General features: G+C 36.8%; 1 protein-coding gene across 3 annotated transcripts; it reads right to left on the minus strand.

Moving 5' to 3' along the window:
- Positions 1–10,027: 10,027 nt before the first annotated feature.
- RUS6 (root UVB sensitive protein (Protein of unknown function, DUF647)) lies at positions 10,028–115,624 on the minus strand. Of its 3 annotated transcripts, none has more exons than XR_016362463.1 (14): positions 114,758–115,622; positions 68,719–68,817; positions 68,438–68,551; positions 36,808–36,879; positions 36,521–36,631; positions 36,305–36,424; positions 26,565–26,666; positions 26,403–26,475; positions 11,874–11,951; positions 11,627–11,691; positions 11,363–11,464; positions 10,990–11,193; positions 10,597–10,781; positions 10,028–10,196 (listed from the first exon to the last, which is right to left on the minus strand). XR_016362463.1 is itself a non-coding variant. In XM_089820925.1 (13 exons), exons 1-13 carry the CDS (start codon positions 115,040–115,042, stop codon positions 10,707–10,709), a joined length of 1,500 nt encoding a protein of 499 aa, XP_089677051.1. In that variant the 5' UTR covers positions 115,043–115,624; the 3' UTR covers positions 10,028–10,706. The 3 variants fall into 3 exon arrangements, 1 of the variants encoding a protein (XP_089677051.1); XR_016362462.1 differs by having other exon boundaries at positions 10,028–10,558; positions 10,641–10,781; positions 114,758–115,240; XM_089820925.1 differs by having other exon boundaries at positions 10,028–10,781; positions 114,758–115,624.
- Positions 115,625–144,179: the final 28,555 nt, after the last annotated feature.

The raw sequence follows: 144,179 nt of genomic DNA on the forward strand, positions 1-144,179 counted from the left end.
GAACATTCATCATCTGGCTTAAGGTGTCCAACTGCATGTTTGAAATCTTTTCAAACTCAATTGTCTTCTCTTCTAGCCTATTGGTGAGATTTCTCTTGTCATCTTCTATCATGGCCTTGTCTTCAATAGCTCTTTTCTTTTGTTCAGTCATTTCACAAAGCATTATGGCTTGTGATTCTTGTTCAAGCTTGAGTAATCTTATTTCTTCAGCTTGTGCTCTATTTTTCTCCATTAATTCTGCTATTGCTACATCAAATTCCTTGGAATCCCCATTGGAAAACACTTGTGTGGTGTTAATCTCCTTGTAGTGTATGTCCTTTTCAGCTATGGCTATCTCCTTCCTTCTTTTCAAGGATTTTCTCAATTCCTCCCTGGCTTCCTCTACTTTGTGTAGAGCTAGTTGTACATCAATCACCTGATTGTCACTAATCTTCCCAAGTTTGAAGACTTCTATCTGCTGACCTTTTTCTCCAAGCTATTAGGCTTCTCCTTGTGAGAACCAAAGCTTTGATACCAATTGTTCGAATGTTCAAATGGGAAGAGTACTTCTGAGAGGGGGTGTGAATCAGAAGTACCAACTTTTCATCTTTTTCCTCTTTTTTTGTCCTTATTAACACATAACTGAAAAACAAATTGCATGTATGTAAACATATAAAAGAACATAAAATCAATCACATGCAATAACACTTAACACCAGGATTGATAACCCAAAAACCCTACATGAATAAGAGGGTAAAACTGGGGTGGGGATGACACCCACAAAAATGACTACAACAATCAATGTTCAACCACTTCTGATGGTCTGCCCTGTGAAAGGCCTGCCCTGTTAAAGGCTTTATACTATGTCAATAATGACTTGGTTAGAGGATTTACAAACACTTACATGAAGTGCCACCCTATTAAAGGATTTACAATAGGTTGTTAAACCCACCTAATACATAGGATTTTCAATCACCTTCTCCAAAGGTTCTCCTACGTAGTTGTTAAGCTAACCTATCAATATAGGATTTCAACATCTAATACAATTGTGAGAAAGTATTAGAACATTTTACATGATTGAATGCAATCTCAAATTGTTGGGTTCAGGTACTAGATCTGCTCTTCTCATTCTGATCCTTGCTTGATCTGATCTCTGTATGTGCTCCTTGTCCCTTGTACTATTCTGATCAACTTGATATGAAATTGCTGCTCTGTTCCTCTAAGTCTTTCCTTCTTCACACTGAAATTTCGCTATAATCTCCCCATACACTGTTTTCATCCACACATGCAATGGGTTTTCGACCTCCTTTTAAAGAATGCGAAGACTTAGGGTTAGGTATGGATCTATGATCCATATTAAATTTCAAATTCCCACTCAAATCTTTTTTTTTCACCTATTGATTGCATGTTGTCTCCAATTTTCTGATTGGCTGCATGTTGATTTCATAGGTAATTGTAAAGATTCGATCTTATCTTCTTATCCCTTTGTGAGTCATGCAAAAATGGTTTTACATCTTAGTTTGTGATGGCACAAACTCTTATGTTGATCCTGAGTTACTCGGCACTCATTACATTACTGATGCTAGGCATGAACTAATTCCTGGATCGTCTGGCATCTATTACTTTCCTGGTTTGCTCGGCACCTATTAAACACTGTATTGCTCGGCACATGTATGTTCAGTATTGCTCAGCATCTAAACATTTCTGGATTACTCGGCACACGAACATTTCCTAGGTCACTTGACACATACTACGTTCTGACTTGCTTAGCACCAACTGTGGCTTAGCACCTATTGAAATTCCAGCTCGGCATACATTGTGCAGTTGGCATATATAGTGAAAATGGTTAAGTGTTTTGACACTCAATTGTCAAGACTATTATTTTGACCAATAGTTTATGCATTACCAAATCTTGTGTTATGTGTTGATTACTTGTTTATGCATTTAATTCATCCAAGTAGATGGTAGATTTGATACTATATGTTGTTACATGATGATGCATAATTAAGGTTAAGGTTTAGATGTGTAGTGAATTAAGTTTAAGTATGGTTTACGTTTGAAGTGGGAAAAGTTTTGAAGATCTTCATTCACCACCTCCTAACAAGAAGAACTTGAGGGTTTGCGTTCTCAGATTCTGAAATGAAGTTGAAGCTTCCCTAATTTCTCCAAGAGAAATCTCAAACCAAATCAATATCCAAGCCTCCCAAAATGAGTCTCCCTTCTTTTAATGCATCGTGGCATGACTCTTCGATTTTATTTTTCTTGTCCTTTTTGTCTTTTTCTTCTTTGTCACCTTTATCCCACTTTATAATATAAGTTTGAGGCATGTTATAAATTTTCATTAAGCTCCCCTTAAGCAAAATCAATATTTTAGGAAAATGACTTTAGAAATCCTAATGTCCCAAAAAGGGGACATTACACCACATTAGCATAGGAGGTATTACTCTACAAGCTTCTTTTTAATGACAAACAAATCTATTTTGGGAAGAGAACCAATTGGTTTATTGCTTCTACTAACATAGTATCCAACTTCCAAATACCCATGTAGTGCAGTAGTCTAATTCACATGTTATATATGCACAAATGGTTTGCTAATTGTAATAATTCTACAATGTCTACTACATTATTAGTTTCAATAAGAAAACAATAGTTTATTATGGTTAGAAGAATAAATGAACTAATGTTGGGAATGGTTCACTGAACAGAAAGGGCAACATCAATCATTATGGGGTAAAATTATTAGGCTTTTTCAATCTATACAAAATGGCATTTATAATGGTATGATAAGATTACCTAAGTCATAACTTGTAAAATGTACAATAATCAAAGTGTGGTGGACTATATCATTTTCTTTCAAGATTACACCTCAACGATAATGGAGTTTAAGATAGGAGAATGCCCAATAGGGAAAAAAATCATGTCACAACCTAATTTTATCAAAATTGGCCATTCATTTAAAGAGGAGACAAAGCGAACAAATCCATCTTCAATGCAAGGAAGCACCTTCACTTGGTGTCATTCTAATGACTCCAATATATCAACAAACATTTAAAGGTTCCCTTACATTTACTACTATCCAAGAAAGTAATCTTTGTATTATGAAACAACACTATGTTGACAAAGATAATCGTGTTCTTCTAATTCTCAAGGCATTAGAAAAATGTGAAAGTTCAAAACACAAAAGTGATGCTAAAAATACTTTCCCAACAAATCCCTGGTTCGATGATGAGTACAAGGTAGTAAAAATAAATAAGAAGGGAGGGAATGAATAAATAAAGTAGAATATTTTCCTCTTAAAGACAATCTTAGTATTGTCAATTAGTGTGAAAGTCATTTACTAAGCAGAGTTGGTCGGTCAATACTGCAACTGAGACATTATTAAGGTTGAGCTATATCAAACAGAAGTATACAACTTTAGTGTGTGTTAAGAAAGACGTTGTTGTCAAGCACATCAAAGTCATTGAGCATTCTAGTTGTTGCCAAGTGCTACATTAGCCATGTAGTTTAGAGGGTAACATAGTTTAAAGTCGAGCATAGTTCATGTTGAGGGACAACATGAAGAACCAAGCACGACTGAGTGTTAGCAAGGTATAAGTGTCGAGTTATATAATTTGGAATGACACTAACACTTAGGTAAACTATTTTGTCGTGCATAAATTAAATTTCTATGTTTTGAGCTATTCAAAGAGGTAATTACACCTATTATTACACATCATTAATCCCTACTTAGTGTGATGGACAAATCAAAAAAATGGAAAGCTAAAACAACAAAAAGAATGAATGTGGATTGTTGATTGTGATCTAGAAGCTTCGTTACATGACTATAAAAGAAGAGTTTCAAGCCAAAAATTGTATTTGCGAGCAAGAGGAATGCATGAATGCAAAGCTGGAGGTGAATCAATGAGTTAAGTGTTGAGGACTAAGGAGACCAAGCAATGTAGTAAGGAGATATTGCAAATCAGTCATAGACAAATGATTACAGTTTGGATGGAGAATATATGTTATCAACATCTTAGTGCAAACTAGAGGATCAAGGCATTGTTAGATTCTAACAAGTGTGTTGGGTGAATCTCTTAACAAAGTGGTCCTTACAGGCCTATTGTAAATCTCCTAATAGAGTACTCACTTAATTGTGATATTAAAATCCTTTAGGCAAGGTAGACTTAACTATCTTCTAATCTTTTGACAGAGCAGAGCCCTCATGGGGTACATCATCAAAAGTGTGATATCACAATGGTAGCCCTAATAGGTACTTTAATTGTTGTAGTGATGATTTTGTGGGTGTCATCCCCACTACAATTTTAGCTTAACCTTGGAGGGTTTTGGAATTACCAAATCTTGTATTATGTGTTGATTACTTGTTTATGTGTTTAATTCATCCAAGTAGATGGTAGATTTGATACTACATGTTGTTACATGATGACGCATAATTAAGGTTAACTTTGAGATATGTGGTGGATTAAGTTTAGGTATAGTTTATGTTTAAAGATCTTGATTCACCCCCCTATTATTCTAAAGGGTCTGATTCCAAGCTTCCCAAAATGAGTCTCCCTTCCTTCTTTTAATGCATTGCGGCATGACTTTTCAATTTGTTTTTCTTGTCCTTTTTTCTTTTCCTTCTTTGTCACCTTTATCCCACTTTATAATATAAGTTTGAGGCATGTTATAAATTTTCATTAAGGTCCCCTTAAGCAAAATCAATATTTTAGGAATATGACTTTAGAAATCCTAATGTCCCAAAAAGGGGACATTGCACCACATTAGCATAGGAGATATTACTCTACAAACTTCTTTGTAATGAGAAATGAATCTATTTTGGGAAGAGAATCAATTGGTTTATTGCTTCTACTAACATAATATCCAACTTCCAAATACCCATGTAGTGTAGTAGTCTGCTTCACACGTTATATATGCACAAATGGTTTGCTAATTGTAATATTTCTACAATGTCTGCTACATTATTAGTTTCAATAAGAAAACAATAGTTTATTATGGTTGGAAGAATAAATGAACTAATGTTGGGAAAGGTTCACTTAACAAAAGGGCAACATCAATCATTATGGGGTAAAATTACTAGGCTTTTGCAATCTATACAACATGGCATTTACAATGGTATGAGAAGATGACCTAAGTCATAACTTGTAAAATGTACAATGATCAAAGTGTGGTGGACTATATCATTTTCTCTCAAGATTACACATCAATGATAATGGAGTTTAAGATAGGAGAATGTCCAATAGGGAAAAAATCATGTCACAACCTAAATTTTATCAAAATTGGCCATTCATTTAAAGAGGAGGCAAAGTGACCAAATCCATCTTCAATGCAAGGAAGCACCTTTGCTTGGTGTCATTCTAATGACTCCAATATATCAACAAACATTTAAAGGTGCCCTTACATTTACTACTATCCAAGAAAGTGGTCTTGGTATTATGAAACAACACTATGTTGACAAAGATAATCGTGTTCTTCTAATTCTCAAGGCATTAGAAAAATGTGAAAGTTCAAAACACAAAAGAGATGCTAAATATACTTTCCCAACAAATCCCTAGTCCGATGATGAGTACAAGGTAGTAAAAAGAAATAAGAAGGGAGGGAATGAATAAAGAAAGTAGAATGTTTTCCTCTTAAAGACAATCTTAGTATTGTCAATTAGTGCAAAACACTTAGTCATTTACTAGGTAGAGTTGGTCGGTCAATACTACAACTGAGACATTATTAAGGTTGAGCTATATCAAGCATAAGTATACAACTTTAGTGTGTGTCAAGGAAGGCATTGTTGTCGAGCACATCAACAGCCATTGAGCATTCTAGTTGTTGCCAAGTGCTACATTAGCCATGTAGTTTAGAGGGTAACATAGTTTAAAGTCAAGTGTAGTTCATGTTGAGGGACAACATGAAGAACCAAGCACGATAGTGTTAGGAAGGTATAAGTGTTGAGTTATATAGTTTGGAATGACACTAACACTTAAGTAAAGGGTTTTATCGAGCATAAATCACATTGCTATGTTTGAGGAGCTATTCAAGGAGGTAATTACACCTATTATTACACATCATTAATCCCTATTTAGTTTGATGGACAAATCAAAAAAATGGAAAGCTAAAATGACAAAAAGAATGTGGATCGTTGATTGTGATCTAGAAGCTTCGTTAGATGACAATAAAAGAAGAGTTTCAAGCTTGAAATTGTAGTTGCAAGCGAGAGGAATGCATGAATGCAAAGCTGAAGGTGAATCGATGAGTTAAGTGTTGAGGAATAAGGAGACCAAGTAGTGTAGTAAGGAGATATTGCAAATCAATCACAGACAGGTGATTACAGTTTGGATAGAGAATATATGTTATCGACATATTCGTGCAAACTAGAGGCTCACGATATTGTTAGATTCTAACAAGTGTGTTGGGTGAATCTCTTAACAAAGTGGTCGTTACAAGCCTATTGTAAATCTCCTAACAGAGTACTCACTTAATTGTGATATTAAAATTATTTAGTCAAGGTAGACTTAATTGTCTTTAATCTTTTAACAGAGTAGAGCCCTCATGGGGTAGATCATCAAAAGTGATCACAATGGTAGCCCTAACAAGTACTTTAATTGTTGTAGTGATGATTTTGTGGGTGTCATCCCCACTACAGTTTTAGCTTCACCTTGGAGGGTTTCTGCATTACCAAATTTTGTATTATGTGTTGATTACTTATTTATTTGTTTAATTCATCCAAGTAGATGATAGATTTGATACTACATGTTGTCACATGATGACACATAATTAAGGTTAATTTTGAGATGGGTGGTGAATTAAGTTTAAGTATAGTTTATGTTTAAAGATCTTGATTCACCCGCCTCCCCCACACCCCCACCCCTTAGCATCTTACTCTAATATGTATGAAAAAACGGTAAGGAACAAAAACAGAAAGTATTGGAATTGAAAAGGTTAGAGTTGATTAATACTGGAAAAATGATCCTAAAAAAAGTTGGAAAGATTTGCGGCAAAAGAAGTAAATTAGAGAATAGCACCAATGGTTGGAGTAGTCAAAGATGTTATATCAACATGAGAAGAATTAACATAGACCACTACTAATCAACTTTGAAGATATTATTCAAGGTGTAAGGAGATTAGCAAGGGGAAAATCCAAGATATTGATGGGTTACAAGTTGAACGTTTAAAATGGCGCATTGATAGTTCTGCACCTCATATCAATCATATCTTTAACAATATTAAATAAGAGGGTTTTCCCAAAAATTGGAAGTGTGGTGATTCCCCTACACAAAAGTAGTACAAGTCATCAAATTATCAAACTATGATTGTTAATCACCTCCTTTGTCGGTCATTTGGTAGTGTGGTACATCAAAAAATTAGTAGATGGGCAGAAATAGAGGATAAAAGAGCTCAAAGACAACTTGATTTTAAATTAAAATATTATGTTATTGATTACAGTGTCACTCTTAGATTCATGTTGAAAAATATGCAACATGCAAAGTGTTGAGGCTTTCGTTGTTTTGTGAACTTCAAAAAGGCCTTTGACTCAATATTGTGCAACAAACATTGAGATAGAAAGGAAAAATTGGAGATTCCTAAGGGACTTACAGTTGTAGTACATAGACTTTATGGCAAGTTATAAGAATAGCTAAACACCAGTAATACCAAAACTACAAATGGGATGTCAAAATGTGTTGAGCAACATTAGGGTTAAAATAGGGGTGTCCACTCTCTCCCGCTTTGTTTGGACTTTATATTGATAAGTTATAAGAATAGCTAAACAAGACCAATGGATAGGAAACTAGCTTGCCAACTATGTGAAAATACTACCTTTGTATGAAAATGATCTCATTCTAATAGCCAAAAGAACGAATGGGCCAAGAGAACACTATATAAAGACATTGGAAACCTTTTGTCATGAAGTGGGAATGCATGTGAACACTAGTAAAACCGAAGTGATCATGTTATCTTTGAAAAGAAATGAGAAAGACTCTAAACATGCTCCTTTTCAAAGGAAATCCTTTAGAGATAGCAAACAAGTACAAATGCCTATGGATCAATTTTCAAAACAAACTTCTTGGAAAATGTGTAGAGCAAAAAACATTGAAGAGTATTGGAAATTGTTGTACTCTTAAAAGGATAAGTGAAGGGATCAATTTTCAAAACATAGTTGGCAAACATGCAAAGCGAAAAAAATTCAAGGGTATAGAAAATTGTTGTTGCTCTTTACAAAATAAGTGTAGGAATGTTGAGATGTGGGATTAGAAGACCAAGAAAATAATGTTTACTTACACAAGTGAAGGGATCAATTTTCAAAACATAGTTAGCAAACATGCAAAGCGAAAAAAATTCAAGGGTATAGAAAATTGTTGTTGCTCTTTACAAAATAAGTGTAGGAATGTTGAGATGTGGGATTAGAAGACCAAGAAAATAATGTTTACTTACACAAGTGACCTTTTATGGGTGTGAAATTTGAGGGAGCAACATGCCAAATAAAAAATAGAAACAAGTAGAAAGAACTCGAAAACATTTCATCATCAACCTCCTCAAAATTAAAGTAGTTGTACCTTAAGAGATCTTATTGGTGAAAATAGGCAACTTCCCATTAGATGCTTTGGCAATAATCCTGTTATTGGGTTAAAGAAAACTCAAATATGAAAAATTGTTGTTGACCTAAGGTGCAGAGGAAAGACTAGATAGAAAAAGAGCATGTGGATGAAGCAAAACCACAAATGGATAAAAAATGGGATGTTAACATTCAAGATCGGCCAATTAACAATAAAGAAATAAAAAGATCTGTACAGGAAAAAATATAGGAGTATCATATGGTTAGACAAAATACACAGAAAAAACTTTATATTAAGTCAGAGAATTTACTCCATGACAATACCATTAGAAAAATGCATACATAGGAACAAATATTAAATGAAGATAAAAAAATATTTATAGCCCAATAGATAGATGTCTACTACTAAAAGAAAGAGCGGGTAAACAAGACATATCTATTCGTTTTTCATCATGGATATGGGTGTCATGTTATCATAAAATGTCCAACATACAACGACATCAAATTTGGTTGTAGATATTTTAGAGGCAGGCCGCGAAGAGCTTAAACTACCTATTTGAAGAAAAGCACTCAAACAGAGCTGCACACCTTATGATCAAAATCCATCGTTGGAGAGCAGATTTAATTAAAAGGTTGCAACTTGTTTAGGATTCTTGACAATCTGTCTGAAGGTGTGTTGGTTTGCAGGTTCTATAGGCTTCTATGGGCTGCTTTAGCCTCATGAGCATTACTGAAGTTTTTCATTCATTCAATCTCTCCATCAAAAATTTTTGTGGGCTTTCAACTTTTAATAAGCCTTGTGAGAGTATAACCAATTAATTGGTTTACATTAAAATTAAGTGTTCGACCGGGTAAAACAAACTAATTTGGGGGCTGCATAGCCACTGCCTTTCCTCATCTGTTTTTCAGAGGCCCATTTCTTCCATAAATCCCTTTCTAAATACATTTCAGTTGACTCGTTAATCCTTACTAAATTATAGTACTTCCACAAATCTTCTGAAGGACCTTTCCTGTACTATGTATATAATGATCAGTATGCTCCACTAACACAATACCTAATTAAGAGGCAGATAACACAATACATACTCATGCATAGGTTGTACAAATATGCAAAACATAATCCTGCTATATTGTTGCAATTATATAAATTCCTTGTATAAGATTTTTTTCCAAATTTCAATTTGTTTGCATTATGGGTTGAAATTAGCACACATTTTGTTGCAATAACACGAATTTTCTGCACAAATCCTATTCCGTTCCTGTGTTGCATAATGCTGATGAACGTGGAATATCAATATATTTCTGTACGTGAAATAGCTGATACGAAACGTAAAATGAAGTTCTAGATTTCAAATTTTATATATAATGGTTTATCCATCTTACATTATATTTCTAGCGTGTTCCCATCAAGACGCGGCTTACCTATTATTAATCTGAAAATAATGGTCAATATATTTCCCAAAACGTAATTAAGATGCTTCAACTCTAGTTTATTTTCAATAAGAAGAATGCATCTAAGGGACATGCTCCACATTGCCACCAAGAATATATTTATCAACCGTTCATGTTTCATTGTTTTCGATACACTCACAAGGATATCCTTGCTCCAAATTTGAGCCTCTAACTCATAAATCCAATTAAGTTGATCTAAATCTTTAGCCATTATCACCATTTGCTCCTGGTCAGTAAGGGTTAGGGTTAGTATATCATTCAAAGTCACTGGACAGACTTTGCATACAAATATACAAATTCCCCCAAAATAATTAAGCATGTTTATTGTGCTTGCCGGAATATTACATCCAGTTTAGCCCTCTTGAATTGATTTTCATGCCATCGGTGGGTATTAGCAATTCCTACGAAAAATACAAAGCGGAGAGCAAGGCATGGAAGCTATTGGTGACAGATTGATATGTTACAATTGATAAGCAAATACTCTATAATCCCGTGGAGAAGCAGCTCTGGCAATTTACACAATTTCATGGAAATTACCGTACAGCAACTTTGCCTGATTTACAAAACGAATATCATCCTACACGACACCTGCAATAACACTGTGAGAAGCAGATACATATACTCACAAATAAATCAAATAACATTGTGAGACGCAGATATATCTGCTCACAATTAGTGCATGGGCAAAATTGGCAACTCTTCATTGTCTGAATCGTAAATGATGAGCATTAAATTACTACATTTCATCTTCCTCCATCTTCAGCACCCGTGCATTGCCCGAGTTTAGCAATGACTCTGACATCCTCCATCCCTACAAAAGCAACATTAACAAAAACTCAACAAGGAAAGAAATAAAATATATTAATGTCCACAAATAACTTAAAACAGACCAGAGACTGAAACGTAGAGCAGGTAGAATAGGAATGAACTAGGGCAAAAAATTGTCCTAGACACAAAGCAAAAACAAAAATATGCAAATATGGAATTATTCGTTGTATCATTTTTCAATGCTAGACAACCTGTTGTGCAGCTTGATTTTTGAAGACACTGTACAGGGAAGAAACAAGCCCACATGTTTGTGCAATTTCTGCTTGTATATCAGCTGCTGAAAGGGTGGAATAGGCTGCATGTGAATCAAATATGTCCACCTTTGCATAAGTGATAGGCTTCCTTTTAGCTTCTGCCTTCTTCGATGTCTGTATGACATGTACAAGAAAATGCGCCTGTTGTTCCCAGAGTGTTCTCAATTATTAGTGTCACAAGATGGCGAAAAGTCGCAAAATCAGTTTCAGTGAACAGCGGACTAAAAAACTAATGCAATGAGTTTGCCGCCATGCTTTATATTGGCACCTTATTCATTAGTGAGGATAAAGAACGAAAACCAGAACTCACATGAAAGGCAGCTCTCATAACATCATCTGAGCTTGATTTTTCCCTTAACAATGCATACGCTTGACCCTTCAATGGATTATAAGTAACAATGTACTTTTCTCTCTGTGATAGCACAACATTTAATGTAAAACATAAGTGAAATTTTTAAATATGTGAATGCCTATAAAGCCACCATAGGGAGATCCTAAAAAGCAGAAAAGTAGAGAGTACTAATTACCCAGATCATAAAATAAAATAAGCCTACTAAACAACAGCAGAAGGTACCTCAAACAATGGCTGTAAAGATAGAAAGTCACTTGGTTTCTGAAAAGCTTCAATCAACCGTGCTCCTGTTAACATGATACAGAAAAGTTCTGTTAACAGTCAGACATGTCCTTGGTGCCATGGTCACATTTTACTACTTAAAACTGGAATCCTTGAACACTTTCGCAAATAACATTCAACAAACAACATATGAATTCAACGATGAATGGAAGAAGTAATTCTAAACAAACCAAAGAGAGGACTGTACCGATTATAACAGGCTGTTTTTGGGACCAGGGGAAAAACTTTTCTTTCATATTTGCTTCTTTTACTGAAGGAACTTGTCCTGCAAAAACCAAATCATTCTCATTCAAGCGACATGCGAACCAAAATTTAATATCCTCAAAAGTTCACAAATAACTGATACGCCCTAATAAGAAACATAAATGTATATAACCGAATGTTTACTGCCTTCCTCAAGAGGCTAAGTGTGCACTACTAACAATATTAAGTAGCTTACAGCCAGGTAAGTGACAGATAGCTGACCAATATTAGAACATCTAACTGACAGATAATGGCCAGGATAGCTTCCAGGTAAATTACACGAGTACTTAACTGCCTAGCACAAACACTGTACGTACCACATCAAGAGCACATTTTATATATGGCAAATTTTCTATGTAGTAATCTAGTAGACTACTGTTATTTATATGTTGGAAGTGCTGCAATTACCCACCATCATTTTCCTGTGTTCACATGCTATCAACAAAAATTCATGATTGCTATCAAGGTAAAGATAGATGCAACGGAACTCGATTAAGTTACAAATTAACCAATTAAATGTACATTAATATGATTTTAATAACATTAATGATGTGAGAATAATGCATTTTAATATTAACATTATCCAGTACATATATTATTCTCAATATTAGTATTATAATATTATTCAATATTTTCAATGATTAGGACATGGATAACATTAAATAAAATAACAAAAACAATATTTAACATTAATTAACTATTGGTATGTCCGATGAAGTAGTTGGTGTTGAGCATAATAAATAACTAAATCAACCCATGGCAAATGACGTGGCCATGGGGTCAAACCATTCAAAGGGGCAAAAAGACATATATATATATATATATATATATATATATATATATATGTATGTATGTATGTATGTATGTATGTATGTATGTATGTATGTATGTATGTATATAAACTGCCCGATACAGTAGAGGGGCATCGAAGACATCGTCATTGATAAAGAGGCACTTAAAACAAGTAAAGAGGAAAGTATTAAAAGAAGAAAATGCAAGACATAAGGAAGCTGCCAACTCACCAAGTAAATTGTGAAGTATGGTCACCAACCATGGAAGGTACAAATTACATAGAAGTGGGCAAGAGCACAAGATTTTTTGAGTTTCTCAAAAGTCTGTTGTGCCACATCATTCCATGTAAAAGATAATTTGTAGATGATAATTCATTTATTAAAATTATTTATAATTCAAAAATAAAATATTAATAAGGTCCCTTATGAAGGGCAGACCACAAACTTCTAGTGTTAATATGAGAGATGGGTGCATTCCCATTTGGCTGACACAATGGAGTAAAACACAAATATTAGTGTCAGTATCAGCGATGGGTATAGTTATTTGGTTGACACGACAGAGATTGATATATAATATCAGTATCAGAGATGAGTGTAATGCCCATTTGGCCAACACTACCTAAAACCATGCAACTTCAATAATGTTGGTGTGTGAGAATTATCTTCATCTGACCAATATGCCTGAGGTTAGTATAATAGCAAGAATATTCTAATGATGTCAACATATGCATATGTGATAAAGCCATGGATAGGGAATGTCCCTTTCAAGAAAAATCTTGAAGGGTGTGCACTCCAGAGAAGACAGTAGAATAACTAAGGGTTAGGAAACCCGATCTAGAGACATCTTTATGTAAAGTTTCTGCTAAATCCTTATCTCTTAATCAGACTTTTAATCCAGTCTTATATGCTGAGAATGATCTTCTAAGTAGTATGAATATTGATGAAATTAGTGCTTATTATAATGCAGATACAATACTGAATATTTAGCCTTTTATTGTGATAGAGAATCTCAGATATAAATTGCAGGATATAAAATGCTTATTGGAGCAGACTGCTGCCTATAATCTGCATTTACAACCTACTTATCTATCCTTTCTGAAGGGTATGTCCCTAAAGGGACATAACCCTTCCTAACTTGGCACCTATAGGAGAGATATATATATCATTAAATGCTAACATTAGAGATATATTACTATTAAGAGGAAGTACGGTCTGTACTGTCAGATCTGTAGGTTTATCTTGGTTAATATTCTTTACACTTTAAGGGGTGGGTTTAGGATAGAGGGTAGAATATGTAATTAGATTTGTTAAATATCATTTCTAAAATTTCTTTTGCAGTTTATCACTCAATCTCATAGTAACACTAGTAGTGGGGACATTACAATAGATAGGCATGGTAGTCATAGACTACTACCAATTAAAACCTCTTGATGGTAATAGCTATCATGTTTCACAAAAGGAAATAAGCACAGTAATCAGTTGCTAACTCACTCTTTTAAGGACAATAGTTCTATAACTTCTAACCATACAAATCTAACGCTTGTCACATATTTTTCACAACCTATAATTCTTAGGTGGTGTCTTCAGCACTCTAGCCAATTCTTTGATCCAACCAGTAGTAGTAAATATTAATCTACTGCTTGGCACATATTTTCCACAACCTATAATTCTTAGGTGGTGTCTTCAGCATTCTATCCAATTCTTTGATCCAACCAGTAGTAGTAAATAGTCTACTAGTTAGAATAATTGAGCAAAGAGAAAGGTGGTTGGAGAACCCACACAACAGGAGCTTTTCTTCTGCTGAAAAAATGACATGAAATTGACAGTAACCAGTAGGAAGTTGCTGACAACAAACAGCTGTGCAATATGGCATAACAAAAAATGAAAAAAGCCATCAGAGAGTTGATTCAAACCATATTGACACCATTTGATGAAAAACAGCAAACTCTTGCTACACACTATTAGTCAAGCAAGATTTCTCAAAATCAATAATTAAGTTCTTCAAACAGACCCCTATTTATCTTGAAGACAGATTTTTGAAGGCCTGTGATAGACTTCACACAATCTTCATTGCTGACATGCTATATATCACAAAACCAAAATCAGAAAATTCAAGTTTCCATACAAAAAGAAACTTCTGTTCCTCACTTTGATTTCTGGAAGCTGTGGGGGAGATCCTAGGAGCATAGTTGAAGTGGATTTTGTTTACCGCATAGGTTAATTAAGAATTGCTCACAGATAATGAACACGAACACAAACAACAGAACTCTTCTTATTATTGTTCGCATATGCCAGAACATTACATTATGCTTCCATGCTCCAATGATAAGATCAATACAATGCTTCCCAAAGGGGTTATAAATACTTTTCAAGGAACCTTCCCGAAGGTATCTGTCGGCTACATAACAAGAACTTCCCCGAAGGGACCCGTCGGCTGATACAAAAACTTTTCCGAAGGGTCCTGTCGGCTGATACACAATTTCTACTAACGACAGATTTCATTTAGTCTTTGGTATGATTTCATCACTTCTTAACCAAAGTTATTGGATTTTCATTTATGGCTACAGACTGCTCCTGGAGGCAATTTATGTCATTTCTTCCTTCCAAAATGGCATCTCCTGAAATTCACCCTGGACTGCCATCCCCAAAACACTGTAGCACATTGAAGATATATGATTTGTTTGACAGATCATGGCAGACAATTTTAATCCGAATCTTCAGAAGATTTATAAGTTTTCCACTGAATGCCATTCTTCTCCATGCGGCTGCCTTACTAAATTTTCTGCTTAGACTTAAGCAATTCTAGTGTCCCCATGCAAATTTTGAATCCCGAGAAAAGGATAAATTGGAAGGTTTCACTATTTTAACGGAGTGGTTAAGGAATTGAAAATAAGCTCTGAGATAAAGCGTGTATCAAAATAAGCAGCAACTGCTTATTGGGAAACTGCTATGTGGCTCCACAAATTTCTTTCCCTCCTTTTTTATTGGCCCCCTTTTCTCCAACTTTTATATACAAAAAAAATCAATGCTAATTTTATTCAAAAATACAAATAAAGATAAAATAAGGAGCAAAATTGAATATCCACAGGATCACTAGCTCCACAAATTACTCCTTAAAACGTTGAACAGTGGCTGCTAACCAAAATAAGCTAAGCAGCTGCATGGGGACTTGCCCTAATAGTTGTATTTTACACAGTAATAGGTAAATGAATGGAAACCTGTCAATTATTTGCATTACATTTAAAGGGTATTGGTAAACTTCACCATAGATTTGCCACTCCTACCAAGAAGTATGTACTTACTAAAATCCTTACATCATATATGATATATATAAAGAATGTAATGTGTAGACTTACATGACAAAGAGATGCCACTCACATGAAAAAGATTTGGATTTAAATTATGCATGAGATTTGGAACCAGCATCATAACGAATTAGAAATATCATCTCCTAGAGGAAGAAAAGGACTGCATAGGATGGATGAGAATGGTTTTATCTGTTTCCTTCTCTTGATATTTGTATGCTCAGCACAGGTCGAGTTCAGTGTATAAGTTTATTTGTGCTCACTTTACTGCTCTCTATCTACACAAGTATCTACCACATCGTTCTAATCTAAATCATTTTTTTCTTTGCTCACCTGTATGCAAGGTTTTGTTTGCTGTAACCATACTCGTAAATTGTTTGTGGAAGAAAGAAATTTTCAAAGAATATGGGCACTGTCTTTTATATCCTAACAGCACATTCACGAGATTATCAAATAGGCTCTATAATCTGCCCATACATGTTGCTGATTTTTTGTTGATTGAAGTGGCAGCTTATAAAGTTTTCACAGAGATCTATGGGGAAAGAAATATCAAATTTTTTGATGATGTTTCAAACTTTTCTCCTCGCCACTGGCACAAACACTCTGACACGGATGATATGTTCTTGTGCTAGGTTTGATGAAGTGTCTTACGAAAGGTATATTTCAGCATAGAATCTGCTCTCATATTGTCCATGGAGAATGGCCTTGGATTACAAGCATAAAACAAACCCAACAGATTGGGAATTCAATGATGCAATCGACGAGGACAATGTCAGTGCAATAGACTCATAATCCTTACCTTTTGATGAGACCAACTAAGCAATTAAACTACCTTGTATAGACTGCCCAGAGTGAGCATGGTAAGCTCAAGTCCTCCTATCTTTGCTGATTATTAAAATCCAAGGTTGAATCCAGTAGTCCAAGAAGTCAACCTGACTGAATTGAGGGCCAGGCGACCCCCTATTTCATCTACAAGTTCCTAGATCACAAATGTGATAACTTCCACTTCCTCTTTGCAAACCCTTGTTACTATGATTACGGTGCCATGGCAATCCTCCATTCCAAATGGTTTGTGTACACAAACTTTCAAATAACTAATTCAGCAAGCCATTAGAAATGTGTAATGTCCCCAATTTGTGAGTACCCAAACTTTTGCGGTAGGCTACAGTTTATTCAAAGCAAGTAGGGTGAGATACCTTTTCAATTTGATTGAGACCCTACCAAACAAGTTAGGAAGCCTTAATAATCATCATTCATAATTAGACCTTTTAAGTTAGAATTAAGCGAAAATTGGAAATGTAGATCAAATCAATAGATTGCTTGAATCGATTTTAAGATGTCTCAACCATAGAAGCGATAAGGTAGGGTGACTTGATAAGGTACTCTAGTGACCCCCTACCCTAGACCAACCTGAGACCAAATGTATCATCCCTCTTGGCCCCATGTGGCCCATGCCATCCATATGAGGTGGAGTAAGTAGTGCAGTGCCCTATCACCATATTCCTTAATCTCGCCACTTATATCTCACTACAAATGATTGGACATCCTTGTGCATTTTTTTACGCTGATAAAGGTCATGAGGAACATTCACAACAAGCGCCTATACAGTCCATCCTTCCCAAGCCCGAAGGCAGTCCCCTTTATCTCCCTTTGGCCCCATGGGACTCCCTAGTCATACACCATGAGGTTGGTGTGCTTAGAAGGTAACCTCATCACCATTTTCCCACCCTCTGACCCCTTATTTCTCCTGTCATGGCTGGTTACAGAAGTCAGAAAGCACATAGTATCTCACAAAATGAATCGTATATTATAATATTTCTAAGTCAACAATGAAATCCATACTATATCAAAGGCATGCAGTTTATATGTACGTATGTCTGTGTTTATATATAAACAATCACATATTAATAGGTCACTCCCAAATTGGTTGGAAAAAAGAAAATAACTCTTTAATCCATGTTAGGGAAATGTGCGCTCATTAAGAGGCATCACCAAACAAACAGACAACTTTGTTTGAAGAAAAGGGTTACCACCTTAAAGACACAACCCTCAAGCAACATTGAAGGACATTCAAGAGGAAAGAAGGCATCGTCCAAAATGACCAAAAGAGGACAGACATCAAGAAGAAGAACAGATCATGATAGTAATGTTCAGATCTTCTATCTTGGGTATGAACACTGTGTGACACATACATTGCATAAGGAATATATTGATGGCTGCTCTTTACTATAAATATGTGTGTGTGTGTCTGCACTTAGATTTTATTGGGTATAGTCCCAAAAGTTGTTGGCTTAAATGTTTACATAGGGTTGTCGGTAAATTATATATTGTAGCCATGGTAGAATTGTATCCGAAAGGGCGCATGACGGTTGAGTCACCCCTTCGGGAAAGTATATGTACACCATCCGGAAGGGACTATTGAGACATCATCATAATCATATTGTAAGCATGGGACTGCATATTGTGTATATGAATAAAGTATTTGTTCTGTGTTTTATCTTATTGTACTACATGCGATAAGTATCCTTTTACCCTGTACAGTAAACATTTGGTGCCATTGTCAGTCGAACTTGGAACAAAGGAAGTGTTATGAAGATTAATGTCAAATCTACTTAATAAAGACAGGAATAAAGTAAAGATAAGGATGAGATATGCACAACACAGGAAGTATTAATTTTAGCACAATAGGCGGAGCGTAGACAAAAGCTTCAGCAGCTTACCGATGGACACTGAGGGGGTGAAGGAGCATAGACGGAGGGAGTGCATTCACCTAGCAGACCAAGGAGTGCCGAGAAATTGGTAGAAGAAACTTGACAACAATTGAATTTGGTGGAAGAGACAAGGGAGGAGTTCCTTAACTTGTATATGTTGAGGGTAGAGAATCCGAATGGAAGAGAAGTAACTCAAACGGCTCAAAGTGCCGAAGGAGCACGAGCGCGGAGGGAACTCTTCATTCCCGGTACACCCGACGAATGGATACAGGCAGAAAATCAAACAACTTCGCTTGAGGTAGATCTTTTCTCACCGAGTAATGCAATTGTCCAAAGTAGGGTGGTTGTCCAAAGCAGCGCGGTTGTGTAGAACAACGCGGGTGCTAAGAACAACGCGAGTACACAGTAAGTACCACAAAATCAGAAGAAAGTAGCAATGGTGAGAACAAAGGAAAAATTGTCGAAGTTCAACAGTGTTGGGATGGCAGATCTGAGCAAACACTGCAAAACATGCGAAACAATATGGATGGCGAATGGTGTAATGGACCAGGATGACTAAGTCCAACAAACCCAGCAACCCTATAGGGTGTAGTGATTGATTGGTTTTCAAATGTCGATCCGCAAAAATTAACCACATGGATAGAAGTCAGGAAGAAATTAAAGATGAACACATAGTCTGTAAAGCAGGATTAAAGACAGATCCTAACAAAATCCATGTAATTTTGGATATGCCACCGTCGACGGATGTATCAGAAGTAAAATCATTCCTCGGACATAGTGGATACTACCAGAGGTTCATCAAGAACTTTGCGAAAATATCCTACCCGCTAGACAAGCTAACTTGCAAGGGTGAACCTTATAAATCGGGAGTGGAGCATAATGAAGCTTTCGATGGACTAAAAACAAGGTTGGCCACAACACCGATCCTAGCTTATCCGAACTGGGATAAGGAGTTTCATGTTCATGTTGATGCATCAAACTACGCAATTAAAGCAATAGTAGCACAAACAGGTAATCAAGGACTGGATCATCCAGGATACTTTGCGAGTAGACTGTTATCTAAAGCGGAGAAAAATTACAGTACAATAGAATGAGAAGCACTCGGAATGGTGTACGTAGTATAGAAATTCAGGCATTATTTATTGGTGACACCATTCGTATTTTATGTGGATCACCAAGCGTTGTTATATCTTGTCAACAAGTTGATCATACAGGGAAGGATAAGTAGATGGTTATTACTGTTGCAAGAATTTACATTCAAGATTGTGGTATGGCCAAGAAAGAGTCATGTAAGTGCGGATCACTTGTCGAGGATAAAATCAAGAGAGCCACCAGAGGGAGTCAACGATGATTTTCCTGATGTGCAGCTATTTCACATTGTCATACTACCATCCTGGTACACGTGTATTGGAGAGTATCTCTCGACGGGACTGTTTCCTAAAGAAATGTTGCCAAACGAGAGGAGGAAACTAGTGCTAAGGAGCCAAACATTTTAGTTGATCAACGGGTTACTATATAAGATGGGACTCGATCAAATATTAAGACAATGCATGTTGAAAGAGGTGATTCCTAAGGTGTTGAAGGAAGCACATGAGGGACTAGCAAAAGGACACATGGGGCCAGACACAACTATGCAAAAGATACTTCTGGCAGGGTTATGGTGGCCAACTGTGCATGACACCAGGGAATGGGTTGTTGCCTGCGATACATGTCAGAGAGCTGGAAAACCACTGAAGAGAGACTTCATGCCTTTGAATTCTTCACAGGCACAAGAGCTATTTGAAAGATGGGGGTTGGACTTTGTCGGACCCCTTAAAGTAAGTAAAACTCAAAGATACAGGTACATTGTGGTGGCGACAGAATATCTAACCAAGTGGGTGGAGGCACAGGCACTACCGAACAACTCTGCGATAAGCACAACTAAATTTATCTACGAGCAGATAATCACAAGGTACGGGATTCCACTGCAATTGACAAGCGATCGTGGGGGACACTTCGCCAGTCACATTATTCGATTGCTCACTGCAAAATTCAAAATTTACCATTCTCTGTCGAGCCTGTACTACCTAAGAGCTAACGGACAAACAGAAGCCACTAATAAGATCCTAGTTGGAGCGATTTATAAGTCTTGTGCAGTTGAGGAAGAAGATTGGGAAGAAAAGCTACCATCAACATTATGGGCGTACCATACTTCATACAAGGTAACCAGCGGACACACCCCATTTGAGTTGATGTATGGGCAAGAAGTCGTGGTGTCGGCGGAATTCATGGTACCAAGTTTAAGAATCGCGATCAAGAACAAATTAGGAGATATGGAAAGTCTAAGGGAGAGATTATACAATTTAAATACACTGGATGAGCGACAACTACAAGCACAATGGGCCACGAAAGTTACACAAAACAAGCGTAAGGTATGGCATGATAAGCATTTAAAATTGAATAAATTTCAACCAGGCCAGTTAGTTTTAAAGTATAATGGGCGTAATGAGATCAGACCAAGCAAACTTAAAGTTAAATGGGTAGGACCATACAAGATCCGCAAAGTTGGCAATAATGGGGCAATCAAATAATTGACACTCGATGAGAAGGAAATAGTCGATGTAGTGAATGGGTCGAAGCTAAAAATCTATCATGAAAGAAATAGCGTGTCTATACAGACAAACAATTCAGAGACTGTTTAAGAAGGAATAAAAAGTAGTAATATATATATGAAAATAACTAAATGTAAATAAGGTATAATAAAGATCTACAAAATAAGAAGCTAAAAGAGAAAATTATAACATTGGAGCAATGACAAAATATAATAAATAAGTTGAAGTCTATATAGAATGAATCACACGGTCATGGTGAATGTGTATGAGGAGATGACCGTATACTACGGCTATGATAAAGCATGTGGACAAAGTGCAACAGGAGATTAAAGCCACAGTACGCTCATCATTAGAAGGAAAAGGCACTATATAGGCATCCAGAAAGGAGAATGGTATTGTATGACCATGAATTGAAAGGTAGAGGACAACATACAGGAATAAGGGAACTGGAAGACTACCGTACGGCATAAATTGATACAAGGGACGACCACCGTATGGACACAGAGGAAGGGTGACAGGAGGTTCTCTCTAAAAAAAACAACAAATCAAAACAGTTCACAATGGTACCAAAGGGAAAGACATGAACAAGTAGTGAAGAAAACATAAGCAGTTGATAGAAAGAGTATGGGATCGGAAGAAAATCACAAAAATAGTATGTTCCATGGACTTCTGACTGGGACCCTGCGACCCCGTTGCCGGCGTTGCCCCCCTAGACCCCCAGTCAGTTCAGTTATCAGTCTTGGGAAGTGTGACCAGTTGATGAGACTTGGAGCTACTGCAAGCATGGAGTGTCAGTCTGCCAAAGGTGGAGAGAGCACTAGAGCAAACCTTTTGAGAGGGGTGCTACGCTTTGAGCACTAGAAGTAGGTGTTGGATGTGTGGCTATCTTGGTGGATGCATAGAGAGCTCGGGAGGAGTTGACCATCTAGTTGGAGGCAGTAGAGCAACACTTGACTCAGCGTACCTAGGAGTTGGAAGCAGAGAAGGTAGCACAGGTGGCTATCAAGGTCAGATTGGCTAGGGAGACAGTATTGTGTTAGTAGAGGCTATAGATGCAATGTGTTTTTGGAGACCAATTTGGTGCAGGCACCAGAGGAATGTGAATGAGATGTGATGGGAAAAAATTCCATTTTGTTAATATGGCTCAAACATTTTGTAATTGTCGTCTGGAGATGACTTTACTTTTTGGGGGGATGATGTTGTCGATAAATTCTATGTTATAGCCAACGGGTAGAATTGTATCCGAAAGGGCACGTGACAGTTGAGTCACCCTTTCGGGAAAGTATATATACACCATCCAGAAGGGACTATTGAAACATCATCATAATCATAGTGTAAGCATTGGAGTGCATATTGCATATATGAATAAAGTATCTGTTCTATGTTATATCTTACTGTACTACATGCAATAAGTATCCTTTTACCTTGTACGGTAAACAAAAGTTATTACATGTTCTTAAGTATTGTTTATATTTCTATGTATGTCTGTATTCTCATAGAAGCTACCTTGCTATGCTTTTTATGTAATTGATCACAACATTAATGAGTGTACAGCATGTACAATTGCAGCAATCTTGGGTTGCTTCAATTATGCTCACTGTATGAATTGGCTGGCCTGTACAAAGATAAGTTTCCAACTGGGGTGAATAACAAGTTAAACTTTAAGGAAGTTGAGCCTTTCACAGATGAATTTCCTCAATTGATATTGACAACCAAGAAGATGGGCAAAGAAAAGAATGTGAGATTGATAAGACATTTAATAAAGACTTGCCAGAAAATCACAGTGATGTGAAGATAAAAAATCACAAGTAATCAATTGGGTGCCAAATTTTAGGCATGGACAAGATATTTGGTTATATTTTAGGCATGGAAGAGAAATCAACTCCTTTCACTGCACTATTCAATAGGCCCCATTTCTCAATTCCACGGAAGTGTCATCAGCCAATCCAATCTACTTGATGAACTCTAAACTGAAAAGCCTCGGGAGTTCATTCAAGGTTAGCACAAAAGAGGAAAATTTGGTAACATGTTCCTTTGCATAAATACAATCTGAAAGAAGCCACCAAATTAGTCTGACTATGCCCATGATTAGAAGTTGTCATGAAATAGTCCAGCCTCACTACTGTTGCGTTAAAAAGGTGAGTCTTTCTGTCTTTACAAAATAACATTTTGTATAATGGTGTAACAAAGTAATCCTCAACATCTGTAGTAGTCTGCAAATTGTAGTGCCTATACATTTGTATGCACCCTAGCTGCACAGGTCTTCTTCCTATGGATCTCCAACTGATGGCCAGGCTTTCTGATGTGTACAATGAATACTGTCCGAAATATTTAGGAGCGCATGAAGTTTTAGACTGTATAAGCTCCTTGTCTATCTCACAAGACACATAGAACCAAAATCATATGTAGTTGGATTGACAAAATGTAGCAATTCCCAAACCAAACCTGTTGTAGATTGATCACCCAATTGATCATTATCAAAGAAAACAACTCAGAAGAAAGCTGAAAAAGTGACCTGGAAGTATTCATTGAGCGTCTATCCTGAAAGGGTATATCAAACTACCCATCATGCTCATATAAGGACACATCCTTCTGTCCATGTAATAAATGTGCGTTTGGAACTCTTGATTCCTGTATGTAGCTTTATCTTCATAATACTTGAATTTGAGGACTTTATCATCCACGATCTTTAGGTCATCAGTTTTCGGATCAAATGCCTTAATAATTACAGGGGCATTCAAGACCAGTAGAACATTTGGCCACTCCTTAACAACCCTTTCATGAGCATAGTATCTATCTGCTGTCCAAGTTATACTAATCAAGTTTTTGTAGAAATTACTGGATTAAATTTTCCTAAGGTCACACTCCCAGATATTACACACAAGTGCCTTTCCCCTGCTTCTTGTGTATCAATGAATTTCCAGGGTTTCTCCTCATTTTGTTTCTCTACAAACCCCTCGATTTCTTGGTCAAAATGATGGAGATTTCAGTTTCCTCCTAGACTGACAATTCTTTTTTCAGCGCCATGCTTTTAAGAAGGCTAGGATTTTAGGTTTACAGAAACAAGCAGAATTAGGTGTTCAAATCAAGGACACAGATATGACTTCAAAGAATGTAGGGACAATCAACCACACCAACAAAATTTACAACCAACAACAAAGACCAATATCTCCTATTCAAATTAAGATACAAGGGTTTTTATTTTTTAATCTCTGGATTTTCAAAATTAAAAATAACAACCAAGACCCAATAATGTTTTCTACAGCAATAATGAAAGCTACATAACTAAACTGCAATCACCTTATGAAAATTCAGAACTCTTAACAAACTTTCAATTTGGAATTATGGGGCAAATTCAATTTCAAGGTCCAGAACTCACCTTATTATGATTCAGGTCTAAACATTTAATGGTAAGATCTCTGGATGTTAATATTCGGCTCCTTAAGTTTCTTTGGCTCACAAACTTGTTCACATTAACTAACTTGAAATCACAGGGATAACTTAGGCAATGCCAAACAATTTAGGTTAAGTTTTAGCTTTTAGCTTTATTCAATTTCAGGAGCAGACACAGCAATGACAAAAGCATTAATTCTCATATGCTTGGCTAGTAGATACCCCATTAGATTTTGAATCAGTAGTATTTGCCTATTCAGACTGATGGTTTTAGATTAATGCAATGCTTGCTTAGCTTTATCAATGAATAGGATGACACCTGTCTTTAGATTGATGGATGTCAATACATCGGGGATTGAAATGATGGCCCATTGTGGCAAGTTTGATCACAAGATCTCAAGAATTGATCTGCCTTTGATCGCCTTTTTGAACTTATTTTAACGCTTAATCCATATCAGTGAAATCCCAATCACAGATCAAGAGCCCTTATTTATCCCATTTGGATGATCTAATAGTCATCAACTCATTGGAGATCGAAACTCAAGTACCATATTGGATCACTACACACTTGATGAAAGGGAAACCTTCTTCACTTCGTATCCCTTGTTTGGAGATTAAAGAAATTTCCCTTTGACCTCATAACCATGAACACCTGATCAAAGGCTTCACTATTATTCATAAGGCCTACAAAGAAATGTAAAAATCTGAGTCAGCCAGCTGGACCAAATCAACAGTTGTCAGATGTTCACTCATCAAGCAAATATCTACTCTTCGTATCGGCAAACAGCAGAAGAAAGGGAATGAATGAATGATGAGTAGACTCCATCTGACCTGGAATTGTCCAAAACTCTTAAAATACTGATATTGTAATAATCTGGGACAGTCAACTGGATCAAATCAACAGTTGTCAGATCTTAGTTGTCATATTTTAATCATCAAGCAAATATCTACTTCTCATATCAAACAGTAGAACAAAGGGTTTGAATGAACGATGTGTGACTTCTATCTGACCTGGAATGGTCCAAAACTCATTCAAATATTGAGGACAATCACCCCAGTAGCAATCATCCCTCACCCACTGATAAGTACGTAAAAGGACTAGTGGATCCCACGTATTGAATATGAAAATTGAACATCACATTGCATGACTGGGAAAAACTAGTCGCTTGTATGGTGTTTCTGGATTTGATTATGTTAGCATTTTTTTACGTTAATATTTGTGATTTGTGATCACACTACATGATCCATCATTGGGATGATAGAGAGAATAAGAAGAAAATGATCACAAAGTGTGATCCGAAAAGTTGATATAAAAAATGCTTGCACAATCGAATCCAAAAACAACATATAGATATCTTATGGATTCTGGAAATCTAATAGCTCTTATACTAGTTGTTGCCAAATTCTTTAATAGAAGTTATCCCAAATGTGTGAATTCTTGGCAGGATTTTGCTACTATTTTTCACTGTTGCTTAATTCTTTCTTTTATCTTCAATTATTCATCATTAAGTTGAAATTATGTCAATCTTGGCAGTATCGAACATGAACAAACTCCAAGCTCAAATTTCCTTTATGGTGGAAATTCAAGCCCAACATTCCTTTATTCTCTGATTATGTTTCAAAAAAGATTCTTAATGGCAGGAAATAAATAATACAAAAAGAATTACAGCACCCCAACAAACCTGTCTGAAGGAATGATTCTACAGCTGCAGCAAATCTTGTGTTGTTTAAAGAGTTCAATACAACAGATTTTACCTGAAAAAGGCTACAAATCCTCAACAACAGAATCTTTTATAAGACAATAGAAATCAGGCATTACTTTCAATAAATTGTACCATGCTTACCTCTCGATATGAACAAAAAATGTATCCACAGGATAATACACCAAAAGTGGCCAACAAAGATGGATTTTGTTTTGAGATGTAGACACTGAGTCCTGTACCCAACTGCAAAATAGAGAAAAGATGTAATAAAACTACGTAAGTTATATATATTGGACTACAATAACACTTGTGTACTAGAACAGAAAGACAACATGGACCCATTTAAATCTATGCCTGCTCTTTCTCTAATCACTTTCAAGAAGTAGACAGCAAACTCATTCATAAAGATGCAAATCTTCTAGTTCACAAGTACACAAAAAATATTAGAATTAACATCAGACTGGGTAACAACTTACCTTGATTCATAAGTGATGTACATGGTGTTCATGTGGATTTAATATTTATAGTTTAGGCATTTGGGGGCATTTTAGCTTCTTGACAAAGGAAAAATTGGTATTAATGTTCACAGCTTTACAAAAGTGATCCCAGAAAAGAAAAAAATCTAACCTTAGTACCAATTCATATTAATTGGAAAGATCACTAATAAATCAAGATACAATACACATTGATACAAACTATAACAAGGTTGTAAGGCCTAACATAATTAAAGCTGAAATGTAAGAATTAGAAACATGAAGCTTCCAGTGGAGGAGTACCAAGTATATTCCAAATATCCAATAGAAGGGGCTCATCTAGTCCAAACCTGTCAGAGATGTCATCTACAAGGAGGCAACATCTGAGAGGCTCTACTAGGAAGTTCTCAATTGTAAACACGGACAACCAAAGAGTCAAAGACCTCCCGGAAGAGATGGAGTAACTTCACCAAGTCAATGTCCCTAGTTGAGCATTTGGATGAGTAGATCTGGCACAAGTCCTATAAAGGAGCTACAGATGCCATGACCTACAAGTATACAGAGCACAATGTCTACTCCATCTATGGCTGCCATCCTAAGTATGTGAGATAAGTCATAACTAAAGTGTGCTTCATAGAACAACCAGTAATAAACTTGAAGGCTGAATGATCACCTCATAGATCAAAATGAGTTTTGAACCTATCTGATAAACAGCACTAAAACTTTGTGATCTAGATGTCTAAAACAGAATCACACAAGCAATCCCCTGATCCTTAGAAAATTCAAAATACAATAGTATCTCTACTAATCACAACATGATTTCTTGTTTCAAATACAGGATGTCTTTATATTTAAGTCTCATACAAAGAACAAAATTTTGTAAATCCATACGTTCAAAAGAACACGATGAGAGGAACGAATTATGACTTGGCCACAATGGAGCCTAAGATCATGTAACCAATGTTTAAAAAGACAACTTGCAAAATCTATGATCATATCTAACACATGGAGAAAGTCAATGTTTAAAATTAATCTTAACTTCCCTATCTAAATTTGTTTCAGGAATCCATCAATTCTTCCCAGCTACTGGTTGCCTTGGAATCGGTTAAAAGAAGCTGAGATACAAAATCTATATCCCTCTTCAATCCATAGCATTTATTGCATAATATCTAACCCAAAAGAAAAGATGGTACTCCTTTAAAACATCCCCCCTTTCTCACATGATTTGTAGATGATCTCCCCATCCCACAACTATCCTGTGGGGGGTTATAGAGTTAGTGAAGCATTGCATAATAGGCTACTAATATTGAATTATTCATAGTGACAATCACTGAAAATGCTGGCAGATGTCATGAATGAGTAGACAAACCCTAACGTAAGCTCATCAAAACTGCAGCATATATCGTATAATATGAAATGACCCTTATTATAAAGATCCCCAAAAACCCTAATACTGAGCTTATGTCAAATTTGTCTTAATATTGTAACTGTTAAATCTCAAACAGATCCTCCTTATAGAATAGCTATAACAGGTGTACTGATAAATTAAAAAAAAACGACAATATTCAGGAGAACAAACAGATCTGTGACACTTCAATGGTAATATCAAAAAGCTAAATGAATAACAATGTCCATACTTTGTTTTCATACAATGAGATTAACAGCAAGAACCTGAGGTTTTCCAATGAATTATCATAGGCACGAATGCACTCCTTCAAGTCTGACTGCAAACCTGCTGATGAGTTACTGACGGATTTGGGTTTGTCCCTGTCGAAAATCGTGCTGAATGCCATCTCAAGTCCAGTTATAATGGCGAACTGGTCGGTTGAGTCATAATGGTGTCTGAGAATCGTCCCCAACTATCCCGCGAGTCACCCAAGAGTCTGATTATTAAATTCGTCTCCTGAAATGCAAACTTTGGATTCAATGTTTCCCTACGGTGAAGATGGATTAATCCAAGCCGCCTCCCGACCTAGCTCTGGAGCCTTAACCCGACGCCCAAAAATTGTTGATGCTCGAACTGCCAAGCGAATTCTTCCAAGCTTGCAATAATTTGCAATCCTTGCCCAACCGATGTTACTGAATCCGTCTGGCGTTTGCATGCAATTTGGAACGATTTAGGAAAGATTATAATATATTTTCTGCCCTTTCCCGATGACGATTCTGAAAGTTGAAGTCTATAAATCGGCCCACGATTTGCTCTGTGAGAAGGATGGAAAATTTTAATCACTTCTAAATTCCTGTTTCCACTCAATTCCTACTGCTTGACTTTCTAGGGATGAGGTGCCACAATTTCTATGGAATATAGGCGCTAATATGAGCTCCTGCAAAAGCGTTTTGAGTGTCTCTGCTGCTATGATTTTTGTATGAAGAAATTCTTCATAAGCCCCGGTTTCCTCCTTCAAGCAAATCTTTGCTGTTAACAGTCTCCACTGAACTGAACCTTTAGAACTGGCCTTCAGGCCCCAGTTTTCTGCCCTGCTGAAGTGACTGAAATATCACTTCCAGATTGCAATAATTCAAGTCATATTTCACACCCTCAGAATTGCTTATCGATGGGAGTTTTCATTCCCAAAGATAAATTGAGAATTTGCAGACCAAATGACTACAAATTGCTCCAATTGAAATAGAAGTCGAATCCACAAACCACTTGCTTCAAATGGGTGCCCCCTGCCCTCTATTTATTTACTTTTTGAGAAGTCGCTGGAAGCTTCTAGAACAACTTGTTATAAGAACTTATTATAATGTATTTTATTATTAATTAACTTTATAAAATTAAATAAATAACTTTATAAAGTTAAAAGTATAATCTCAATTCGTCATTAGAACAAGTAGGCCCCACTTACTGGATTATAACTTTCCGAGAGCAAGAATGTAATCATCTGGCAACAGAATGACTCTCTCTCCAAAATCATTTGCCTCCGAGAGTCAATGATAGGCAAATCCCCGGTAGAAGTTATGTCGCTAGAAAGGGGACATGACAGTCCGCCCTTCCTGAAATTGCTTGTCCTCAAGCAATCTTAAAGCTGGATGCTGCAAAATTGTTTCATTTTCCCAAGTGGCATCTTCAACTGGTAGATCCTTCCATTTAACCAAATATTCTCTGATTACCCTTCTGTGGAGCTGTTTTTCCCTGCTTTCCAAAATAAATTCCGGCACTATGATCAATTTCCCTTCATCATCCAAGGGAGGTAATACTGCAGAAGGTACCACATTCTGTCCCAACGCCTTTTTGAGGCGCGACACATGGAACGCATTATACACTTTGCTATCTGCTGGAAGCTCAAGCTCATAAGCCAATTCCCCTATTCGTCTGGTGATCCTGAAAGGTCCATAATATCTAGGCTTAAGCTTTTCTGACCCACTTCTTTTAAGAGTAGATTGCCGAAATGGCTGAAGCATGAGGTAGACCATGTCACCAACGTCAAAGCTTCTCTCTGTCCTCTTTTGATCTGCATACTGCTTATACTGATTTTGTGCCCTAGCTATGTTATCTCGGAGAGCATTAATAATGTCCTTACTTTCTTGAATAATTCCCCGGCGCGTGGAACCCGAACATCACCCATTAACAAGTCAATAAAACTCAGTGCATCATACCCATATAATGCTCGGAAAGGTGTCATCTAAATAGACATGTGAAAAGTGGTGTTATAGCAATATTCACACAAATAAATCCATCTCACCCATGCCTTATGCTGATCAGCCACGTAATTTCTCAAGTAGCCTTCTACCTACTTGTTCACTATTTCCATCTGACCATCAATCTGCGGGTGATAACTAGTACTGGGTGTGAGCTCAGTGCCACATAATCGGAACACCTCCCGCCAAAAATGACTCAAGAATCTACTATCTCTGTCACTGCCAACACTACGGGGTATCCCATGTAATCTGAGAACCTCTCTGAAGAATAACTCAGCTACCTGTACTGCTGTATAAGTCGTGGTGATGGGAAAGAAGTGAGCATATTTCGTTAGTCTATCCACCACTATATAAATGCAATCACATCCCTGAGCCTTGGGCAACCCTGTAATGAAATCCATAGATATGCATTCCCACTTTTGTCTAGGGATGGGAAGTGGCTGTAGGAGTCCTGCTGGGAAGGTGTGCTCCTGTTTATTCTGTTGACAAACAGGACACTCACGAACATACCGCAATACATCCTTCTTGAGTCCTTTCCATGTAAACCGTTCCCGCACCTGTCTATATGTTTTAAAATACCCGGGATGACCAGCTATGGGTGAATCATGAAGAGCTCGCATAATAGACCATTTCACCTTCGATCCTGGTACTAAAAAGATCTTGCTCTTATAAATGATCAAGTCATCCACTAATGAATACCTGGTGTTAGCAATTGTCCCATCAATTATCCCAGATGCCCAAGAGTCTCTAGCGTATTCTGCAACAATCAAAGGCTTCCAATCTTCAGAGATCTCAATCATTGCACTAAGGTGTGGCCTGCGTGACAAGGCGTCTGCTACAACATTCTGAGTGCCCTTAACATATGATATATCAAAATTGTATGCCTGCAGCTTACTCACCCATTTCTGCTGTCTATCATTGAGATCTCTCTGTCCAAGGAAATGTCTCAAACTGTTGTGGTCAGTTTTTATACAAAACTTACCTCCTATTAGATACTGCCTGAATTTAGCTAATGCGTGCATAATAGCTAACGTCTCCTTATTGTAGATGCTGAATGATCTTTCTGGCCCACGGAGTTTCCTGCTCTCATATGCAATAGGGTGTTTGTCCTACATCAAAACAGCCCCAATAGCATCTCCTGAGGCGTCACACTGAAGTTCAAATGGCTTTGAGAAATCGGGCAATGCTAATACCGGGCATGAAGTCATGATCTCCTTAAATCTGTCAAAACAAGCCTGTGCCTTTGCTGTCCAAACAAAAGCTCCTTTTTTGAGCAAATCTGTCATAGGAGCCGCGTGTCGCGAATATCCGCAAACAAATCTACGATAGAAGCCACATAAACCAAGGAATCCTCTCAGGTAGGTCAGGTTCTCAGGAATTGGCCATTCCACAATAGCACGAATCTTATCAGGATCCATCCGTACTCCTTCTCTACTGATAATATGACCTAAGTACAATAACTCGGTCATACCCAAATCACATTTGGATTCTTTGGCATACAAGGACTCTGCCTGCAAGGTCTTCAGTACTGTCTCTAAATGCTCCATATGCTCATGCCATGTTTGACTGTATACCAAGATATCATCAAAGAAAACCAATACAAACTTCCTCAGCTGATGATGGAAGACCTTATTCATGGTGGATTGGAAAGTAGCTGGTGCATTGGTTAACCCGAATGGCATCACTACAAACTCATAGTGTCCACAATGACATCTGAAGGCAGTCTTCTCTATGTCTTGTTCTCTGACTCTAATCTGGTGGTACCCGGATCTCAAGTCTATCTTACTAAAGTAGCGTGCCCCATGTAGTTCATCTATCAGCTCATCAATCTGTGGAATAGGATATCTATTCTTAATGGTCTTCTTATTCAGCATTCTGTAATCAATGCACATCTGAAGAGAACCATCTTTCTTTTTTACCAAAACTACTGAAGAAGCAAAAGGAGACTTACTAGGTCTAATGTGTCCCATTGCGAAAAGCTCCTTGATGGTTTTTTCTATTTCATCTTTGAGCCTCTTTGGATGCCTGTATGGAGTAATCATAACTGGTTTAGCACCCTCTTCTAATTCGATGATGTGCTCAATCCCTCTATCAGGTGGTGTACCAAGTGGAATATCACTGAATACCTTATTATACTTTTCCCTCAATATCTGGATGTCTGGATGATATTCTGTCTTTTGTTGTTCCTCCTTTGTGGGCATGAGAGTACACGTGGCTGCCCATTCAATATCATTATGCCTCACCAATCTTTCCAATCGCCTGAGAGAAATGGTTCGAATGTCACTATTCCTGATAGCTCTCAACACATGCTGCTTCCCATCTACCTCAAACTTGATCTCCATGTCCTTGAGACGGAAAGTCACTTCACCCAATAAACGTAACCATGTCATACCTAAAACAATATCCAAGTCGCCCATATTGACCACATGGTAATCTGCTTTAAACTCATAATTGTTTAGACGTAAAGGCATGTCTCTAACCATTCTATTACACTTAAGAGTGTATCCATCAGCAACCTGTACTCGGAGACCCTCAAACTCCTCTGTCTTAATTCCACGGCGCTCAACCAGACGTGCATCAATGAAGTTGTGTGTAGCACCTGTATCAACCAATGTAATCACCTTTTGTCCTGCTAGAACACCACGTAATCTAAAAGATCCCTCCTACTGAATACTAGACAAACGCCCCTGCTGTAAATGTAACTCAATTTCTTGATTTTGCTCTGAATTTCCTGTTTCTTTTTCAGGTTTTGAACTACTGTGGTCATCCTCATTTGCCATACTGTCAGAATCTGATCCTTCATAATATGCCCACATAACTCTATTGGCCTTTCCCTTAGGTCTCAAAGGACAATCATGGTCCTTGTCATATGGGCCTTTGCAATAAAAACATAGTTTCTTCCTGCGCAAGTCATTTAATGCTTCTACATCTAAGGGTGTAGTAGATTTTCCTTTGTTTTCAATACTCTTCCCTTTATTTTTATCAAACTTCTTATTGTCTCTGAAAGAAGTAGTACTCCTGGAAGTTAACCTGCTAGAAGGTGTTGTCAGCTCCATACTCCGTGCTTTCCTCATGGCCTCCTGAAGTGTTGGTGGATCAAATGCCTTAATCCACCCCTTAAGGGGTTCGGACAATCCTTCTGTGAATAAGATAACCAATCGTCTCTCAGACACATCCTGTACCATAACTGACAACCTCTGAAATTCACTAATATAAACCTCCAAATTGCCTGACTGTCTTAACTATGCGAGGTCGCGGAAATAAATCTCTGAATCCTTCTTGTCAAAACGCTCAACCAATCTATCCACAAAGTCTTGGTAAGATGTCACCTGGCTGTGCTGCAACGTAACCATCCCGTGTGACCACCAATCATGAGCTGCTCCCTCCAAATGCAAGGTGGCATATCTAATGGCATCTATTTCTGACATAGGCCTCAATGCCAGGAATGTATCCAACTTATGAACCCAAGCCTGTGTTGTCATCTGACCACTACCATCGAAAGATGGTAAAGTGAGTTTGCTAACAGCTCGCTGCAACTCACTATCATGACCTCCTCTAGACCACCTATTCTGACGGCTACTCCTCATATGCTCTCTCCTTTGGTTCAAATAGCGATCAAAGTTCAATAGTTCACGAACATGTGGGGGTAATGCCTGCCATTCTGCAGTAGCAGCTCTGAGATCATCCTGAAAATCATCCGGCAGATCGTCTTCTCCTATCTCCTGAGCCTCCTCCCTTAGGAAAGTGGGACGAGTAGGCCTATTTGCTGTCCATGATCTGCGCCTAGGAGCACCCTGGGAGCCTGCCACACTTCTATTATCATGATCAGGTGTACCTCTGCCTTGTTCCTGAATCCTGGGCTGAACAACTCTTTCCATTATGGTAGTCAAAGCTTGTAGTGACTGGGCTATTTCTTGCTGACCGGTAGTCATGATTCTGTAAAACTCTCTGGTTTCATCGTCGTCGACTCTGGGAAATCTAGGTGGACTCTGTGACTGTCTTTCACCCATATCTCTGCCCTTAAGTATTGTTCTCCTGCGAGTATAATATCTGGAATATGGTTGCATAAGATGTTCTACCCAACAGGATGGCAGGAATACTGCTCTGATACCACTGAAATGACCCTTATTATAAAGATCCCCTAAAACCCTAATACTGAGCTTATGTCAAATTTGTCTTAATATTGTAACTATTAAATCTCAAACAGATCCTCCTTATAGAATAGCTATAACAGGTGTACTGATAAATTTTTAAAAAAACGACAATATTCAGGAGAACAAACAGATCTGTGACACTTCAATGGTAATATCAAAAAGCTAAATGAATAACAATGTCCATACTTTGTTTTCATACAATGAGATTAACAGCAAGAACCTGAGGTTTTCCAATGAATTATCATAGGCACGAATGCACTCCTTCAAGTCTGACTGCAAACCTGCTGATGAGTTACTGACGGATTTGGGTTTGTCCCTATCGAAAATCGTGCTGAATGCCGTCTCAAGTCCAGTTATAATGGCGAACTGGTCGGCTGAGTCATAATGGTGTCTGAGAATCGTCCCCAGCTATCCCGCGAGTCACCCAAGAGTCTAATTATTAAATTCGTCTGTTGAAATGCAAACTTTGGATTCAATGTTTCCCTGCGGTGAAGATGGATTAATCCAAGCCGCCTCCCGACCTAGCTCTGGAGCCTTAACCCGACGCCCAAAAATTGTTGATGCCCGAACTACCAAGCGAATTCTTCCAGGCTTGCGATAATTTGCAATCCTTGCCCAACCGATGTTACTGAATCCGTCTGGCGTTTGCATGCAATTTGGAACGATTTAGGAAAGATTATAATATATTTTCTGCCCTTTGCCGATGACGATTCTGAAAGTTAAGTCTATAAATCGGCCCACGATTTGCTCTGTGAGAAGGATAGATAATTTTAATCACTTCTAAATTCTTGTTTCCACTCAATTCCTACGGCTTGACTTTCCAGGGATGAGGTGCCACAATTTCTATGGAATATAGGCGCTAATATGAGCTCCTGCAAAAACGTTTTGAGTGTCTCTGCTGCTACGATTTTTGTATGAAGAAATTCTTCATAAGCCCCGATTTCCTCCTTCAAGCAAATCTTCGTTGTTAATAGTCTCCACTGAACTGAACCTTTAGAACTGGCCTTCAGGCCCCAGTTTTCTGCCCTGCTGAAGTGACTGAAATATCACTTCCAGATTGCAATAATTCAAGTCATATTTCACACCCTCAGAATTGCTTATCGATGGGAGTTTTCATTCCCAAAGATAAATTGAGAATTTGCAGACCAAATGACTACAAATTGCTCCAACTGAAATAGCTGTCGAATCCACAAACCGCTTGCTTCAAATGGGTGCCCCCTGCCCTCTATTTATTTACTTTTTGAGAAGTCGCTGGAAGCTTCTAGAACAACTTGTTATAAGAACTTATTATAATGTATTTTATTATTAATTAACTTTATAAAATTAAATAAATAACTTTATAAAGTTAAAAGTATAATCTCAATTCGTCATTAGAACAAGTAGGCCCCACTTACTGGATTATAACTTTCCGAGAGCAAGAATGTAATCATCTAGCAACAGAATGACTCTCTCTCCAAAATCATTTGCCTACGAGAGTCAATGATAGGCAAATCCCCGGTAGAAGTTATGTCGCTAGAAAGGGGACATAACATAATACTTTAAACATTTGATATAATGTGAATTGAGTTTATTATGCTAAATATGCTGAAAAGAGAAATGAGACATGATAACTCACCAAATCTGCAATATTGCTAATGCATTCTCCTTTAGCTGTCACATCTCCAATGTTTTCTCCTTGGGCAAAAGCTCTATATATATGAGAGCGTGTTGATGTGGAAGTCACAGCAGCAATATTCTGCAGTATCTCACTTATTTCAAGTTGCTCCAAAGTAAAGAATGATAACTCCAAATTTGAATATAAGATATTCAAAGTTTCAAATTACAAACTTACCTTAGCCACATTAGCAGCACAGGCAAATGGCAAAAACAAATGGGGAGCTGCTGCCGTAGCCAACTCCACTGCAGCACCAAATTCCATAAAGAGGTCACTGGTAAAGCGAAGCTGTAATATAGAATGTAATGCTGAATATCAGAATATGCATTCTATACAATGATCAAGTATACAGTCAAGTGCTAGTCACAAGTATCACGTATGCAAAAATTGTGTCCCAGAAAAAGGAATCTAAAGCAATTTATATTAGAGGGATGATCAGAAATTTAATAAGAGTTTCACCATACCTGCTTCAGATCCGAATCAAACTTTTTACCCTGACGTGCAAAGAGCATCTTACCAATCCTTCCTGCCCCATCCTGTATGGACACATGGTGTCTATTTACTAACAACATTGAAAATCTTGTTACACCAAACTAACCTCAATTGGCCAGTGCTTGCTATAGATACATTATTTCCGAAAAAGATCAAAACCTCCCTTCCTATTCGAAATTTCAGCAAAAATCTCCAAGATGAAACTTGAGAGTTAAGAATTGCATTGCTTCCATAAATAATGGCAGGTAGAAAGAAGTTAATTAGTATATCTGACTTGAGAAATAAAATGCAATCAGCAATGCAGCCATAATAATTAAGGGAAAAACAGAAAAAAGCAATAATTGTATGTATTAGCACTTTTCTTTCTATATTTCCCAAAATTAATTTTAGAACTACTAACATCCGGCCTAGCAAGATCCCAGTACTGATTCAATTTTTTTACTCTTCAAGCTTTCCTCCTTTAAACAAGGGATAAACAATGTATTAAAATTTTCATTGAAGTCCAATAATTAAAAAGTCAGACAGTATTATTTGAGGAAACCTATGTAAAGCAATCAATATAGGACTGACAAACTTATAGCTGAATTTAAGAGGTAAGCAGACTATGGTTCCCTACATTCTAAAGAGCAACCAACATGATATAATAAAGAATGACTTCCCAATATCTTTAAGACACATTAGACCTGTTAGGACTTCATCATGTAACAGAGACCAAGTTGCATTTTAGTAAATGCAAGAAAATAAAAATTACTATAAGTTCTTTTGTTTATACTCTCAACTGGAGATATGGTAAAAACTGACTCATAAGAAAAGCTACAAAATAACCCTCAACCCTAGTCAAGTTAATTGTAAAAAGGTGGCCAGTGAAGCCTGCAAATTTAAAAACAACAATGCCTTAAAATAGAAAACATTTTTACATGTGCAAGGCCTGCCAATAACACTTACAAACAAAAAACTCTGCAAACAGAAACAAGAAGAGGTAAGAAAAAACAATTTACAATAGTGAAACTAAACAGGCTGACAATGATTGAAATGAAAATTCAAAAATATTTACATATACAGTCATGCACCTATGTGTGAACAAATATACTTAAGGTGATAGCCATGACTGGTACTTTTAGGTGTAGTTCTCCTAGAGACAAGAGCACTGGACATTAAAAGGCCTCACCCTTGTCACAACTTTCTCAAACAATGATAATCATTTATAGTGTATTGAACACTTGGGGGAAGAATAAGTTTTTAAATAACAATACAAAGACTGAAGGCAGAAACAGCAGTTTTGAACAATATTATTCATTGCATTTCATCAAGTACAGTAAGGAGACTTGACGTCAGTAATGTCTTTCATCTAATCTAATTTTCAATCAATAATCATTGGAATAATATTAATCATATGATCCTCTTCAAAGGTGTCCAATTGCAAACAATTTACATCCTCTAGTCCATTTACATTTCCAAAGTTGTCCATAATTCAATCGTTATTTGCAGCAAGATAATGCATGATGATAACATTGTATTTTAAGCAAACCAGATATATCCAAGGTTTCAAAGGCAATTATAATTCATCATAGCGATGGTAATTTATACTTGAATTCTTTCGTGTTGGTGAATCATAGTAGAATTTTTCAATCATATTAATCAAGATAATATTCACCAGAATACAATATGGGGTTTAATACCAACACCATTAGATTGACATGTTTCAGAATTAATATGGTTTCTAAATCTTTGGGATAGAATTTTGAGAAAAAAAAAAGTGAGAAAACAATCCTCTCACTCTATATTCAAAGTATTTAAGGGTTAAGACTCATTTTTATTTTTCTCTATCTATTGCTTCATACTGATGATGGATCATGTCATATGATCCGAAACGTTGATCATGAAAAAAATCACACAGTTAATCCAGAAAAACAACTAAATATTTAAGGGTACATAACTTGAATTTCATCAACAAAAATTGTTTTCTCACTCTTGTTAAGTATTTAACCTGATAATATACAAGTCTTAAAGTGCAGACCGCACTAGACCTTCTTACCCTAATATGGGATATGTCCCTTTGAGGGACATACCCTTTAGCAAGGATATATGGGGAGGTTATCGGTGCAATTAGAGGACACAAAGTAACAATTCAGTCTGCTCCTCTAAGTATCAATATCCTGTAATCAGAAATACTCCCATTCACTCAAGGTTGATTGTTCCTTATTGTATCGGCATTAGAGAAGCTCAGTGTTCTTCACATATTACACAATCAAGGCTATATCCTCAAGCAATATCATCATACTGATATATTGCAGAAGTAGATAATTTCGGATCAGATATATAAGTGTGAACTTCCTCAATATTCAGATTACTAGAAGACCATTCTTAACTATCAAGGACTGAAGTAAAAGTCTGACTCAAAGGATACAGAATTTGCAGAATCTTTACATGGTATCAGAGCTCTGATACTCGAACCTAGACTCTGCAAAATTCAGTTATCAGACTTCATATATATCTAGCAAACTATCTTCTATTTTCAATGGCATACACAATCAGACCCAAGGATAGGTTTGATGGGAAAGAACACTTTGAATCCTGGAAGTTCAGAATCATGATGATTCTTGAAGAGAATGATGTAAAACAATTTGTTGATGGAGCATCCAAACAACCTCCAGTTGAACCTCACAAATCTCTCTGGAGCAGAGGAAATAGAAAAACTATTCGAATCATTTTAGATGGAGTAAAAAATGATATCATACCTATGCTTACAAAACATCAAACTGCCTTGATATGATGAATGCATTACGAAATGCATATGAAGTAAACAATGCAACTAGGGTTCTTGCACTAAAAAGGTAACTGAATCACATTCAGATAAAGAAAGAAGAATCGATAAATTCTTACTTCCTAAGAGTTGCCGGCATTAGAGATGAACTATCAAGTATATGAACCACTATTAGTGACACAGAATTAACACTAATGGCTATAGATGGATTGCCAGATTCATGGGAGACATTTGCACAAGGAATAAGTGAAAGAGATAATTTTCCAGACTTTAACAGACTTAAGAACGATTGCCTTCAAGAGGAATCCAGAAAACTAAAGAAAAGAGGGAAACCGAAAATAGAAGATGAAGAACTACATGTTCTTAATACAAACTCCTACAAGGGCAAGAAGAAGCATTTCAAGAAGAACAAGGGAAATCAAAAGACCCAAGAAAGATCTATCTAAAATAAAGTGTTTCAAATGTGAAATATTTGGACACTACAGAACTAATTGTCCCGAAAATTCCAAACAACAAGCAAACTGTAAAAATGTTATTAGGGAAGAAGATACTTATGATCCTGAGAATCATGTTTTGTATTCCTCACTATCAAATGAAATTTCAAATAAAGCATGGGTAATTAATAGTGGGTCTTCTAGACATATAATGGGATACAAAGAAACACTAGACTCTTTATCAGAGAAGGTTAATGGTGAAGTTACCATTGGTGATAATTCAGCACACTCTGTTGAAGGAATTGGAAATTGTACTTTGAAACTAAAATCAAAAAATACTCTTCTTCTTAAAGATGTACTCTATGTACCAAGAATTAAAAGAAACCTAATCTTAATTACAGCACTTGACGATGATGTGCATAATGTTGCATTCGTGGATGGCAACGTATTAACTTGGGCAAAGAACTCTATCAAGAAAGCAAAGTTAATTGGTCAGAGAAAAGGATATTTTTATGAATTGAACACAGAATCTAGTCGATCTATTCAAGCCTTAGTTCATGAAGCCGTAGATATAAATGAAATATGGCACAGAAGATTAGGACATCTAAATTTCAAAACTTTATCAACTATGGAGAAGATGGTTACTAGATTACCTAAACTAAATAAAGACCACTCAAGTATTTGCAAACGGTGTGCTTTGGGTAAGAACACTAGAAGTCCTTTTCACAATAGTACTAGAAAAACAAATAATGTACTAGAATTAATTCATTCAGATTTATGTGGACCTATGTTTGTTCCTTCTCTTGGAGGATTCTGGAATTACATCTTGTTCATAGATGACTTCTCTTGGAAAACATGGATTTATTTTTTAAAATGCAAAGAATCAGAAGAAATCCTACAGAGATTTAAGGAATTCAAAACATTAACTAAAAAATTTTCAGGGCATAAAATTAAAACCCTTAGAACTAATAACGAAGGAGAATATACCTTAGACTTGTTTAAAAGGTTTTGTAAAGAATCAGGGATTAAGAGAAGTACATTGTTCCTTATAATCCAGAACAAAACAGGGTAGTAGAAAGGAAGAATAGGACAATTATAAAAGCTGCTAGAGCTATGATTTTTTATCAAAAAAGAGAATATTATCTTTGGACAGAAGCCTCTTGTACTACTGTATATATTCAAAATAGAAGCCCTCACTCCTATCTTAAAGATAAAACTCCTGAAGAAGTATTTACTAAAGTAAAACCCAATATAAGTCATCATAGAATTTTTGAGTGTCATGTATATATCCATGTTCCAAAAGAAAAGAGAACCAAGTTAGAACCCTCTGGGAGAAAAGGTATTTTTGTAGGGTATAGTGAAACATTTAAGGCATGTAGGATTTTCATACCTGGACAGAAGAGTATTAAACATAGTAACACGGGGACGCGTCCCCCCCCTTTTTGCCCGACGTCTCGGAGACTTCAACGCACCGGAGACTTGGGGACTCTGTCTCCCCGTCCCCAACGGTGCCACTAGATTCCACCACCTCCACCGAGGATGGGGGACATCCTGCTATTCACTATTTGCAAATTCAACTATTTATGTTTAATGTTCGATGTTCCAATTCAATGCAATGTTTCAAGTATTCACTCTTTTACATCTTTACATCCTATATTGCAATACATATTTTCATAACTAACATTTTTAAATACCATATGCATAGATATATACACCCCTCTTGTCCCTTGCCGCCGTCCCCCCACCGTCCCCCCACCGTCCCCAAATTAAGGCCCCTCTGTCCCCTCGTCCCGGAAACTTGTCCCCCCGTTTCGCCATCCCCCCGTCCCCCAGGGTGGTGTAACTATGGTATTAAACTTAGTAGGAATGAAATCTTTGAAGAAGATCTTGTATTCAAAGAGCCATAAGTTCTGATGAACCTTCTCCTTTATCTAGTTCTGAAAGAAATGATGAAACTAAATCCTAGAGGGAGAACTTAGAAGAAATCGGAGATGAAATTCAAAATATGAACCTTGAAGAAAAATCAAAGAAAAGACCACTTTGAGCCATCAAAACAGTTGAAGCAACTCAAGACTTTGGTGCACCTTCCGAAACAGTCAGAAAAAGCAAAAGACCTAAAAGATTCTCTAGTTATACAGCAAACATAAGTGATTTATCCAAAACAGAACCAACCAATCCTTCTGATGCTATTAAACATACAACTTGGAAAGAAGCTATGATAGATGAATACCAATCTATTATGAAAAATGATGTTTGGGAAATTGTTCCAAGACCTAAAGGAAAAAATTATGTTTCTTCCAAGTGGATATTTAAAATAAAGCATGCTGTCGATGGTAGTATTGCGAAGTATAAAGCCAAATTTGTAGCCAGAGGATTTTCTCAAAAAGAAGGAATTGATTATGAAAAAACCTTTGCTCCTATTGCCAGATATACCTCCGTAAGAGAAGTCTTAGCAATTGCCATAGCAAAGGGATGGAAGGTACATCAGATAGATGTGAAAACAACATTCCTAAATAGAAAGATTTTAGAAGTATATCTAGAGCAACCTGAAGGATTTGAAACTCATGATCCGAACGCTTTTGTTTGCAATCTCAAGATAGCTCTCTATGGGCTTAAATAGGCTCCCAGGGCCTGGGATGAAAGAATTGATAAGTATCTCATTGGCTTAGGATTCTCCAAGAATGAAGCCGATCCCAATTTATACTATAAATGAGATAAAAATGATATGGCAATTCTGATATTGTATGTTGATGATCTACAAATAACAAGTGATAATCATCTCATAGATCAATGCAAGAAAGATCTAACTAGAGAATTCGAGATGAAAGATTTGGGACTCCTTCATTACTTCCTAGGACTAGAAATATGGCAAAATTCTAACAGTATCATACCTAATCAAGGGAAGTATACATCAGACGTTTTAAAGAAATTTGGAATGTGGAATTGCAAACTTATGTCTTCTCCAATGGAGACTAATCTACATAAACTTAAGGAAGCAGCAGCAGAATCACCTTCCGTAGATTCTACTCTCTACAGACAGATGATTGGGTCCCTTATGTACTTAGTAAATACAAGACCGGATATTTGCTATGCAGTTAATGCTTTAAGTCAGTTTATGTGTGAACTAAAGGAGATTCACCTAGTTGCGGTTAAACACATTATGAGATATTTACAAGGCACTCTTAATTTTGGACTCGAATACGAGAAAGTTGCCTTAGATTTGCATGGATTCACCGACTCAGATTGGGGTGGAAGTGTTAAAGACAGAAAAAGTAATTCAAGATGTTTCAATTTGGGATCAGCTATGATATCTTGGATATGCAGAAAGCAATCTTCAGTAGCCCAGAGCTCCACAAAAGCCGAATACATTGCAGCAACAATGGTCTCTCGAGAAGTAGCGTAGCTAAGGAAGTTACTTGTAGGGTTATTTGGGCAAGCCATGAATCCCACAATTATTCATTGTGATAATTAGAGCTCCATCAAGCTTTTAGTGAATCCAATGTTCCATGGCAGGTCCAAGCATATTGAAATTCCTTACCATTATGTAAGAGATATGGTAGACAGGAATTCTGTAAAATTAGAATACATTTGCACTGCAAATCAGACAACAGACATACTCACCAAACCTCTCTCTAGAGTAAAGACAGAAGACTTCAAGAGGAGACTTGGTATGGTTGAGTTGTAATCTATTTGTACTCTTAATTATTAATAAAATAATTTTATTTTATCAGGCTATTGATTGTTATGGGCTCCACCATTTGTATTCATTATTAAAGAGGTGACGATCTCTGAAATAATGAACACTTGTATAAAACGCATTATGAGAGATGACGATCTCTTAGATAATGTACTAAACAATAGAGTTTTAGTGTAAGATCTAGATGAGTTTTAGATCGTATTGTGATGTTGACATTGCTATGTTCATGAGTCACAAATTGGATAAAGGAGTAATCTTAGTATTCTCCGGGTTTATCCTATATTTTGGTAGATCTTAAACTCAGGATCTTGTTGTGATATAGAAATACCAATTTCTATGAATCACAACTTGGATAAATGAAGAGATTAAATTGCTCTTCAGATTTATCCTGTATATTATCACTAGTAGCAGTGATTTGTCATATCACAGGCTTAGTATTATGACATTGTATCATGTGTTCTATGATAACACATACTAAGAAGATTCAGACGGACATATAGTATTAATTCTTGCTTATTCATCTATATTGATGTTGCTAGATATGATATCTCTCTGTATGATTAGCAGGTTAAGAGGGAGTGTTAAGTATTTAACCTGATAATATACAAGTCTTAGAGTGCAACCGCACTAGACCTTCTTACCCTAATATATCATTAGGCTGGCATTAGATTATATATTTTCCTTGGGAGCTGGCGACTTCTCAAGAAGTAACATTATAATCTAACACATTGTTAGTTAGATGTTATTGTGTTTATATTTCAGATCGCCGACTTATAGGAAAATTAGTTTATGCTAGTTTAGGAAGGGATATGTCCCTTTGAGGGACATACCCTTTTGCAAGGATATTAGGGAGTTTATCGGTGCAGTTAGAGGACACACAGTAACAATTCAGTCTGCTCCTCTAAGTATCAATATCCTGTAATTAGAAATACTCCCATTCACTCAAGGTTGATTGTTCCTTATTGTATCAGCATTAGAGAAGTTCAGTATTCTTCACATATTACACAATCAAGGCTATATCCTCGAGCAATATAATCATACTGATATATTGCAGAAGTAGATAATTTCGGATCAGATATATAAGTGTGAACTTCCTCAATATTCAGATTATTAGAAGACCATTCTTAACTATCAAGGACTGAAGTAAAAGTCTGACTCAAAGGATACAGAATTTGCAGAAACTTTACAACTTCTATATTAACAAATTACTGTTTTCCATGCTATATTTATCAAAATTAAAGTTTAGTTCATAGCACAGACCAAAAGGGTTCGATCTTCGAATACGTGTGAACTTCAAGTTTCAATATCAATAAAAGAATTCCTGCATTAAACAAATTCCCCATTCCAGTCTACATCTGTCTGGAAATGTGCAGAGTACTATAGTACAAGATTACCAGAGTTTTCACTTTTCTAATGTCATATTCATATTTTCTTTGCATTCCTACCATACATAGTGCCAATAGGAGCCAAGAGAACATAACAGATAAATAATTTCTATGTTGAACCCAAAACGTGTTGATCCGAAGATAAATAAAATGTTAGATGTGGAGATGTTTTGAGGTTTATTCATACTGCAAGTTTAAAAAACCTGTAGCTTGAACTTTCACAATTATAATTGTGAAGAATTCAAGCCTGTAAGTCATGTAATTGAAATTTTCTTCATATTACGAGTTTAATCGACCAATAGGTTTGAATTTTTATAGATACAATTGTATAAATTCTTGCCTACAATTCGTTTAATTAAAATTGGTCATAGACTTACAGGCTTAAGTATAACTTTGAAACACTTCCACTTTCAAGTTTTAAACACTAGTGAGCTTCAACATAGATTGGAATCAAAGGATAATAAATTGTGAAAATCACACCCTGCATAGAAAGGAATTTAGCAAAAATTATGATGAAATCTTAAAATTGTTGGAAAATTTTGAAACTAGCATGCTGGTTGTTTAAAGTTACACACAAATTACACAAATGCATTTTCTGCAATTTTTGGAATACAGTTGTTTGAAAGTGAATGAGATGAAATTTTTCGATTTTCAATATGAAGTCATTTGAGAGTGACTGATATAAAATCCAAGAAATCTTCCATATTTTCATGCCCTAAGTTGCTGCCAGTCCTCAACGAAAAACCAAAAAATACCTGTGAATCCATGTGCCTGAAATGTAAAATTCACATCAAGTTTTCAACTTTGCTCGGCTAAAACAATTTTTCACCCCATTAAGCGATTTTTGTGAGTTCAAATATTCTTTTGACAAGTTTTAGAGAAAAGAAACAGCCACAAGCCAACATCAACAAATTTGGAACAATTTCATTTTCCAAACATTTGACAAAATGCAAAATCATTAACATACAAGGAATGTGATTTCACAAAACATAAACAAACAGCTGCTACATATACATAATGTAAATCCATTGAAATCAATCCCATTTATGCTAATATAAAATTTGCCAACAGTGACATGTTGTGATGGTTAAGTTGTTGTGATGTTCTTTCCATCAAGGTTCAAATCCTATCGGGGATGAGGTCCCCCATTTGTGGCCTCAATGGTTCATAGCTCCACGTCAAAAGCAATCACACCTCTTTTTTTAAAACAAAATGCTGAAATAAAATTTACTAAACCCATATTCACAGGTACAACTCATAAATGCAAGTTAAATGATATACAATTGCTTGCTTGCAGCATATTTTGACATAAAATGCTGTCCCAAAGTTATGATAAAACTGAGACTGGAAGGATAAATGACACATCATTAACCAAAATGATTTAGATTAAAACCAAGGTTTAATATATGAAACTCTGCTGAACATGAGCTCATAATGCAGCAACCGCTGTGAGCCCTTGGAATAGAGAAGTTCAATGTTTGAACCACAAGAATTGCACTCAAGCTAGATGGTGTATGTTGGGCACAGGAGTCCGAAGGAATTGTCATTCGGCAGGAATTGCACTCGGAGTTAAACTGATGAAAGCTGGGGACAGGAGTCGGAAGGAGTTGTCGTTCAGCATAACAGTCACAGGACTCGGAAGAAATCGCTGACCAGGAAGTGCACTGTGCCAAGAATAGTTGCGCTTGAAGATCCAGATAATGGTGTTCATGTCAATCCAGCAGTCAGACCCTCGCTGGGCTTGGAGTGTTCACTGACCTTGTGCCAAACCCACGTTGGGAATGTGTCTCTTGTGCCCCTCGGGCTCAGTGTCCCTGCTGGGTTTTTGTAGTCACGTGTCTGGGCTGTTGGTTTCAAGGGGATGAAGTCCCCCGGTTTGTGGCCTCACTGGTTCATAGCTCCAGTCAAAAATTACTTGTTACCAACCAAAAAAATATATATGAAACTATGCTTGGGTACAGCCCTTGGCACTTCCTGGGTGCTCAGGTTCACTGTCAGTCCTTCACACAAGGACCCACAGCGAACCTGGTAACCCAAGCCATACTCAAGGCTACACCCAAAATGTACCATAGCATGAGCCAAGCTTCACCAGCAGTGCCCAATAACATAGGCTGATATCTATTGCAATTTCTGTCCCTATATTTTATACAAATGCCAGACAATGCAATTTATTTCCCTTGTTATCTTGGAAATTCATCAGCATTATGTTAATCTCCAACAGCATGTGTCCTCTAGGTTAGGTTCAGCAGAGCATTTGCATGTCTGGTTTGTATTTATGTATCTACCTCAACAAGGTGAAGGTCTATAGTTCATGGGAAAACAACAATTAGATAAATATATGGTGCTTAGATTTAAACCCTCAATAAGGAACTATGTCGTTCTCCTTTTGCTTAAAACCTGGTTGGTATATTGTATCTATCTCAAGGAGATGAAGGTGTATAGTCCGTGGGAAAATGATGATTAGATAAATATATAGTGCTTAGATTTAAACCCTCAACAAGGAACTGTATCGTTCTCATTTTTCTTCAAATCCTGGTTGGTATATATGTATCTACCTCAAGGAGATGAAGGTCTATAGTCCGTGGGATAACAACAATTAGATAAGTATATGGTGCCTAGAGTTAAACTCTCAACAAGGGACTATGTCATTCTCATTTTTCTTAAAATTATAGTCTCTTTATTTAGCCAAAGATAAAAGAGGAACTCTGGTGATGATGTAAACCAAAGAACAGCCGCTAAGAAATTCAACTTTCCTTTACAATTTTATATATGCTTTACCAACCAGCTTATATACTTCCAAGCCAAAACTTTCCAGTAATTTTAGGTTTTCTTTGCTTGCTTAAGGTGAGAGTATCTTGTGAGGCAACAAAAAAGAAAGGTGCCAAACAAGGCACAATGCACCAAACTAGCTCTGACGCAAATGGAAAGCAGACCTTATATTCTGCTTAGATGGAGTAGCAGCAACTAGGGATCATAATGGAGTCAGAGAGAAGAATGTGAGCTGTGGATTTTGACGGTGTTCAACCTAAACCTGGTGTAGGTGTTGCTGTGCAGCAAATAAATGTGGTGATGGCTTAAGTAAATCTTTTTAAGATCTGCTCTTGATAGTGATCGCATTAATGTCACAATGAAATTAGGGAAATGCATATAGCTATTTATTGGCAATGAACAAGAGCGACACCTTATCCAAAGAAGAATTTTGCAAGATAGACCCTTTGGGCCCAAACTGGATGCAAAAAATGTGGTGGTGTCATGACTATCCCACAAAATTTACGCCACTATTTTGTATATATTCTCCACATCACTGTCACTCAGCAGATCTGGTAGACAAGGAGGACCATGTTAAATCTGTAACTTATTAATCACACTGATCTGATAACAGATCGATCAGATCTGATATAGCATGATAAGTAAGGGATTAAGTCTTTGCAATATTACCTTTGCAAGATCGGCGTCTATCCTTAAGAGTTTGGTTTAAATACTAATCTAACAAGATTGTTTATATTTTTAATTAATATTTAATTATCCTTAGAAAGTCGTCGACTTCTACAGGTTAGGCAAATGATTTTTGGAAGAGACATGTCCTTTCTAAGGACATGTCCCTTGACGAAAGGACATGTCCCTTGACTCCTATACTTATAGAGGGTAAGGATGAAGTCTAAGGACACACAAAATCAAATACAAGTCTGCTCCTAAGTCATTACTGCCCTCATATGAATTGCAGAAGTAAAAGACAGAATTCTGAACTACATTTCTAATCCAATTAAAGGCTATAATCTGAATTTATTCACAGCAAGCTATAAGGATATGAAGAAGGTAGATTCCAGTCCATATTCAGTCCTAAGAATTTGCAGAAACTTTACATGGTATCAGAGCTTTGGTAGTTGAACCTAGGCTCTGCAAAATTCAGTAATCAGACTTTATATACATCTAGCAACTATAATTCAGTAATCAGACTTTATATACATCTAGCAACTATCTCCTATCTTCAATGGCATACACAATCAGACCTGAGGACAGTTTTGATAGGAAAGAACACTTTGATGCCTAGAAATTCGAAATCATGATGATTCTTGAAGAGAATGATGTAAAACAATTTGTTGATAGAACATCTAAACAACCTCCAGTTGAACCTCATAAATCTATCTGGAGCAAAGGAAATAGAAAAGCCATTCAAATCATATTAGATGGAGTAAAAAATGATATCGTACCCATGCTTACAAAACATAAACTGCATTTGATACGATGAATGCATTACGAAATGCATATGAGCTCAACAATGCAACTAGGGTTCTCGCACTGAAAAGGCAACTAAATCACATTCAGATAAAGAAAGGAGAATCAATGAATTCTTACTTCCTAAGGGTTGTCAGCATTAGAGATGAACTGTCAAGTATAAGAACCATTATTAGTGACACAGAATTAACAATAATGGCTATAGATGGATTACCAGATTCATGGGAGACTTTTGCACAAGGAATAAGTGCCAGAGATAATCTTCCTGACCTCAACAGACTTAAGAAAGATTGTCTTCAAGAAGAATCAAGAAAACTAAAGAAAGGAGGGAAACTGAAAACAGAAGATGAAGAACTTCATGTTCTTAATACAAATTCCTATAAGGGCAAGAAGAAGCATTTCAAAAAGAAAAAGGGAAATCGAAAGAATGGTAAACCCAAGAAAGATTTATCAAAAATAAAGTGTTTCAAATGTGAAAAGTTTGGACACTACAAATCTAATTGTCCTGAGAATTCTAAACAACAATCAAACTGTACAAATGTTACTAAGGAAGAAGATACCTATGATCCTGAGAATCGTGTATTGTACTCATCACTATCAAATGAAATTTCAAGTAAAGCATGGGTAATTGATAGTGGATCTTCTAGACATATAACAAGATACAAAGAAGCACTAGACTCTATTTCAGAAAAGGTCAATGGCAAAGTTATCATTGATGATAATTCAGTACATCCCGTTGAAGGAATTGGAAATTGTACCTTAAAACTAAAATCTAGAAATTCTCTTTTGCTCAAAGGTGTACTCTACGTACCAGGAATTAAAAGAAATCTAATTTAATAACAACACTTGAAGATGATGGGCATAATGTTGCATTTGTGGACGGCAAAGTAATAACTTGGGCAAAGAACTTCTCAATTAAGAAAGCAAAGTTGATTGATCAGAGAAGAGGATATTTGTATGAATTGAATTCAGAATCTAGTCGACCTATTCAAGCCTTAATTCATGAAGCTAAAGACATAAATGAAATTTGGCACAAAAGATTAGGGCATCTAAACTTCAAAACTTTATCAAATATGGAGAGGATCGTTACTGGTTTACCTAAACTCAATAAAGACCACTCAAGCATATGCAAAGGGTATGCAATGGGTAAGAACACTAGAAGTCCATTTCATGATAACACTAGAAAAACTAATAATGTTTTAGAATTAGTTCATTCAGATTTATGTGGACCTATGTCTGTTCCTTCTCTTGGAGGATTCTGTTAGCCGACTGGATGGTTCCGGCGGTGTTTCGGTATTCCGTAGCCGACGGTCCGGCGGTGTTTTGGTATTCCGTAGCCGATGGTCCGGCGGTGTTTCGGTATTCCGTAGCCGACGGTCCGGCGGTAAATAGTTTGTAACGGATAGAATAATTGTGGCCAACAGACTCCTTCGGGAAGGTTCGGGAGTAGTATTTATATCCCGTTTGGGATCATTGTAAATCATCATTCACTTACTATTGCGAATATTATGCTATTGTTCTGCTGTTACTTTCTGTATGCGTTCGTTTACTTTACCTTTACGGTAAACATTTGGCGCCGTTGCCTTATGAATCTGGAAGGTGGGAGGAATGAAGATTAATGCCAAATCAGCTTAACAAGGATCGAAATAAGGCGAAGGGAAAAGATGGAATCCGTATTGCGCAAGATATTTTGTTCATAGATGACTTCTCTAGGAAAGCATGGATTTACTTCTTAAAATGCAAACAATCAGACGAAATCCTAAAGAGATTTAAAGAATTCAAAACATTAACTAAGAACTTTTCAGGACATAAAAATTAAAACTCTTAGAACTGATAACAGAGGGGAATATACCTTAGATTTGTTTAAAACATTTTGTAAAGAATCAAGAATTAAGAGGGAGTACATCGTTCCTTACAATCCAGAACAAAATGGGGTAGCAAAGAAAGAATAGAACAATTATAGAAGCTGCTAGAGCTATGATATTTGATCAAAATCTAGAATATTATCTTTGGGCAGGAGCCCCTTGTACTGCCGTCTATATTCAAAACAGAAGCCCACATTCTTACCTTAGAGATAAAACTCCTGAAGAAGTATTTACTAAGGTCAAACCTAATATAAATCATCTTAGGATTTTTGGGTGCCCCGTATATATCCATGTTCCAAAAGAAAAGAGAACCAAGTTAAAACCCTCTAGGAGGAAAGGTATTTTTGTAGGGTATAGCGAAACATCTAATGCATATAGGATTTTCATACCTGGACAGAAAAGTATTAAACTTAGTAGGGATGTAACTTTTGAAGAAGATATAGCATTCAAAAGAGCCCTAAGTTCTGAAGAACCTTCTTCTTTACCTAGTTCTGAAAGAAATAGTGAATTTGGGTCCCAAAGGGAAAACTTAGAAGAAATTGAAGATGAAATTCAAAATCTAAACCTTGAAGAAACTCAAAATTCAAAATCTAAATCTTGAAGAAACTCAAAATTCAAATAAAAGACCACTTTGGGCCATTAAAATAGTTGAGGCAGCTCAAAACTTTGCTACACCTTCCTTGAACAGTTAGAGAAAGCAAAAGACCTAAAAGATTCTCTAGTTATATAGCAAACATGAGTGATTTATCCAAAACAGAACCAACCAATCCTTCTGATGCTATTAAACATTTAGCTTGGAAAGAAGCTATGACAAAGGAATACCAATCTATTATGAAGAATGTTGTTTGGGAAATTGTTCCAAGACCTAAAGGAAAATTTGTTGTTTCTTCCAAGTGGATATTTAAAATAAAGCATGTCGCTGACAGTAGCATTGAGAAGTATAAAGCTAGATTTGTAGCCAGAGGATTTTCTCAAAAAGAAGGGGGATTGATTATGAAGAAACCTTTGCTCCTGTTGCCAGGTATACCTCCGTAAGAGCAGTCTTAGCAATTGCAGCATCTAAGGGATGGAAAGTACATCAAATGGATGTAAAAACAACATTCCTAAATGGAAAGATTATAGAAGAAGTTTATCTGGAGCAACCTAAAGGATTTAAAACTCATGACCCTAACGTTTTTGTTTGCAGGCTCAAGAAATCTCTCTATGGGCTTAAGCAAGCTCCAAGGGCCTGGTATGAAAGAAGTGATAAGTTTCTCACCAGCTCAAGATTCTCCAAGAATGAAGCCGATCCAAATTTATATTATAAAAGAGATAAAGATGATATGGTAATTTTGATACTGTATGTTGATGATTTACTAATAACAGGTGATGATCATCTTATTGATCAATGCAAGAAAGATCTAACTAGAGAATTCGAGATGAAAGACTTGGGACTCCTTCATTACTTCCTAAGACTGGAAGTACAATAGAATTCTGACAGTATCATACTTAATCAAGGGAAGCATACATCAAACATTTTGAAGAGATTTGGAATGTGGAATTGCAAGTCTATGTCTTCTCCAATGGAGACTAATCTACATAAACTTAAAGAAGCAACAGCAAAATCACCTTCTATAGATTCTACTCTCTACAAACAAATGATTGGGTCCCTTATGTACTTAGTAAATACAAGACTTGATATTTGCTATGCTATTAATGCCTTAAGCCAGTTTATGTGTGAGCCAAAGGAGATTCACCTAGTTGCAGTTAAACACATTATGAGATACTTACAAGGCACTCATTATTTTGGACTCAAATACGAGAAGGTTGGCTTAGATTTACATGGATTCACTGACTCAGATTGGGGTGGAAGTGTTAAAGACAGGAAAAGTACTTTAGGATGTTGTTTCAGTTTAGGATCAGCAATGATATCTTGGATATGCAAGAAGCAATCTTCAGGAGCTCAAAGCTCCACAAAAGACGAATACATTGCAGTAGCAGTGGCCTCTCAAGAAGCAATTTGGCTAAGGAAGTTACTTGTGGGATTATATGAGCAAGCCATGAATCCTACGATTATTCATTATGATAATCAGAATTCCATCAAGCTTTCGGTGAATCCAGTTTTTCATGATAGGTCTAAGCATATTGAAATTCCTTACCATTATGTAAGAGATATGGTAGACAGGAATTCTGTAAAATTAGAATACATTTGCACTGTAGATCAGACAGCAGACATACTCACCAAACCTCTATCTAGAGTGAAGATAGATCACTTCAGGAGAAGACTTGGTATGGTTGAGTTGTAATCCATTTGTATTCTTTAAATTATTAATAAAATAATTTTATTTGTCAGGCTATTGACTGTTATGGGCTCCACCATTTGTTTTCATTATTTAAGAGGTGACGATCTCTGAGATAATGAACACTTGTATATAAGACATTATGAGAGATGACGATCTCTTAGATAATGTGCTAAACAATAGAGTTCTACTGTAAGATCTAGATGAGTTCAAGATCATATTGTGATGTTGACATTGCTATGTCAATGAGTCACAATTTGGATGAAGGAAGAATTTTATTATTCTCCAAGTTTATCCTGTATTCTGGTAGGTCTTAAACTCAAGATCATGTTGTGATATAGAATTTCTAGTATCTATGAGTCACAACTTGGATAAATGAAGAAATTAAAATACTCTTCAGATTTATCCTGTACATTGTATCCTTTGCAATACTGTTATCACTAGTATCGGTGATTTGTCATACTACAGGCTTAGTAATATGACATTGTATCATGTGCTCTATGATACCACATGCTAAGGAGATTCAAATAGATATAGAGTATCAATTATTGCTCATTCATCCTTATTGATGTTGCTAGATATGATATATCTTAATATGATTATCAAGTTAAGAGGGAATGTTAAATATGTAACTTATTAATCATACTGATATGATAACAGATCGATCAGATCTGATATAGCATGATAAGTAAGGGATTAAGTCTTTGCAATATTACCTTTGCAAGATTGGCGTCTATCTTTAGGAGTTTGGTTTAAATACTAATCTAACAAGATTGTTTATTTCTGTAATTAATATTTAATTATCCTTAGAAAGTTGTCGACTTTTCTAGAGGTTAGGCAAATGATTTTTGGAAGAGACATGTCCTTTCTAAGGACATCTAAGGACACACAACATCAAATATAAGTCTGCTCCTTAGTCATTACTGCCCTCATACGAATTGAAGAAGTAAAAGACAGAATTCTAAATTACATCTCTAATCCAATTAAAGGCTATAATTTGAAGTTATTCACAGCAAGCTATAAGGAGATAAAGAAGGTAGATTCCAGTCCATATTTAGTCCAAAGAATTTACAGAAATTTTAAAGATCAAAGCACAAGATGCATAAGCTGAGTAGAAAGGACAAAACAAGAAAAGTGAAAAATATAATGACCCTAACTAAGTTGCAATGTGATGCCAAACAACCCAGTGTGCTAGGGTAGGGTGTTGAAAGCAACTCACTGCATTAGAAATGTGTCAGTCAGGACCTCAAGGTTTAACTCTTTAACAAAAGAGGAGCTTGCAAAAATCACAAGTTATCATAGTCCCAATCAACCCCACATGTGAGGTACACTTCTTGACACAGATGGTTGTTGCAAGAGTCGCTATAAATAAGGACTGATCACTAAGTGGCTTGTAGAACCTGAAATATATCTAGGAATTATACTATTTCGACACACTGTGATACATGGATCTTACCTTATAGATATTTGCAGATACCTATAGATTAAAAGATGCTGCAGAAATGTCACAGAATGGCACTAAATAATAATGAGTTAAAACTATGCCCTTTGGCCCAAACTTCTGTAATGTCTGACACAGGAACTTGATTTACCCTAAACTTCCCAACCAGGGTTTGGATTGTGCTTGGAAATGGCAATTTACTTAGTCTCTGTAATGTTATCTACTAGGAGGCTGCCAATTCCCAATGATTACATACATCACTATGCATTTAATAAACAATTAATGATTCATAATAAATTTAACAGTTAGCGTACTTGAGGCCCAATTTCTTACTTCTCTCCTAATAATCAACCCTAAGGAGGATGTAGAATCAGTTGTCATAAGGCGCTTGAAAACCAATCTACATGTAGGCTTCCTCAAGGTTTCAGGACCTTGTCCATATCTCATCTTGGGATTCACCTACCTTGTGAGGAATTACTCCACCTCTCACTAACAAAACAACCTATAGTCTTAAGGGGCAACAGTGAATGCTTAAAGGATTAGGCAGTGCATGTTAAAATTTCATGTATTACAAATATAGACACACACACACAAGTATTTTACAACATAACTGATATATAATTTTGATTTCACTACTATCAGCAGATATAAATGTGATGCAGGAGCATCCTTGGGTTGTTGGCAATCTTGCATCCCCAAAAAAAATTTGCTTGTTTTTATTTTCCAATTATCTGTCTGACAGTTTGATTCGGCAAACACTTGTTTATCCTTTCCAAATTCCGTGAGCTTGGCTTCATATTGTGGACCTATCATGGATCATTATCCTAAGTGCGCATAATTTAATGTTAGAACTAGTGGAAGTTATGCTTCATCTTCTTAGGTGCCGATTTCCTATGTTGTTCTTCATACAATGTTTGGTATTTAATTCGGCATGGTTCTATATTTAAGAGTTAGCTTACGCGCTCGTGGACCTAGACAAGTGGTTAGTGTGGACCTAATACGATGCCTAGTATTTAATTCGGTGTGGTTCTATATTTAAGAGTTCGCTTACGCGCTCTTGGATAACGTGTGGACCTATACCTGAGGCCGCATAAGATTTTATGATGTATTATGTATTTGGTCATTATGTCATTAAGGTTTAGTCCTATATTGTATAACATGTTTCCTATTATTGGAGATTGTGACTCAAAGCCGACCAGTGTATCTAATGGATCTATATGTAAATGGCATCGAGTCTTAGAAGGGAGGGAGGTAGCAATCATTCAATAAATGCTTGGTAGAGCATGAAGATAGCTCGAGAGTAGTGAGTTTTGGTCTGTAATTTGGAATATATTGGTCGTAACCAAGAAGACCTTCCAGCCTGGCATATTGTATGTGAGTTGTCTTATCAATCAGTATTCAGTTGCATAAGTGAAGATCTTTTGTTAATAAAGTGAGTTGTTTTCAATTTATCTTGTTATACTTCTGTTGTGTTGTTATTTGTTGGGGGCTTGATCATGTCCTTTCCAGATACACCTGTCTTGTATTGGATCAATATATATATATATATATATATATATATATATATATATCATACCTTATTCCTAATAGAATTCAGGTATAAAATTTGGTAGATCCGTATTAATTCATAGATAAGTTACAGCATACTAATTTGCTGCCACAAGATGCTTGCCAACTATATAATATAATTTATCTCCTTTGAGGAGCACAAATTATACACAATAATTTTGATAATTCCTTCCCGATCATTTTGATGATTCATGGAGTGCGCTTGACTGAATCACTCAATGGCCTCCTTCCACTACAGCCTCTTCATTTTATTATGAGTGTCAAAGGGCCCTTGGTCTACTGGTGAAGTGGAAAGGCTCACAAAGAGCCCATTAGGGATCAAGTCTAGCTGAGTGCAAGGCCCCCGACATCTAAAAGGGGTGAAGCATTGGAACTTCCCAGGAGGTCACCAATCCCAGTACTATTCCAGCCTGAGCGTGCTTAACTACAATGAGGAGACCTGCCTCTTCCATAATAACTGATTAAATATTTATTTCTTTTCCTGTGATCGCACCCCTTTGTAGATATTTATTATTTAAAGTCTTAACCACAGATTGATGCTATTAATGTATTTCATGTTACCTAAACAGAACATTTCATTTCTATAATCTAAATTCATTTTATTATGAGTGTCAAAGGGCCCTTGGTCTACTGGTGAAGTGGAAAGGCTCACAAAGAGCCCATTAGGGATCAAGTCTAGCTGAGTGCAAGGCCCCCGACATCTAAAAGGGGTGAAGCATTGGAACTTCCCAGGAGGTCACCAATCCCAGTAATACTCCAGCCTGAGCGCGCTTAACTACAATGAGGAGACCTGCCTCTTCCATAATAACTGATTAAATATTTATTTCTTTTCCTGTGATCACACCCCTTTGCAGATATTTATTATTTAAAGTCTTAACCACAGATTGATGCTATTAATGTATTTCATGTTACCTAAACAGAACATTTCATTTCTATTATCTAAATTCACCAGCAGTTTTTTACCAGTATTTATATATACAGTATGCTGCAAATCTTAAGTGTTGTTTATTATACTTATTTCCTTAATAGTGGCTTGCCATCATCTCCAATGAATTAATTCCATCATTTTGTTCTCCATCAGATTTTTCTTCAATTGTAGCTTCTAATACTTAATGAACCGCCACTTATTCCTCACACGACAATCTTTGATCTAATCCTATGGAAAATGTATCGACTATTAGATATGATACATTCCCAACAGACATTGCATTTGAATAGAGAAATACATTCACAGAGGTGTGGTAGTGTCTGTGCCCAACATCCAAACAATGATGTATATTGTAGCTCCCTAGATTTTTGTGATCGTCGTATATAGCAGAACCATAATAAGCTATCGATATTCTAGGAAACTCCTCATGCTTTGTGGGGTCAACGAACAAGAGTTGTTTGTCCTTCAATTTGGAATTACCCGTGTAAATTATTATATCATGGGGGGAAAGAGAGATATCAAAGGAGGTATTTATGTCCATTGAACAAAGTTAAAGTTGCTTGGTAAGAATAGATCGTACATTCATCTTTGCTAATTGGGACAACTCCCATTTATTGATGTTTAATGGATGTTCCTTCCTTCCATGGGGAATACCTTAATCGATATCCATTTGGTTTTCACTTTTGCAATTTTGTCTCTCAGTGACTTCACAAAATTGATGTGAAAAGGATGGGAATTTCAAATGAGGCATGGCTTTTGCTCCCAATGCTTTTCAAAGGTTGGTCAACATCATTATAGATATCTTAATCATTAAGGGCCCGTTTGGTGAGCGGAATAGGAATACGTATTCTGGAATACGTATTGCCCGTTTGGCAAGCGGAATAGGAATACGTATTCTGGAATACATATTCTAGAATACGTATTCTAGAATAGAACGTATTCCTATTCTCTATTTGGTTAAGCTAATATTTGATGGGAATTCGCGGACCTGAAAATTTATGTTTTCTAAAATAAAATAAAATGGAATAGGAATACGTATTCCAATACCACCTATTTTGGTGGAATTGCAAAACCCCATTTTTGGGCCAAAAATGGAATACGTATTCCATTTTTGCTTCGTATTCCAATCCCGTTTTGGTGCATCCAAACAAGGAATTCAAAATTTGTGGAATACGTATTCCTATTCCGCTCGCCAAACGGGCCCTAAGGGTTTATGCTTGTATATGTCGATGATGTTCTAATTTCTAAGAAATAAGAGGCAGAATTCATTCAGTTTCTCAAGCAGGCATTCAGTGTTTTTAAGTATTTTACAGCCTTTTAGAGAGGTGTAACGTACCCAAGCTAGAAAACAAAGTGAACTGCCACTTCTTCAATTGTAGCTTCTAATACTTTATGAACCACCACTTATTCCTCACACAATAATCTTCAATCTAATCCTACAAAAAATGTATTGACTATTAGGTATGATACAATCCCAACAAACATTGCATTTGAATAAAGAAATACATTCATAGGGGTGTGGTAGTGTCTGTGCCCAACATCCAAACAAAGATGTATATTCCAGCTCCCTGGATTTTTGCAATCATCATACATAGCAGAACTGTAATAAGCTATTGATATTCTAGGAAACTCCTTGAGCTTTGTGGGGGTCAATGAACAAGAGTTGATCATCCTTCAATTTGGAATTGGTTGAGTAAATAATTATATCACGGAGGGAAAGAGAGAGAACAAGGGAGATGTTTATTGTTGTTGGTAAATTCTATATTGTAGCCGATGAGTAGAATTGTATCCGAAAGGGAGCGTGACGGTTGAGTCACCCCTTCAAGAAAGTATATGTACACCGTCCGGAAGGGACTTTGGGACATCATCAGAATCATTGTAATGAGCATAATCATATTGTAAGCATTGGAGTGCATATTGCATATATGAATAAAGTATTTGCTCTATGTTATATCTTGCTATACTACATGCAATAAGTATCCTTTTACCCTGTACGATAAACATTTGGCGTCGTTGCCAGTTGAATCTGGAACGAAGGAAGTGTTATGAAGATTAATGCCGAATTTTCTTAACAAGGATAGGAATAAGATAAAAGATAAGGATGAAATACGCACAGCATAGGAAGTTTTAATTTTAGCACAACAGGTAGAGCGTAGACAAAAGCTTCAACAGATTACCAACGGACACTGAGGGCGTGAAGGAGCACAGACAAGGGGGAGTGCATTCACCTAGCAGACCAAGGAGTGCCGAGGAATTGCTAGAAGAAACTCGACAGCGATTAAATTTGGTGAAAGAGACAAGGGAGGAGTTCCTTAACTTGTATACATCAAGGGTAGAGAATCCGAACAGAAGGGAAGTAACTCGCACGGCTCAAAGTGCCAAAGGAGCACAAGCGTGGAGTGAACTCTTCGTTCTTGATACACTCGACAAACGGATACAAGTAGAGAATCGAACAACTTCTCTTGAGGAAGATCTTTTCTCACTAGTTAATGCGATTGTTGGAAGTAGGACGGTTGTCCGAAGCACCGAGGTTGTGCAGAACAACGCGGGTGCTCAGAACAATGTGGGTACACAGCAAGTACCATAGAATCAAAAGAATGTAGTAATGGCAGGACCAAAGAAGAAGTTGCCGAAGTTTAATGGTGACGAGACAAAAAATCCGATCAGACACTGCAAGACGTGTGAAACAATATGGATGGCAAATGGGCAACGGACAAGGATGATTGGGTCCGACAATTTCCAACAACTCTACAGGGTGTGGCAATTGATTGGTTTGTGGATGTCGATCCTCAAAAATTACCTACATGGGCAGACGTCAGGAAGGAGTTCATTGTAGAGTTCCGACAACTAAGGGACGATAACGAAATTGTAGTAGAAATATACAATACCATGCAGGGAAAGAACGAAACGATTTGTGTCTATGCAAGAAGGCTAAAAGAGTTGGTGGGGAAAATGGAGAGCCCACCGGCTGACGGATTAAAAAAATAATGATTTGTTGAGGGGCTACAGCCGGCACTGAAGAAGAAAATGAAGATTGTACCTGCAGCATCATATGCAGATGCGTATAATCGGGCGATGGATCTGGAGAGTGAACAAAAAATAAGCAAGAAGAAGCACAAATCATCGGACTCAGACGATTCATCGTCCGAAAGCAGCAGTAGCTACGAAGAATCAAGCAAGAAAGTTCGAGTGTTACAGAAGGATATGCTACGGATGATGAAAGAATTTAAAAATCTAAACAAGAATGCTAACTCAGTGAAGGGGGAATTGTGGTGTACAAACTATAAGGAGGAAGGCCACACAAAGGGCTCCTACTCGAAAAAATAATTTTGTGATATCTGCCAAATTGCAGGACATTCGATAAAAGGAATGCTTGTTCAATATGAAGTCAACGGGACACCATCAAGTGTTACTGACACATGAAGTGTCCACCGGAACAAACACGAACAACGATGCAACCTCAAGAGGATATCGCAACAATAACCGGCGCGGAAGAAGGGGTAATAATAATAACGGAGGCTAGAGTCGGATATAGTACGATGCGAGTGGACAGTCGATGATATAGTGTCGTGCATGCAACCTCTGGGGGTACTTCGCCAGAGATTGTACCATGAAGGAGACGCCGCAGCTGTTATGCAAATGGTGTGGTCCAGGAGACCACGAAGATTCGAAATGCCTAAAGCAGGGGGTGAATTTGTTAAGCATCTAAACATGTGATGAGGAAACACTAGCCATTACGCATGAGCAAGCTAAGAAGGCAAAGTACCCTGATGCAGAGGAAGAAAAGAAGAGGTTGCAGCAAGCACGAACGGAGTTGGAAAAACAGATGGAAATGGGAAAGTTACAAGTAAAAGACACTGCTGACACCTTGAAGAGGGACCTAGCAGAGCATTGAAGAAATCCAACGTGCAGGAAGGTAAACATTTATGTCCATTGAACAAAGTTAGAGTTGCTTAGTAAGAATAGATCATGTGTTCATCTTTGCTAACTAGAACAAGTCAACATCTCCCATTTATTGATGTTTAATAGATGTTCCTTCCTCCAAGGGGAATACCTTGATCAATATCCATTTGGTTATCACTTTTGCAATCTTGTCTCTCATTGAATTCACAAAATTGATGTGAAAATGATGGGAATATCACAAATAGGGTTTCAAATGGGGCATGGCTTTTGCTTCTGATGCTTTCCAAAGGTTGATCAACATCATTATACATATCTTAATCATTAAGGATTTATGCTTATATATGTCGATGATGTTCTAAATTTTAAAAAATAAGGGGCAGAAATCATTCAGTTTCTCAGGCAGCCATTCAGTGTTTTTTTGTATTTTACAGCCTTTTAGAGAGGTGCAACATACCCAAGCTAAGTAACAAAGTGATGCCAAACCTGGCAAGGGTTATAATTAGGCAACCCAACATGCTTAGGTGAAGTGCCAAAATCAACTTAACCAGAAAGAATGGCAAAGAATTGCTGCTAATCCTCAAAGGTAAACTCCTTGATATTAATAGTGGTTGCGACAAAGTCACTGAATATAAGAAAGTATCACCTTGCAGATAGAACCCACAATATGTGTGATAGTCCAAAGCAAAGTGATACATTCAACTTACTTAAAGATATTGGCAGATACCTTTATATCCGAAAGACAGATGCCACCAAACAAGTATGAGTTCACATGTATGCCCTTTAGCCAGACTTCTGCCCCAATGCTTTTCAAAAGTTTATCCACAACATTCTAGAATATCTTTAATGATTTTAATAATCAAAATTTTATCCTTAACATATATTGATGATATTTTTGTTTCTCATAGTAATATGAGAAACAAATTATTTTCGTAGCAATATGGTAATCAATAATTTTAACAACATAATTGGAAGCATATCCAAAGTAGGTGCAAGTGAGAATTTACCTGACTTTTACAACTCTTGGGGCAGGTAGCATGGATGATACTAAAAATAGAGCGGTTTTGGAATTTAGATACCTATATCTGTAAAAGCAATTGAACAGTTTCTAGGTTTGCATGTCTTTGAAAAGAAGCTCTTGCCGAAATATGCTTCCCTTGCAACTTCATATATAACAAATGTCAGTTTTCTTCAACTTGTGCATATTAAATTGGATTTTCTCAGAACAAGAGATCTATTTCATCTGTCTCTCATTTAGTACATCCAGATTGCAGACTCTTATCACCTGTCCATCTTACAAACAACTGTTTTGCATGCTGCTCTTAGTGCTCAGTTAAAAAGTCAACAAAAAATTTGCATCTTCAACCTATACTTTCTAACTCAACCTTCTCTTGGGGTAGAAAAGAACTGCAGAATCACAGATGAATTCTTGGAAGTACCCTAGACTTTTGATAAACTCCATTATTATCTTATCTTCAATATTGTACACTCACAAAAATAGATTAAGCTGGTCCTGCAACAATCTCAGCAAAGAGGAGTTGAAATTCAAATTGCAATTAGCAAGTCAGGTTTTGGCATTACATAAATATTATTTTTAAGTTCGCTGTCTACTGCAAAATCAGACCATTAAAAATGCCTTGTAATAATTGTAATGCCTAGAAATAAAATCAAACCATACAAGAAGTTATTCAAAAAATACAGACATTTCGTCCTTTTGAATGTTCTTTTTACACCTATCAAACTATAAATACTCTCTATCTCCATCTTCCTCAAAACCAGACTCCACAACTTTTTACCTAACAATTGGCAAAAACCATGATTTTTTTTGAGTTATATCTATTTAAGCCCAAAGGCCACATGGGTTTTACCAAAGTAACAGCTAAACTACAATAACATTTTTTTTATGCTCCATGGGGACGTGTTTCCTAGGGTTTACCCTCGTACCCTTGCAGGGTACGAAACGGGGACGCAGGTACTTAGTCTCACCATCCCGTGCGATGTCCCAAATTGGGGAAACGGGGTACCATCCTTGAAATGCGTGAAAAAAAGGCCAAGAAATGGGGGGACGGAATCCCATACCAGGGACTCCATTCCCGTCCCTCGAACGTCCCCTTTTGCAAACGCTGTCCCCCTTTTCCCATCCCGGTGATGGCTAAGTTAAAAGGCAAAAGAAATTGTTTTTCAGCTTCGCCCGGGCTCCACATGGGAATTGGAGATTACTACAATAAGGGAACCCTAATGTAGCTTCAAATAACAAAAGGTAAAAGAGTATTGTTCATTTAGAGTCATTTGCAAGTTGGGAAGAGGAAGAGGAAAATAGCAACAACAAAAGAGGAGTGCGTTTTGGAGGTGCAAGAGGAGGTTTTGCCTTCATTTCTTCTTCATTCCACGTATGTTTTTAATTGTCTTTTTGTTTGTTGCCATTTTTCATTTTTTCCAATGACATAGAGAAGCCATGTTGAATGGAACATTGAAATGTTTTTCTTTCCATAACTTGCAGCAATATAATACTACAATACATTGTAAAATCCAAAGGCAAAAACATAAGCAGCAGTTTGAGTGAGGGAAATAGTGATAGCATAGATGTCGTGCAAGAAACTCAAGTGTCACATTTACAAAGACCAAGAAAAAGACCTAGAGCATCCATGGATGATTTTTCAAGTGACCCTAATATAGATGTCCCTATGGAAGATGCAATGCCTAATCCATTTGAGTGCCCTTCCAAAGCCCTAAAAAAATATGTCAAAGGCCCATTCAACCCTAAGAAACCTCTCTTACAATTTGCCACAAAAGTAGACAACAATAAGAAGAATGATTCAGGGGATAGTAGGGAATGGGAGTGTCATATATGTAAGAAACATTATTTTGGGAGATTCAGGGGATAGTAGGGAATGGGAGTGTCATATATGTAAGAAACATTATTTTGGGAGCTACACAAAAGTGTATTGTCATCTTTTATAGATAGGTGGGAAAGGCGTGAAAGGGTGCAAAAAAAATTAAGGATGATGAAAAACTTGAGGCAAATAGGTTGTATGTGGAGGGGGAGTTATTGAAATCCGGGGGTGCTATAGGTAGTACACCTACACCCTCATTCACTCCCACTAGCACTACTAGTAAAGGGAAGGGAAAGGCCAAGAGAGATACCAATGTGGCTGATTTATTTAACATACAAGAAAAAGAGAGAGTTGAAGAGTCCATTGGCAAATTTCTTGTTGCTCATGGCATACCATACCATGTTTCTCGTTCTTCATTCTATAAACAAATGTGCAAACATATTTATGTTGCCGGTACCACCAAGAGAGACTAAATTACACACCACTATCCTTGACAAAGAGTACTCAAAAGTAAACATTTTGATGGAGGATGAGACAAACATGTATGAGTGATGGATGTTCTATCGTCATGGATGGTTGGACCGATATCAAACATCGGCCACTCATCAATCTTATTGCCACTAGTACAACAAGGGCCTATTTTCTCAGAGTCGTTGATTGTTCAAGGAAAAAGAAGGATGCATCCTTCTAATTTCAGACTTTGAAGGATGCTATAAAAGAGGTAGGGGCTTCAAATGTTGTGCAAGTAGTCACTGATTCAGCCTAGGTGTGTAAATCAGCTGGATTGATAGTAGAGAGCACCTATAGACACATTTTTTGGACCCCATGTTGTGTACATGCATTGAATAACACCTTGAAGGACTTTGGGAAAACTGATCGGATAAAGGCTATGGTGTCCAAGGCTAGAGATGTGCAAATATTTATTCGCAATCATCACACATCTCTTGCATCATTTAGGAAATTTTCCAAAAAAGAATTCCTCAAGCATGTGGACACTAGATATGTTGGCTATTTCAAAGGATGTTTGAGGTCCATAAGGCCTTACAATCCATGGTGGTCAATGCAGAGTGGAATAGGTGGCATGAATCAAGCACCCCGAATGGAAGACTTGTCAAACAAAGAATCCTAGATGAGAACTGGTGGACCACAATGAGGGAAGAAACTTAAATAATTAACATCATAATTGTTATTGCTGATTTAATAAAAATATTTCTGATTTAAGCACTTGCTGATTTTTTTAACATATGATGTTTCTCGCCTACAATTTTCTTTCAATTGCAGATACATTTTCTCCTTAATTGACTCTATTGTGTAGATTATTAGATATGTTGATACTAACTCTCCTAGCCTTGGAGAGATCTATGAGTCCTTTGATAAGTCGAATAGTAGGGCAGAGAATACAGCACGTCGCCAGCCCCTTACAATAATCTGCCCCAATTGTTTCTATAGGTGCCCATAAAATTATAAGGGGCAGGCCCTTTCCTTTAAATTTATGTGGTAGGGGGATAGCATGCTTGGGCAAATCAAGCAAGCTATTAAAGAGAAGGAACCTACTTTGGAGTTCTATGAGGAGCATCTTAAGCCCATTGTAACAAAAAGGCGGAACACTATGAACACCCCACTTCATCTAGCAGCCTATGCAATCAATCCAAAATGGTATGCACCAATGCCTGGGAGAGTGCCTCCATCTAGTGATGAGGAGGTGAGTTCAATTTATGTTTAAGATTTCTAATTTTATAATATGTTTTTAAAATTTTGATTTTATTACTAAAGTTTATAAACTCTAACTTCTAAATTTTTGTTTGTTGTATATAGGTGAAGGAGGGCTTCATCAAGGCCCTTTCAAAATGTATAAGGCAGAGGATGTTGCAAAAATTCGAGGGCAATGGCTTGACTTTGCCAATCTTCATGGTCCAATATTTGGTAGACTAGAGGCGAGGAATGATACAGCGACATTAGCTCAAAGGGACCCGATTGGATGGTGGACATGGCATGGTAGAGACGCACCTAAGTTGAAAGGTCGTGTCATCCGTCTTCTCTCACAGGTTGCGAGTTCCTCTACTATAGAGAGGGATTGATCTACATATAGCTTCATCCAATCAGTCAAGAGGAACAACCTTACCTCTAGACAATTGGAGAAGCTTGCGGCTATTCACAGTATATTGCGACTACAGTAGTGACAAAGTCTTGAGTATCGACAGACTCCAGCACTACACTGGGATGTTAATCCTGAGGAGGCATTGTAGATTGATGAGGATAACACACCTCCAGGGCTGCTTGGTGTTCCATTGGATGAGGACCCTCTACCTACCCCTGCCAATGATTCAGAGGACGAGTGTAGCGCTGATCTTAATTTAGATATAGATTTAATTTCTTATAGGACAGCCATATATTTGGCTTTCCGCTTTGCAAATACTCAGATACATTATTGGCTTTGATTATTATGGAGTTGGACATCTCATTTACACCTAGTATTTACTTTCATTATGTCATTTTGATTTCATGCATGATGATGGTACATTCATACTTGGAGCCTTTGGGCATTTTTGCTAATTGTATGCGATATTCGGATATATCATCATATCAAATTCTCATTTTGATTTTAATCTTGATATTTTTCAATTTCCATGTATTCTATGGTGAATGGTTTAATAGGTTTATCAATGTTGTGATATGCATATTTGAAATACATCTCTAAAGTCTAATACGCCATATATAAAAATTTAAAAATCCCCAATCTTTTATAGTCGTCCGCAGAGGTCCCGTCCCCTAAATTTTGGCTTCAACCTATACCCATACCCTAATTTTCTGAAAAGAAATGATTTCTGTTTAGATGTATTCAGCAGTGTTTCCCTTGTCAAACATTTATAGCACCTTGACATTTTGCACCCTTTGTCAATATTTACAGCTAAAAAATACATTTTTGCTGTTGGTGGGCGATCCAAAGATTAGATTGTGACTTTGGCAAAACAATTAAAATCCTTACACATTTTTTTTGTCAATGTTCATGTATAATTGATGATTCTATTAAATTAAAGTAATTTTCATTCAACTTCACACAAATAATAACACACACATGTTATTACCCAACCCTTCATACACGTGTTTCATCTAATTATATACAAACTAAGGAAAAGTCAAGCAAATGCCATCTATGTATTCAATTTTCAACATCTAAACAGAAATCATTTATTTTCAGAAAATTATTTTTTCTTAGAAACCTTCATTCCAACTATGAATTCAGATTTTGTCATTCTGTGCTTAATAAAAAATTGATCAAGTGTTTCCACCTGAAATCAGACTGCAAACAAGTCATACCTTGCAGATTACAACACAGGTGTATCATGATGACCTTCCAAATTATATTTCCTACTATGTTTTCTGCTCTTAGCTAACATCTTATAGAGACCTGTAAAAGGTAGCATGATACCATAGCCAGCAACATCTGCATCAACATATTTAGATAGGAGACATGTTTTCAATCTAGTACCGATTTTGAATTAAAGTGATTTTTGATAGTCCCATGAAGTGATTGTTTGCAACCACGTCAATAAACAACTTACCACCAGTACATGTGAACTGCATATGGTAAACAATGGCAACATGGTCTCCCCACATGATTCTGGGATGAAGCCATTTCATGCTCCCATTCCAATAGATAATGCATGATCGGTTTGAGGCAAGATGGGTGTTTATCATCACAATGCCATAGATGCAGTTTTATGAGAACACATTCAGGCCATAGTTGTAATTTTATAATGAGGCTGAATTGATGCCATAGCTTAATTCTCGTAATGAAGCCAAACTGGCACCCTACTTATTCTTATCATGAGACTAAATTCAGGCCAACATTGGAATAGATGGTGTACTTTAAGGATAATACAGGCAAGATCCAAGAAAGAAGCTAATGCTATAAGACAATAATGTGCATTACAATATGAACTAGAGATGTTCTGTTACCCTATTTTCTTATTTCTGGGCTCCCATGTTCTAATGCACAACAAATCAACCAATAATGAAAAGGTAGGAATGCACTTTGCTGTGCCAATTTGTAAGGAGATAACGTAACTTTAACCTAAGCATTCACACACAGATCAAGTGGGAGCAGGTCCTTGTGTCCTAGGAAAATGGCAAAATAATCAAAAACCATGATAAAGAAAAATCTTGTTTTTGTAGTGCAATCATGAAGGTTAATGTAAATGTTATTCTCTATTTATCAGTAATCCCCCTAAAGAATGGAAAATACGAAACAGCTCAGGATGTGGCTTACCTTAAGAACCCAGTTGACAGCAACAGCAGATGAAGTGGAACCTTTTCCAACAATTCCAACAGAATGAAGCAATGAACGTGTGGTAAAAACACTCATTGCTCCACCAAAGAAGTACTGTAAAATTTATAAAATAAAACAATACTTAATTTCTTCATAAATGAAATTTTAAAAAACTTCTGCAGGCAACCAACAAAATTTGATAAAAAGTAGACACAGACAACATTCGAACATTCACAGTGAGTTCATGCATGCATGAGAGAAATGGAAGTCGGAATACATACTTTAAGAGCCCTCCACCGCATGTAAGGTGCATATGAAGAAGTGACACTCTCTGGATATCCATCTGGTACCACCCATGATCTTATAAACGTGACTAAGTCCTGAAAGATAAAGTGATTAATTACATGGTTTACAACATTAGAAACTTCAAGTATATCATTCTTTGTGAAGTTCATTTTACTATACATGTTATCTGCTATGCACATTCAGGGGAACAAATTTTTACCCTAGTGCTATGCTAATGGAGACTATTCACATGAAGAGCCCTTAAATTTTAAAGTGGCATTACAAAATCATTATGTACTGTCCAAATTGGTGAACTTGCCAAAAGGCTAGAATCAACAACAGTGCAAACATAATATACACTTTCAAGTCCAAAACAATGTAATTAGAAATTGACCAAAAAATTTGTGGCCGAGGAGGCTTAGTTTACTGTAATCAAAGTGGGATCTCCCATATATAATTTGAGACCTATACTTGTAGTCAGATCCTAAACTGCTTTTCAGAAACCAGCGTACATCTGATAATATGGTCAGGAGCTTTATTATAGTCAATTACATATCTTTAAAAAGTGTAAACTTATAATAAATTATGATTTAAAAAAAGATGAGTTAGAACTCAAAAGAATGACAAGAACTAACATTAAAGAGGCATATGACAAAATTTGAAGATTGTGTTTGCTATTGTAAAGAAGAAAAGTACACACCCTTACACCTCTTGTTTTGTGTCACTTTGTGCTGACAGTTAAATACATGTTTCTGGAACATTTTTGGACTCTATTAATGCAAAAAATGACCCAAAACCCATTACAGCACTCTGATATGCCGCAATGCACTTCTCAGAACACTTGGCTTCCCCATCTCAAAATGGATCTTACCAGCAATTTTGTCTCATAGACAGAATCACAGCTGTAATCTCATCCATCTTTCCCAGATTTCAAAATCCCATTTCCATTGCCAGCATTGTCAAACATGAATGTTGCCCATTGACAGCTGCACTAAAAAATGAGGTTCAAATTTGGGGTCTAGAGCATGTATTCAACACAATAATCCTTATATGTTGTTTTACAAAACAAAAATGCATCATTGATCACTTTGAAAGGATGGCACATTCACACATTTGTCTCTAACTCTGTAATATTTTGTATGATCACAGTGACCTCTATGTCTACATCAACATCAGCTCCAGCTCCACAATCTCCTTCACTTTTGTTATCAACTTAGTCTAAGGCTTGCCTAGGGCACAAGTGGGTCTTCAACAACAAACCTTGCACAGAAAACACATCCCGCTCCTTTATAGCATCATCTTCTTCCTTCCTCCAAACTCCAGTAAGTAAGCAAACAGGTCTTGCAAGTGATGCAGATCAAATTTCACATAGAAAAGGAGGATTGGAAAAATCAAAATCATTCCACTAGACAAAATCACTGTTGTGATTTCGTTTTCTAATTCTCATCTTGTCAAAATCCAGTCACCTCAGCCTTTTGATCAGTAATCCAGTTTCAGAGTCCAATTTTCAAATTTATGTCAGCATGTCATGAATTACAATTCACATTTCAAGGCACACAATTGTAGCCTTCTTATATTTCAGCACGCATTCAATTGCAATCTCAGTTAGCATACAGTAGTCAATCTATCAGATACGTAAGGCGATAATTGTGTTTAATCAACTTATTCCTTTGTTAGCATTTCAGATATTTGTAGTGTGTGCATTTATCCTTGCATAAATTGGTGCATGCATTACTTAAATGCTTATTCCTTTAGGTTTGGATCCATAATTTGTATCATTAATTTTCAGTTTTTCTCTTCATGCTTCACTTAGGGTTATGCTCTCAACTCACAGTATTCCCTCCCACCCCTATTGATTGTGTTTCATTGTTAATCATTCACCATAGGTTACAGAAAGCCCTTGTCCTTGGCTTCCATTTCTTACCTTAAGGATCTTAAGGCATTTTCAAAAGTTCATCAAACCCACCCTTCAGCCTTTGAAGACCTCATTTACTTTTATTAAAATGAGGGTGCTCTATGTTTTCTAGAGATGCATCCGTTCAACATATTGTCAAATTTTTATCCTTCATAGAACTTGTTCATACCTAGAAGATTTTGCTTCTTTTGTTCAGGAGATACATAATGGTCATACCTTGAGCATAACATATGATAATAAAGCCTTATTGATGATGATACTCCACCATATGTCAAGTACACACAATGCTATTTTGCTTAATGATGATGATATTCCTCAAGTGGCCCATGGTTATAATGATGCATCTAGTGATGGTATACTCCACCTTATTCAACCACACATGATTGTACTTTGTTTAATGATGCTAATATTCCTCACATGTCCCCTAATAGTCCTCTCTCTATACCCGTCGGTTCATGTTGTATTGATGATTTGGCACTTAGGGACACTCAAGTGATGAGCATTCATCCTTCACATGATATTAGTGATTACTCCTTATTCAATGATAGACTGGCTCATGCTGTGGCTGCTGCAAGCAAAGACTTAATGCTTGATGGATTTAATGGTAATAACGATACCACTATACATGCCAAATCATTTCCACTGCTATATTATGAGTATCCATGAGCATGTATTCCTTCTAAAGACATTAAGAGAAATTTTGATGAAGAAGCCTTACAATAGCTTCATATGTACCATAAATCTATTACTTCATTCATTGTGCTTGGACAGGCTTTCATAGATTACTCCACTGTTGGCTTTGGAACATTTTTGTCCAATGATTCTCATCTTTCACCTTTTAATGATCATCCTTGGCAGATCTTAAGGCTTCATCCATGCATCATGTTGACACAACACTTGAACAAGCCCATGGTGACTCACTTATGGATTATTTTATGTCTTTGCATGAAGAATCTTTTAAGAACTATAAAAGTGTATGATGCTCATAATGCCTCACTTACATATCAACATAAACAAAGCATCTCTTACAGCTCTTACTAGGCTTATCTGAATATGTTATTCAAGCAAATACGGATCAATCTATTACATCTTCCTCCACAATTCCACATGACATCGATATGCATATGGCCATTGAAAAACTTTTAAGTTCTGGACATCTCTAGTCCCATTGTTTCCTCTTCACCACATGAGCTTCCACATCACATTGGTCAACATCATGAACAAGTTGTGAAGTGTAGAGAATTGTATTAATGACTTACCAAAGCTCAAAAGAAGCACTATACAGTGTAGATGCAACAGAATCCTTCAGCATACAACATATTGACTTATAATCCTTCGGCAAATAACATATTATTGACTTATCCTTCACCAATTGGGTTTGTGATGGTAAAAATGATCCCCTAATTCCTATAGAGTCCTTAAAAAAATGCATGTTTACGCTAGTTTTATGAGGAGATATTACTTGTCAGATTAGTTCCACAAAGCCTGAGAAATCATGCACTCCAATGCTTTTATTCATTAATTTCTTCTTCAATTTCTTCTTTTGGAGATGCAGCAAAGGCTTTTATGGAGACGCAACAGATAATCATCAATAAAGTAGAACAATTAAAAAAGGATTGCATGGGAGAACTGATCAGTATGTGTTTCAATTTCAAAGTATTTGCTAAGTTTCAAATTACTTGACAATGAGATTCAAAGTTTATTTGTCAAAAACTTGCTAATGTTATGGTAGGTGTGAGAGAACTCATTCATACCTGTGTTCCCTGTTAAAGTATTCTCGGTTGCTGTTGAAAGCGGAGACTGAGAGTGAAGTACTTCTCTATTCCTATAGTCGTATGTCTTGCGTGTGATGTTTTGGCACAATGGCACGCGGTTGCCTTGCTGGCAGAGTTCCGTCAGCATTTCCTTTGTATGGAGTTTGTTGTCGGTGGTTTCATATGCTCATGTAGAGATGGTGGCATCGGTTCCATTCCTCTCCTACTCATCGTGTGGCATTGTGTTTTGTCTCTTATTGTTTGCTGGACTTAATATGGTGACATGACATCATGAGTCAATGCATCACTATTATTCCTACCTAGCATTGCATCTTCCTCTTGTACTGAGCATGGTCGGGCTTTTTATATTAAAGTTTGTCGTCAGTTATGTAATTGCTTTCCGCCTTGTAAAGGTTATCTCTCGGCATTCCTATTGAACTCCCTGTTGTTTAAAAAGAAAATGAGAAGGATGTGAACGTGCTGATCTGGTAACTGTTGCTCATCGGGGCTGTGCAATATTTAATTGGGTGCAGAGAATTTTGCATCTATTGAGTTCATCAGAGGGCTTTGTGGTTCTATTGTTCTGTTTCGCAGCATTAACAGTATCTAAGAGTGTTGCATCCCCTTGGCTGTATATGACCCACTGCAGTTTGTCTGTTATTGTATTTTTCTAAGTTGTGGAGGTATATGTTATTATCACACTAAGTGTAGTAGTGCTGAGTATATGTTTTGTATTGCATTGAAGGTATATGTGTTCAATTGATTCTATTAGAAACTCTGAGAGTTTTGAAAAAAATAAAAGGCAGGCTGATTGATTGTTGACATCAATCTTAAGCAAGAAGTCTTGTAATTAATGAATAAAGGCACTATTTTCCGAGTGTGGCTGGGTTTTTCCCTCAACTAGGAGGGTTTTCCCAGGGTAAATAATGGAGTCATCTGTTTGTATGCTTTTCTGATTTTTCTATATATTGCTTTCATATTATTCTGGTTTGAAAACTTAACACAGTATCGGGGCCAGGTTTAATAGAAAAATCCAGAACCAGATTTATTTGAGCATTGGAAGGAGAACTGCAGCTGTATTTCAGCTTCTGGAAGATGTTTATTTTTCAGATTTGAAAGATATTATCAGGTTCATTAAATCGTGGGAAGGTTTGGTCTTGGATTAGAAAGAGTCAATGAAGAAGTCTGCACCATAGAATCAAAGGTATCTTCCATGAAGAGAAACTGGCCAAGAAGAAGAGCTTTCTAGCATTTAAATGCAAGCCACCTATTGTTAATTCTGTACAGCTATGAGATACATATTCTGAAAAACGACAAAGCTTCCTATATAAATTTATGTTCAAATCTTTGTGGAAGGGTAAGGACTAAAGTAGCAGAAGTTTCAATACTTGCAACATAAGTTGATATATATTCTTAAGTGTTTTTTGTGGCTTGCCAGTTGGCGTACAGTTGTTTCATTTCATCCCTTAGGCTGGTAGAGGTGACACTAATCTTGGAGCAATAGATGAGTGAATTGTCGGATCAGCTAGCATGCATTTTATTAGGATTTATAACACTTGTTTGAATAAGAAATGTGTCTGGTTAAGCTGGATCGTTGACTGATTACATAGTTCAGTCAATGGGACTGTAGCAGGTAGCTGATATGGAAGATGATGCTTATTTTATAAGTCGAAGTTGTAATGTTTGTGGCTTTAAGAGGCTTGAAATTCTTCTATGGACTCAGTGTTATCAATAAGGGGCTACAATTAGCCATAATTTCAGTTCAGAGCACTTTATTTGTAGGATAAGAGTTGATATCTCTTTTCTGGGTACCAATCTGTACTGATGGAAAGTAGAGATGGCTATTGAGGATACATGCAGGCCACAGTTAAGTCGTCCAGGATTGATTAATTGCATTTTCTTGCCTTACTTTTCATGACAGCTTTTTTGCTCATGGGTATAGACAGATTTAATAAGCTGGTGCAAAGATCAGGAAAGATCAATTAATGGATTGAGAAGAAGAGTGGTAAATCAAGAGGCAAGTATTTAATACTTTTTGAATAATGTTCATGAATCTTTTATGCAGTTATTTTTTCTTACATTAAAATAATGAATTATGTATGCATCTAACTTTTGTACTTCTCATTGAATAGATTGATCCTATAAACTATTATGTATCATGTGGCTTTGCTGTTCCTATTCTGGGCATATATGAAGATCAAATTCTGAAAAGGCATTGGTAACTTGATCAACAACAAATAAAGAGATAAGTATTTATGTCTATACCTTGGTGATTAAGTAAAGTTCATGCATCAATATTGAGTAGCGATTGCCCTGTATAGTGTATAGTTCTCTTCTGGGTAGTTCGATTCTATGAATTATTACTGATCTCCCTAAAATGCTTTCAGAAACAATAATGGAGATCCACTCACAGCCATGGGACTGAATTGGTGAAATATCCATTCTGTGTGCCTTTGTGAAGGATCAATCTTTATACGAGATGGTGATGAGAAGATTGGAATATTTAGGTTGCTGCAGCAGACATATTCATGATTTTTCAGATTTTATGTAATTGATTTCAGCGATTTCAAAGTTCATTTTCAAAAGTGTCTTCTCAGCCATTATGGTTGGAGGCTTGCTTTCTATCATAAGAGGACACAAGTCATTGTTTCTATAGGATATTCTTCATTATTGAGCCTGCAGAAAGGGTGTTGAGCTTATTTAGCTGTCAATTTGAGATCAACAGTGCTTAAGAATGATGAGAGATTGCATTCAAGGAAGGTAGAACCTGATGCAACATATGAGGAAGTTATGCAGGTTCAAGAGTGAAGACTCAGACTAACTTGTGAACAGTTTCTTATAAGTGGAGGATATGACACTCAGAGGGAGCTTATTTGCAATCTCTCACACAGCAGGGATCCAAGAGATCTTTGTGAAGACGTCTTTATGTCAGCTAAGAGGGTTACAGTATTGCAAGGCCAGGTGCTAAATTCTATGGTAAATCTCTTCATTTGCAAAGAACGGAATTGCAAAGTCAATTTGGATTTTCCATTTGGTAGTGCTGCAAACTTTCAGTGTAAAGTGATCTAGGATGAGGTCGAGGAGGACAGTCTTGGAATTTAACATGTCAAAAGTTTCGGAGGTGTGTGTTGAATATAATTCATCTAAGGTAAGCATTGCAGGCAATCATTGATAACAGAGGTCAAGAGATTGACGCAAGTGCTTAAAGACTCAAAGGAAGCTTGAGTGGAATATGAAAAGTGCCAAATCCTTTGCAGAGCATCAATAAGCTTGTGTAGCAATGTAACTGCTAAACCTCCTTGTTTGGTCATTTACTGGAATCAACACTATTTTGTTATGAAAACCAAAGCAGTGAGAATGCTACCCCTACTGGTAGGGAGTCTAACTATCCATCACAGGCAACCTTGGACAAGGAGGTGAGAAGGTTGAAATCAGATTCAGAGTGAATCTGACTTGGATGAGAAGGTCAGAAGGTTGATATATGTCTTAAAGAGAGCCACATCATCATGCAAATTTATTAATGAGTTCTTCTGTACGAGAGAAGTTCAAGGGGAAATCCCTTGTTAATGAGTTATTCTCTATCAAAGATTTTTGGACAAGGAGGTCAGAAGGTTGATATCAGATTCAAAGAGAGTCTGACTTGGATGAGAAGGTCAGAAGGATGATATTTGTCTTCAAGAGAACTACATCATCATGCAAATTTGTTAATGAGTTCTTCTCTGCGAGAGAAGTTCAAGGTGGAATCCCTTGTTAATGAGTTCTTCTCTACAAGAGAAGTTCGAGGTGAAATCCCTTGTTAATGAATGCTTCTCTGCAAGAGAAGTTCCAGGTGGAATCCCTTGTTAATGAGTTCTTCTCTGCAAGAGAAGTTCGAGGTGAAATCCCTTGTTAATGAGTTCTTCTCTGCAAGAGAAGTTTGAGGTGAAATCCCTTGTTCCACCCTCTAGGATTAAGTATGGTGGATACACCCTCTGCAAGTAGGCATGGTGGAGATGTATTCTTCTATGAGAGAAGTCTGAGGTGAAATCCCTCGCTCCACCCTCTACAAGTAGGTATGGTGGATCCACCCTCTGCGAGTCGGAATAGAGGAAATGCATTCTTCTCTAAGAGAATTTTGAGGTGAAAGTCTTTGTTCCACACTTTGCAAGTAGGCATGGGGGAAATGCATTCTTCTCTTAGAGAAGTTTGAGGTGAAAACCTTTGTTCCACCCTTTGTGAGTAGGTATGGTGGATCCACCCACTACAAGTAGGCATGGTAGATGTCATGGAAGAAAGTTCATAATTGTGCTTGTTCACCCTCTAGGAGGGATGTGGTCAATGTTATGACAACATCACATTGAGCGATTCCATGATGAGCACTTGTGCACATTTTCTTTTCAGTTCTAGGAGTAGCCATGGTGGAACTCATGTGTGTGACTTCATGACTTTGTTTTACTATTGTTCATTCACCCTCTTGGAGTAGCTATGGCGAATATTGTTATGGTGAGATAACATTTTATATTGAGAAAATCTGAGATGAGATTTTTTTGTTGACATTCTTCTTGGTTGCAGCTCCATTGTGCTTGCCAAGTTGAAACACGCTATGACATACAAATGATCTCTGTCTTGCTAAGAGGGAGTTTTAATGTTATGGTAGCTACCAGAGAACTCATCCATACCCATGTTCTCTGTTATTGTGTTCTTGGTTGTTAGAAGAGAGAGGAGACTGTGTCTTGTGTATGGTTGTGATTGAAGTACTTCTATATTCCTACAGCCACGTGTCTTGCATGTGGTGCTTTGGCGCAAGGGCACATGGTTACCTTGCTGGCAGAGGTTCCATCAGCATTTCCTCTGTATGGAGTTTGTGGGTGACGGTTTCTTAAGCTCACGTAGACATAATGGTGTTGGTTCCTTTCTTCTCCTACTCATTATGTGGCATCGTGTTTTGTCACTTATTGTTCACTGGAATTATATGGTGACATGACATCATGTGCCAATGCATCGGTATGATTCCTACCTGGCATTGCATCTTCCTCTTGTGATGAACATCGTCGGGCTTGTTATATTAAAGTTTTCCGTCAGTTATGCAATTGTTTTCCAGATTGTAACAATTCTCACTTCATATTCATGTGCATCCCTTGGCATTCCAATTGAACTCGGTGTTGTTTAGAAAGAAAATGAAAGGTTAAGGGATACAAACGTGTTGCTCTGATAATTATTGTTCGTTAGGACTATCCAATATATAATCGGGTGCAAAGAATTTTGCATGTTTGAGTCCATCAGGGGACTTGTGTGGTTCGGTTGTTCTGTTTAGCAGCATTAACAGTATCCAAGAGTGTTGCATCCTCTCAGCTCTATATGAGCCAATGTAGTTTGTCTGTTATTATATTTTTATAAGTTGTGGAGTTATATGTTATTACTAAGTGTAGTAGTGCTGAGTATTATATATTTTGTGCTGTATTGAAGGTTTATATGTTCAATTGATTCTATTAGAAACTCTGAGAGTTTTGGATAAAATAAAAGGCGGGCAGATTGATCATCTGATAGTTGACATCTTAAGCAAGAAGTCTTGCAATTAGAGAACTGAATGAAGGCATTATTTTCCAGGTGTGGTTGGGTGTTTCCCTCGAGGAGGAGGTTTTCCCAGGATAAATAATGGAGTCACCTGTTCATATACTTTTCTGATTTTTTCTGTCTATTGCTTTCATATTATTCTGGAAGAAAAATATATTTTACATCATAACATCTTCAGCACTCATTCCCATGACTTGTGCCAATATCAATTTAATTAAATTGGGGGTAGTGAGGGTGGATCTAATGTCAAAAATAGTTATCATCATCACATCACACCAAAACATCTTAAAGAGTGCAATAGATTGGAAGATCCTCTAGACAAGTCCTATTGCAACGGCTCCTGCAATTAAACAATCATCAATTTATCTATGAGATTTCTCAACCTAATTCAGGGCTAATAATTTTTGTGATGAACATAGGAAACATGGGAATACTAGGGTTGTAATGTCCCCATTTTTAGCAAAAATGTTTAATGCATTATTAGGCTAGTTTCTAAGCTCTTCCAAAGGTTAATTGGTGTGCTTAGGAGAACAACTATGTTCTTGGAATGTGCAGGCTTTTATTCTTGGCAATGAGCTCACTTGGCAAAGTGGATCACCATGCCCCTATTGGGACTCTACTTGATTTACCCTAAAATTCCCGACTAGAATTCGGATTGTTGTAATGTCCCCTTTTTGGGACATTAGAAATCCTAAAGTTCAATCCATAAAATATTAATTTTGGCTTAAGGGAGCTTAATGCAAATTTATAGAATGGTCAAATTAATATTATAAAGTGGGTTAAAGGTGACAAAGAAGAATAAGATGAAAAGACGGCAAGTAGTTGAAGAGTCATTGTTGAGCATTAAAAGAGGAAGTCTCGTACATTTTCAAGTATGCTTGGTTTATGATTCAAAATTCAGTTCTCTTGGAGAGCCTTTTGGAAAGCTTCAACTTTCATCCAGCTTGAGGACATAGACCCTCCTGCCAGTAGACAGCTGACACAAATCCATTGTCCTAGGGATGTCACACCAGGTGTCTCACATGTGTTTACAAGTTCTTTTTTTGTTTTCCAATCTAACTGTAATTCTGTGTTTAAGATTGGAGTTGATGGCTAGTTATTGTATTGCTGATGCATAATGCAATAACGTATTTTGGGATATTTTGATAAACATTTTTTGGTACATTGTTGGTTTACTCTGTCAGTTTTAATTGCAAAAACATATATGTTATTTTCTAAAAATTATTTATTATATCCCACTCGGATACTACCTCCAAATTTCCTCAAAATAAATTTTAGAACATAAATAGATAAATGAAGCAATGTAACCAGTAAATTCTCATTAAAATGCCTCAAAGTATGCTATTGCATTATACATCAGCAATACAATAACCAAATATCAAGTTCAATCTTAAATACAAAAATTACAGTCAAATTGGAAAAAACAATAAAATGCACCTGTAATCCCAAGTGTGAACTCTGCTTTGAATCCACCACAAAGACAAATCGGGGCTATGTCCAACCCACCCAAGAAGAGCCCAAAGGTTTTTGTCTGTAAGATCCTCGACAAGAGAAGCTAGCTACTTCACAAAGTTCTCCAAAGAGAAACCCGAAAATAAGTCTCAAATCCAAGCCTATCCAAATGAATGAGGCCTTCCTTCTCTAATTGCCAAAAGTTGTGACCCTTCAACTCTCTTCTCCCGTCTTTCCAACTTATTCCTCCTTTGTCACTTTTATTTGCCCACTTTATAATGTTAAATTGACCCTTTTTTATAAATTTGTATTATGCTCTCATAGTCAATTTTAATTAATAAGGGATATGCCCTTAATTTCCTAATGTCCCCAAAAAGGGACATTACAAGTCCTCCCTCCTCAAGATTGCTTATCCTCAACCAATCGGTACTAGGATCCCATATAAATGTGCAAGTAGCTCTATAGTCCATCTTGACATCAATGAGATAACATTTTCTCATAATGTGAAGCTAGGGGTATAAGTGCAACTCATATGTCCATAGGTGTAATATCTTGATCCGAATATTTACTGATTTTTTCTTTTCCTACTATAATCAGCAATAAGACTTTGCAGATAATTTCCAACACAATCGTAAACAGTAGAAATACCAACGGGCACTTATCCAGCCTCTTCTTGAATACAATATTAGACTCAAATATAAACAAATGTAATACGAGACATTCAATTAAACCTAAAGTGTTTACCGTACAGGGTGAAAGAATACTTATCGCATATAGTATAGTAAGATATAACACAGAACAGATACTTTATTCATATACGTAATATGTACATTACAATTATTCCAATGATGATTCCAAAGTCCCTTCTAAACGATGTACATATACCTTTCCCGAAGGGATGACACAACCATCACGCACTCATTTGGATGCAACTCTACCCGTCGGCTACAATATAGAATTTACCAACAACATCATCCCCCCCAGAAGGTAAAGTCGTCTCCAGATGACAATTCAAAATAACTCAAAATAAACAACTCATTACATCAACGTATAGATACTAAACAGAGAGGTGTCCCGATAGTTACCGACTGTGCCATCAAGGTTCCCAACGGTTTGATTCTGTGTTGATCTGTTGTGAGTAACTGGAAAGTAGGTGGCCACAACGTAGGTTGTCCCAACTTTTTTCATATATCTTCTAGTAACACATTCACGCCTGACCCTCCGTCCACAATTGTGTCTGTAAGTACAGTTCCCAAAATACCCATCTCGACTACTGTCGGATGCCTTCTTGTCGTGAGTGTCTGTAGCATTGGGCTTGTTGCAGTCATTCCACTACCGTCCTTTCCTGTTTCCTCCGTTGCTTTCAAAAGTGGTGTCATATTCAGAATCATCATTCGTAACTGAGGCATTGTAAGGTCATTTAATTTTATAGGAACTTTTATTTGCATTACTTGCCTTATCATGTTTTGTTCAGCCAGGTTCCTCTTCGAGGTATTGGCAGTGTCATTTGCTTGCAACTTTCCTATTTCCATCTATTTTTCCAACTCCATTCATGCTTGCTGCAACCTTTCCTTTTCTTCTTCTGCATCAGGGTATTTCGCCTTCTTAGCTTGCTCACGTGTAATGGCTAGTACCTTCTCATCACATGCTTCGATGCTTAACAAATTTACCCCTTGCTTCGGGCATTTTAAATCTTCGTGGTCTCCCGAACCACAACACCTGCATAATAGTTGCGGTGTCTCCTTCGTAGTACAATCTCTAGCAAAATGCTCCGAGAGGTTGCACGCATGGCACTATATCATTGGCCCTCTATTCGCGTTGTACTGTATCCAACTTTGGCCTCCATTGCTATTATTGTTATTATTACCACCCCTTCCGCGTCGATTATTATTGCGATATCCTCCTGAAGTTGCATTATTGTTTGTGTTTGTTTCGGCTGACACTTCCTGCATCAGTAACACGTATTGGTGTCCTTTTGACTTCATATTAAACAGCCACTCCTTTATGGAATGTCCTACAACCTGGCAAATATCATAAAATTGTTTCTTTGGGCATGAACCGTTTGTGTGGCCTTCCTCTTTATAGTCCATACACCACAATTCTTCCTTCACTGAGTCCGGATTTTTTTTCAAATTTTTAAATTCTTTCATCATTCGTAGCATCTTTCTATAATGCTCGAACTTTCTTGTTTGATTCTTCATCAGTGCTACTACTCTCGGACGATGAATCTGAATTCTTCTTACTTGTTTTCTGTTTGCTCTCCAGATCCATCGCCCGATTATACGCATCCATGTATGATGTCAGAGGTACGATCTTCATTTTCTTCTTTAGAGCCGGTCGTAGCCCCTCAACAAACCATCGTTTTTCAATCCATCAGTGGGTTAGCTCTCCATCTTCCCCACCAACTCTTCCAGCCATCGTGCATAGGCACGGATCGTTTCATTCTTTCCTTGCTTTGTGTTGTATATTTCTACTACAATTTCGTTATCGTCTCGTAGCAATCAGAACTCTGCTATGAATTCCTTTCTGACTTCTGCCCATGTAGTCAATTTCTGAGGATCCACGTCTGCAAACCAATCAATTGCCACACCTCGTAGGGTTGTTGGGAACTGTCGGACCCAATCATCCTCATCTGTTACACCATTTGCTATCCATATTGTTTCACACGTCTTGCAGTATCTGATTGGATCTGTCATTCCATCACCATTAAACTTCAACAATTTCTCCTTTGGTCCTGCCATTGCTACTTTCTTTTGATTTTGTGGTACTTGTTGTGTACCCGCGTTGTCCTGCACTGGTTCAAACCACTGTCCTTCCAACAATAGCATTACCTAGTGAGAAAAGATCTTCCTCAAACGAAGTTGTTCGATTCTCTGCCTGGATCCGTTCATCGGGTGTATCGGGAACGAAAATTTCACTCCACGCTCTTGCTCCTTTGGCACTTCGAGCTATGCGAGTTACTTCCCTTCCGTCTGGATTCTCTACCCTCGGCGTATACAAGTTAAGGAACTCTTCCCTTGTCTCTTCCACCAAATTTAATCGTTGTCGAGTCTCTTCTAGCAATTCCTCGGCACTCTTCGGTCTGCTAGGTGAATGCACTCCCTCCATCTATGCCCCTTCACACCCTTGGTGGCTGTCGGCAATCTATTGAAGCTTCTGTCTGCGCTCCACCTATTGTGCTAAATTAAAACTTCTTGTGTTGTACGTATTTCATCCTTTTCTTTTATCTTATTTATATCCTTGTTAAGCAAATTTGGCATTAATCTTCATAACATTCCTTCGTTCTAGGTTCGACTGGCAACGGCACCAAATGTTTACCGCACAGGGTAAAACGATACTTAACGCATGTAGTATAGTAAGATATAACACAGAACAGATTCTTTATTCATATACACAATATGCACATTACAATTATTCCAATGATGATTCCAAAGTCCCTTCCGAATGATGTAAATATACCTTTCCCGAAGGGGTGACTCAACCGTCACGCGCCCGTTCAGATACAACTCTACCCATCGGCTACAATATAGAATTTACTGACAACAAGAAGCTTCCCCATAGGTAATATTCCATTATTTCCAAAATAACACTCAAGATTCAAACATATAAACCATGTGTTACAAACCGGAAAGATTAAACCAGCAAACTCTTATAACTCCTTAAAATATGCTATTGCATTTTACAACAATAAAATAACGAGTACAAAAAAACTATTCCTAAATATAGATTTAACAGTCAGATTGAAATGCTAGAATAAGAACCTATAAGCGCGAATGAAACACCTAAAATGATGTTTCCTGGGACAATGGATTTGCGTCCACTGTTTGCCAACACGAGGGGTTACATCCTCAAACTAGCTAAAAATTGAAGCTGTTTGAAAACTCTCACAAGAGAGAAAACTGAACTGAATAATAAAATAAAGCATACCCAATAATGAGACTCTTTCCCCTTTTAATACACAAACTAAGACTCTTCGGCTCCTCTCTGGTTTTCGTCCTATTCCTCCTCGTCCTCTTATGGCCACAAGGAATATTAATTTGACCTTTAATAATAAATCTCCATCTTACATAGTCAAATTTAATATTGTAAATTCGGTCCTCCTTAATAATTCTAATGTCCCCAAAGCAGGGACATTACAAATCTCCCCTCCTTGAGATTGCTTGCCCTCAAGCAATATGTACCAGGATCCCATATAAATTTGTAGTTAATCCAGTAACCCAAACTAACAACAAACCAGGCGAAACTGTGAAGCATGGTACCACTCTGCAAGACACCTGTCAACCGAATTCCTAGATCCCATACTCTTCAAAGAAACGTTGCACCTGTAAACTGATCAACACTGATCATCACCATAATCAGCCTCAAACTAAAAAGGACCACAATAAAATCCTCATTCAACCATAGATAAAATCTGCCAACACCTGGATCCCAAACTCTGTTATGCTGCCTCGCTGCTATGATGATATAGAAATATATCTAAGGTCCATGTATAATCCAGTGGAATGTGAAGACCTGACTTAGATGGATGATGTAAGAAATGAGCTATTCAAAAGACGAAACCACCATCTCCTGGACATTAGAATTCATATTGTCGGCATAAACTTGGAGAATTCCCCAACGCATAGGAGTGATGAATATGAAAGATGCCGAGAATCTAACCACAAACCTCACATAAATACTCCACCGAGCACTGTTTAGAGGCTGATAAAAAAAATTCACCCAACTCCTGAATGGGGTAAAATCAAAAAAAATGGTTGGGGCTGATCAAATGATAAGCAACAGAAGTTGATTCATCATTCCCATGCTAAGATTCAGATTCACTGCTAGAATTTGAGCCAGAATCCCAAAGTCGGAAATCAAACTCTTCCTCTTCATGGCAAACAAGAGATGAACCCTCATTTAACACAAAAAGAGGATTGTCGAATGTCCAATCAGCAACAACTTCAAACAAAGGGTTGTCAACAAGCTGAAATTGTTCTAAAGTTTTCCTACTGAACCGTTTGGGGCAGCTATCCAAGTCATACATCTGCTAAATGCTCTCAAGTTCGTCAATGACTTCCTGGAAGAACTCTTGCCTCATTCTATTCTCATGTTCCCAAGAGTGTTCCATGAGCTTGATTTGATTTTTAGCTTTCTGTAGAAAAAACTGAGTTTCACTTAGTGCCTCCCGAACATACTTAAGCGTCTTGTTAAGATCCTCAATCTCATCCATTTCCTTATTTGACTGTGCTCCATAAATCTCAGCAACCTTGAGAATGTCATCCCTGTTGGACAGCAGATATAAGTAATCTGATTTCATAGACTCAAGGGTTGTTTTGATATTCTGTAAATCGGCCACATGCCAGTCACCTTCCCCTTCCCTTGGGATCTTCCTGTAGAGCTCCACAACCAACTTGTGGGTACTGTCATAATGCACTAAGGATGCCACGACCATGACTTTACTAAACCTTACAATTGATTCTGTAAGGCATGTGTTTCATTATCTCCCTGTCGAAACTATTCATTGTCTTGTAGTGTCATCCTAGGTTGTTCCTCTAAATTCACGTTTTGAGCATTATGAATATAAGGTTCAAGATGCCAAGGTCCTAAACTGTTATTACCTCGTGCGCAATCTACTTCATTATTTTGCTTGACGAAGCTCACCTCCAAGTCGCCAACAAAAAAAACTATACCTCGTGTAACATCTTCTATGTGATCGCAAGAAGGCTGCCCTTCTCTGGTAGTTGTCTGCTCTTCTATTTCGAGATCATCGAAATGATAACTCTGGTCTATCAGGGTTTTTTCGTTCACTACACGTTGTTCGTTTGCAAAGAGATCCAGGGCCAACTCCAAATACTTTCTTTTTGCCATATCAGTCATACTTTGTTGCTCGAGATAAAATTCCATATAATTACTAAATGATAGATCATTCTGAATTCGGTTAGGGAGTCTTTGATAATCTTTGTAAATGTCAAGTATTTCAATTCTTATACCTGATTTGGAAATCTGGGCTAACTGCTCATGTGGCTTCATCATACCTTTCCTGATTTTATCCAAATCTTTTCCCATTGCTGAAAGTTGTTATCCTATTACCGTGAGACTGATAATAGTTATATTCTGCTCTATTCTTCATAATAGGAATTCTACAACTTAGGGTCACATTGACCTTTATGAAATTCAAACACTTACTGACTGCCAAAATTACTTCATGGGCCTTTGAATGTTGAATGTCTTCAAAGTTGGGTGGATATAATCTAATTCTGATTAATCATTTCATTGCCTTCTAGTATTCTATGTACTTGAGACATCCCAGGCCTCAAATGAGAATCTTTTCATTAACAGAGAAGCAGCATGAAGCAAGCAATAGACTTCATCCAACGAATGCTTGTTCCCCAACGTAGATCCACCAATGCATAGATAGCATGCTCCTCTAGCAATACGACGTGCCCATTCTATGAGGCATTGTTGTCCCTTTGGTCGATTAATATCTACAGCTTTGAAGCTTGTTACTAGCTCCACAAGCACCTATATCCCAAAGGAAATACCTTCATAGTAGGACTACAACTGCATTCAAAAGATGCCTGGGGATAGTATAAGAATCTATCCCATTAAATTGTAATTTTGGATTATGTTACCCAACTGAATGGTAGCAGCGCTCTTGTTATCCTGTGAATGTACCCACCTTCCCGTACAAACACACATCGTCTTCAGCAAATACTCCAGCTCCGCCAACTAACACCACCTTGACCCCCGACTTGCTATTACAAATGGAATGATCCCACAAGAAAGTCCTATGAGGGGAGCCGAGAGCAATCCAATCTTTCCAGTTACTGTGCCCAGTGCTCTCACATTGTACTCTCGCATTGTCGTGTGATAAAAAGAAGATGAGTCTTTCCTCCTTGCCATCCAACTATTAACACATTGTATGCTAACAAGCTCCTATCAGCTTCAACCAATAAATTGACTGTCCTCTAGAGTCGGCAATCTCTAAGAGAAGATAAAATGAATCAAGCTTTGTCTGATATGCACATTTCAAGAACCCACTCACAATTTCGCCATGTAGCATTCCCCGACACCTGTCAACTTAATTCGAATTGGTAATCAAATAACATCCTTTGCCAAGAACCAACACGATTACCTTGGTGTCTACAATGAATAATTCGTTTATATTGCCACGTATTTCCTAATTCTAGGTAAAGTAACCAAGACCCAATGAAAACTTGCCTTCTGGCAAACACTATCGTTGGTAATTTGATGCGAGGAGATCTAGATAAAACTTGCCCAGCCGTTATAGATGTGGTGTTCACAACAGATGTCGAACCCACGCCCAGAAAGAAACCTACAAGACAAAAATCCTCATCTACTTCCTCAATTTAGACTAATGGCTTTCATTTCTCAGGCACACTCTCTTATTTGCCGATAACGGCAACAATAATATTATTATTTGTTTTTTCCTACAATATTAGCTCCTCGTGTATTGTTGAAAACTTCAAATCTTCGTGATTGGCTACGACCGCTCAACACACAAAAAGTTATCAAAGTATCGTTTCAGTCTTCTGGGAGTTGCAAGGCTTTTATCTTCCCAAGTGAAGGCCCATTTAAAGTAGAGTCATCAATTGATGGGATTATATGCTTATTCTTGCTATTCATTCAGTTAACTTTGGACTTTCCATAGCTCATCTGAATTCTTTCCAAGTGCGTCAAGAAGCCGTTTCAAGCGAGCTTGCCTTTGCTCCTCCTGTGAGGCTAGTTGTTGCTCCCTGTTAATCAATTGTTGGAGGTTCTCTTCCAAGTTCTTTTTAGCTTCAATTTCAGCTTGCTGCTATCTATCATATACCTCCTTCTCATTCCTCAACTTTGAAGTTTTCAACCTAGCTTCCTCCTTTATTTTATGGTACTCCTTGACCTGGCTATCAACTAATTGCAGTTTTCTGCCTTCTTCCTGGTCATGCTCATTCAATTCATTCAATGATGCATTTACATCTTCTAAGTCCCTACAAAGCTTTTCTATCTCTTTTCCTTGTTTTCTCTAATCTTTCTTTTTATCCAACTTTTTTCCACTACTTTTAAGTTTTTGTGAGATGCGCAAAATTTCTTCTTTTAATTTGAGAAGCTCTTCTTATCCAGCTCAACCTTTTTTCTTTGCTATCTTCTTCTCACAAAGCAAAGCCTCCTTAAGATATGCAGCCTGCTCTTTCTTTTTCTCCTTGGTTTCAAATTCAAATTTCTCGTGTCTTCAACACATTTTCAAGATTTTCTTGTTCAACTTCAAGCTCTTTTCCATATCTCAATACATGTTCAGCATAAGGAAAAGCATCACTATCTTTCAAACAGCACTGAAGAGCTCGCATAACATCCTTATTCCTCGAAGACTTGCTCCGTATTCTTTCATCTATCACAAATCCAAACTTGTCAAGCAATCTCTTTGGATCATGAAAGACCCTTTTTTTAGCCCATGAATGAAATAATGCTGCCACAATAGATTTCGCCTCAAAATTAAAGTCTTTTAGGAATCCATTTCTTGTGTTGAATTCTTCATTTAAACGTTTAGTTTTGAATCTTTTTCTTCAGCTATTTTGGACGATAAACACTGATTATAAATACCATTCTCATTTTTACAGCTTCATTTGAAGCTACAACATCTTTCTGAGTTTTAAGTTTTTAATTGTCAAAACCTCCATCATCATTGGACTTCCCAACTAGCTAGCATGACTCTGAAAGTGTCCTTGAATTTTATGATTCTGCTTGTATCCACTCTCGTTCCCTTCGCAAGAATAAATATTGGAGTTAAGACCAAACCTTTGCGTATTATGCAAATATGCATCAATTGAATCGGAATTAAACTTCACAAGCTAGCAGGAAGACGAGATCTGATACCACTATAATATCCTGATCCGGATATTTACTGATTTTTTCTTTTCCTGATATAATCAGTAATAAAACTTTGCAGATAATTTCTAGCATAATCGTAAACAGTAGAAATACCAACCGGCACTTATTCAGCCTCTTGTCGAATACAATACCAGACTCAAATATAAACAAATGTAATATGAGACATTCAATTAAACCACAAGCTTCCCCACAGGTAATATTTCGTTATTTCCAAAACAACACTCGAGATTCGAACATATAACCATGTGTTACAAACCAAAAAGATTAAACCAAAAAGCTCTTATAACTCCCTAAAATGCACTATTGCATTTTACAACAGCAATACAATAACCAGTACAAAAAAACCAATCCTAAATACAGATTTAACAGTCAGATTGGAATGCTAGAATAAGAACCTGTAAGCGCGAATGAAACACCTGAAATGATGTTTCCCGGGACAATGGGTTTGCGTCCACTATCTGTCAGCACAAGGGGCTACGTTCTCAAACTAGCTGAAAATTGAAGCTTTTTGAGAACTCTCACAAGCGAGAAAATTGAACTGAATATTAAAATAAAGCATACCCAACAATGAGCCTCTTTCCCCTTTTAATACACAAACCAAGACTCTTCGGCTCCTCTCTGGTTTTTGTCCTATTCCTCCTTGTCCTCTTATGACCACAAGGAATATTAATTTGACCTTTAATAATAAATCTCCAACTTACATAGTCAAATTTAATATTGAAAATTCAGTCTTTAATAATTCTAATGTCCCCAAAGAAGAGACATTACAATAGGATACATGGATCCCATATCACCCTGAAAATCATTGTTATGCCCATCTGCTACGTTAAATTATGTAACCACTCATCAATATGTTGCTGAAGTAAAACATCAAGCATACCAATACCAGGATCCCACACTATTATACCATCACGACCAATAGATATGAGAAGATATAAATGACTTGAGGAGCTATTAATACTAGACAACTCTCTATCTGTGAGTGATCTCCCATGGAAATGCATACCGATCTCCATCATAACTATCCATCCTAAACTACTGATGGAGGAATCAAACTGCTCAATAGCTGAAGTCAGCACCAAAGGTGCTGAGAGGCTACACATTTTGTCATCAACCTTAAATACATTTAGGCACATTGCTATCATGAGTAAAGTAAGGACTAAGAATCCATCCCCTATGATCAAATTATAACTCCCAGCAATCATTAACAAAGATCTATTCAATTGGTGAAGCAAGAAGTCTATCCAACACATGTGTAAGTCAGAATTGAAACCATGTGTAAGTTGATCGGAGAATGAGAAACAGTGCTAAATCTGAAAATCAAGTCACCACACCAATCCTATAAACCAAACTCACTGCTAGGAACTACAATTGGGTCCCACATCCTCCAGTCAAGATCACTATCATCACGAAAATCAGAAAGATCTTCTTTACTCAGCTCAAAAAGTGGATTATCAAATGTCAAATCAGCATCCACTTCAAACACTAAATTGTCTACTAGCTGAAAATGATCCAAAGCTTCGCTTCGTGACCTCTTGGGGCAGCTATCCAAGTCTAACTCTACTAAATGTTATCAAGTTCATGAATCACTTCCTGAAAAAACTTATGCCTTTTTTTTTATCCCCTGCTCCCTAGATTGTTTGGTGACAACAATCTGATTTTCTACTTCATAAAGAGCTACTCGTGTATTATGCAATGCCTCATGAGCATTCATAAGCTCCCTATTGAGCTTATTAACCTCATGCTCTTTTTTCCTTAGTTGACTAGCATATAATTCTGCAACCTTTAAACTATAATCCCCGTGTGAAATCAAACACAAATAATCTGATTTCAAAGATTCCAAGGCTACTTTAATGCTTTGTAAATCAACAACAATAGAATCACTTTACATTCCCTTTTGTCTCTCTTCTATATGTGCCTTCCTGTAGATATCTTCAACAATGCTGTGACTATCATCATAACACAGCAAGGCTGCAACAATCATCTCTTCATCAACTTTTAGTTGTTTCTTTAAAGAATTATTGTCACTTTGACATGTATTTTCTAATTGGTCACCTCTAACACCATCATCCTGAAATTCTATTTTTTGATTGTTCCACTAAATCGCTATCATGTATAAATGAGTTGTCATCATTGAAAATACATGACTCATCAAGGATGTCATCAATGTCATCGTATGCTTCAAGCTCCATGTTTGATCGAGCTATGTGCAATGACAAGGTAGCTGTCATGTTATCACTTTTGAGCAAATTCTTATCATCTAAAGTCTCCGACACACTCTCCCCTCCAATTAGACCATCCTCCTATAACCAACTCCAAGTCTCCAATGTAGAGAGTTCCACAACCCATACTTGTGTTGTTTTGTAGGGCCAAAGCTGTGGGATTTTTATCTTCTTCTTTGTTGATCTGATTTTCTATGTTTGCCTTAGCTTCATTATGATCTTCACACATGTGCTTTGGGGTCCAAGTTTCCTGGCATGTGAAACAAATTTGTTCTTTTCTCATTTGATTTTTGCTCATTTTTGGAGATCCTGCATCTTGTTTACCTGCTGATGTTAAACTCTTGTTCAGTCATTAACTCTTTGAATATGTCAAACTTATGTTCAACTAATTCCTCCACAAGTGCGTAAGCCATAGGTGAGATTATGTTCTCCCTTCTCCGCATAGGCAACAAATCTGATTTTAATTGCTTACAAATGTCATCTTTTTCAAAAGGGATTACTGACATGATAGTTTTACTGCAGGCCTTCACATTGTCTAGTTGATGCTTCTTATATCCACTTAAGAAACCATGAAACATTTGGAGTATCATTCGTTCACAGTGGAGGTCCAACATGATGATTAAAGATCTAACCTTTGTCATAATATCCAATATTTTAGCTTTCTTACCAAAGGTAGGACCTTTGTCATCCTGTAATCCACACAAGCTGTCCACTATCAATTGTAGGACCTTCTCCAAGATGTTATCAGCATAAGGTGCAACAGGAGTTGTTATCCTAATAATCTCACTCAAACAAAAGGCAACTCTAAGTTTCACATTGTTATTCAGATGCTCCAACATTCTGGACTGCACTAAGGCAACCATTGAAGGCTGCAAGGCCCAATCCAAAAGCCCCCAATCAGACTGGTCTATTTTAGATAGAGATGAATCCAATTCTACTAATTTTGAACGAAGACCATTCAAACATTTAAGAGACTCTAATTGCCACCCAGTGATATACAATCCATTCCCTATCTTAGTTTCTTTCTTCAAATCTCTTAGCTGCTCACCATTGAATGTGTCATTAAAATGTTTGGAGAAAATTTTGTTTTTCAGATTTCCCATTGTTTGAATTTTGCCACGACAATTTTCTTGTTTGTATTAAAAAGGAAAAATAGAGATGCTTATACTGATGAATGCACATAGAATGACTGACATACTATTTCCAAGGCACGACTATGTAGGATTACACAATAGTAAACAAAAAATCACCCCAGTATGGCCATTTGCATTTATTGAACTATAATTCATCACCACTGAAATGTGCAGAGATAAATTTTAACACCATTGCCTGTGGTTTTTTATTTTGTTTTTGTACACCTGGAATTTGGTTGATGTCCAAACTGGATAGTCCTAGTAAACTCCATGCAATTTTATGTTTCTTTAATTCCGGTTAATATGCAGCAGATTCTTTTATCAACATTCCTTTTATCAAAGCTGGTGTCATTTCTCCTTGGAAACACAATATATATAAGAAAAAAATCCACACTTCCTGTAGTTGTTCCTTTTCTTCACATAGAAGATCATGAGGAATAAACAACTTGATACTATTCCTGCATTCAACTCAAAAATGCTAGGCTCAACATCTTAGAAAATTACTTAGACTCCATATCATAGTTGTCTTCCCATCTATTATTTCCAGGTCAGTCTGTTGCCTTTCCTCTAAATTGTTCTTGTCGGCTCCAACCTGTGACTACACCAAAATTTGCAACACTGCTATAACCTTTCTTTATTTCCCCAAAAGATTATCCCTCACGGTGACTGCAAGCCACACTTGTAGCTTAATTAATGAAATCTCATGTATCGTTCATAAAGGCAGCATTGCGTCTGTCCAAATGCTCCATAATCCAATTTCCATATCCACAATAGGTCTTCTTATATTCGACTAATACTGTAGCCCAGAGATACGGCAGGTTCTTTACTCTAGCAAAGCAGCTGGGAATCTTCTACTCACCAATAGCAATTTCATTACAACTTCAGACACGTTACCAGCTCCCAATGAAGACATTAGAAGAAAGTTCGAGAAAAAATAATCACTTGCTCAGAACTGGAAATCATTAGCAAATATTCCCAAAAACATTACAACTCCTGTGCAAAACTCCCTTTGAGGATTCTTATCATTCAAGCGATACAACCACTCACAACATTCTAACTCAGACCAAGTCGGCAAAATATAAAATGATGCTCAATCTTCCACGCAATCATTTCCTTTCTCAATAATGACAAACATCAATAACCATAACAAGTTATTTGCATTCTCATCCAGAATGTGCAGAAAACTTGTTATTTGCATTCTCGTCCTGAGTGTGCAGAAGCGTCTTCGAAGGAAGTTGAATAGCTAAAAAAAGCTAAGGAAGTTTTATTTCTCCACACAAGTGTTCCCAAAACAAATATTCCCCAAATAATGGTTCCAACACCGATTAGACACACATATTCATCTCATCATATCAAATACTTCAGTAATGTTGATAGACAGCTAGCTAATATTCTTGGACCAACGAACAATAGTTTGGACTGAACTGACTATCCAACTGCCATTGATGAAGGTGAAGCCATTGTTTTTCTTTTTAATAGGACCAACTCGACAGTGTGTTGCAAAAGGAGCAACTCACGACTATTTGGGGCCAGCTATTTATACTAACAACTACTACACTGTTTATACATAATGTTCACGACAAGATTTCACTACCAAAAACAAGACTGCTGAAGGAAGATGAAAAGTTGCCACAAAGAAATTTGAAATGCTCGGATTAATAATATATTGTATTCACTTCTTTGCAACCTTCGGCTCATTAAAGGTACAAAACAAAGTCATTTGCAATGTCCTCGTCATAAAATAAATGTATTTAATTAAACCTTGTTAATGGGTTGATTGATTTAATATATCCCAGACCCATTTTTATTTTTAATCGTTTCTATAAGTAGGTGTGGCCGTTAGCTATCTTTGTTCACTCTCGGAAGGTTTACCCGACGGGTATTTAAGCACGGTAGATAGGTAGTTGTTAGGTATGTGATTTTGGATTATTTCTTCGTACTGCGAATTCCCGTTGGGATTCTTTGTTGTTCACCATTTCAGAAGTGAAAGATCTTCCCTACTTGGCTTGTTCGGTTTGGGTGGGATTCAACCCTCATCCTATTCCGTTGCATCTAATACTTCGCTCGGATCTGTCAAATTGGAGCACTATCTTTATTGTAGATGCATATACTTATATCTCTGATAACAAATTGAATCAGTTGCTTTGGCATTAATTAGCAAATGTATTGTTCTGACACTAAGTGTAAATCCATTTCATGTTCTGTATGGCCCAGTACCTATCCATGATTTCAAGCGGCAACCACTGTACGGCCTAATTGCTCTCTGTCAGGCATCTTCCTCTCCATATACCGTACGGCCTTCTATTCCCCCCGCCACACATCACCTTTCGTTGCCATTCGTATGATTGCCCTGTACCGTACCGTCATGCCCACACACCGTACGGTCCTACCTTTCCTTACCGTACGGCCCTTGGTGACTACCGTACGGCTGTTTAGTCTGCCATCATACGGCCACACAATAACATCTACCCTGCCATACCATCTATTTCAGTCCATACGGCTCTCTAGTCTTCTTTGTGCATACTAGTCTGGTCACATTTGTACAGTCATTCCTATTTCCTATAACTCGTTTCAATTTGGAGTTATTATGGAACATTACAATGGTATCAGAGCTTTTGATTCTGCCAACTTGTGGAAGTGAATGCAAGTTTATACTCGAAGGAGAAGGCGAAATAACCCTATTGATAAAATGGAAATCATCACGATCCTACAACAAAACTCATGAATCTTTTAGGAGAGCTCTATAGAAACCAAATACAAATCAACGAAACCCAAAGGCTGATACAAGAAACATTACAGAAGATATCCGAAGGAAAGACAACAGGAGAACGAAATGGGCATAGCGACGACTCAGTTTCTAGAAGGGCAAACTTTCAACCCTCTAGCTCTCGACCCTCGATACCTATCTTCCTTCCAAGGACGGAAGCACCTCACAAAGAAAGAGAACCCACTTTTCAGGAAATGCAAGAAAAACTTCGGGAAGATTGGCAGAATGCAAATATGGAAGGTGATATATCTTAGAGAGACTATGTTGATCTAAGAATGAGATATTCTGGCAGGGGAAATCGCAATTATTTTAATGATGATCTCAGGAGAAAGATCGGAAAGGTAAACTTATTACCATTTGATGGATCTAGAGTCATTACCGCACAGTCATGGGTTCTAAAGGTAGATACCTATTTCCAACTCAATTCAATGCCCGAAGAGGAAGCAATCAAGTTCGTAGCACTTCATCTAGAAGGAGTGGCACATGAGTGGTCGCATCATGGATTGGTCACTCTCGGTCATGACCAAGTGACCTCTTATGTCAAGTTCACTAAGAGACTCATTGACTGTTTCGATGGGAAGGATCTTGAGCTAAACTTCAAAGATCTAGCTCAGCTAAAGCAAACAAGCACGGTAGACAACTACATCACTGAGTTACAAAGGCTGTCAGTACTAATCACAAACATCTCTGAAAGACGCCGAATTGTGTTATTCATGAATGGCCTAAGAGAGCCTTTGAGAGGTTGGATCAAAGGGTTCAACCCTTGTGCACTCAACGAAGCTATTAAGAAGGTGCGTGACATGGCTGCATCTTCCTCCAAAACTCATGCAGCTACACCAACCATCTCCACAAGAAGACAAGGACAAGGAGAAAATTCAAAAGAAACCTCAGTTTGGTGAAGATTCTCGGCAAGAACTCCGGAGGAAAAAGCTTTGTTTCACATGCAAAGAGCCATGGGGACCTGGTCATCACTACCTTGGGAAGGGAAAGATTCATTACATTGAGGTGATGCCTGATCACGACAAAGGACAAATACCTGCAACAACCGATGAAGAAATTACCCAACAAGAGAGAATAAATGCCCTGATACAAAAAGGGGGTTCCATTGCTACCCTTACTACATCGACTGGAAGTAGTATCTTTAGGGTTCATGGCACACTTTATGAAAAACGAGTCCCAAACATGATTGATAGTGGCGCCACACTCAATTTCATCAAGTCATCTTTGGTCACTGGTAAAGGCCTACACGTAGTTGAGCATGGAGGATTTGAAGTTAAGGTTGCAGGAGGAACCTTGTTATTGTTTACTCATGTGATCCCGTGGCTACAAATTTCCATGGGAAACTATACCATGGCAGATGATTTCTTTGTCATAGATTTGATTGATACTGATATCATTTTGGGCATCCAGTGGTTGGAAACTCTTGACCAGTTACCCAAAGTTTCAAAAGGATGGACTTTTCATTCGAGACGGATGGCAAGAAGGTGCTACTAAGAGGAATGTCAAATAAAGGATCGAGGGAAGTCACAATCAAGAAGATGGAGGCAATTTTTAAACAGGATTTGGTTCTAGACACTGCAAGTAAAAACAAGTTGGTCAACACCTCATCCCATTCCTTGGATACTTGGCGGGCCCATTTATTGGTCGAGTATTCCAAGAACACTTTTGCATGTGAGTTGATCGATGGTTATGTACATGATGAAAGATACAAATTATTGATGACATCATTTACTTTGGCAGGAAGATCTACTTAGTGCCTGACTCGAAACTGAAGAAGTTGATTACGGAAGGTTTCCTAGAACAGGATTTGCATTTGCCTAAGGACAAGCAAATTTTGGGATGAGAGGACTGTAATGTCCCCATCATAAAAAAATGTATTTAATTTGACCTTGTTAATGGGCCGATTGATTTAATATATCTCGGACCCATTTTTATTTTTAATCATTTCCGTAGGTAGGTGAGGCCGTCGGCTATCTTTGTTCACCCTCGGAAGGTTAACCCAACAAGTATTTAAGCACGACAGATAGGTAGTTATTAGATATGCAATTTTGGATTATTTCTTTGTACTGCGAATTCTTGTTGGGATTCTCTATTGTTCGCCATTTTGGAAGTGAAAGATCTTCCCTACTTGGCTTGTTCGGTTTCAATGGGATTCAACCCTCACCCTATTCTGTTGCATGTAATACTTCGCTCGGATCTGGCAAATCAGAGCACTATCTTTATTGCAGATGCATATACTTATATATCTGGTAACAGATTGAATCAGTTGCTTTGGCATTAATTAGCAAATGTATTGTTTTGACACTAAGCGTAGATCCATTTCATATTCCGTACGGCCCACTACCTATCTATGATTCCAAGCGGCATCCATCGTACGACCTAATTGCTCTTTGTCGAGCGTCTTCCTCTCCATACACCATACGGCCTTCCATTCCCCCCTACGCATCACCTTCCGTTGCCATTCATACGGTCACCCTCTACCATACAATCATCCCCACACACCGTACAGCCCTACCTTTCCTTACTGTACAGCCCTTGGTGACTACCGTACAACTATTTGGTCTGCCATCATACAGCCACACAGTGATATCTGCCCTGCCATAACCCCTATTCTAGTTTGTATGGCTCTCTAGTCTACTCTGTGCATACCAGTCTGGTCACATCCATACGGTCATTCCTATTTCCTATAACTCGATTCAATTTGGAGTTATTACGGAACATTACATTATTTTCTTCATACACAAGACAAAATAGCCTGTCTTGTCTCCCCTTTGGCTTAGTCTAGCCTTCTCATCACATGGCATTTAATTGCATATGACAATTATATTTTACTAAGGACTCTTCTTGGTAATGGTTCTGCACTTCTACTCTCTATGATGATTCGATGTTTCCGTTCAACTATTTCTCCAATTCAACAATTGACGATTCCCTCTATTCTCATATTTTACTTTCAAACATTATTTCTCCCAACCAATATGAGATCTCCACCAAATGTTATCTATGATAAAATATTCACAAGGAAAGAAACTAACTTGCATGTCTTCCAATTGCAAGTTCGATGACTCTTCTCCCCACAGTTTTAGCTTTCTTTCTTCTTGGTTCAGCCTCAATCTAGAGTAAATGTTCCATCACAGTGGGTTATCTTTGTAAACCTCTAGTTTTGTGTTCCTTGCTAGAATAGAGAAGACATCCAAACAATATGCACTATGACTCCAAAGCAACTGACGAGTTAATGTTTCATCCACCCGTATTTTGGCACTCTCAGCTCAATACAATAAACTGAATTGGAATAAATGCTGCAGTCACTCCACAAGTTCTCTGGCCATGTTCAATTGGTAAAAGGTTCTGAAATTTCCATAAGATTATTTCGTGTTCACAAAATCAAAGTTACTATTTTGAAGATGAAGCGACAGTCTTGATTCACGCAACTATACCGGAAGAGCAGTCAACCAATGGAGAAGTTGTATTAAATTAGGGAGACTTGATAAAAGATCTTTTGGCCCAAATCCATGCGGCTCAAATTATTAATTCAATTTATCTCCTCCATTAATATGTAACTTAAAGCTTCTCTTTTCTTCGTTTTAATGATATCTCTGCCCTGTACACCTCCCTTAAATATATTTCCCACAATAAAATATATTTTATTAGTGGGATTTCAACAGTTTCATGCATTAATCAATATAACCCTTGAATATATTATTCCACTACTCATTATGTAAGCTTTGTCTCTTTCATTCAATTTGAGGCTCACACAATTTTATCCTTGCAAAATATTAATATTCAAAGGTAAAATACTTCAAACTGCAGTTACTCATAAATTTTCATAGGCTGGTAGGAAAACTAGCTTTGATACCACTGTAATATCCCAGTCGGATATTACCTCCAAATTTTTTCAAAATAATTTTCAGAACATAAATAGATAAATGAAGCAATGTAACTAGCAATATGACCAATAAATTCTCATTAAAATGCCTCTGAATATGTTATTGCATTATACATCAGGAATACAATAACCAGATATCAAGTCCAATCTTAAATACAGAAAATACAATCAAATTGGAAATAACAGTAAAATGCACTTGTAATCCCAAGTGTGAACTCTGATATGAATCCACCACAAAGATGAATTGGAGCTACGTCCAACCCACCCAAGAATTGCCCAAAGGTTTCTGTCCTAAGGTTCCTCAACAAGAGAAAGCTAGCAGCTTCCCAAAGTTCTCCAAAGAGAAACCCGGAAATAAGTCTCAAATCCAAGCCTATCCAAATGAATGGGGCCTTCCTTCTCTTATTGCCCAAAGCTGCAACCCTTCAACTCCATTCTCCTGTCTTTCCATCTTATTCCTTCTTTGTCACTTTTATTTTCCCACTTTATAATATTAAATTGACCCTTTTTACTAAATTTGTATTATGCTCTTATAAGTCAATTTTAATTATTAAAGGTATAGCCCTTAATTTCCTAATGTCCCCAAAAAGGGACATTACATTATTTTAAGATAAAACTGGGCAAATATCCATTGGGGATATTACAATTGCATTTGGAAATGGCAATTTACTTAGTCTTTGTAATGTTCCCTACTAGGAGACAGCCAATTTCCAATGGTTAACATGCACCACTAAGCGTTGAATCAAACTGAGTTCACAATACATTTGACTCTTAACATACTTAAACCCAAACGCCTTACTTCCCTCCTAAACATCAACCTTAAGAAGGATGGAGATTTACTTGTCCTTAAGGCACTTGGACATCAATCTACAAGTAGGCTCCCTCAAAGTTTCCTGAACACATATTCATACTCATCTCAGGACTTCATAATCAAGGTTTCCTTGATACATGTCCTTACCCCATCTTCGGATTCCCCTGCCTTGTGAGGTTTTATTCCACCTCTCTTTGACAAAATAAGCCTATCTATCTATCTATCTATCCATGTGTGTGTATGTGTGTGTATGTGTGTGTATGCATCTGATTCCCACTATTATTACCTGATATAAATGTTATCGCATATATGTCAAATCATATAGTAGTCCTCTTATTCAGAATACCATTCAGATATAATATTCTGTTTATCATAATTGATTCATATATACATTACAGCACACTTTGCTGTCACTTGATGCTTGTCGGCATTATAATATAATTTGTTTCCTATGATGAACACAGATTATATATATTCCTATCTGATCTCTTCCTCTGATATATTCCATGGTTTAGGGAAAGAGAGATCAATTGCTATTAGGATCTTGCAGATTGAAAAGTTTTGTCCCTTGAATGTTTGTGAGACATTTCCCTTTCTAAAGGTAACTCTTCATATTGTAAGAAAATTGCATTTATTATGCAAACTGTCTTTCCAATTTTATAGTCACTGCCTCCCATGATTAATTGTTGACTTAGTAATTTATCATTGTAGTTGTAATCATTGTTATTTTATTACATAAGGACTCTATGGATTAACAAGCTGTCCATCATAAACAGTTCTTGGGCAATAAACCTCCTTAGAATTACAACGTGACGATATTCATATTTTCTGACTGTTACATTCTCCATAATAAGATATCAAGGAAATGTTGATGCAAATATCATTCTAATAGCAACACACTGTTTCTGCCCATGATATTCATTGATTCTAAGAATGCTGATGCCCATGCAAAAGCTTTCTCCAGCATCTTATAGATACTTGTTTCCAATGGCCAATAGTGCAATATAAACATCATAGTTCAGATAAAGAAGCCATAGCCAAGGAGCATCGACTATTAACATCAAATGCATCTCTTTGGATGCATCAGTCATAACAACAAATTAATCCAATGGCCACTTGTTATTCAAAGCGGCATAAAATTAAAATTATTTCCTCAGGATCTGTTTCACTATTTCCTCATCCAAATAATAATATGACAATGGTATTAATCCAATGGCCACTTGTTATTCACAGCGGCATAAAATTAAAATTATTCCTCAGGATCTGTTTCACTATTTCCTCATCCAAATAATAATATGACAATGATATTTAGACCATTGGATATATTTCCCATTGCTGCTATCTCTTGCCTCTATATACCGTAGCTGTTGCATTGTCCGTTATACTTCACACTTAATGGGATATTAGTCGTTTCTTGTTCTTTTAGTTGTTCCTTATAAAGCATAATTTATTACTTATTGATGACTTCAATACCTTCATCACTTTGTTTAGGACATTATATTATATTAATATTTATTTATTTTATATTTTCATTTTATTATTATTCTTTATTAAATTCTATTTCAGAAAAGGGAAATTACACATTTTAAAAGAGATTTCTGACCATTTTGGTGTTCTCCAAACCTCTTAGAGATTCCAACTTCTTGGAGAAATGGTATATTTTAATGTCACCTGGTAGGATTTAATCATCTCCACAAGTCTTTAATATAATAAGGTGTTATTGAACTTTGATTCCGATGTCATTTCAGTGCTTTCCCCAACTTGGGTAAAACTTTAAATATTCAATGTTCATTAAAGTTTATTATGAATTTTTTTTAAGTAACTACCTGAGTGTAATATCTTTTTAGAAAGGTGATTACGTACCTCGAAAAATGATGCCTAGAAGAAATAATGGGGCCTTCACACATGAAAGTGTTACTAATCTTTTATATAGGTCATTTTGATGAAAAAGGAATTATTATAATTCAAATTGGATATTTTTCCTTCAAAAAGCTATAAAAGGAAGAGAGAGGGCTCATTTTTTAGAGAGACTTGTGGTTGATATTGATATGCTGCTAGAATGAACCTGGGTTCTTCCAAAATTTCTCGAGGACAAAAACCCTCTAAAAATCGCTGGTTTTGGGGATGAAACCCAACTAGCTGGTACTGGTTATTGCTTTCAAGAATTGCAATTTGCTGAAAGGTGAAGATTGATTGTTGGTTGATATTTAATACAGATTTTTGATGTTTCTTGAATAAAGTTGTGTGATTTCCATTTGGAATGAAGAAGCTAGTGGATATCTGATCACTGTTGTTTCTTTTGATGTGTGGAGATTGTCTTCTTTTACCAGATTGTGTGGAGATTGTCCTCCTTTACAGGACTGTACCTTTTCCTTGACAAGTCTGCCATCTTTTGCATCTCGCAGGTGAAGTTTGGCACCTCGGATGAACACCAACTTTGATGGCAGTTAATCACTAAACCAGCCACTCCTATTGGTATTGAATTTCTGCCAGTTCAATGGACTTTGAGGAAGTTTGTAGATTCATGATTGCTGGTTGTACAGCCCAGGTACAGGCCATACCAATCTAGGCTGTGGTGTGTGAGCTTGGCATGATGTCACCACTAATTTCATGGTTCTTCTAACCAGTCTGAGATGTCTGAGGACAATAACGTAGATTTCATACCTTTTTGCAGTCCACCTTGCTTAATTTGCCGATTATTTAGTAATTTCATGCACTAGTCAGGGTTTATTTGGAGCTGCAAAATTTTATAATAACATTACAAGGATTTCAGTGAGTTTGGATGAAGTCTAAGGCTGTTTTTGTAGTGATTTATCAGATTAAACCTTTGTTAGAGTGTTGGATGTGTTGGTATTCTATTTTCATGGGTTTCCAAAGCTTTGCAAGCAGGGATTTCAATCTGATTGGTCAACTGTACAACAATAAATAAGTATCAACTTACCTGCACCAACGTATCTCATCATCCATTCAATGTATACTGTTGTTGATTTCAAAGATGGTTGGATTTTTTTATGTTATTTGGCACTATTTGAAGTGTTGTAGCAGCTTATCAGCACTTTATACAGTAGTACTTTCTTATCAGCACTTTGAAACAGCAGATAGACTTGATTTTAGTATTGTTGTATGCAACAATGGATAGCACTACTGCCAACGACATTTATCTTAATTAATTTCTGATACTTACCTCAATTGAATAAGTGGTATCATTGCAATTACTCACCACTAAATTAGTGGAAGAATATATTTTGTACTCGCTCATCACTGGATAAGTGGAAGAAGCTGCTTTCATTTTCAGTATTGTATAAGCTTTTCCACTGACTAAGTGGAAGTGCCTTTGTAATTCCCACTGAATAGATGGATGTTAAACATCTCTCAATACTACATATGGTCTCACAAAATAAGTGGTATTGGCTATAGCTTGCTGCCTAGTGCTTTCCTATTAGTTGATAAATTTCATTTTAATTGTAAATATAAACACCATATGCTCTCGCCTTGCCCATTTTGGGATCTAGGTGATCAAAAAGTGGAAAGAATGGTTGTTTGCATCTCAATTTTGGTAATATTTTTGAATAAATTAGGTTGTGCATGAAAAGGGTATGCATATCACACTTATACATTACATTTATTAACAAAAATGTGACACAAGCTGAGGGTATTCTTTATCATGAAAATACCTCCTTAGCACCTCCAAATGATAAATCTAATCAAAAGGAAACGGATGAGGATTCTTCGAATGCTAATGATGATAAACACATTGGTTTTGATGACAATCATAATTATATATCTAGGTCGCCAAACACTGATATTACATGAAGCTACGCACGAAAAGAACCTGCATAAGAAAATACTCAACAGTGCATCACAAGAGAAAGGGTATGAAAGCAATGAATTAGCACCTAAAGCTGGTTCTTTCAAAACATACGTCATATTTGGCACCATTATGTTAACACTTTTGTTCATAGAGGAGTAATTCATTACCATACAACATCTTCAATGCAATGTAGCATTCTAATGGAAAATTACATGAAGGGCATGGTTTTACAAGACACGTCTCATTATCCCATTGAGATATACCCACCCAGTTTTGAAAGATTTTCCAGTTAATGACTCCACATGTTTCTCTCACTACATATCACATGTTACATTTTTATGCTAATCGTGTGTTCTTTTTGTGCTTTCACTTAGTCTTACCACTTGGGGATAAAGTGTCAATGCATAGGATCTCTGATAGAAATAAACTATATTTTCAGACTGATAAATCAGAATACTTACTTGATCTCAGATTGTGGATTGCAGATCTTTAACTTCAGAATAGTATTCTATGCTTGGAGAATCTTCTACTTGAATGAGGATTGACAATTTGTTCTTCAATAATCTGCAAGAGCGAAAGATCGCTGGGACTGCATATATGACTTGTGATTGATAAATGATTAGTCCCCACCGATGCAATGATAATATATATCCAACGAAGAGTCATGTCCCCGTAGAGGCATGACTGTACGTGGCCAAAGGCCACGTAATGTCATGACCCTATGTGGGCATAACTACTTGATTATCTTTTAATAATAATGCAATACCAAGTTTATGATCGGCGGCAGTGATCACACCCAATACAGATTATAACCAATGTATAAAACCCGATATGAATCGATGATAATAATATGTTCAACAACAAGTGGAGCCCAATATGAATCGGTGGCAGTAATATTAATTGCACACACACATATATAGGTATATGTATTTGTTGTTCTTACCTTCAATATAATCATAAAACCAGATTCAAATGTTCAGTATTACTTTGACTGAAGCTATACTTCAACATGAAGCAGTGTTTCTTCTTGTCGAACTTTGGGTTCATTGGAGGTAAACAAGAAGAGGCATCTTCCATACCATTTCTCATTCAATTTTACCTTTACATACTCTATTACAATCTTAATTTTAATATCATTGTTTTAATTTCAATCTTTCTCTCCTTGATTTATGTGCACTCCATAGTACAACTACACATAATTCAAGGGGAACATATTATTATTGGTTTCATCTTCAGTTATGTCCAATATTCACAAGATTCTACAACACTATTCCAAGACTGTAATCTCCAGAAGATTTGTATCCTTCATTGCACTATTATTTTATTTATTTCCACTTTGGTTTGCATGCATACCTAGTTTTACACAGAGTCCAAAGTGGGTGAAAAACATAAAGAAAAAAAGTGCATACCCTTATTATGCTTTACTCCTTTTATTTTATGCCTTTGTGTGTTTCTAACTTTAGTACAAGCTTCCAGCATAATTGTGTGCTCTTTTAGCATGTGCCCCAAATTAAGACCTATTCTAGCAATCTAAGACCCCTTATTACAATACTCAGAACACCTTTGTTACATTACTTAAAGCATTCCCCATCGCACACTATCTCACACCGAATTCTAACACTTGGACAGGACACAACTGCTATCTCATCCATCTTTTCCAAATTTCAAAGTTCCACATTTTATGTCTGTCAATGTGTTTACCAAAAAGGTTTGTATTTAGTGCCTTGGGAAATATTTACAAGAATAATTCCTAGGTGATTTTGCATCCCTACACATTCGCATTCAAAGAACAAATTAGTGCATGCATCCATGATATTTTGCAGTTTCACAACCTCTCTATCTACATCAATGTAAGGGATGCATCCCTCCTAATTTCCAAGCGTTCCTGAAATGGGGACACAACTGAGACTTGGGGACGGTGTTTCGGTGTCCCCAACAGTGCCACCAAGATATACTCCTGTCATTAGGAATGCAGGGACATCCCCATCTCTCAGAACACTAAAGGGAACGTTGATGTGTCCCTTGAACATTTCGGGGATGCTTGTACACACCTTGTCACGACAAGGCATAAAAGTATGTTTTAAAAAATACACATTTTAGATTATTTATTTGGTTTTATTTGAACCCTAAGGGCATGTGGGACCCATCTTTGGTCTTTTATTCCTTCAAAAGGCCTCCAAGCTTCATTTGTATTCACTTTTTCATTTCTATTCATTTGCTACAGCAAGAACAGTCAAGAGCTGAGAAAAAAGTGAATGGAGTCAAAGGAGTCTTGCAAGTGAAAGTGGAGTGACAAGGAGCAAGAAGAAGAGGAGGATTCTTCACCTTGATGAAGATATTTTTCCAGCAAAAGGTAGGGTATTTAACTGATTGTTTTAAGTTTTCTGATTTTCAAATCAATGTTTTTCCAGTTCTTGTCGTTTCATGAATCATTTTCTTAGTAGATATTTAATTTCTAAATTCGTGTTTCATTTTCTAAATTAATTTAACATTTGTTTTACAATTTAAAACTTCGATTTGTTTTAAAAAAATAATTTGAGTAGGAAATAGGCTGAAACTGTGTTTATTGATTTTAGCTTTCATATGGTGAAGTGCAGTGTCATAAAGAGCTCCCACGGTCATGAAATGAGTGAGGATGAGATGGAAAGTCATTCTCATAGTGCAAGCCAATCAAAGTATGAACCTAAGGCTAAGCATGATGATGAGCCCAATGAGTGTTGAGTTTTTGGATCTGCTGCACTTGTACTAGGCACTGCCTTCTTGGTATGTGTGTTCCAAATGGAAGCAACCTCTAATTTATAATGAGCAAAAGCTAAGAAGAGACATGTCCCATGTCTATTCGATAATTACATATTAATATAAAAACAAATAGTAATATATCACATGATAATATTTTAATTAATGTATAGATATATATTATATCTCTCTCACACACACACAATATATATATATTTGCACTTTAGTCTCATAGCTTATCCAGCTGAAGTTATCAAACATCAATGCTCCCTCTTAGAAGCTAGGGAGGATAAACACAAGACATATATTACACCATGGTAATATTAGGAATGGAAAATTTTAAGGATGTCTTTGATAAAAAGATATTTACCATTTAGATATCACGAGTAGTGGTCTTCCAAAATATCAACACATGATATTTACCAAATATTCAATTAAGGTTTGATATCACATCTAATATCATGAGTATTGGTCTTCCAGAACATCAACACATGATATTCACCAAGTACTCATATAATGTTTGATATCCCATATGATATCATGAGTTTGGTCTTCTAGAATATCAACACATGATATTCACCAAATACTCTTTGAGTAATGGCCTCCAAAATGTCGAGATGCAAGATATTCAACAAGTATTGTGAGTAATGGCCTCCAGAACATCAAGTTGCATGATATTCACCAGGTACTCTATGTAATGGCCTCCAGAACATCAATTTGCATAACATTTACCATGTACTCAAAAATATTTATAAGGTATGTGTACACACATTCTCATAATGCATACCATATAAACATCCACCATGCAAAGTATAATCTATCATGATCTGCATAGACATCATAAGATATCCATCATAATAAAAGATTAAGTTATTGTAAGATCATCACCTTTCAATAACTTCTGCAAATACAAGTGGTCATCATTTAGAATTTCTCTTCCTCGTGATGTACACAGGGGATAGGCCCATTAAAGTCATACGGTCACACACGAGGACTTTCGAACTCCTCTGAAAATCTATCATTTGATCTCCTCAACCAAAGTTGCCTTTGACGAAGTGTCATACTCCCTCTAAATCTGATATGATCAAGATCTTCAATGATCAATTGAAACATATCCTCTATCCGCTCCTTTAAACAAATGTGTCAAACTCCCTCTAAATCTAGCATCAATCCTCCTTTTCCTGCAAGAACATCTTTAGAGACAAAGGAAATGATCAAGGAAAATAGCTCATTATAGTTCGTAGAGAAATATAATACTCAAAAATAATGAATACCTATCTACACATCCTTGATATGAGTTGCTCGAATAAGGGTCCATATACGTTAAATCAAAAAACATCTCCATATAAGAATTTGTCAAACAATGAGAATGGAACATTGTTGTCTTATTCGTGCCCACAATGTAAAATTCTCATTCTTATATTGTTTTATCAAATTCCCAAAATTGATAAATCAATTTTAAAACTTTGTCTCTCATCTCATACTTTGGTACCATCTTCCTTATATAGCTACCAAATCAGCTACCAATAAATTTGATTTGCAATAACTCCTTAGATAAGGTCCATGTCTTATACATAGATCCAACACCCTTTGTGTGTGATGTCCAATAAACTCCCATCAGCCTTTGTATTCTTTACTTTCGAGTAGACAAGGGAAGATTCACATGGTTTTTCCCTACATCGTACCTTGTTGTCTTTGCTTTTGCACATGACATAGAGCACTTGTATACTATCGTTTTAAAGTCTTTTCCTCTCCTTATTGTGCGATTTTACTCTGCATCTTTCCATATATAGATTTACTTTGCATCTTCCCATATATAGATTGCTGAGTTTATGCAATGTGGAATGCCTATCAAAATTTCTATGTTTGTCCCTTCTTTATAATTTGGGTAATCATTATTATAATCCTTTCTTGCTTAATATTCAGGATTCTAAACTGAATGAATGTGGTTCCATTTGATAGAAATGCAAATATATATCCATTGTTATAACACTTCCATGTACATGGTGAATAATTTGCATTTATTCTCCCGTTGTTATTATCGAATCCAAGTCTGTATATGCTATACTACCAAACCTTTATTTCACTTCAACACAAACATTTATTGCACCACACTTAGCAGAAATATATATTAAATCCTTCCAGTAAATTTATAGAACAATAGTCTAAATAATATGCGAGCATTAGCTTCCTCCAATTCCAAGCTCACGATATACAGGTATAGGCACAACTTTGGTCCCATTTTAATATAAACTCTCAAAATCACTATCTTATATGTATAGACGTACAAATTGAATGTGCCAAAACCATGAATTTTAAATAGAATAATCCTCCACACATTTCTCGGGCTTCAAGACTGGGATGATAAGGTGTTGCAAAGTGCATTTTTTTTTAAAATCAAACTAGCGATGTTTGTGATTGATGAACAATCCCAAAGCTGCAAACCTTTGGAATGGATCAATGGGATTCATGCCATCAATCAATAACAAGACAATAATCACAAGGAACAAGCCTAAATATTGTGGTAAAATTCTCACTGTAATGGCAATAGCAAGTTAAATAAGGAATATATGAAAAATTCCTCTAGAGTAGTAAACCGGTCAGAAAAGCCTTCGATAAAATTTATCTGCATAAAATTTATTCTAGGTAGGATTCTTCTATATAGTTTATACAACTTGGCTCCTAAACCCACTATGGTCTCCATTCTCTGGGACGGTCACAACAAAGGACGTTTATTATTCACTTATACATTTGCAATTCGGCTCTAATACCATGTTGAGCTTTTGGATCTACCGCAAATGTACTAAGCACTGCCTTCTTGGTATGTGTTCCAAATGGCAACAACCTCTAATTTATAATGAGCAAAGGCTAAGAAGAGACATGTCTATTCGATAATTAGATATTAATATATATATATATATATATATATATATATATCTCACACACATATATAATATATATACATATATGCACTTTCGTATCATAGTTTGTCCAACTGAAGCTACCAAACATCAACAATGAGGAGGGTAAGCATGGGCAAAATGTTGAACGGCAAACTAGTTCCATAGCTAATGCACTACTTGCTACTCATTGCCCCTCTAGGCTTTTGGCAAAGTGGACTAGGGATACTTGCGATCCCAAATCTCCTCTCGAACAGTTTGCAACAAGAACAACAGCCACAATGTTGTCAGCTGGTGACACAAGGAAATGGAAATGCAGCATATGTGGTACAAAATGGTTTGGGAGCATTGCTAGAGTTAATGCATAGTTCCTCTTTTGGCCAGGAAAGGGTGAAAGGGTGTGGGAGCACGTGAATTTTTTTAGGAGGCTAAAAAATTGCATTACAAAATTGAGTTCAACAAGCTTTGGGGTGTTCCAAATGACTTGGAAATTGTAATGCCTACTACCTTGTTCGGTAGACAACATGTTCAAACTATTCAACAGATGCAAGAGCATAAAATGTGGAGGCAGCCACATAGTTCTACTCCTAAATTGCATTAGAGTGAGAAAATTTTCAAGGTCGGCCTCAAGGCCTTCATCCTCTTATACTACTATGGCCAAATCACAACAAAGCAAGGGGAGACGCAATACACCAACTCAAAGTAAACCCATAGCTGATTGTTTAATGTGCACTAAAGAGTTAAGATAGATGATTCCATTGGCAGGTTCTTTTTTGCCAAATGCATCCCATTTCAAGTAGCACAATCCTTATTATAAAGAGATGATGTCGACGGTGACGAAGAGGGGAGGACCACCAAGAGAGCACATATTGAGGGCCAGAATCTCAGATAGCTAGTATGGCAAGATTAGATCATCAATGGAAACAATGAGGGCATGTTGGGAGGATTCCAGATGCAACATAATTATGAATGGGTGGATGAGCATTAGGCACTGTCCACTCACCAATATCATTGTTACATGCTCACAGAGCATATTCTTTCTCAAGGTAGTTGATTGTTCAGGGCATCGAAATGATGTTAATTTTCAATTTGACATCCTTTAGATAGCTACTAAAGAGATTGGGGCACAAAATGTGGTCTAAGTAGTGATGGGTGCAGACCATGTGTGCAGAGTTGTAGGGAAGCTCATTAAGGTAAAATACACACATATTTGGTGGGCTCCATGTTGTGTGTGTGTCATGAACAATACACTCAAGGACATGGGGAAGATTGAGTCAATTAGAGGATTGGTTAGTGATGCGAGAGATGTCAAGATGTATATCTACAACCACCACACTTCACATTCACTCTTTAGGAGCTTTGCAAAGTTGTTCATGAAACTAGTTGAGATCGGCTATACATCCTATTTCATTCTTTTGGAGAGAATGCTTGACTACCCTATCAACAACTTATGTATACCTAGTACAATTTATGGTTATAACAAATGAGTGAACAATAATGCATTTTGGAGTGATGCAAAATACACAATTTCTATCATCATTCCAATTTTCTAGGTCATAAGGGATAGGGATGCACCTAATCTTAGAGAGGTGTATGAATCCTAATGTTTCTAATGTTTCTAAGGGATTGGTAAGAAATCTATTTCTAATGTATACGTTGTACCTGGTTTGAAACATAATCTTATTAGTGTGGGGCAGCTTAGTCAAAAAAGTTATAGAGTTATTTTTGAGAAAAATTTGTGCACTATATTTGATATGCCTCCTAGTAACATGGTGATTGCAAGGGTAGAAATGACAAATAACAGAATGTTTCCACTTCTGATGAAGAGCAATATGACTAATAAAGTTGCAGCAAGTTTCAAGGCAGCAAGTCAAGATCAAACATGGATATGGCATTTGAGGTATGGTCATGTAAATCTCAAAGGATTATCTTTATTGCAAAGAAAGGAAATGGTAAGAGGCTTACCCCCAATTGAAGCATCATTAAGTCTATGTGAAAGTTCTATTTTGGCCAAACATCATAGAGAGAGTTTTCCAAAAGGGATGTCATATAGAGCAAGGGTACCTTTAGAAATTGTGCATTCAAATATATGTGGTCCAATGAAAATGCCATCATTAGGGGGAGCATTTATTTCTTAACATTTATTAATGACTTCAGTAGAAAGACATGGGTTTTCTTTCTTAAATACAAATCTGAAACTTTTGACAAATTTAAAGAATTCAAGGCTTCTGTTGAGAAACAAAGTCGTTTACCTATCAAGGTATTGAGATCTGATAGAGGAGGAGAGTATAAGTCAAATGAGTTTTTGGATTATTGCAGGGACCACGGAATCAAAAAACAATTTACTACCAATTACACACCACGGCAAAATGGTGTTGCAGAGAGAAAGAACAGGACAATAATGGAGATGGCAAGGAGTATGTTGGAAGGTAAGAATCTTCCTAATGAGTATTGGGCTGAGGTAGTTTCTTGTGTTGTTTATATTTAAAATAGGAGTCCAACAAAGATTGTGAGGAACATGGTTCCATAACAAGCATGGAGTGGTAAGATTCATAGTGTTTCTCATCTCAAAGTATTTGGTTGTATTGCATATGCACATGTTTCTAAAGAAACTAGAAGTAAGTTAGATGATAAGAGTGAGAAATGCATTTTTGTTGGCTATGATGGGCAATCTAAGGCATATAGATTGTTTAATCCTATCACCAAAAAAGTCATTGTGAGTAGGAATGTTGTATTTAAAGAGGATGAATCTTGGGATGGAAATATAGATACAAATGTTACAGGTGCTAGAACAATACCATATGATGAGAAGGATAAAAAGGATCATAAAGATCAAGAGGATCAACCAAGTGACCAAGAAGGAACTCCACCACGAAGTCCACAAGGAGATCACTTAGAAAATGAAGTTGAGCATGGAGAATCTTCGAATTCACAAGTAAGTAATAATTCAAACCCTATACTTGCACAGTTGAGATCAAGGATTACAAGCAAGAAAACTAGAAGCTTGAATGAGATTTATGATTAAGGAAGTAAAATAGATTTGCAATCAAATTTGCTATTTGCTCAAGATCCTATATATTTTGAAGATGCAATTAAGGAAGAACATTGGATTAATGCAATGAATGATGAAATAGAATCAATTGATAGAAATGATACATGGGAATTAGCTGATTTGCCTAAGAACAAAGATTGTATTGGTGTAAAATGGGTTTATAAGACTAAGTTTAAAGCTAATGGAGATGTAGACAAATATAAGGCAAGGTTAGTTGCTAAGGGATTTTCACAAGAATATGGGGTTGACTATAATGAGACATTTGCATCTGTAGCAAGACTTGATATTGTCAGAATAGTATTAGCTATTGCAGCTCAAAACAAATGGATGGTTCACCAAATGGATGTCAAATCAACACTTTTGAATTGATATTTGGAAGAAGTCTATGTGCAGCAACCACCAGGATATGAAATAAGAGGACATGAAGACAAAGTTCATAAGTTGAAGAAGGCGCTGTATGGATTAAAGCAAGCTCCAAGAGCCTGGTAAAACAGAATAGATTCATACATGATGGAGAATGGATTCAAGAGAAGCACTAGTGAACCTACATTATATACCAAGATCAATGAACAAAGTCAAATTTTGATTGTTCGTTTATATGTTGATGATTTGATCTTCACAGACAATTTATCTATTGACATGTTTAAATCGGCAATGAAAAGGAAATTTAAAATGACAGATCTAGGATTGATGAAATATTTTCTTTGCATTGAAGTTACTCAAAATAACAAGGGAATCTTCATTTGTCAAAGTAAATATGCAAAAGATGTTCTAAAGAAGTTTAGATTGATAAATTGCAGTCTAGTTTCTACACCTATGGTAGTAAGCACCAAATTAAACAGAGAAGACACTGAGAAAGGTTTTGACTCAACTATATTCAAAAGATTGGTTGGTAGTTTGATGTATCTCAATACTACTAGACCAAATATTATGTATAGAGTGAGTTTAATCTCTAGATTCATGGAATCACCTAAGAACTCACATTGGCAGGTAGGAAAAAGGATTTTGAGATATATTGCAGGAACTATGAATCATGGCATTTTGTATTCTACTTTAGATGATTTTCAATTAGTTGGATATACAGATAGTGATTTTGCAGGGAATACAAAGGATGGAAGGAGCACATCTAGATATGCATTTCATCTTGGGACAGGTGTTGTTGCCTGGGCATCAAAGAAGCAACCTGTAGTAACTCTCTCATCAGCTGAAGTAGAGTATGTAGTAGGAACAACAGCAGCATGTCAAGTAGTATGGATGCGAAGGATTTTGAAAGACTTAATGTAAGCTCAAAATAGACCTACTACAATCTATTGTGATAACAAGTCTACTATTGCACTTTCAAAGAACCATGTGTTTCACAGAAGGTCAGAGCGCATTGACACAAGGTATCACTTCATTAGAGAGTTGGTTAATAATAGAGAAATTATTCCACAGCATTGCAAAGCAGAAGAGCAGCTTGCAAATATCTTCACCAAGGCTTTAGCACAAGAACAATTTGAGATTTTGAGGGAAACATTGGGAATTGTAAATATTCATGATGTAGATAGTAGAAATTAGGGAGGAGTGTTAGAAATATTAATTTCTACTCCTAAAACTTATTTAATCATATCTGTCATTAGATGTTTCTAGCATTTTAGGTTTAGATTTAGGTTTAAGTTGTGTCGACTGTAGTGGTTTCCAAAACTCTGTAGATAATTGTCTTGTCAGCAAATGTCAGATATTTCTAGAGTATTGTAAACTTGCCTATAAAAGGGAGTGCTATGTATCCATTTAGACAATCAAAAAAAAGTAATCAAATGCAATTAATTTTTATTGTGTCACAGCACCTTGCGTTCGTATTTTATTTTTGTGTGCCTCTGCCCACCCATTAGTACATAGTGCCTTGTATGTGTGTACTAGGAGAGTGCAACAACGCAATAGGATGTAAAGCCAAAGAAACCATCTCAGAGTGATGAGGATTAGGATGCTTTAGATGTAGGGTTGGTGTTTCTTTGGACAATCCTAACATTGTCAATCCAATAGTTTCAGTGATGAGGAGTTTTTCGACCTCCCAAGGGATGATTAGAGGCCTCCTTCACTAGATTTTTCCATTTTGACATTTTGATTCCGTACTTGTTTTCATATCAATCTACTCATTGTAATCATATTTTTTATCATATACTCTTGAAATCATATGATATAATAGAATTCTTCCATTTGTTGATTTGAAAGTTGAAATATTATCATTGTGTAGTATCAAGTATTCTAATTTCTAATTAGTAATTCAATATTGCAAACTTCAATGTTCATTGTTAAATGTTCAAGTATTTAGTAATTTCCTATTTCACATCTCTATAGCCTTATACATCTTTTCATAACTAACATTTTAAGTACCATGCTCTCTATAGCCTTATACATCTTTTCATAACTAACATTTTAAGTACCATGCTCTCTATAGCCTTATACATCTTTTCATAACTAACATTTTAAGTACCATGTGTATGGTAGTCTCGCATCTTCTAAGATTTCAGTAAACTAGTTCCCAATTTTTAATTCAAAGGTCTGTATGCCAACCTTCCATTAATTGTAGTTCAAATTTCAAGGTACACAATCCTAATAATTAGTCAGTGCTTTTCAAAATAGAAATAAATAGGGCATTGCTTGTAAAGATCAATCCTCAACACTGCCACTACTAATTATTATAGATCGTACGATAAAAGTCTACATTTTTTAATATTCAATAAGCAAAATAATTTTTTTAAATCATATTTTAATGCTCAACGTTATTTCATATGCTAAATATTCAAGTAATACAATTATACATTTTTTGGTATCCGTTGTTCCTAAATTTCTTCAAGCTTGAGCTGCTTTTTAAATCTTCTAAATCTTTAGCTACATTTAAATTCCTTTATGAGTGGAAAGATCTGATAAAACTTCAAGTCGTCACTCTGCGGATAATTTAAGAGAAGGCAGAAGATAGATCAATAGTTACTTTCAAACAAAAGCAGAAGACAAATCACTAGGGCGATAACTGATAACCTTTCATCAGTTACTGAAAGAGGCTTGAGATGAAAATTGGAGCCAGGACGTGAATCGAGCTTACCTGAGGCATTCTGTAGAGATTCGTATAGAGGCAAATAAAGCATAATGCAGTTGGGCAGAAAGATTGAAATTGCAGATGAAAAGTGTGACATACCTCGAAGGGATTGTGAGAGGAGTGGAGCGGAACAGCCTGTGCAGCGCCGATTGCCAAGCCCTTGCCCTTGCCCTTTCCATTTCCCACGGTGACATACTTATAACGTTTGCCTTCCCAGAGCTCACAACACAAGACGCGCTCCCGCTCGTCATCGGCTTGTGCTTGCCCTTGCGCCCTTCGCACCTTGAGCGGCGACGCCAAGTTCGCACTGAGGCGAATGGATTCTCGCATCAGAATTTTGGACGGAGGAGGAGGCGGCGGAGGGCCCTCGAGTAGTGGAGCCATCTCTCTGATGGACAGATAGAATGCCTTGTGCAAATGCAGAATGCCTTCACAGCTCACATTGTCATATGTCGAGGAGAGGCGCCATGGAGATCGTCGTCAGGAGGACTTCGGCCAGCACGCAAATGTTGTGTTCTTCGCCAATTACAAGATGCCCTCGTAACAACGTCCGCTACTCAATTAAGTTGGTTCACCAATCTCAGCGGCTCACTCAACGCCTCGGGTTATATCGCCATGAAGACGACACGTGCCAGCCACTATCATACATGCCAATTGTCCATTGTTCTTTAGGAGCTGGCATATATAGGTGTGGATTTTATTAGTCTGCATTTATGTGTTGTGCACTGCTTACAGTTATTAGTTGTGAGTAGCTCGTGCGCCGCCCCACGAAAGCAAATTCGTTCTCTTCGCGATCCCAAAGTTGATGAATCAATCACATCATATGAGATCACACACAACTAGAGTTCCTTTTCTGCAGAGAGTCAAAGGTAAGTCAACACCCCCACGAACATCCTTACAATCTACGGAATTGAAGATCCGCCATTACCATAGTGACCCCCGCCTACCCCAATTCTCAGGGGATTCAATTTATTTAACATAGGTAGGTAGATTAAATAGATCTGCAATTGGCCTAGAGTAGTGTTGAAGTGTATTCAAAGGGGTGTAAACTATCATCCCTTTACAGTAAGTAATTCATGTATATTAAATACTGGTAGTATTCTAGTGTATTCAAAGTGGTATAAAAGTTCATTAGTTATTTATTGCTTATATATATGAACTACATAAAGTCAATCCGTAAGTTATTAATAAAATGATGTTGTTGAAGTCAATTGATAACTTCAAATGAATTATGCATTATTTATGAGACTTAAACATGACTAAAATAAAGTTTTAGATTCAGGAGATTATAGAGCACCATTACCAATAGTCTCGTCATATGTTTGCACATTTAGGAGGGGGGAAGGGACTTATAACTATAAAAGAGAAAAATATAAATAGTTTGTAATGTTCCGTTAGGGAGTCCAAGAGAAATTAATCTAAATATATAACACTACGCTTACTTAACAATTTTTACCTTAAAAGTTTATACAACATCAAGATAACAATTGAAAGTGCAGACCTACAACTTGTTCTGACTGTAATGACCCTTTCCAATAGGCCACTAAACAAAACCCTAAATTTAATACACGGCTAAAGTATATTGCTAAAATAAGGAAATAATAGTGCCAATGTATTCATTCAATGAAAAACCAAATGTTTTTACAAATGATATGGCAATTTCCAGCACCAAAACATTATGACATGGCACATTACAGAGAAACCCTAACTAGCTGTATACAATTGAGAACTTGTCGCAACTACAGATTGAAATGAAGAACCTGGATTGATCAAATGGTGGAGACTGAATGCTGAAGATGATATGATGAAAGTGCAACTCCAACTGAAACTCCAAACCAACAATTAAGCACAAGTGAAAGGATTGAAATATCCTTCCCACAGCTGCAATAATTCAGGTGATCTTTCACACCCTCAAAATTGTGTACCAATTGAGAGTTTTCATTCTCAATGGCCAATTGTGACTTCTTGCAAAAACCCTAGGCTCCACAATGCACATAAGCAAAAAATCAATAATAAAACTCGATGATAGGCAATGAGCCCTCAATGCCTATTTATTCTTTTTGCCTTGATAGGTCGGCCTCCTTTTTAATTTTTTCTCTGCTTCTTCCAGCAACCTCTAGAAGATTTTTTTTATTTAATTTATAAAGATACCTTGTAATATATATTTTTTAATTGATAACTTTATAATTAACTCCTCCAAAAAATGGGACATTATAGGTCCGCCCCTCCTAAAATTGCTTGGCCTCAAGCATTCTTAATTATGGATGCTGCAAAATCACTTCTCCCTCCCAAGTAGCATCTTCAACAGGTAAATCTTTCCACTTAACTAGATACTCTCTGATTACTCTCCTGCGAAACTGCTTCGCTCTACTATCCAGAATGGATTCTGGCACTAAGATCAATTTTCCCTCATCATCCAAGGGAGGTAATACTGTAGAAGGAATCACATTCTAACCCAACGCCTTTTTGAGGTGTGATACATGAAACACATTGTGCACTCTACTATCTGTGGGAAGCTCCAACTCATAAGCCACCTCACCCACTCGCCCGATGATCCTGAATGGTCCATAATAGCGTGGCTTGAGTTTCTTTGCACCACTCTTCTTAAGAGTGGACTACTTATATGGCTGCAACATGAGGTAAACCATATCATTTACCTCAAAACTACGCTCAGTCCTCTTCTTGTCTGCGTACTGCTTTTGTTGGTTCTGAGCTCTAGCAATGTTGTCTCTGAGAGTAGCAACTATATCCTTACTTTCCTGTAATAGTTCACTTGCATGGGGTACTCGACTGTCTCCCAACAACAAATCTAAGAAACTAGGTGCCTCATAACCATAAAGTGTCATGAAGGGTGTCATTTGTATAGTCATATGATATGTAGTATTATAACAATACTCACAAAGATATATCCATCTGACCCGAACTCCCTGTTGATCTGCCACATAATTTCTCAAATACCCTTCCACCCATTTTTTTACAATCTTCGTTTGACCATCGATCTGTGGATGATAACTGGTGCTAGGTGTAAGCTCAGTGCCACACAACTGAAATATCTCCTGCCAAAAGTGACTCATGAAGTGACTATCCCTGTCACTCACAATGCTCTAAGGCAAACCATGTAATCTAAAAACCTCCCTAAAGAAGACCTCTGCCACTTGAGTTGTTGAGTATGTAGTAGCGATAGGGAAGAAGTGAGCATATTTTGTTAGCCTATCCACCACCACATAAATACAATCGCACCCCTGGGCCCTGGGCAAGCCCATGATAAAATCCATAGAGATGCACTCCCACTTCCTATCAGGAATAAGAAGTGGTTGTAGGAGCCCTACTGGATAAGTGTGCTCTTGTTTATTCTGCTGGCAAACATGACACTCATGCACATACTGCAAAACATCAACCTTGAGTCCCTTCCAAATGAATCGTTCCCGTACTAACCTATAAGTCTTGAAATACCCAGGATGGCCTGCTGTAGGTGAATTATGGAATGCTCTCAAAATCAACTGCTTCACTTTTGATCTTGGGACTAAGTAAATCCTGTTCTTGTAAATGATCAAATTATCTATGAGAGTGTATCTGGTGTCAATTGTTGGTCCCTCCACTATAGCAGAGGCCCACGTGTCTTTGGCATATTCTGCTACAATCAAGTGTCACCAATCCTCTAATATATGAATCATAGAAGTGAGGTGTGGCCTACAGGATAAAGCATCTACAACAATATTATGTGTCCCCTTAACATATGTGATATCAAAATCATATGCATGTAACTTACTCACCCACTTCTGTTGACGATCATTCAGGTCTCGCTGTCCCAAAAAGTGCCTCAAACTATTATGATTAGTTTTAATAAAAAAATTGTTGCCCACAAGATACTGTTTGAATTTGACCAAGGCATGCATGATGGCCAACATCTCCTTATCATATATGTTGAATGATCTCTCAGGTCCTCTGAGTTTCCTGCTCTCATAAGCTATAGGATGCTTGTCCTGCATGAGTACAGCACTAACTCCCTCTCCGGAAGCATCACATTGAAGCTCAAATGGCTTTGTGAAATCAGACAATGCTAATACTAGGCATGTAGTTATTATTTCCTTGAACCACATAAAACACTCTTGTGCCTCCCCAGTCCACACAAATGCCCCTTTCTTCAGCAAATCTGTCATGGGCGCTGCATGTCATGAGTAGCCACTAACAAACCTGCAATAGAATCCACATAGACCAAGGAACCCTCTTAACTGTGTAAGGTTCTCTGGTGGTGGCCAATCAACAATAGCACAAATCTTTTCAGGATCCATTCGCACTCCTTCTACACTAATGATGTGTCCAAGATACAATAATTATGTCATCCCCAAATCACATTTAGACTCCTTGGCATACAAGGACTCGTTCTGTAAAATGCTCAATACTGTCTCCAAGTGCTCGAAATGTTCCTGCCATGTCCTACTATAGATCAAAATATCATCAAAGAACACTAGCACAAATTTCCTCAACTGATGGTGGAAGACCTTGTTCATAGTGGACTTAAAAGTGGCAAGTGCATTAGTCAAACCAAAAGGCATGACTACGAACTCAAAATGACCATAATGACATCTGAAAGTAGTTTTTTCAATATCTTGCTCTCAAACTCTGATCTGGTGATAGCCTGATCTCAAATTAATTTTTGTGAAATAACAAGCCCCATGCGATTCATCTATCAGCTGATCAATGTGTGGGATGGGATACTTGTTCTTTATAGTTCTCTTATTCAACACCATGTAATCAATACACATTCGTAGAGTTCCATCCTTCTTTTATACCAAAACAATAGAAGATGCAAAAGGTGACTTACTTGGTCTGATGTGTCCCATCGCTAGCAACTCCTTGATGGTCCTCTCAATCTCATCTTTGAGTCATTTTGGGTGCTGGTATGGTGTGATCATGACAGGCTTAGCACCTTCCTCTAGCTCAATAATGTGCTCAATACCTCTGTCTGGTGGCCTGCCTGGTGGAATCTCACTGAATACCTTCCCATGCTTGATTCTCAATTTCTAAATATTTGGATGATATTCAATCTTATGTTGCTCCCCCTGGGTAGGCATCAAGGCGCATATTGTCACCCACTCTATATTATTATGCTTGGCTAATCTCTCAAACCGCCTAAATGAGATAGTCCTGACATCACCATTACGGATAGCCTTTAGCACATGAGTCTTGCCATCCACCATGAATCATATTTCCATATCCTCCAATATCAGGGTAACCTCCTTCAAAGAATGTAGCCATTGCATCCCAAGTACTATGTCCATGTCACCCATGTTGACCACATGATAGTCCGCCTTAAACTCATAGTTGTTCATGTGCAAAGGTAGATCTCGCACCATCCTATCACAACGAAGAGTATATCCATTGGCTACCTTAACTCTCAATCCCTCAAACTCCTCAGTAATGAGTCCACACCTCTCCACAAATCGTGCATCAATGAAATTATGCGTGGCACTTGTATCCAATAGAGTAATAACCTTCTATCCTGCCAAGACTCCCCGAAATCTGAAAGATCCCTCTCTTTGAATACTAGACAGACATGCCTCCTATAAATGTATCTATGGAGCCTCTTTTTTCTCAACACTATCTACCTCTTGTTCGCCCTCTGCCTCATCATGGTGCTCTGAGCTGTCTGAATCTGAACCCTTGTAATAAGCCCACATCGCTCAGTTAGCCTTCCCCTTAGGCCTCATAGGACAATCATGACCAAACTCATAGGGACCTTTGCAAAAGAAGCATAGCTTTTTCCTACGCAGGTCATTAAGTGTTTCCTTATCCCAAGGTACAGCTAGCTTGCCTTTTGAGTCACTAACCTTCTCTTTACCCTTGCTGAATTCCCCTTTGTTATCTCTAAATGATGAAGAACCCTTTGAACTAAACCGATTTGCTGGAGCTGCAAGTTCCATACTGCGGGCTTTCTTTATGGCTTCATGTAATGTAGGAGGATCAAAGGCCTTTACCCACCCCTTGAGTGGGAAGTCGTTGATAAATTGTTCTAAGCCTCCTTACTGTCTCAACTGGGCTAACTCCCAAAAATAAACTTCAAGATTTATTTTATCAAACCTTTCTATCAATCTATCTGCAAACTCCTGATAAGTGGTTACTTGATTGTGTTGCAATGTGATCATGCCATGTGTCCACCAATCATGTGTTGCCCCATCTAAGTGTAAAGTGGCATACTTGAGTGCTTCAAATTATGTTAGTCTTTAGAGATAGGAAAGTATCCACCTTATGAATCCAAGCACGAGCAGTCATTTTTCCATTGCCATCAAATGTGGGTAATACCAACTTGTTGGTGACTTGTTGCAACTCACTATGTTTATCTACTTGCTTCTTCCTGGCAGCTCTATAGTTCAGGTACCTGTCAAATATCCATCCATCCTATACATATTCTGGTAATGAATCCCACTCATTCCTCGCTTGTCAAAGTTCATCTACAATATCTGTTACCATAGCATCAGGTGTGCATGCTAGAGTTTCTTCTCTGAATGTAGGACGTGTGGGTCTGTCAGCTGTTCCAAACCGTGTCCTATGTTGTGATCCTGCTATGTTCCTATCATCCTGGTCATTATTATGATTATTCCTCCTATTTTTCCTAATCAAATATTGCATCATAACCATCATTGCTTGTGTACTTGCCTCTATTGATTGTAGCAGCCTCTCCTATTGCTGTAAAGTCTCATCATCTCGCACACTTCTGGATGGGCTTTGAGAATGTCTCTCAGCCATATTCTCAGTTATGTTGGTTCTTTTGTAAACTAAATTAAATGGTGGTTGGGTAACCCTATCAAGCTGGCAGGAAACCGCTCTGATACCACTGTAATGACCCTTTCCAATAGGCCACTAAACAAAACCCTAAATTTAATACACGGCTAAAGTATATTGCTGAAATAAGGAAATAATAGTGCCAATGTATTCATTCAATGAAAAACCAAATGTTTTTACAAATGATATGGCAATTTTCAGCACCAAAACATTATGACATGGCACATTACAGAGAAACCTTAACTGGCTATATACAATTGAGAACTTGTCGCAACTACAGATTGAAATGAAGAACCTGGATTGATCAAATGGTGGAGACTAAATGCTGAAGATGATATGATGAAAGTGCAACTCCAATTGAAACTCCAAACCAACAATTAAGCACAAGTGAAAGGATTGAAATATCCTTCCCACAGCTGCAATAATTCAGGTGAACTTCACACCCTCAAAATTGCGTACCAATTGAGATTTTTCGTTCTCAATGGCCAATTGTGACTTCTTGCAGAAACCCTAGGCTCCACAATGCACATAAGCAAAAAATCAATAATAAAACTCAATGATAGGCAATGAGCCCTCAATGCCTATTTATTCTTTTTTCCTTGATAGGTTGACCTCCTTTTTAATTTTTTCTCCACTTCTTCCAGCAACCTCTAGAAGATTTTTTTAATTTAATTTATAAAGTTACCTTGTAATATATATTTTTTAATTGATAACTTTATAATTAACTCCTCCAAAAAATGGGACATTACACTGACTATGTATGTGGTGACCTAGGGAAGTGTGGATGTCGTTCGCCCTGATGGTGGGTTGTCGACAAAGTCAACGGTGGTACCAATGGTGGGCCAAAAGGATTTAGCGAGTCATACAATGGCTCTAGGATGGAAGGAAGTGGTCCTTGGAGAGAAGGTGACTCATTCCCCATTGGAAGCACCCAAGGTGATTAGCAATCATGAGGATGTGGAAATTGTTGTTCTAGACAGCTTGGTTGGCAATGTGTGTGCCAACCTGAAGCTCTGCCTGATTGGCAATTTTGTTGCCTATCACCCATCGATTGAGATGGTTAAGAAGTGGGTAAGTCAGAGATGGAAGTTGAAGAGGAGTGTGATAGTTTCAGCCATGTCAAGGGGTTTGTTCTGCTTTAAATTCAAAGTTGCTAAAGATATAGACAATGGTAATGGTTAGGTCTTGGTCATATGGAAAATATAGCCTAGTGGTGGCTAAGTGGCACCCAACATTAGATCTGGCGAAAGAACTGAGCAGGATGGCACAGGTCTGGGTCAGGCTTTAGGGACTCCCACTTGGGTTTTGGGATGAGAGGATCCTTAAATCTATTGGTAACTCCTTCAAACATTTTTTGTTGTAGATATGGTTACTAAATAGAGGTCTAGGTTGGTGTATGTGAGATTTAGTGTGAATGTGGTTGTAGGTACTCCCTTACCTGAGTCTATTACTCTGAGCCCAAAGTGGGGCAAAAAAGTGCAACCCATCATTTACAAAAATGCGGGGTTGTTTTGCCAAAAATGCTCCTCATTTTGGCATTTGATTGTGGACTACAAAAAGATCAATAAGGTAGCTAAGGAGGAGATAGAAGAGCAAAAGGAAGTGGAGGCTGCTCCTCTGGACATAGAGGAAGAGGGAGATGTGCTTCTAGTTAAAGGAAATAGAGAGTTGGAAGAGAAGGGGGAGACTTCGTTACCCAGGAATGTGCTAGAAGATAAGAATGTTAACCCTCAAGTAGAGATGGCAAGGGTTACGAAAAAAGCTTTGGAGCCCCACTAGAGTGAGGAGGAGTCTGGTAGGATAAAGGTCTCTAAGAAGCCCTGTGAATTGGAAGGGTAGTTGGGTAGGTTAGAGGAAGGGGAAATTTCCTTTGAAGAAGAGACCCTAAGGAGGAGACTGATAAAGGAAAGGCAAAAGACTTGGCGAAGAGCGGGGGGGTGGCAAGAGTTCTCTGCTAGAGTGAATAGGAACCAAAAATTCCCAAGAGGGTGGATTATTTGGCTTTGTTGGAGGATGGGGAAGGGAAGTGGCAAACTCTGAGAAGATAGACTAGAGTTTCAAAGAAATTTGAGGTGGTAGTGGAGTTAAAGATGGATGTAGGGAAGTCTGGGAAACAGAGTAGAAGAACGAAGTAGATGGCAAGGGAGGTGGCAAGTGGCAAACAACCCACCTTGGAGTCCCTAATAAAGGGTAGAAAATGATTGTTCTATCATATAATATGAGGGGGTTGAATAGCCCTCAAAAGTAGTTTGCTCTCAAGCAACAACTGTCTAACGTGAATATTGACATCTTTTTGATCTAGGAAGTTAAAATGACCATGTCTAATTTGAAAAGTATCTTTGGCCAGGGGCTAATTTCTATTATAGTTAAGTGGAGGGGGTGTCAGGAGGTGTGACTACTTTCTGGAACCCAAGTGATGGTAAAGGAAGTTTAATTCATTGTTATAGACACTATCTTATTACTGAACATAAGAAGGGTGATAAGATATGGAATATCGTTAATGTGTAGACTCCTAGTACTAAGCAAGGAAGATTGTGTCTTTGGGAGGAGCTATCTGTATTTCTCTCTCACAATAAAAATACCTTTTGTATGGGAGATTTCAACATGCCCCTATACCCATCGAAGAAGGTTGGAGGAATGGTAGACTTAATGATAGCATGAAGGATTTGGCTAAATTTCTTTAATAAAGATGATTTAATGGATATGGAGATGTGTGGAGTGAAGTTCACATGGTCAAACAATAGGAAGGGAGCTAACCTTATCCAAGTCAAACTGGATAGACTTTTGGTTTCAGTTGGTTTGGAGGGCCTAACTTCCTACTCTCTCACGAGATTACTCAAGACTGTTTCGAATTCACACTCTTATCTTCTTTAATTGGAAAGAAGAGTCCCAAGGGGGCCCAAGACCTTTTAGATATGAAATTATGTGGCAATCACATCCTGATTTTAGCTATAGGGTGGCGGAGTGGTGACAGATTTGTGTGGAAGGGACTGTTATGTATAGACTTTCTACTAAGTTAGAGAAAGTTAGAAGGAATGCGCAACCCTGGAAGAAGAGATATTTTGGTAATATCTTTAAGACTAAGGTGGAGGTGGAAGAAAAGTTAGCAGAGCTTCAAGAAGAAATGGGGGAGGGCCTCGCCACAGAAAATATGATTCAGGAAGAGGACAAATGTAGAAAGATTTGGAAGGATATGATGATCAGAGAGGAGATCTTCTGGAAGCAGGGTATTATGGCTCAAGGTGGGAGATAGGAATATTGTGTTTTTTCATAGATTGGCCTCAATTCATAAAAAGAGAAATACTATTGATAATGTCAAAGATGAAAATAACACAAGCTTACAAAAACTGAAGAAATAGGAAACTGGGCAACTATTTATTTCAAGAACTCTTATTTGGAAGAGCAGAGAAATATTAGGGAAGAGGATAGGTGATGGTTGATTAAATCCATGCCCACGGTTATCTTAGCTAAAGAGAATAAGGAATTTGCACAAGTGGTCACTGAGGAGGAAGTTCGCAGAGCTATCTTCTCTATGAAAGCTTATAAGTCCTCAGGACCTGATGGTTTCCTCCCAGCATTCTTCCAACACTTTTGGGATGTTATTAAATTGGATCTCCTCTGGATGGCTCGTGACTTCTTCAAAACTAGGAAACTTCTCAAATAGTTTAACAAAATGTTTATTGCCCTGATCCTGAAGGTTAAAGACCCAAAGGTCTTGTTTGATTTTAGGCCGATTAGCCTTTCTAACACTACTCATAAGATTCTCTCTAAAATTTTGGTGAACAGATTAAAACTAATGCTACATAAATTCATTGGGCAAACCCAGAATGGATTTGTTCTAGGATGCCAAATCCTTGATGTTACCATATCGACTCTTGAAGTTTTGCACTCAATGGAGAAAAGTGGTAATCTGGGTATGGCTCTAAAACTTGACATCTCTAAAGCTTATGATAGGATTAATTGGATTTTCTTGTATGAAGTTATGGGTAAAACTGGTTTTAGTCAAAAAATTATAAGAATGGTGAAATCAATTGTGGAAACTATCAACTACTCAGTGATGGTGGATGGTTCATCTCAAGGGAATTTTGGTGGGGAAAGGGGACTAAGACAGGGTGACCCTATCTCTCCCTATTTGTTTATCATGGTTGCTGAAGTTCTAGAAAGGGCATTCTTGAGAAAGATGGAAGGGGGTGATTAAAGGCATTAGACCTGCATCCATGCTTTCACCTGAGGTGATACAACAGTTTGTGGACAACACCTTCCTAAGTGGGGAGTCCTCGGTGGGCGAAGCCAAGCTTGGAAGTTGGTGTTGGAGATATATGCAGCTAATGCGGCACAAAAAATTAACTTGGATAAAAGTAAAGTGTTCTTTTTTAACACCCCCCTTATATACAACATAGGATTGTAAATATTTTAGGGTGTAATACTGATGAGTTACTTGATACGTATTTAGGCCTCCCCTTGACGATGAAGGATGTAAGTAACAACTTTTGGAATTGCATTATGAAGAGGATGGAAAAACAAATTGATTGGATGGAAAGGTAAAACTCTAAGTAGTGTGGGAAAGCTTCAACTTCCGATTTGCTCCCTCCAGGGGTTACTTGTGTACTCCCTGTCATTGTTAAAAATTACTCAATGTATGGCTGGTAAATTAGAGAAAATACAACATAACTTCCTTTGGTCGGGAGGAAGTGAGAAGGTAAGGCTAAGTTTGGTTAACTAGGATACAATTTGTAAACTGAAAAGTAAAGGAGGTTTGGGAGTAAGGAAGATAGTTGATTTGAATAATGGGCTCCTCACCAAGATGGGGTGGAACCTGATGAAGGAGGAATGCAAGTGGTGCAATATTATGAAGGCTGAGTATATTGGGAATCTGAAGTTCTCTCACTACACCTGGAGAAATGATCTCCCTAAGGGATCTAAGATTTTGGGAAACATTGTGAAGAACATAACCCTTTTGAAAGAAAGTGTAAGGTGGCTGGTGGGAAATGGAAATCAGATTCACTTCTGGGAGGATCCATGGCTTACTGATAAGTTGTTAACAAAAAAAAAGTTTGGGCCTCTTTAGAACCACCTTCAGGAGCAAGAGGGAGGAATGGATGCTTATTTTATTTGCCTTGGGAGGAAGTGGAAGAAGGTCGAGCTACAATAGAATGCTATGGTTGGAGGGGACCTAATAGAAGAGCTAAATGTTCTACTAGAGGGGTACAAAATCTCGAGAAGGGATCAAAACAATGAATTCATTTGGAAGGCCACTTTGACAAGGGAGTTCTTTATTAAGTCTGCCTATAAATTAATGTTTGATAAAATTATGCAACCTAATCATTGGGGGAATATATGGTTTAATCATATAATACCTAAGATTAATATATTTTGATGGACCACCATCCATGGGAAAATTCTCACTACAGATAACCTTATGAAATAGGGTTTCCTATTATCAAATAGATGCTACTTGTCCAAGAAGGAGGAGGAGAATATTCCCCACTTGTCCTTGCACTATAAGTATGCTTCTAATGTTTGGAGGAGGCTTTTACAGGACTTGGAGGTGAACTAGGTGTTTAATAAGGATCTAGTGCAATTTGTGGAGAATTGGCAAGGCCCCTTTACTCACCCCCTCCTTGTTGGGTTGTGGAAGGTTACCCGCCCATGTCTATTGGGGTATCTGGAAGGAGAGAAATAATAGGGTGTTTAGGAATGAAGAGAGAGAGGAGGAAGTTGTGATGGAAAAGATATATAAACTTATGGTTTATAATATGAGTTGCAGCAAGTGGACAAAACCGGCATTCCCCCCAGGTGTGCTAGAGGTTAGAGTGGCCAAGGGCTAGAAATTGGAGGAGGAGATAATGGAGATTGATAACTTTAATTTTTTGGCTAGGAAAAGGACTAGATTGATAACTTTAATTTGTTGGCTAGGAAAAGGACTAGATGGGAACCACCAATTCCCAAGAGGGTGGATTGTTTGGCTTTGTTGGAGGATGGGGAATGGAAGTGGCAAACTCAAAGAAGATAGACTAGAGTTTCAAAGAAGTTTGAGGTGGTAGTGGAGTTAAAGATGGATGTAGGGAAGTCTAGGAAATAGAGTAGAAGAACAAAGTAGATGGCAAGGGAGGTGGCAAGTGGAAATCAACCCACCTTGGAGTCCCTGACAAAGGGTAGAAAATGATTGTTCTGTCATGGAATATGAGGGGGTTGAATAGCCCTCAAAATTAGTTTGCTCTCAAGCAACAACAGTCTAATGTGAATATTGAAATCCTTTTGATCGAGGAAGTTAAAATGACTATGTCTAATTTGAAAAGTATTGCTAGTTATCTTTGGCCAGGGGCTAATTTCTGTTATACTGAAGTGGAGGGGGCGTCAAGAGGTATGGCTACTTTTTGGAACCCAAGTGCTGGTAAAGGAAGTTTAATTCACTGTTATAGATACTATCTTATTACTGAACATAAGAAGGGTGATAAGATATGGAATATCATTAATGTGTACACTCCTAATACTAAGCAAGGAAGATTGTGTCTTTGGGAGGAGCTATTTGTATTTCTCTCTCACAATAAAAATACTTTTTATGTGGGAGATTTCAACATGCCCCTATACCCATCAGAGAAGGTTGGAGGAATGGTAGACTTTAATGACAACATGAAGGATTTGGCTATATTCATTAATAAAAATGATTTAATGGATATGGAGATGTGTGGAGTGAAGTTCACATGGTCGAACAATAGGAAGGGAGCTAACCTTATCCAAGTCAAATTGGATAGACTTTTGGTTCTGGCTAGTTTGGAGGGCTTAACTTCCTCCTCTCTCACAGGATTACCCAAGACTATCTCGAATTCATGCTTCCATCTTCTTTAATTGGAAAGAAGAGTCACAGGGGGGCCCAAAACCTTTTAGATATGAAATTATGTGGCAATCCCATCCTGATTTTAGCTTTAGGGTGGCGGAGTGGTGGGAGATTTGTGTGGAAGGGACTGTTATGTATAGACTTTGTGCTAAGTTGGAGAATGTTAGAAGGAATGTGCAGGCTTGGAAGAAGAGATATTTTGGTGATATCTTTATGACTAAGGAGGAGGTGGAAGAAAAGTTAGAAGAGCTTCAAAAAGAAATGGGGGAGGGCCTCACCATAGAAAATATGATTCAGGAAGAGGACAAATGTAGAAAGATCTGGAAGGATATAATGATCAAAGAGGAGATCTTCTAGAAGCAGGGTATTATGGCTCAAGGTAGGAGATAGGAATACTATTTTTTTCATAGATCATCCTCAATTCATAAAAGGAGAAATACTATTGATAATGTCAAAGATGAAAATAATGTGAGCTTACAAAAACTGAAGAAATAGGAAACTGGGTGAATGTTTATTTCAAGAACTCTTATTTGGAAGAGCAAAGAAATATTAGGGAAGAGGATAGGTGATGGTTGATTAATTCCACACCCACGGTGATCTTAGCTAAAGAGCATAAGTAATTTTCACAAGTGGTCACTGAGGAGGAAGTTCGCAAATATATCTTCTCTATGAAAGCTTATAAGTTCCCAAGATCTGACAGTTTCTCTCGAGCATTCTTCCAACACTTTTCAGATGTTATTAAATTGGGTCTCCTCCGAGTGGCTCGTGACCTCTTCAAAACTGGGAAACTTCTCAAACAACTTAACAAAATGTTTATTGCCCTGATCTTGAAGGTTAAAGACCCAGAGGTCCTGTTTGATTTTAGGCCAATTAGCCTTTCTAACACTACTCATAAGATTTTCTCTAAAACCTTGGTGAACTGATTAAAACCGATGCTGCATAAATTCATTGGAAAAACTCAAAATGGGTTTATTTTGGGATGCCAAATCCTTGATGCTGCCATATCGACTCATGAAGTTTTGCACTCAATGGAGAAAAGTGGTAATCTGGGTATGGCTTTGAAACTCAACATCTCTAAACCTTATGATAAGGTTAATTGGATTTTCCTGTATGAAGTTATGGGTAAAATTGGTTTTAGTCAAAAAAATTATAGGGATAGTGAAATCAATGGTGGAAACTGTCAACTACTTAGTGATGGTGAATGGTTCATCTTGGGGGAATTTTGGTGGGGAAAGGGGACTAAGATAGGGTGACCCTATCTCTCCCTATTTGTTTATCGTGGTTGCTGAAGTTCTGGGAAGGGCGTTCTTGAGAAAGATGGAAGGGAGTGATTAAAGGCATTAGACCTGCATCCATGCTTTCACCCAAGGTGATACAATAGTTTGTTAACGACACCTTCCTAAGTGGGGAGTCCTCGGTGGGTGAAGCCAAAGCTTGGAAGTCAGTGTTGGAGATATATGTAGCTAATGCGGGACAAAAAATTAAATTGGATAAAAGTAAAGTGTTCTTTTTTAACACCCCCCTGATATACAACATAAGATTGTAAATATTTTAGGGTGTAATACTGCTAAGTTACTTGATACATATTTGGGCCTCCTGTTGATGGTGAAGGATGTAAGTAACAACTTGGAATTGCATTATGGAGAGGATGGAAAAAAATTTGATTGGATGGAAAGGTAAAACTATAAGTAGTATGGGAAAGCTTCAACTTCTGATTTCCTCCCTCTAGGGGTTACCTGTGTACTTCCTGTTGTTTTTAAAAACCATTCAGTGTATGGCCAATATATTGGAGAAAATACAACATAACTTCCTTTGGTCAGGAGGAAGTGAGAAGGTAAGGCTAAGTTTGGTTAACTAGGATACGATTTGTAAACCAAAAAGTAGAGGAGGTTTGGGAGTAAGGAAGATAGCTGATCTGAATAATGGGCTTCTCACCAGGATGGGGTGGAACCTGATGAAGGAGGAATCCAATTGGTGCAATATTATGAAGGCTAAGTATCTTGGAAATCTGAAGTTCTCTCACTACACCTGGAGAAATGATCTCCCTAAGGGATCTAAGATTTGGGGAAATATTGTGAAGAACAGAACCCTTTTGAAAGAAGGTGTAAGGTGGGTGGTGGGAAATGGAAATTATATTAACTTCTGGGAGGATTCGTGGCTTACTGATAAACTGTTAACAAAAAAAAAGTTTGGGCCTCTTTAGAACCACCTTCAGGAGCAGGGGGGAGGAATGGTTGTTGATTTTATTTGCCTTGGGAGGAAGTGGAAGAAGGTTGAGCTGCAACAGAATGCTATGGTTGGAGGGGACTTGATAGAAGAGCTAAATGTTCTGGTAGAGGGGTACAAAATCCCGAGAAGGGATCAGAATGATGAATTCATTTGGAAGGCCACTTTGATAGGGGAGTTCTTTATTAAGTTTTCCTATAAATTAATGTTTGATAAAATTATAAAACCTAATCAGGGGTATGCTTCTAATGTTTGGAGGAGGCTTTTGTAGAAGTTGGAGGTGAACTAGGTGTTTAATAAGGACCCAGTGCAATTTGTGGAGAATTGGCAAGGCCCCTTTACTCACCCCCTCCTTGTTAGGTTGTGGAAGGTTACCCCCCCGTGTTTATTGGGGTATTTGGAAGGAGAGAAATAACAGTGTGTTCAGGAATGAAGAGAGATAGGAGGAAGTTGTGATGGAAAAGATATATAAACTTATGGTTGAGAATATGAGTTGTAGTAAGTGGAGAAAACTAGCATTCCCCCTGGGTTTGCTAGAGGTTGGAGTGGCCAAGGGCTAGAAATTGGAGGAGGAGATAATGAAGATTGATAACTTCAATCTATTGGCTAGGAAAAGGACTAGATGGGAACCCCTTCCTGCAAATTTGGTTAAGCTCAATTTTGATGGTGCTGCCAGAAAGGAAGGCTAGGCGAGAGGAGGAATGGTCAGGGATAGCAAGGGAAGGATATTTTTTGCATATTTCGGATAGCTAGGGAAGGTGTCTAACAATACTGTGGAGGTGATGACTCTATATTGGGGTTTAAAATTGGTGATGAGTGTAGGATGGAGAAATGTGGAAATTAAAGGTGATTCAAAAATTATCGTAGAAATTGTTAAAGATAACATGAGAGAAGGATGGGCCATCAAACATGTGATAGAAGACATCAAACACCTATTAGAAAATTTTAATAGGTTTGATTTGAATCATATATTTCGGTAGGGAAATAGTGTGGCAAATGGTATGGCGGTGTTAGGCCTAAAGGCGAAGGGACTAAGATGTTGGAGGGAATTTAATGCCTTGCCAAATTTTGTGAGAGATTTAGTGAGTCAAGAAATTAAGAACAATGAATCCTAGCTAGAGAGATTTTTTTTTTTGTAGCATGCTGTTGAGTTGGCAAAAAGGACAGAGCCATGAAGGACAGATGGCTAGGAGTGATGGAGATAGTATTGGTAATGATAAATTTGTGTGACTCGAAAAAGAAAGATTTTTGAAGTTTGAGAAGAAAGGTTTTTTAATGATTTTCCTATGTGTGTTCTTGTACGTCAAGCAGATAAAATGTTCAAATTTTAAATGGTTAGTGTGTATTGGGAATGATGGAAAAGATTGGGAGGAAGATAGAAGCGTTCAATAGGTGACATTAATTTCTACTAAGCACTCTACTATAATTACTAGAAATAATGGCCATTATTTTTTCCTAAGGGATTTTCAGTTTAAGTGTGAAGTCATTCTTAGCAAGTGTTTCTAGGTTCTAAAGGAGAAGAGAGGTTTAGGGAAATTTGTAGAGATGTGTGGCAACCTTATGTGTATTGAGCCATCCATGATTGAGGAGGATGTGAGGAAGCTACTAGTGTGGTATATGCTAAAGGAAGGTAGTTTTGCTCTATTTATGGAGGTGCTTAACGAGCACAATGAAAATTGTTCCATGCAATTTGTTAATTCCTAGAAGGACTGTAGAGTAACAATAAATGGCATTTCATTCCATATCTATGAGGAAGTCATTTCTCTGGCAATAGATTTGGCCATGAAGGGTAGGAAGTGGTAGAAGGTGACAAGGGTGGCTGATGAAGTGAGTCTACAACACTTCTTCTTGGATGGGGAGGAACCTATTTGACATGGAGGTGGTTTTATGCAAGAGAAGCTCCCTGAGCCATGGAATGAGGTCTGTTTGATGTTGATGAAGTACCTAACTCTGGAAGGGAGGTATGATGTCTGTTATTACTACCACTTTCCTCTCCTAAATCATTTTTTCCATTGTGATTTAATTTCCATTCCATTCTTTCTATTGCATGCTTTAGAGGACATGGTTATTGATGTAAAAGAAAAATGAGAAAGGGTGTTAATTTTACCATTTTACATCAAGGGTTAATGTTCCGGTTGTATCAGTTCCACCTATCCTTGGTCCCCCCTAGGATTGTGGTGGTTGATATTCTAACTCATCCCAACCCCTAACCCCAATTGGTTCCCCTTAGGATCACAAGTCCTAGAGCCCCTACCCCACAACCTTCACCTAGCGAGTCCCCTATGGATATAAAGCCCACCCCTTTGGGGAAAAAAGGGAGACATGACAAAGGGAAAGAGAGGGAACTAAAGGAGTCAGAGGAGGAGGGGAGGGGGGTAGGAGGAGGTTGGGGAGGTTAACTAAGTCTAATGCTGAGAGGAAACTAAGAGCAAGGGCCTTGCAAGAGGAGGAGATAGATTCTGAAGACACGAGTCATCCCAAACGGAAGATGAAAGAGAAGGCATTAAATTTTAGGGAGGGGAGAATGGAGGAAGAGGAGGTCTCAAACTCTTCTTGGTCTGGCTCGGGTGAGGGGTTGAAGGAGAGAAAGGAGGTGTCACATGTTTCGGCAACCATTGGGTTGGGGTGTGTAGTCATAATGAGGAACCAGTTCCCTAATACGGTGGATAGAATGCCCTCCCACATAACAATTTCCTTCCCTATTAAGGCTTTTTCCAAGGATAATGCTAACCCCCCAATTGTGCAAGAAGTTAATATGATGTAGACATATGGTTTTCTTGGTGACATGCAAGAGGTCAATGTGGAATCACAAAGAAGGCTGGCAATGAGGTGTGAGAAAGAATTCATGCACTAGATGATAGAATGCACCTACTGATAAAGTTCACTGTCAAAGTGACGCATGCAACTACCACCACACTGAACTTTCTTAAGGACATAGAGGGAGACCTACCAAAGGAGGATACAAAAATTTTGTTTGACTTCGTTGTGGAAGACTAGGAAAACATCCTCATGGGGAGGAAGGAGGCTAAGAGGCCTTAATGGTTCTCTTTTTTTTGTTTTTATGCTATTAATCTGCTAGTTGTTGAACTTGAAGGGGTTCAAGATTGTCATACCTTTGTTTATATATTTTTGTAGCTTTACTAGTTTTAATACAGGTAGTATGTATGTCAATTGATACTATTTTAATTATGGTTGCAAACCTTGTCTTTGTTTTATTAAGTGGTATGGGGTAGTTTTGGTTAATGGTTATATATTTTTAATTAGATATATAGGTTTTACAAGGACCCTAAAACCCATGAGTTAAAAGAATAACAAGGCTGAAAATAAGCAAGAAAAGCCCAACCAAAAGAGTTCAAGTTCAAAGGCATGATAATAAGCACAAGGCCCAATCGAAAAACAAAGAACATAGAAAAGACCAAGAACAGAAACAACAAGAACCGACAAAGGTAAATGCCCTAACAAAAAGCCAAAAAAAAGGCACAGATAGAAACAAAAGAATAGGCAGTGGATTAGTCCTCGTTCTTTCTCTCCAGCACTTGCATGACCTAAGCAGCCTCATAGGCCATCTAGTTCTCCTCAGTCTCCTACTGGTGTGCCCTTTGATCCTCTTGGTCCTGACCATTGTTGATGTTGTCGTTTGTAGGGTCGACCACCAGTCTAGCTTTTTCCCTATCTTTTCCTTCCTTATCTTCCTTCATAACTCTGTCTTTGATCCAGCCAGTTAAAGATATGATGTTGTTGTTAATGAAGCTTAGTAGCGAAATCATCTGGTTTGAGAGATTGTGATTGTAGATCTTGAGGTTGTTAATCCTTCTCTCCGCTAGATTGAGCCTCTCACCATGGTCATCTCTATTATCAGAATATGCTCCATTCCTATTTTCCTCCATATGACCCACCTACTCTTTGACCTCCTCCAGCTCATGGAAAAACCACTTGATTGATCTAAAGTTATCAATCATACTATTACAGGCATTGTTCAAGAAGTTCATCCCAGTTTCCCTTGCTTTATCTAAAATAGCCACAATCGCTGGGTCTATGAGTTCTTCAAGCCACGACCCTTCTTAGTTTTCCACGAGGACCTGTGGGTTCATGGCCTCTCTAAAAATTCCCATTTTCGAGGTCCTAACATTAAAGTTTTTCCAAGCTTTCCTCCCGTCTTTAACCTGCACCTCCTCCCCCTCAATCTTAGAATCCATTTTTTGCTCCTCAGGTTGAGCTTGAATATGGATAGGAGAAAGAGGCAGTGAAGACATATCCAGATCTTGCTGCATTCTCTCATCCTCCAAACCCTCCCTCTTGCATTTCTTCCCTCCCCAGTCTTCCTTATTATCCTCCTGCATCTGTTTTTCCTCCTCTTTCATCTCCACATCCTCCTCATCATCACTGTTAACCTTCTCATCCTTCACAATTTGCTTCTGCCCATGAACCCTAGGGCTTTTTCTACTAGGGGTTATGGAAGAAGGCAAATTCTTGACTTGATGGGTGACTTTTTTACTAGCGAAAGAAATCTCGCCATCCTCAGAGCTTAAGCTCTGAATATCATCTGAGTCTAAAGAGAAGCTGGAACTTCTAGAGGTCACATTATCAGTCTGAGGGGGGGCATTGCTTATTGTCTGAGCCTTAAAGTGCTCATAAATAACTAGAAAGAGCCCCTCATGCAGAATGGGGTTATTAGTGGGCTTCTTTTTGAAGCTATCCACCGCCTTGCTCATGGAAGTTAACAAGTAAAAAGGAAAAGAAATTTTACAGCTGTACCAAAAATGATTCCAAAGAATAAAGTGGTGGGTACGAGCCTGATCAAACCTAGGGTCCAGAGTAATATACTCGATTACAACACTCAGAACACACCTCCACAGTTTCTTCATGGTATCAAGAACATAGTACGTGTCAATCTTCTTCAGGGCTTTCAGTTCCTCTGCATCCTTCATAAAATCTCGCACAGTGTTAGTTGAGAGCTTCTTGTCCCTGAAGAACTTAAAACCCTCAATCGAGATTTCAGAAATGATCGATATCACCTCCTCAGTGATCATGAAAGAAACCCCGTTCACCTTAACTCTGCAGTCCTTCCATGATCCAACCATACTGTTGGTCACCTCTTGATCAAATCCATGCAGTTTCGTAATGTATCTAGTAATCCCGCCCTGATCCAACTGCTCCTAAACTTTTTCCTTGCTCTTCCATTTCTCTATTTCACCCATTGGCTCCTTTCTACACCTTTCGCCTACCATATCTGCACTCTGCACACCCTCAATTCTCATATGCACCTCGCATTGTAACTAATAGGAACCTCTATGTATGAGCAAAATGCAGAAAGAATTAACCTTTATGTTGCTCCTATTGCAAATGCAAAAGATGACCCACAAAGTGTGTCGAATAGTCTGTAATAAATTATAGCAATTACGATTTCCCATGCTACCTTTTTGGGAAGTACCCTTTCTCCTTAACCCATTCATACTCATAATTACACATTGATCTTCTTCATACTTCCTTGGATCTTGTCCAGTTTGATCATGCTTTTGACATCCACTGACAAACTATTTTCGGGATGCCATGTCATTAGTTGGTTTGCGTTGACCCCTATATTAGCAAACCTGTCGGCTACCAGGTTAGCTTCTCAAAATATATGAGTGACATGGACTCTACTAAATTTGGCAAGAGTCTCACGTGTCTCATCAATAAGATTTGCAATCGACCATGATGGCTGAGAGTTGCCTTTAGTAAATTTTATAATGTTGTTTGAATCCCCTTTAAGCCAAAGGTTAGTAACTCTGATTTCAAAAGCCAATTTGACAGCATTACACACAATATTCACTTCCGCAAAGTGGTTGGTTTGAAATCCCAGTGGGAGGGAAAAAGCCGCAATACCATCGCCATTTTCATTCCTTATTATGCCTCCACTTCTCGAGGAGCCAAGATTTCCCTTGGAAGCTTCGTCGAAGTTGGCTTTATGCCATCCTTTGATTGTTGATGGTTATCTATTGGTTGTTGACTAGTTTGATTGTTTAAGGGCCATCCCCCTAGTTTTGGTTGCTTTTAATTCAAAAACAATGTGGAAGTAATATATCGAATACACATCACATATGCATAACTGCATGAAAAATACATATTACATTTTTCAAGGGTTCCTAAATGTTGAATCACATTTCTAATAATATTATTAATTAGGTTTAACCAGAAGTACAATGTCCATAACCATAATGAAATATCAATTACATGATCTCATAATGAATATATAAATACAACTGATACAATGAAGTACATCAACTACACATGTTGTAGGGTATGTAATGATAAATGAAATACAATACATTATCCCATAAAGACCTCGAGATATAAATACATAATATATCAATACATAGGTACATCAAATAAATGTAGAGAACATCTCCAAGAGATATGAATGAAAATGGTACAACTATAACAATAGGACATCCAACATCAATGAAAATCTATAGGGACCTCAATGGTAAGAGAGTCACTACCTCCCAACCTCATGGTAACCTAATTAAGTCCACTCTCACTATGATGGGGAGATAGCATGTAAGTTAGGAATCATGGATATCAAACCACAAAATCAATTTCTAGGTTAGGAATCATGGAAGTTCTCTACCTCAAGGGTACCACAACTACTAATAAAGAAATGATAACAAATGTTAAAATAACAATAATCAACCATTACCAACACCACATACCAAATCGACAACTAGATTATCAATCCCTAAAATAAGTACAAATACTAATGAAGAACATCCATCACATGAATACTAACTTCAAATCAAATACCAACCACCAAAAGAATAAAAATCAATGAATAAATAACAACCACCAATAAGTATCAACCACCAACAATAAATAACACCCACTAGAGGCAAATACAAAATCTACATAGGAGACTTAAGCTACATATTAGGGAGTGTCATCATATGGTCAAACTACTTGAGTTACTCTTGACTAGTCTCTCACTAGACCCTAGACCCTCAAGTGTTGAGTTACTCCATACTGGTCACTTTGGACCCTCAATGTGACCTGTGTGGAATTAGAATACACTTTGATAAAAACAAGGAATATTGGTCATGCCTCTCACTATGTATCATCTCATTCTCATCATTGGCCTATACAAGCAGTCAAGACATGGGCAAGGAAACATTTCTAATTATCTTTTTTATGTGTTTCTAACTATTTTAATTACTATGTTATCATTTATTAAAACTTACAATAGATTACCCTAAATGATGTACTAAGACAACCTCCTCTAAGCTCACAAAACATAATAAATCCCAAAAACCACATAATAATCAATAATTAAATTTGGTTCCATAATAGCCAACTAGAACTCGCACTGGACCTCAAACCAAAATGTCACAAATGCTCTTGAAAACAAACATCATAAACATGAGCTTCAAATTTAATAAATGACATAAGTAATAATAATAAACCACTATACACTTCACAAGTCTCTAGTAAACATTCCTAAAAAGTCAATTGAGTTTCTTAAATGTTATACTAAGGCAAAACACTACATAATATCGACGACCATTTATAAACACAAATATTCAATCACATCATATATATATATAAGTAACAATAAATGATAAATTCAATCCATATTTTTTATATGGGCAAAAAAAAAGATTTTTATTAAATTAACAAATATTAATATTCCATCAATATTTATTAAATAATAACAATTTAAACTAAAACTATATTTTATTAATAACTTGTTCAATACTAAAAAAATTATTTATTAAATTAACAAATATTAATATTCCATCAATATTTATTAAATAATAACAATTAAAACTAAAACTATATTTTACTAATAACTTGTTAAATACTAAAAAAATATTACTTGACCTTGATTTTGACATTAATTAAGTTACAAATAAAACAAATTCTGATTCTCAATAAAATAAAATAAATTTATTTATTTTTTGTATTATATATTTTTATTTTATTTAAAAAAAATTAATCCCCACAAGGGGGTCTCCAGTTGTCTTTTGGCAAGCCATGTGCTATCAATGTCATCACATCTACCTTGTCACACTGCCAGTAGCAGCAAAAACTTTGGTCATCAACTGGGATAGTAAACTCCATCTCAACAAAAATAAATACATTTATACAATTATTTATTTAATATAATATATTAAAAATATTTTTTTATTGGTTTCTTTTCCCACTAACTTGATAGGGAAAATATATTCCAACAACCATAATTTTAGCTTCTTTTTTTCCTTTAAAAAAAAATCTCTAATAGATCTTTTGACAGTTAAATTTATTGATAAAAGGAATATATATATATATACACAATTTAATATGAGAAATCCTCATATTAAATTTCATGTTTCGATTGTAAAATCTTTACCAGTTAAAATCCTAGCTAGTTTAATTCTTACATTTTTAAAACTTCCTTATTGAATATTTACTATCAAGAGGAATTTTAAGTTCATATAAAATTAATCGTTCTCTAATTTCCTATATAGTATTCTTGGTCTTTTAATCAAATTTTCTACAATAAAGTTCAAACTAGTTTATCTCTCAAATTTGTTGAAACACACTCATCAATCCAGAATTTGTTTCAACCATACTCAAACAAATAGTTTTCAGCCAACTTGGTAGACACTAGGTAGACAATCTTTAAAAGAGAAATTTACAAAAGATTCTCAAATGCTACCTCACAAGATTGCCAACTGAATTCTAGAAATAACCTGGTTGAATCACACGATCCAAAATACTCTCAAGCTTTTAAAATACTCTTTAACTTCAATCCACCAATTTTGCGTTCCAAACTTGTGTGTGCTCTTATAACCCTAAAATCTAAGAAGCCTAACCTTGCATAGGGTTTCTAATTTATAACTTTATTAAAAATAACTCAACTTAAATTAAAAATTAAATAATTTAATTTATTAATTTCCTCATGCACACTTTAAATAATTTTTAATTAAATCATTATTTTATTTTTGTTCTTACTTTATTCATGAAATACATTTTAAAATAGCACAGTTCTTATTTTAATTAATGATTAATATTTATAACATAGTAATTAAATGCAACTCTTAATCAATTATTATAATAATGCTCATCTTTAATTATATATATATATATATATATATATATATATATATATATATATATATATATATATATATATATATATATATATATATATATATATATATATATATATATATATATATATATATATATATATATATTTCACTTTTTAATTTAAGACTTCAAATAAATTAAATATATTGAATTATTTTTCAATTAATAAATACTATTATATTTTAATATTCCTTTTTAATCAAACTAATTTTAATAATTCAATTATCATAAAGTTATTTGAATGTCATAAATAAATTATTTACTCAATAAAACACACCACAAAGCACACATGACTGCAACACAAGAAAAATAGATCAAATCTTCACAGATTTGGATGAGTAGTCAGTCAGATACTTCTCCTTCTTAGGACAATAATTAGGCATAGGTTGGGATTTAGGCCTAAATGTTATCTCTCCTCTCTTACCATTGACACATTGCAATAGGGTACACTCATCTTGGCAATTCGTGGAAGTTAATATTTGACACCTACAAACTTGCAAAAAAGATGAGCACGTATAATGTATATATATAAGAAATAATGGTGGGGGGTGGTACATCATGTAAATTTTGACTCATAGGTAACTACAACTCCCTCCCTCAACCATATCAAGCACATCAAAAAGAAATTTAAAATAGACACACATACCATACACATGCAAGCATGAAGTGAGTATAACTAGTAAATTGTGAATATAAATAACATGATGTCCTAACATATAAATCTCATCATCATAAAGATAACTGTAATAATCATCTAAAGACACATGATATGGCATAATCATGAAAGTAACTATAATCACTAAGGGAAAATACAATATCAACATTACAAAAGTAATCACAATCATCAAATAAACACACATAATATCTACACTACACAACCTCTCCTAATATATAATCCAAACATAAAGAAGTGTCTTACAAATATAAAATCAAGCAACTCTAAAAACCAACACATGCATGAGAATTGGCCTAAAAGAGTTTGGCAATATGAGCTAATAAAAAACTACAAATGAGCACTATATAGTTACACATGTATGTAGAATGAATGGAGAGGTTAATGAAAGATTTTTATAACATCTATAAGGTCAGAGAAACCTATGGGATGTCCTAAATAAAACACAACCCTAAATAAGGTGTGAGAACCTTAACTAATTTATAACTTCCTTTTAAATCTTCTCTTCAACTATGAATTTTGATCACTATGTTTATTGTTCTATATAGTTGGGTTTCTTCAAATAAGGTATTTAAACTATCTACTTCTAAGATGTCCACATAGTTATGTTAAATAGGTTGAATAACTAAGAGGGGATGATGTTGGTCATAATTGATGTTGATGAAAGATTTTTGTATAGAAGTGATATTGATGATGAAAAAAGTCAAAATCTAGCTGCAAAGTATATGTAGAAGAGTAAGATTAGTTGTTATATTGTCATTGATGTCAGGCCTAATAGAATAAGATATAAAATAGTATAGTCAATCAAGAAAGATATATTACTAATTCATGTAAGTTAGAATCATTTGAAGGATGTGGTATTGGATAAAGAAGTAGAAGACAAAGTATGAAGATGAGATCAAGAAGGGATGTTAAGTATGTAAACCTAATTGGCCAACTAATGAATCGGTCTATGATAGTATAATATTAGTTTGACTGTTTTACATGATCTCATAAATTGGTGATATGATGTATAAGCAAGTTAGTTCGGCCAATAAAAGAAGGAATGAAGTCGAAAAGTGAAAAGAGAAGGTACACTGAACTAGAGAGAGTGATCAGTAAATGAAGAGGATGAAAGGTGAAGTTAATCAAAACATATTTGACTGAGTAAGTCAAGTGTTAATTGAGCAAGTCTAGTGTTAACCAAGTGTAATATTAACCAAGTATGAAGGTTTTTAGTGAAGGAAGAACACAATTCGGTAAATAAAGAATTGCTTGTGAAAGATTGAAGATCTAGACTATTTTAGAATATTATAAGATAAGGATGAAGTTTGTTAACAAGTTCAATAATGGAGTAATTAAGACAAGATCTGATGGTGAAGATTTAAGATGTGTTTTGAGATCCAAGAAAAGGTGCAAGTTCCAAGGTGGAGTTAAGGAAGAACCTGGTGTCAGATTAAATAAACTTGGGATGATGTGGATGAGAGGATTTCATGGAAACCTTGATACATGAGATGAAGTGGTTGGTTAAGGAAGATACAAGAAGGTAAATTTTGTTGGTCTAGTTGATAGGAAAGTGGATGGAAATTTGTTCAAGGAGATTGTACCAAGCATATCAGAGTGCAAAGTTCAAGTGGAGTGAAATGTTGATGTATTGGCTAGTTAGTGAGCAGAGATATTGGGAAAAATGGAGATCTGAACAAGAAAAGTGAGTTGCATGTTTATCGGTTCATCTTATTGTTTTTCTCTAACCATTGTAACAAAAAATATCTTAACCTTAGTGGACTTAATAGTCTTTTTATTTGTAAATTTTTTATTTAGGTGGCATTCCATTGAGTGTTTGTAAGTCCTTTGAAGAGGCCATGTATAGAAGGGTGATAAGGTCTAGATGATCTTTGGAGAAAACAACCTAATAAGGTCACACCTAAAAACTGTGTTTGTAACCTTTAATAGAGCTAGCTCTTAACTAAGCTCACTTCAAAAGAGTGAAAATATTTTGGGTTACTAGTCCCTAGGGTTTTTATCCTAATTGGGTTTCTATGTTAAAAACTCTAGTGTTAATGTGTTTATGAATTTTTTACATGTTATTTCTTTTACATGTTAAAAATGTTATCATTTATGTAAGTCAGTTTATGAAGCTAAGATTCAGAATAGGAAATGAAATTTGTTTGATGCATAAAGTTGATTAAGTTACTGAGTTTACCAAGTTTTTTACTAATAAGTTAAAGTTGTTATTAGTGTGGTGAATTGTTTGAAAGGGCCTAAGGATAACTGATTCACATTCCTCTCAATTATTTAACAATTGGTATCAGAGCATTGGTGATTAAAGGGACTAGTTTGAAAGACTTAAGCTGAAGATCTAAAGATGTATAAGAGAGAGGTACTAAAGCTAAACAAGGAGAACTTTTCATCATGACAAAGAAGAATGAGGTTGTATCTAACTATTATTAGAGACTCTACATTGTACTACCTAGACAATCATGTAACACCCCACTCGGGAACCCAAAAGAAATAGGTGTAATATGTTACAAAGTTTATGAAACTATTTTTTTTAAGTCTAAAAAACATCAAAATAACAATGTAGAAGCAATATACACATACACAACATTTAAACAGATGTAATTACAATACAAATTTTATTCTTGAATGGTTCCTTCACATTGAGTCACGTTTAAGAAAGTTTTATTAATAAGTTTAAGTCTCAATTACAATGTCCATAATCATAAAATGAATAAACACATACATAATCTCATATACACATACATAAAATAACTTATATGATAGAGTATATTCAGATAACACCATCTACTACTCATGTCATAGGATATGCAATAATATACACAAGCACATCAATATACAATATAATATCCCATGGGATCTCAAAACACATGATACATAGATATATCAAATGAATAGAAGTCTCCAAGATAAAAATTAAGAATGATAATAGTACAATTTTATCATTGAGCATCCAATATCTATCAATCTGAGGGAGACTCAAATAGTAAGAAGATACTACCTCCTGACCACGTAGTTTCCTAATTAGGCTTCCACTCCCACCATGTAGTAGAGATAATTTACAATCCACACAAACATACACTAATACATTTGGTACCAAATTGCAACGGCAGTGTTGTTGCAGTTTTTCCGTCACAACCTTGTCATCATCGCAATTGCGACGGTCTACGGTCACAATTGCAACGATGACAAGGTTGTGACGAAAAAACTGCAATGGCACTGCCGTTACAATTCAGTACCAAATGTATTAGTGATAATTAAATCATAAAATAATCCTAGATAAGGAATCTTTATAGCCCAATCTACCTCAAGGGTAACACAAACTACTGATAAAAAAAAAAAAAACCAAAGTTGAAAAGACACTCATCCAAACCAATATCACATACCAAAAATCAACAACAGATACCATGTACAAATCAAATATCAAAACCAAAAAGATACAACCACCTCCAAATCAATGTAAAGTGTCATAAGCACAATAACTAATAGATAACAACTATCATCAATAAAATTAAACCACCAATCATTAACCTCAACAATAAAAACACCATCAATGAATAACTGACATTCATAAATAAAACTTAACTATCAACAATAACTGACATTCAATCCATAAATAATAACTCCCAATAAATACATCATCAAAAGTAATATCCAACAAGTACTCCACCAAAGGCAAATATAAAGAAAATATGAAGGATACTCAAGCTATATACTATGGAGTTTCATCACATTAGCCAACTCTAAGATTACCCTAGAGTCCCTCAAGACCTCGACCCCCTAGTGACTATGCAAAACCATAATTCCCTCTCATAAAGGTGAGGAAACTAGTCATACCTCTTAAGGTATCATCTCATTCTCATCCTTAGCCTATACAAGCATTTGAGGCATAAATGAGG

The sequence above is a fragment of the Cupressus sempervirens genome, chromosome 3 (genome assembly GCF_028749045.1).
Source record: "Cupressus sempervirens isolate cs-2001-9-10 chromosome 3, ASM2874904v1, whole genome shotgun sequence".
Classification (NCBI taxonomy): domain Eukaryota; kingdom Viridiplantae; phylum Streptophyta; class Pinopsida; order Cupressales; family Cupressaceae; genus Cupressus; species Cupressus sempervirens.

Coding starts and splice junctions, on each gene's coding strand:
- RUS6 (XM_089820925.1), bottom strand. CDS start 115,042: ATGGCTCCACTACTCGAGGGCCCTCCGCCGCCTCCTCCTCCGTCCAAA. Junction 36,880..68,437: donor CTGTCAACTGGGTTCTTAAG/GTAAGCCACATC, acceptor GTGTCCATACAG/GATGGGGCAGGAAGGATTGG. Junction 36,632..36,807: donor TTGATTCGGATCTGAAGCAG/GTATGGTGAAAC, acceptor TCTATATTACAG/CTTCGCTTTACCAGTGACCT.